Source organism: Dendrobates tinctorius, unplaced genomic scaffold, assembly GCF_039654945.1.
Source record: "Dendrobates tinctorius isolate UK_male_01 unplaced genomic scaffold, ASM3965494v1 ptg000240l, whole genome shotgun sequence".
Classification (NCBI taxonomy): Eukaryota; Metazoa; Chordata; class Amphibia; order Anura; family Dendrobatidae; genus Dendrobates; species Dendrobates tinctorius.
In genome coordinates this window covers 253,836-375,731 of record NW_027361907.1, presented here as the reverse complement: position 1 = coordinate 375,731, position 121,896 = coordinate 253,836, and the positions used below count along the sequence as shown (strand labels likewise).

At 45.0% G+C, this 121,896-nt stretch overlaps 2 protein-coding genes across 8 annotated transcripts; one reads left to right on the top strand and one right to left on the bottom strand.

The window, feature by feature from the left end:
* Window positions 1-18,678: 18,678 nt before the first annotated feature.
* ABHD13 (abhydrolase domain containing 13) lies at window positions 18,679-44,076 on the bottom strand. 7 transcript variants are annotated; one of them, XM_073556812.1, is made up of 4 exons: window positions 43,708-43,844; window positions 26,548-26,676; window positions 23,199-23,321; window positions 18,679-21,744 (listed from the first exon to the last, which is right to left on the bottom strand). In XM_073556812.1, exon 4 carries the CDS (start codon window positions 21,719-21,721, stop codon window positions 20,711-20,713), a length of 1,011 nt encoding a protein of 336 aa, XP_073412913.1. In that variant the 5' UTR covers window positions 21,722-21,744; window positions 23,199-23,321; window positions 26,548-26,676; window positions 43,708-43,844; the 3' UTR covers window positions 18,679-20,710. The 7 variants fall into 7 exon arrangements, with proteins under 7 accessions (XP_073412913.1, XP_073412910.1, XP_073412912.1 ...); XM_073556809.1 differs by having other exon boundaries at window positions 23,199-23,272; XM_073556811.1 differs by lacking the exons at window positions 23,199-23,321; window positions 43,708-43,844 and adding an exon at window positions 43,951-44,076.
* Window positions 44,060-54,974, top strand: LIG4 (DNA ligase 4). Its single transcript, XM_073556806.1, has 3 exons — window positions 44,060-44,196; window positions 45,216-45,307; window positions 51,549-54,974. The coding sequence occupies exon 3, from the start codon at window positions 51,560-51,562 to the stop codon at window positions 54,281-54,283; it is 2,724 nt and encodes a 907-aa protein (XP_073412907.1). The 5' UTR covers window positions 44,060-44,196; window positions 45,216-45,307; window positions 51,549-51,559; the 3' UTR covers window positions 54,284-54,974.
* The last annotated feature ends 66,922 nt before the right edge of the window (window positions 54,975-121,896 follow it).

Here is a 121,896-nt window from a genome sequence, read left to right as displayed (position 1 = left end):
ACCAAAGTGACGAGAGGATAATGGAGATTTTGAATCTCTGCGCACACTTTTGGACACTGGACACTTGTGGATTGTGTGAGGCCCACTGATATCTGAGCGCTATGTGACAGGCCTGATGGCACAGCTGCCTGTGACCAAAGTGACGAGAGGATAATGGAGATTTTGAATCTCTGCGCACACTTTTGGACACTGGACACTTGTGGATTGTGTGAGGCCCACTGATATCTGAGCGCTATGTGACACGCTCGATGGCACAGCTGCCTGTGACCAAAGTGACGAGAGGATAATGGAGATTTTGAATCTCTGCGCACACTTTTGGACACTGGACACTTGTGGATTGTGTGAGGCCCACTGATATCTGAGCGCTATGTGACACGCTCGATGGCACAGCTGCCTGTGACCAAAGTGACGAGAGGATAATGGAGATTTTGAATCTCTGCGCACACTTTTGGACACTGGACACTTGTGGATTGTGTGAGGCCCACTGATATCTGAGCGCTATGTGACACGCTCGATGGCACAGCTGCTTGTGACCAAAGTGACGAGAGGATAATGGAGATTTTGAATCTCTGCGCACACTTTTGGACACTGGACACTTGTGGATTGTGTGAGGCCCACTGATATCTGAGCGCTATGTGACAGGCTCGATGGCACAGCTGCCTGTGACCAAAGTGACGAGAGGATAATGGAGATTTTGAATCTCTGCGCACACTTTTGGACACTGGACACTTGTGGATTGTGTGAGGCCCACTGATATCTGAGCGCTATGTGACACGCTCGATGGCACAGCTGTGACAAAAGTGACTAGAGGATAAGGGAGATTGGATTGCTTTTAAAAAAGCAGTTTGCGGAGCAGTGGGTAAACAGCAATGCCAGCGTGTCAGGAAGCCTTAAAAGGCAGCCCAACAACCAACACCACTGATACACCACTATATAGCCTCCCCTTGCACTGCACACACAGCGACTTGTGTGTTGTGCAGGCCAAATCGCTAGCAGCAGAAGCAATTTTTTTGTCTTCTTCCCTGCCTAACGCTCTCCCTACAGAATCAGCAGCAACCTCTCCCTATACTAAGATCGGCAGAAGATGGCGGTCGGCGTGCACGCCCTTTTATACCCCCTGTGACGCCCACCAAAGCAAGCCAATCACTTGCATGCCCTTCTGAAAGATGGTGGTGACCCGTGCCTAGGTCATCACGTTGCCCACAGTGTCCGTGGATCCTGATTGGCTGAAAAAGAGCACAAAACAAACTTTTGAAACGCGACTTTGGCGCGTAAGTCGCCGACCTCGTGGCCGACCTCATCCTAGGGTCGGGTTTCGTTTCATGAAACCCGACTTTGCCAAAAGTCGGCGACTTTTGAATTTTTTTGACCCGTTTCGCTCAACTCTAGTTATAATTAATATTATGCAAGTATCTAAGGAGTTGATATACACATTTTCACCAGTAGGTGGCAGCATGTTGTAAGGTGAAGAGCCTGGCTATCAGAATGTAGGAACATATCACAACACCTTGAAGTCTAGTTAAACCCATGAACTAGAAATTATACGGGTAGGACGCTCCTGTGTATCAGTCAAATCCTATAACTTGGCACTTTGACTGTTGAGTTCTTTTTGTTTATAAGCTTTAGCTCCTGAGGCGCCAGGGTGTAAATGATTAGTAATAAAGAAACGCTTAAAAATGATTTATGAACTTAGCAAAGAAGTGTTAATTATTAATATGAAATTAGATTTCATTCAGATCTTCAGTCTGAATCTAGTGAGAACCCTAAGTACCTGGAACACTATGGCATTTCCTGAGCCTTTTGTACTATATCTCTAACCTAATACATCTTTTGTATGTCTTGTTAATATTAAATCCTTGATTTCACCAGAATATAACAGATGTACTTAAATCATGTACAGTGGGGCAAAAAAGTATTTAGTCAGTCAGCAATAGTGCAAGTTCCACCACTTAAAAAGATGAGAGGCGTCTGTAATTTACATCATAGGTAGACCTCAACTATGGGAGACAAACTGAGGAAAAAAAAAAAAATCCAGAAAATCACATTGTCTGTTTTTTTTTCATTTTATTTGCATATTATGGTGGAAAATAAGTATTTGGTCAGAAACAAGCAATCAAGATTTCTGGCTCTCACAGACCTGTAACTTCTTCTTTAAGAGTCTCCTCTTTCCTCCACTCATTACCTGTAGTAATGGCACCTGTTTAAACTTGTTATCAGTATAAAAAGACACTTGTGCACACCCTCAAACAGTCTGACTCCAAACTCCACTATGGTGAAGACCAAAGAGCTGTCAAAGGACACCAGAAACAAAATTGTAGCCCTGCATCAGGCTGGGAAGACTGAATCTGCAACAATAGCCAACCAGCTTGGAGTGAAGAAATCAACTGTGGGAGCAATAATTAGAAACTGGAAGACATACAAGACTACTGATAATCTCCCTCGATCTGGTGCTCCATGCAAAATCCCACCCCGTGGGGTCAGAATGATCACAAGAACGGTGAGCAAAAATCCCAGAACCACGTGGGGGGACCTAGTGAATGAACTGCAGAGAGCTGGGACCAATGTAACAAGGCCTACCATAAGTAACACACTACGCCACCATGGACTCAGATCCTGCAGTGCCAGACGTGTCCCACTGCTTAAGCCTGTACATGTCCGGGCCCGTCTGAAGTTTGCTAGAGAGCATTTGGATGATCCAGAGGAGTTTTGGGAGAATGTCCTATGGTCTGATGAAACCAAACTGGAACTGTTTGGTAGAAACACAACTTGTCGTGTTTGGAGGAAAAAGAATACTGAGTTGCATCCATCAAACACCATACCTACTGTAAAGCATGGTGGTGGAAACATCATGCTTTGGGGCTGTTTCTCTGCAAAGGGGCCAGGACAACTGATCCGGGTACATGAAAGAATGAATGGGGCCATGTATCGTGAGATTTTGAATGCAAACCTCCTTCCATCAGCAAGGGCATTGAATATGAAACGTGGCTGGGTCTTTCAACATGACAATGATCCAAAGCACACCGCCAGGGCAATGAAGGAGTGGCTTCGTAAGAAGCATTTCAAGGTCCTGGAGTGGCCTAGCCAGTCTCCAGATCTCAACCCTATAGAAAACCTTTGGAGGGAGTTGAAAGTCCGTGTTGCCAAGCGAAAAGCCAAAAACATCACTGCTCTAGAGGAGATCTGCATGGAGGAATGGGCCAACATACCAACAACAGTGTGTGGCAACCTTGTGAAGACTTACAGAAAACGTTTGACCTCTGTCATTGCCAACAAAGGATATATCACAAAGTATTGAGATGAAATTTTGTTTCTGAACAAATACTTATTTTCCACCATAATATGCAAATAAAATGAAAAAAAAACCAGACAATGTGATTTTCTGGATTTTTTTTTCTCAGTTTGTCTCCCATAGTTGAGGTCTACCTATGATGTAAATTACAGACGCCTCTCATCTTTTTAAGTGGTGGAACTTGCACTATTGCTGACTGACTAAATACTTTTTTGCCCCACTGTATATATCGCAGTCCAAGTTATTATGCAAATTGGATTAAAGTGTCATAAAGATGTAATTTTTTGTTTTTCAAATAAACTCATGGATGGTATTGTGTCTTTGGGTCACTGAAATCAATCTCAAACACTTGTGATAATTAATTTGCCAGGTGAGCCCAATTAAAGGAAAACTACTTGAGAAGGACGTTCCACATTATTAAGCAGGCCACAGGTTTCAAGCATTATGGAAAAGAAAAAGGATCTCTCCACTGGTGAAAAGCGTCAAATAGTGCAGTGCTTTGGACAAGGAATGAAAACACTGGATATTTCACGAAAACTTAATCCTGATAATCGTACTGAGAAGAGATTTGTGGTTGATACAGAGCACAGATGGGTTTGTGCAGATAAAGGCCTAATCAGGAATATTTCTTCCACGAAAATGAATCAGAATTAGAGAGCAACTGCTAAAATATAAAACATCAAATAGGTATGTGAAGCTGCTGGTGCCTCTGGAGTCCCGCGATCCTCAAGGTGTAGGATCCTCCAGAGACTTGAAGCTGTGCATAATCTCACTTTTCGGCCTCCCCCGAACAGTGGTGACAAGCAGAAATGGTTGCTATGGGCTCAGTTATACATGAAGGCTAGGGATGAGTGACCGTGCTCAATGATACTCGCATATGACCCGAGTCTCTGGGTGACCGACTAGATGTGTTTGTTACTCAGCGAGCATTAGCCCGTGCTCAATTTCAAACTCTTATCCCCACTCCACATGGTTGGCGTTCGATACACAGCCAATAATCATGAAGGGATTGCTTGCATGTCACTGTATATTAATCACAGCCATTTAAGCATGCTTACCCATATTAGTGAACGCAAGTGCTGAGCAATTCCCAAAGGGTCTCTCCTTTGGGAATTGCTCAGCACTTGCGTTCACAAATATGGGTAAGCGTGCTTAAATGGCTGTGATTAATATATTTGCACTATGCACTTTATGTTCACCCTATATACTTTATCATGGTTATTGCTTTAACCTTTGTACTTTATGTGGGTGATACAGTAATTTTTGATACAGCTTCAATTTTTTGCTTCACTTTCCCATGTCAAAAATCTCCCTAGGAGTATCTTTGTGGAATCTTCCCTTGTTTCATGTATTGTGTGTTATATATGTTTATTTATTCAATAAAATGTGTGTTTTTTATGTGATATTGAAGTCAGCACTCCATTTCCTTGTTTTCAATAATGTTATATATACAGTAGAACCTGCTTTGTGTGAAATTTTGTTAGTTTGAAATAAAAACCTAAATTGTCCTGTTATAGGTGTAGAAATTTGGTTGTTCAAAAATTGACAATTGTCATATATACTCTAGAACTTGTGTGAAATCTCATTGGCTTGAACTAAAAACCTAAAGTACCTTCCTACATGTGTAGAAATTTGGTTGTTCAATAATTTAATATTGTCATATATACTGTTGAACTTGGTTTGTGTGAAATTTCGTTGGTTTGAAATCCAAACCAAAAATTGATACAGGTGTTCACATTCTTTTGTTCAAAAATTGACTATTGTCATATAGAGTGGGTACGGAAAGTATTCAGACCCCCTTCAAATTTTTCACTCTTTGTTTAATGGCAGCCATTTGGTAAATTCTAAAAAGTTCATCTCTGGAGAGACCTGAAAATGGCTGTCCACCAACGTTCACCGTCCAACCTGATGGAACTGGAGAGGATCTGCAAGGAAGAATGGCAGAGGATCCCCAAATCCAGGTGTGAAAAACTTGTTGCATCATTCCCAAGAAGTCATGGCTGTACTAGCTCAAAAGGGTGCTTCTACTTAATACTGAGCAGAGGATGTGAATACTTATGACCATGTGATATTTGTTTTTCATTTTTAATAAATTTGCAGATATTTCTACATTTCTGTTTTTTTCAGTCAAGATAGGGTGCAGAGCGTGCATTGAGAAAAAAATGACCGTTTTGAATTTACCAAATGGCTGCAACGAAACAAAGAGTGAAAAATTTAAAGGGGTCTGAATACTTTCCATACCCACTGTATACTGTTGAACTTGGTTTATGTGAAACTTTGTTGGTTTGAAATAAAAAACAAAAATTGTCTTGCTACATGTATACAAATTTGGTCCCTTGGTACTTGGTCCCAAGCCACCACTATTTCTCCCGTTGTGGCGTCCCAGTCATGTACTAGCGCGTGTCCAGGAACAGTACCCGTGACCTTATCAACGCGGTTATTGGGATTGTCCAATTAAAGACCAATATGTGGACGGGAGCTTGTGGCTAGAGATGCTACATTTCCCTGACAGCACACTGGGTGAACATTGTGGAGACTGGGGTCGAGTCCCTTCTTGGCATGGCACATGAGCTACCAATGCCGCCGAAGATTGCTGGCCCTACTTTTATCAGCGTTTCCTCCACCTCCTACACCAATTACTGCACCCACTCCTGCTGCTCAACTGCCATCTCCGATGTGCTCTCCCAGAGCATGTCATCCACATCAGCCAGAAGCTCTGCAGCACTGCCTCAATAACACAGCAACATGCTCTGCTGAAGCTAATTTGCCTAACAAACGGCACACTGCGGCAGTTACTGAAAGGAATAACAGACCAGACAGATCTGTGGCTCTCACCACTGAACCTACAACTGGGCATGCTCGTGTGTGATAATGAGCGTAACCTTGTGGGGATCGTGAAGCCTTCAAGCTAAAACAAATACCATGTTTGACTAACGTGCTCAACTTGGTAGTTCAGCAGTTTCAGAAAACCTACTGAGATTTGCCAGAGCTTCTGGTCAAGGAATGCAGTGTAAGCGCCCATTTCCAAAAGTCAGCTACAGATGCCACCACTCTGGCAGTGCTGTCACAGCGCATACATACATACTGGCAAGATTTTGTGGGCAGCAGAGGCCAGTTGTGGAATACCAGCTCCAACATGCTTGTCAGAATTCTGGTCAGTCTCCATACATAACAAATGAACAGTGTGCATAGATATCTGACATTTGTGCAGTTTTCCAAGACTTTGAGGACAACACAAAGATGGTGAACGGCCAAGACTCCATCCTCAGCGCAACAGTACCGTTTCTGTGCCTAGTTAAGCAGTTGCTGCTCACAATTAACCCCTTCACTACCAAGGGTGGTTTGCACGTTAACTCCCCGGCCAATTTTTACAATTCTGACCACTGTCCCTTTATGAGGTAATAACTCTGAAACGCTTCCATGGATCCCGGTGATTCTGACATTGTTTTCTCGTGACATATTGTACTTCATGTTAGTGGTAAAATTTCATTCAAATAACTTGTGTTTATTTGTGAAAAAAATGGAAATTTGGCGAAAATTTTTAAAATTTCGCAATATTCCAAATTTGAATTTTTATGCCCTTAAATCAAAGAGATACGGTACAAAAAAAACTTGATAAGTAACATTTCCCACATGTTTACTTTACATCAGCACAATTTTGGAACCAAAATTTTTTTTTGTTAGGAAGTTATAAGGGTTAAAAATTGACCAGCGATTTCTCATTTTTGCAACACCATTTTATTTTTACGGACCACATCACATTTGAAGCCACTTTGCGGGGTGTATATGATAGAAAATACCCAAAAGTGACACCATTCTAAAAGCTGCACCCCTTAAGGTGCTCAAAACCACATACAAGAAGTTTATTAACCCTTTAGGTGCGTCACAGGAATTTTTTGAATATTTAAAAAAAATGAACATTTAACTTTTTTTCACAAAAAAAATACTTCAGGTTCAATTTTTTTTTATTTTACCAAGGGTAAGAGTAGAAATTGGACTGCAACAGTTATTGTGCAATTTGTCTTGAGTACGCTGATACCCGATATGTGGGGGGGGAATCACTGTTTCGGCGCATGGCAGAGCTCAGAAGGGAAGGAGCGCAGTTTGACTTTTTCAATGCAAAAGTGGTTGGAATTCAGATCGGACGCCATGTCGCGTTTGGAGAGCCCCTGATGTGCCTAAACAGTGGAAACCCCCCACAAGTGACTCCATTTTGGAAACTAGACCCTCTAAGGAACTTATCTAGATATGTGGTGAGAACTTTGAACCCACAAGGGCTTCACAGAAGTTTATAACGTACAGCGGTACCATTAAAAAATCATATTTTTTCCAAAAAAAAAGTGATCTTTTCACCCCCAATTTTCATTTTACCAAGGGTAACAGGACCCTAAAAGTTATTGTGAAATTTGTCCTGAGTACGCTGATACCCCACATGTTGGGGTAAACCACTATTTGGGCGCAAGGCTGAGCTCGGAAGGGAAGGAGCGCCATTTGACGTTTTTGGCTGGAATTGAGATCGGACACCATGTCGCGATTGTAAAACCCCTGATGTACCAAAACAGTGGAAACCCCCTACAACTGACATTTTGGAAACTAGACCCCCCCAAGGAACTTATCTAGATGTGTGGTGAGAACTTTGAACCCACAAGGGCTTCACAGAAGTTTATAACGTACAGCGGTACATGCCGCGTTTGGAAAGCCCCTGATGTACCAAAACAGTGGAAACCCCCCACAAATGACACCATTTTGGAAACTAGACCCCCCATCTAGATGTGTGGTGAGAACTTTGAGCCCCCAGTGCTTCACAGAAGTTTATAATGCCTGGGCGTGAAAATAAAAAAATTGTATTTTTTCCACAAACATGATCTTTTAGTCACCAACTTTTTTATTTTCCCAATGGTACCAGGAGAAATTGGACCCCAAAAGTTGTTGTCCAGTTTGTCCTGAGTACGCTGACACCCCATATGTGGGAGAAAACTACTGTATGGGCACATGTCGGGGCTCGGAAGGGAAGTAGTGACGTTTTGGAATGCAGACTTTGATGGAATGGTCTGCGGGTGTCATATTGCTTTTGGAGAGCCCCTGATGTACCTAAACAGTGGAAACTCCCCACAAGTGACCCCATTTTGGAAACAAGACCCCCTAAGGAACTTATCTAGATGTGTGGTGAGCACTTTGAACCCCCAAGGGCTTCACAGAAGTTTATAATGCCTGAGCATGAAAATAAAAAAATCGTATTTTTTCCACAAACATGATCAATTAGTCCCCAATTTTTTTATTTTCCCAAGGGTACCAGTAGAAATTGGACCCCAAAAGTTGTTTTGCAATTTGTCCTGAGTAGGCTGATACCCCATATGTGGGGGTAAAACAATGTTTGGGCGCATGGCAGAGTTTGGAAGGAGCACCATTTGACTTTTTCAACGCAGAATTGGCCGGAATTGAGATCAGACGCCATGTTGCATTTGGAGAGCCCCTGATGTGCCCAAACAGTGGAAACCCCTAATTCTAACTCCAACCCTAACCCCAACACACCCCTAACCCTAATCCTAGCCCTAATCCTAACCCTAGCCCTAATGGGAAAATGAAAATAAATACATTGTCTTTTAATTTTATTATTTTTCCCTAACTAAGGGGGTGATAACGGGGGGTTTGATTTACTATTTATGGCGGGTTTTTATATTTGGCAGCTGTCACACGCTGAAAGACACTTTTTATTGTAAAAATAGTTTTTGCATCGCCACATATTGAGAGCTATAATTTTTCCATATTTTGACCCACCGAGTCATGTGAGGTCTTATTTTTTGCGGGACGAGTTGATGTTTCTATTGGTACCATTTTCGGGAATGTGACATTTTTTTTATCGCTTTTAATTTTGTTTTTTGGGACACAGAATTTACAAAAACCAGCGTTTCATGAATTTCTTTTGGGTGGTGCGTTTACGCCGTTCCGGGTGCGGTAAAATTTATAAGGCGGTTTTATTCTTCGGGTCAGTACGGTTACAGCGATACCTCATTTAGGTCGTTTTTTTATGTTTTGGCGCTTTTATGCTATGAAAACAATTTTGTATAAAAAATAATTATTTTTGCATCACTTTATTCTGCGAGCTATAACTTTTTTATTTTTTCGCTGATGATGTTGTATGGCGGCTCGTTTTTTGCGGGACAAGATGACGTTTTCAGCGGTACCATGGATATTTATATGCGTCTTTTTGATTGCGCGTTATTGCACTTTTTGTTCGGCGGTATGATAATAAATCATTATTTTTTGCTTCGTTTTTTTTATTTTTTAAGGGGTTCGCTTAAGGGGTTAACTATTGGGACAGTTTTATAGGGCGGGTCGTTACGGACGCGACGATACCAAATATGTGTACTTTTATTGTTTTTGGGTTTTTTTATTTCCAAAAAATGAATTTATTGGGGAATATTTTTATTTTTTTTTTTAAATTTATTTAGCGATTTTTTTAAAATTATTTTTACTTTTTTTGTTTTTCTACTTTATTACAATGTCCCAGGGGGGACATAACTGTCCTGTGACAGATCGCTGATCTGTCACATCACAGATCACTGTGACAGATCAGCGATCTGTCACAGGCAGTCCAGAAGGCTTCCTCATGCCTGCGCTTTGCAGGCACTGAGGAAGCCAGCTTCCTGCAGGCCCCCGAAGGTCCCCGCCGCTATATTGAATCCGGGGACCTGCAGGAAAGGAGCCCCCCACAGCAGCGCTGCACATTGCGCTGCCGTGGGGGGCTCAGGGAAGCACGGAGGGAGCCCCCTCCCTGCCGATGCTTCCCTTTAACCCCCCGTACACCGCAATCGTGTTTGATCGCGGTGTGCAAGGGGTTAACGTGTCGGGGGCGGTCCGTGACCGCCCCTGACACATTGTGCCGGGTGTCAGCTGTGATAATCACGTGGGCGCCGCTGATCGCTGTGACGTAATATTCCGTCCATGGTAATTAGGTCCAAGGTCACATGGACGGAATATTACGTCCATTGTAAGTAAGGGGTTAAAGCTGACGCTTTGCATGTGTACTAGATGTAGGTGGACGAAGACATGAGAGGGAGATACTATCCAGCTCAGCCTCATTTCATGTGCTCAGCGTGGATTGAGTAACAATGAGGAGATGGAGGCTGGGGAGGAACAGGAACTGGTTGCTAGGGCAACGAAGGCTAGTACCCACACAACCTTCGTCCTGTCTCTCCTATTTGGATGGGCTGAGGAGGGGAATGAGATGTACAAGGAGGATGAGAAAGAAAGTAGCCATCATGGTGGAGACAGGGAAGTGTTGGCTGTAGGCTGACCGGCTTTATGTACTGCTGCCTTTCCCATGACCCTTGTGGTGTATTCATCATGGCTACAAAAAAAACAAACTGTTTGTTCACACGGCTAGACCATGCTACAAGGAGAACCTTGCATCTCTCCTTCCTGAGGTGAAGAGATCTGCTAAAATGTTGCTACACCAGAAAGCCATTGTGGAAAATATGTTGAAAAACTTCCTATCAGCAAACACTAGCGACAGGGGGAAAGCTTTCTTGCCCAACCAAGGAGGAGAGGTGAGGGAGAAATACACCAAGCAGCACTTGGCTGACAAATCCAGTGTAATCGTTTTGTCAGCCTAATTCCCCTGTGACCTCCAACTATTGGGTCTCAAAGCTGGAACCTGGCATTAGCTGTTCCTCTATGCCTCGGAGGTGTAGTGCTGCCCCGCCACTAGCATCTTGTCTAAGTGTGTTTTTAGTGCCGTGTGGGGTTATAACAGGTCAGGTACTTTCGGATGTCAACAGAAAATGCTGACAGGCTCACTCCAATAAAAATGAACCAAGTCTGCATTAGACTTGACGTTTCCACGCCACCAGATGACAGCAGCACATAGTGTTTTTAATCTTTAATATTTGAATGAGGCCCACCAGCTGTTGCCTTCAAAGGTCTATGTATCTCTGGATGACCCTATTTATAATTTCTTTCCTGGCTTTGCACTTTATGAAATGCCTTTATGACTGTAGGAGTACATCAACTATGCTTTCAAAACATTTAAAGGAGGCCCACCAGCTGTTGCCTTCAAGAGTTTATGAAGACCCGCCTTACATCTTTTTCCTGGTTTTGCACTGTCTGCAAGGCCTTTATGAGTGCAGAAGTGCCACAATTACACATTCTTAATTTTTTTTTTATGAAGCCAGACAGTGGCTTGCATTCTAGGGTATATGAATGACTGGTTAACCCTCCTTATAATTTTTTCATGCTTTACACTGGTTGCAAAGCCTTTATGAGGGTACAAGTACCACAACTACACTTTATTTTTTCAGTTGGTGAATTACCTTGCTTGTAATTTTCGACAGGCTTTGCACTGGGTGCAGACCTTTTATGAGTGTGGGAGTACCATAACTACACTTTGTTAACAATAATTGAATGAGGTACTACAGTTGGTGCCTTAACCCCTTAATGACCAGAGCTTTTTTCGATTTTGCATTTTCGTTTTTTGCTCCCCTTCTTTTCAGAGCCATAACTTTATTTTTCTGTCAATATGGCCATGTGACGGCTTATTTTTTGCGGGACGAGTTGTACTTTTCAACTATACCACTGATTTTACCATGTCGTGTAACAGAGAACGGGAAAAAAATTCCAAGTGTGGTGAAATTGGAAAAAAAAGTGTGATGTGACAAGCAGTGGAAACTGCCTTCGGACCCATGCCCACTTCTACTAACCACCAGTGCCTCATTAGGACCTGCTGTACTGACACACTCATGTAAAACAAGCAAGAAGACTGATGAAGGCCATGTAGGCCGAAACGTTTTGCAGACTGCACAAATAAAATTATTTTCTATTTTCATGAACGCTGTAAGTTGAGTGCCAAGTTATTTTCGTTATTACGAGTTCATAGACACCAAATATGCATAGTTTCTTTTTTTTATCTAAGTTGTGAAAAAAATTTCAAAAGTTCACTTAAAAAAAAAAATTGCGCCATTTTCCCGAGACCGGTAGCGTCTCCATTTTTCATGATCTCAGGTCAGGTGAGGGCTTATTTTTTGCGCACCGAGCTGACGTTTTTAGTGATACTTTTGTGCAGATAAGTTCTTTTGATCGCCCGTTATTGCATTTTAATGCAATGCCGTGACGACCAAAAAAACATAAAATTCTAGCGTTTTGATTTTTTTTCTCGCTACGCCGTTTAGCCATCAGGTTAATCCTTTTCTTTAATTTATAGATCGGGTGATGATTCTGAACGTGGCAATATCAAATATGTGTAGGTTTGATTTTTTTTTTCTTATTGTTTTATTTTGATTGGGGCAATTTGAACTTTTGTTTTTTCATATTTTTAAACATTTTTTTTTTTTTTTTTACACTTTTGGCATGCTTCAATAGCCTCCATGGGAAGCAAGAAGCATTCACTACTAGATCAGCTCTACTACATAGAGGTGATGTACAGGGTGGCGCTCATAGCAATCCGTCATCAACAACCATAGAGGTCTTGAGGAGAGACCTCTGGTTATGATGGCAACACATCACTGACCCCCGATCACTTGACGGGGGTCAGCGATGTGCGTATTTCCGGCCCGGTAGCCAGAAGCTCTTCTTAAGTGCCGCTGTCAGCGTTTGACAGCGGCATTTAACTAGTTAATAGGCTGGGACCGATCACGGTTCCGCTCTCGCCTATTGCGGGCATATGTCAGCTGTTGAAAACAGCTTACTTGTCGCAGCTTTGAGGTGTGCTCATCGCCGAAGCCCACCTCAAAGCGAGGGATACTGCAAGCTGATGTACTATTCTGTCAGCTGGCAGTAAGGGGATAAAAGGTGTATGGACAACAATGCTTCAAAGTTTTGCCTGCCTTTGCGCTTAGTGGATAGCCATTATGAGTCTAGGAGTACCACTGTATAGCAATTTGAACAGAATGTGTTTGAGTCCTTACATATGTCTAAAGGGCCCTTTACACAGCGATATCGCTAAAGCGTCCCCAATTTTGTGACGCAGCAGCGATATCACTAGCGATATCGCTACATGTGATACTCACCTCCGACCGGCTCCCCCGCTGGCTATCGCTGATCGTGAGATCGGCCTGGTGCATTTCTCATCATCGGCTTCCTGCTGGCGCCGACGAGCGAGCCATGGACGCAGGCGGAAGACGGTCACCCTCGCCGCGTCTGACAGGTGAGTACGACCGCCGCTGCATCGCTAATGAGATCTGCCTGTTTGGCAGCTCACTAGCAACCATTTAGCGATGCACCAGCAATCCTGACCGGGCCATATCGTGGTCGGGATCGCTGGTGCATCGCTAAATGTAACGGGGCCTTTATACAGGGTGTGACAGAGTCCCTCTTCTATCAAGTTTTTGGCAGTTCTTGCTTCTTTCAAAAATTAAACTGAAATTTCCAATTTTGTAATGCTTAAATTATTTTTTTTTAATCCTTTTTAAATTTTGCCATATATACAAGTCATTATACAGGAAAAATTCTAGGATTTCTTATTGACTTCCATTATACTTGTTACTGGAAACGAGCATCAAAGCATTAGGAATTGTAATGGGGATCCGAGCATTTTAGTGCTCGCTCATCCTTATGCCTGACCACTGTGCGAAAATGAACAGAGTATTTGGCAAACTATTCCCTCCCAATTCACCTTCCCCCACTGTTAAATTTGCAGTTTGGTAGTTTTTCATAAACTCATACTAACTTTCTTGTTCAGAATAGTCACTATTTATTTTTAAGACATTAAAAACTTTTTCCACAAAATAATTTAATTAAGCTTCCCTATTTTCCAAAAATTATGTGCAATGGTGGCCTAATACCTTGCATTGTTTATGCCTGCATGGTGCAAGGAAAGCTGAACTTTGGGATCTAAAAAAAAAGAAAGACTGCACTTATCATTGGAACCTAAAAATGTGAATTAGCCCATCCACTACTCTAAACTTTCAGGGATACAGGAATAACCACATTTAAAAACAATAAGAAAAATTAGGGCATGTGCACACGTTACAGATTAGCCTGCAGAGTTTTCTGCAGAGACTCCGTATCTCTTGGCAGAAAACACAGGGCAAAACGCTTGCGGTTTTCATGTGGAAATGATGCAGCTGTCTTGCGGATTTTAATGCATTTTTGCTGTGCAGATTTGGTACTGGGAATAGATAGGTCTGTAAATTTTCTCCCTTGTACTTCTGAATGGGAAAGATTAGAGAGAGAGAGAGAGAGAATATGTGCCAGACTAGAAAACGCTGCTGCGGATCCGCAAAAAGAATTGACATGCTGTGGAAAAAGCCGCAGCAAATCTGCATGGATTTTTCTGCGGCATGTGCACAGCATTTCTTAATTTACCATTAAATAACATTGGTTGTGCACTACACTGCGGATTTTATGCAATTCCGTGTGTCCAAAAACCATGCGGATCCGCACCAAAATCCACAACGTGTGCACACAGCCTTACAAGACCAAATACAGTTTCCTATGTTAAGAATTGCAATGGATTCATTCAAAATGGATGACATACGTATCATGTTGATATGGCATCCATTTTTTTCGCACCCTTTGTATTTAATGGGCAAGTCAAATCCAAAAGTGGATTAGAATAGCACAATCTATAATTTTCATACAGACCATCGATCCATGGGTAAACACATTAAGGCCTCTTTCACACATCAGTTTTTTAGAATAAGTCGCAGTCCGTCAAAGTGTGCAAAAAACGGATCCTGTGCAGATTGTAAAAAACTGATGCCCAAGATTCATTTTTTTGACGGATCCGTCACAGCAGCAGTAGGAATTAAAGGAATAGAATTCTGGAGAGAGAGGGAAGAGAGAGATTTATATGTGCCAGAATGGAAAATCTGTGCATATACCCTTAAAAATGGAATCTGTTACCGGATTCCGTCTTTTTAAGGACAGCGACGGATCCTGCTCGCATAGGCTTCCTTTATAGCCAACAACGGCCAGCGTTGGATCCGTCGCTGTCCGGCTTTTCGACGTACACAAAAATGTTCCTTTGTACATCGTCTCCAGCCGATGGACAAAGATTTTCAGTCGCTGGATCCGTTTTTTTTCAAAAACCAGATTGTGACTGATGGCAAAAACCTGATGTGTGAAAGAGGCCTAAAAGCTGAACTACCCCATACACTTACATTAGTCTGTGTGAGATCCACGTGTCACAGGGATAGCATAGACCAAAAATACTCTTATCCGAATTCACTCTTATTTAAATTGGGTTTTCACAGGGTAGGTGATGAGTGTGTGGGTGTGTCACCACTAGGAACCCAAAATCACTATGTCTGAGTGCCCTATTCCTCCTCGCTGTTCAACTGCGGAGAACTTTTTGAATCAAGTGATAGTCCATCACACACGCGGCAGTTCCATGCAGCTTACAGTATCTTTATATTTGTGAATAAGGGTTTTAAAAAGCATTGTAGACCATTTTTTGGACCTCCAATAAAGACCACCTTGAAGACATGAACATACCTAGCTGATATATTAGATAAATATTTATCAAGTTCAACTGAGGGATGGGAGAGGAGAGAAGGAAGTGATATACTGTATTCTGCTGAATATAAGAAGCACCCCAAATTTTGGGGATGAAAATATGAATGGGGGGGGGGGGGTGGCGGTGGAGCAGGATCACAGGAAGCAGTGTCTCTGCTGCAGGAAGCTGGCAGCAGGAGCAGGGGTGGGATGATAAGTTGAGATCTGGATCATCATTGAGCAAAGATCTAAAACTACACATGCCCCCTCCGGAGGCCAGTTTCCTGAAGCAAACTACCGGGAAATCAATAGGCAGAGTGGAGACTCCGCTCCTGTCTCACAGGTGACGTTTTCTCGAAGTTCAAGATCTGAAGCCTTGCATCAAAGGAAAATCCCGGGGCCTGCAGCATTTCCCCACTCCGGTCACTGACGGCAACCCTGCCCCCTGTGATCCCGCTCCACCGCCGACCCCATCCCTTGGTAAGCTACATTCAGATTATAAGATGCACCCACATTTTCCCTCCCAAATTTTTGGGAAATAAGTGTGTCTTATAATCCGCAAAATATTGTATGTACAATCAACAGCATGTATTTCTATACAGCCGTCATGCTCAGGCGATCTGATGGCCAACCCAAGGTTTGCAGATCCTCGGGCATATGGCAGTCAGATTGAATCACTGACACCAGCACAAAGGTGTGGGCAGGGGAAGAGGTGAATATTCATTAAGCATACATATGCCTGGCTAATCAGTGACACTGGGAGAGGGGTGGATGGGAATATGTCCGGAGGAAGGGGTGAATATTTATTTGGAATTTACATATGCCTGTCTTGCCAGCACGTGACAATAAATTTGTCTGGGTAATACGGGAACACAATGGGGCAATATACAGATTTAAAAGTTACATATCCTGAAAGGGCTGCCACTTCCTATTTCAGGATACCATTAGTAGGGTGTGCAAAAATGACCCTACAGATTCCCTTCAACAAGGCCTCATACATACATGTTGGTGTAAAAAGAATAATACAATCATCGCCTCTGAGGCAAAATAAATTGGTCATTTAGACCTTGTCATTAACCCCTTTCTGACCGCTAACGGAATAGTGCGTTAGCGGTCAGAGTCCCCTGCTTTGAGGTGGGCTCCGGCGGTGGGCCCACTTCAAAGCCCACATGTGCCCGCAATAGGCGCGAGCAGAATCGCGATCCACTCGCGCCTATTAACTAGTTAAATCCCGCTCTCAAATGCTGAAAGCGGGCATTTGACTAGAGCTTCCGGCGCCCGGTCGGAAAAGAGCGCAGCGCCGACCCCCATCACGTGATCGGGGGTTGGCGACGCGTTGCCTTGAGAACCAGAGGTCTCATAGAGACCTCTATGGTTGTTGCAGTCACATTGCTATGAGCGCCGCCCGGTGGTCGGCACTCATAGCAATGCAGTAAATCTGCTAGATATGGGCGATCTGGTCATCGCCCATATGTAGCAGAGCCGATCTATGGAGGTTATTGAAGCATGCCAAAAGTAAAAGTAAAAAAAAAAAAGTGTTTAAAAATTAAGAAAAAAATAAATAAATGTTCAAATCACCCCCCTTTCACCCCAGTCAAAATAAAAAAAAAAAAAAAAAAATCACACAAGTTTGGCATCACCACTAGAGTTAAGCGACGAATGATGTCTGTCATCCGCTCAATGCCGACTTTTATTTCCCATTGACTTGCATTGGGGTCGGGTTTCGGATGAAACTCCGACTTTTTTTTGCCCTAGTCGGACAAGTTTCATCTGAAACAAACTTTGTTTCATGAAGCCCGATCCGACCAAAGTCGCTCAACTCTAATCACCACGTTCAGAATCGCCAGATCAATAAAAAAAAAAAAAAAAAGGATTAACTCGATTGCTAAACTGCGCAGCGAGAAAAAAATTCAGAACGCCAAAATTACGTTTTGTTGGTCGCCGCGACATTGCATTAAAATGCAATAATGGGCGATCAAAAGAACGTATTTGCACAAAAGTGGTATCATTACAAAAGTCAGCCTGGCATGCAAAAAATAAGCCCTCACCCGACCCCAGATCACGAAAAATAGAGAGACTACACGGGCATTTATTTTTTAGCAAACTTAGGAATTTTTTTTCACCACTTAGATAAGAGAACATAGACATGATTAGTGTCTATGAACTCTTCTACTAGGCATTGCTCCTACTGGCCAGTTTCCTACTCCACACAGATGAGGGGCAATACCCCGAAACAGCAGTCTGTGGATGGATACCATGTTTTGGCATAGGTAGTTTCCTTCATTGGAGACTGCCCTTCCCGTGGTTGTTCCTTCCTGGGGAAAGACCTGGCTAGTCATTGCTTGCGTTGAGAAACATGTGATGGTGTCTCCGCGGCTTGTGTTTTGCATGTTTTTTATGAACTCGTAATGACCTGAAGAATCATAATGGCAGGTCAGTTTTAGCATTTAGTGAACCTAGCAAAAAAGCAAAACAAAAAAGTGTGGGATTGCACTTTTTTGCAATTTCACCGCACTTAGAATTTTTTTCCCGTTTTCGAGTACACGACATGCTAAAACCAATGATGTCGTTCAAAAGTACAACTCGTCCTGCAAAAAAAAAAAAAAAAAAACCTCACAGGGCCATATTGATGGAAAAATAAAAAGTTATGGCTCTGGAAAGAAGGGGAGCAAAAGACGAAAAATCGAAAAAAAGCTCCGGTCATGAAAGGGTTAAGGGCTATTGAGAACTTTTTCCTTGAATGCTGTAAAATTTCAGCATAACAATCTGTAGGCCTCCTGGGGCGGTCACTTGAAGTAACCACAGAAGATATACAGGTAAAGGCCATCCCCCTGAGTGCGCTCCTGGTTCCCACAAATGTGTTGTGAAAGTCATGGTGGCACATGCCTTAGCTATGAGTATGGTTTAGAAATACCCATCCAGAGAAAGCAACACAAAGCACTCATCTGTCAAGCATGTTGAAAACATGAATAATTTATTCTAAGTATGTACATCTTGACAGGAGTAAAATTGGTGTTAAAACAGCTTTCATACAAAGTGAACACTCTTACACTTAAGATAGAAGCCCTTGCAAATTGATTGTGAGCATAAAGTCACTTCAGCTAAAATCTGTTATCATGGATAGCGCACTAAGAACTCATTGCAACATTGTTTAATTTAATGGTAGTCCGCTTTAATGTGTAGATTGCCACCAGCACTAGAAACTCTCCTGCTCATTGGGTTTGCAGTGGAGATCCAATATATGCATCACTGGCTGGGAAACTGCAATGGAAGGCAACTAGAGTTCATTTACTACCGAGTATGGAAAACCTTACTCAAATCATTCAGTAAAAACACCGACGTACATTACCAAACCCAACCCATAATTAGAAGTAACTATTGCTTATGCTTCATTATTTGACCATTTATTGCAATGGATGGAACAAAACATGAACGTTGTGAAATAACCTAGGTATAAAAACCGTCTCAAACTAGAAGTTATACCTTAATGAAGGACATGGAGCTTAGGCCTGCCCTAAGTAAACACTTGCCATACACTGATGAAGTGAAGATGTGGCTTGCCAAGGTAAAAGATAGAAACAGGAAAATAATACAATCATGCAGAAAAACATTAAAGCTGAATGAATTGCACACAATATTCAAAACCAATCTCTGGTCATCACAGCACATTAAAGAACATATAATGGATTGTGACATTTACTTAAAAAGAAAGCTATGTCTTTATGTACAGTATGTTAGATGACCTGACCCATACTGCACACATCTACTGTATAGTACGAGCTTTACCGGAGTAGTAGTCACTCAGAAAGGTTGTATTGCCAATACCATTGCCTAGCATGTTGTGTAGCTTCATCTTATCAACGGCTTTCAGAAATGGATTTCTAGGATTAGAAAATATATATTTTTTTATAAGCAGCAGTACCCCTCTTCTTAGTGGGGTGCTGGAATTGCTGCTCATCTCTATTCACTTGAATGAGGAAGAGCTATACCAGACATGGATCATAGAGAACCATACTTCTGCTGGAAAAAGGCTCTTCTTTGTAATCCTAATCATCCCCCTTTGGCCTCATTCAGACATCTCTGGATCACGGTCTTAGTACGGAGTGCGATGAATGGACTGATGGCGGGATTCCAGACTTGACTCCTCATATATGCCTATGAGGCTGTTGATTAAGGGTCAGGAGGCCAACAGCCAGGTTCAATCACGGACAGTGTGAATTCTGCCATAGGGTATGTTTCCACGGTCAGTAAACGCTGCAGATTAAACACTGCATACATCCACAGTCTCCATCAGGCAGCGGCCAGATGTTACAGCATAGTGGATGGGATTTCATGAAATCCCATCTCCACTATGCGTGCAGGGACACTTCCGGCTTCCCTGCATACACGCACATGCGGCGCGTCTTTACAGACCGTAGCATGTCTATTTATCTTGCAGAGACGCTTAGTCTCTGCAAGATAAAGTCACCCATACAATGTAATGGGACGCGGTGATTCCGCATGGTTCAATGAACGCATGCGGAATCACCTGGGTTCAAAAGCCGGCAGCGCTTTAGACGGAGCGGACATGTGCTGCTGGTTACTGACCATGGGAACATACCCTTATAGTGAACCACAGTATTTGTCTTGATGGCCCTTTTAGTGTTACATTGGAACCAGACTACAGGACCTGGGCTTTAATCTGTGTTTATAAAACATAATAAAGACGATTGTGTCATTCCCAATAAAGCCGAAGCTACCAAAATAAAAACAGCGCAGCAATTAATTCAAAGTGAAGGATATGTTAAAACAGTGCATGCACTGAACTCTGTAGAGAAATGTAGTTTATCAGAACTCCATAGAAAAAAAAGCTGAGGTATCAGCTACATCATGGATGCACTCTCCAAGCTTTACCTTCTGGTGTTTGGAAAACAAACAGTACAAATGACATTCTTTTCATCAAGTCTCACAAACCTAAAATACAACAGTGCAAAGGGAAGAAGTTGGCATTCATATTATTGTCACATTTGAGGTTTTTGCATTTTCTTCTGGACAGTGATTACTGGTCAGTTCTTTAATGAATTGTTCAAGTGCAGCAAAGTAACCTTGGCACTGCCAGGTGTCATTATGTGTCCCATCTGGGAAGATGGCTAGTCTTTTAGTCCGGGACGGTGAAAGTTCATAGAGCTGTTTCATCATGAATGGAGGAATTAACTGGTCAGATAACCCAGATATGAATAAGGAAGGCATTCGGCATTGAGAAATTTTCCTGTAGGACAAAAACTTATTTTTGTAGCACCATAAAGGAAGGTATCTCATAGGAAGAAAAGAAAATAGGGTGCTGGCCATATGAGGAATGCTAAGAAAAGTATTTTCTAATACCAGCGCTGATATTCTGTGTGCATTTTCAGATGCTAAATGAATGGCCACTCCACCCCCTAAAGAGCGGCCAAAAAGGATAATTTTTGTCTTATCAATGTCAGGTCTGGTCATGATGTAATCGAGAACGGCCTCAGAGTCTAGGTAAAGGCCTTCTTCACTGGGCTCACCTTCACTTTTTCCATAGCCTCTGTAGTCAACCAGCAGCAAGTTCAGTTTCAGGTTGACCAGCATCAACAATGCATTGGGTAGCCTATGGCCAATATTTCCGGCATTACCGTGAAAATAAATAATGGTTGGAGAAAAGTTTGAGTTATCACCTGTATATCTCAAGAGGATGAGGTTGAGATGTACACCATCCTTGGTTTTAATGAATATGTTTTCATGTGGTATCCCAGTAGGCATCGGTACATAAAGTCGTGATGAAGAAGGCTGGTCAGGAAAATATAGCAGTACATCCTGGAATTTAAATAGTATTCCAGCTATGGAGACAAATATAAGAAGCAGCAGAATAATACCACCATACATATTAAACGTTAATATTAATGGGAGAAGACATATCCGACATAGTCCCCATGACCAGGAGCCCAACGTTAGTAACCACCGCTCGGCACAAGCCCAAAACTTCAGATGCTTTTCCATTATTGAGATTTCCTGTTTGAGCCCTAGAACAAACACATGAAAAAATATTTAAAAGAATGGCATATATACATAAAAAAAATAAATCTCTTCTTCATCTAGAGTTATACAGGCACAAGTATCCAATGCAATGTAGAATAGTATTTATACTAATTGTCCAAACAAAATAATATTCTAGCACTTCAAAAACATATGAAATAAAAAAACATACCGGACTAGCATAATACCTAATGCCGGAACAATGAAGAGATCCAGAAAAAATATATTAAAATAATCATTTATTAATAGTATATAAAAAACATGAAAAAAATGCCCAAAAGAAGGCGCAAATAGCCCTACACCAATCAAATGTGAACAGGCATAGTAACAAGGCACAGAAAGTCACATATAAAAGGTAGATAATAAACACTCCAAAGATTATTAAGTAGTGCAAAAAACCTTCAAAATTCACTACTGTATATAAATAGTTAAATATCTGAATGTGTCAAAATATCCTAAACAGCACAATACATATAAAGGTTAAATATACCGGCAACGTCTAATGTCTAAGTCCTCAAATTAATCAACCTTCGATAAACCGCTCTAAACTGGACCTAGAGTGGTCTGCTATAAGTGCCTTAATATATCAAAATAACCTAAATGGCACAATACATGTAACGGTTAAATATGATAGCAACATGACGCTAACGTCTAAGTTCACATATAAATCTACCTTAACTGACCACTCTAAAGTAGACACAATAGAAATAATATGGCCAGATAAATGTGCCTTAAAAAATACCTGGTCTCAATAGACTCAATTAAACATGGGCACCGCAGCCTCCTCCTGTATATGACTTAGTTCACACATCGCTCTCAGTAGGGAGTTGTTTGAGGGCTTTTTAAACAAAAGGCATCAATGACAGAAATAACGAATAAAAAAAGATTACTGTATGGTATCTAAGTATGCCCTAACAACAGGAAACGTGGTCAGACAATCATGAGGCTCTCCAATGATCCCTGGGCTTCCTGCTCATACTTGGTATAGGCATAGATCACATCATGGGCACTCTTCTCGACGTCATCAGCAACAAGGACTTAAGCTTCTCCCTTTGGATGCCACCATCAGTGTTGATTAAGACAGTTGATTGATTAAACAGTGGAGAGCAGAAGTTCCGATAATACCCGTTATTTGAAAGAGGCTATGGCTGTGTATTATAGAATTCTCATCTCATGTCAAATCAATTAAAAGTTATAGACACCTTAGACATGGGAAAAAAATTCTCACAGATGCATGTTAAAAAAAAAAAAAAAATAGATGATTATTTTGTTAGAACACTTATCAAGGGGTGCAAAATATCAACAAGTGGGCAGTCGCATGTGCTGGAACCAGGGAAAAGGTAAAAATCTGAGAGAATTTGACAAAGGCCAAATTGTGATGGCTAGAAAATTGGGTCAAAACATCTGCTGAACTGTAGACCCTCTATTCAATGGATCTTACCTAACAAAGTTGTCCAGCGAATGACAACTCGTGAGCCAGCGACACAGTAATGGTCATCCAAGACTCAATGTTGTCTGGAAAGAGAAGACTAGTCAGTCCGTCCAGTCAGATCCTGCAGAAGAACTGTTGTGGCATAAATTGCTGAAAGTGGTTGCTATGATAGAAAGGTGCCAGAATACACAATGCGTTGTGGTTTGCTGTGTATGTGGTTGCATATACCCACTGACCTAACAAACTGTGTGAAATATCTGGTGATGGTACTCTTTAATCAACTAATTGTTACAGCCAATTACAGGCTCCAACAATGCTGCGACTTCTGACAGGAGCAAACCCCGCTTACACAGCCAGCAGACCTCTGGAGCAGCCTAAGCTGTATCCGCAGGGTTGCTGGAGAATGAGTATACCTCACTTTACTATTTTTAATCAACACCTAACATATATACAGTGCCTTGCAAAAGTATTCGGCCCCCTGGAACTTTTCAACCTTTTCCCACATATCATGCTTCAAACAAAGATACCAAATGTAAATTTTTGGTGAAGAATCAACAAGTGGGACACAATTGTGAAGTTGAACAAAATTTATTGGTTATTTCAAATTTTTGTAGAAAGTCAAAAACTGAAAAGTGGGGCTTGCAATATTATTCGGCCCCTTTACTTTCAGTGCAGCAAACTCACTCCAGAAGTTCATTGTGGATCTCTGAATGATCCAATGTTGTCCTAAATGACTAATGATGATAAATATAATCCACCTGTGTGTAATCAAGTCTCCGTATAAATGCACCTGCTCTGTGATAGTCTCAGGGTTTTGTTTGAAGTACAGAGAGCATCATGAAGACCAAGGAACACAACAGGCAGGTCCGTGATACTGTTGTGGAGAAGTTTAAAGCCGGATTTGGATACAAAATGATTTCCAAAACTTTAAACATCCCAAGAAGCACTGTGCAAGCGATCATATTGAAATTGAAGGAGTATCATACAACTGCAAATATACCAAGACCCGGCCGTCCCTCTAAACTTTCATCTCAAACAAGGAGAAGACTGATCAGAGATGCAGCCAAGAGGCCCATGATCACTCTGGATGAACTGCAGAGATCTACAGCTGAGGTGGGACAGTCTATCCATAGGACAACAATCATTCGTACACTGCACAAGTCTGGCCTTTATGGAAGAGTGGCAAGAAGAAAGCCATTTCTCAAAGATATCCATAAAAAGTGTCATTTAAAGTTTGCAACAAGCCACCTAGGAGACACACCAAACATGTGGAAGAAGGTGCTCTGGTCAGATGAAAGCAAAATCGAACTTTTTGGCAACAATGCCAAATGATATGTTTGGCGTAAAGGCAACACAGCTCATCACCCTGAACACACCATCCCCACTGTCAAACATGGTGGTGGCAGCATCATGATTTAGGGCTGCCTTTCTTCAGCAGGGATGGGGAAGATGGTTAAAATTGATGGGAAGATGGATGGATGAAGATGGATTTTATTATGGTGCTTAATTTTTTTATATTTTGGGATAGACTATTTGAAAATCTGGAAATTCTTTTAAGGCTAAGTTCCCATGACAGATTACATCAGTGACTGCCATCCCCTGTGCAGATTAGAAGCTGCAGACCCCCATGACTGGCCATCACACAGTCTGTTCTCACTGCTGCAAGCAGCCTGGGAAAGTGAGGGAAGGAATTACTGATAATGAGTTATGTATTGTAATCATGGAGTGGCCCAGAATACAGGACGATTTTCCCTCCTCCTCACTAGTTTCACTTTCCATAGATAACTGTTCAGCGTGTGTCTGGGGGAGGAGCAGCTGCTCTCTGCACTGAGGCTGCTGGAGTGACTGTGTGATGAGGGCTGCTTCATGTGGACGGGGAGGGCCTGTAGCTATGGAGGGTGGGGTTGTTGCTATAGAGGGCATGTTTGGAGTAGAGTAGGAGGTTACGACTAGTTCTCATTTCAATGCCATAACACCCCCCCTTAGACGTTCTGTTCAGAATATCTAGAAAACCGTGCAAACTAGTGACAGAAAGTAAATTACTTATTGTCATAATTCTGCAGCCCAGATATGTACTGAGATTATGTGAAAAGCCCGGACAACCCCTTTAAGTTAAAGGGGCCAAATAATATTGCACGCCCCACTTTTCAGTTTTGGAATTTCAACAAAAATTTAAAATAACCAATAAATTTCATTCAATTTTACAATTGTGTCCCACTTGTTGATTCTTCAAAAATTTACATTTGGTATCTTTGTTCTGCCCATTCTGTGCAGCTAGATATTTTAAGTGCTGTTCCAGCTATCGCCAGTAGGTGTCATAAGTTGCCCTTCTCCTTTTTATTCATGTGTTTGGAATTTTCTGTTCTCCGAATGGTTAGCTGTTCAGAACCGCCCCTTCTTCTTGCCTTGGTCAACAACATGTAACCATTTTCCAGCCGTCTCCTGAGCAGCCCACATGTGTTTAGCTCAGCTCTTTGAAAAAAAAACCATTGCTTCTAACAAGCGGATTCCGGTAAGATAATGCAATTATGTTATGAGTCTCTGTTAGTAGCCATAATGCATCCCCCCCATGATGTTTGCAATGCATGTTCAGCTGCTGTAATGCTATTTCACTGCATGATTAGTTATATGCATCCCCTGGATATGCATCCTCTTATCAGTGAGTGCAAAGCTGGCAGTCATTAGTTGTTAGATATTCCTTTCCCTTTTGCTGCTGTGTATGTTATATTGCTCAGCTCTTATATAATGCATGATAACAGCATCCTGTATAATTGTTACTGTTGTGATAATACATTGTATTGCTGTATATTACCAACCAGTACTGACATGCTGCATTATATCTGTCTCTTATAGTTTTTACCTGAATCATCCATATCTGTGTTCAACAATCCCTGATATCATCTACAACTTTGTACAACTCCTGATCTCATCTACTACTGTGTTCTACTATACCATCTGTTATCATCTCCCATTGTTGTCCATATCATCCCAATAAATAATAGACAAGCACCCATACAGTCTTGTTTCTGGGAGTGGATGAAAGGTTAAGCCATATACTGGAATTCACACAGCGTCATACATGGAAGAAGGCAGAACAATCTTTATGTTTGAAGCATGATATGTGGGAAAAGGTTGAAAAGGTCCAGGGGGACGAATACTTTCGCAAGGCACTGTATAAATTTTGAAGTTGGTTTTCCAGTTCTTTTACACTGATAACATATCAGATAGGCATGGGTCTGACTCCTGAGCGCCGTCAGATTCATCTGATTGAAGAGACTGCGGCGCATCAGAAGTAGCAAAGTGCCGTACATTATTTCGGGTCACACTCAAAAACAGAGGAGCATCAGAATGGACATACCTGATGTGCAAGAGTCACTATGGAAGAAACGGCAGGACAATAAGCTGTGTGAGCCCTTCAGGTGCCAGAGTTAGCAGAGGTCCTGTATGTTTGAGATGCAGCATCCACAGGAACACAGATTATTGGAACCTGTTTTAGTAATAGAAATGACAGTTTACTATCAGTAGCCTCAAAGTAAACTTTTACAATTAGTAGTCCTGTATTAAATAGCCAAGTACAGTGTTGCACTATTAGCCCTTAATATTACAGTCTCAAAAAATATCTTAAATGCTGCTTGTTTTAGAAGCATGAAACCTGATCTATGAAAAATGTATCAATACTAAAGTGTGTCAGATATAATAGAGAAGAGTAAGTTGATATGCAGGGTCCCTGACTGCCAGATAGGAATCCTATTACCTCCTACCCGCCGGCATCCCCAATGCCTCTTCTAAATTGTAGGCCCAGAGTGACGTCATAGTTGTCGCCGCTGGACCAAGGTCCTACAGTTCAGTTTGCTTATCTCTTAATAGATATGCAAGCTTCCTAATATCATATCTAAAGGCCCCGTCACACATAAAGATGCACCAGCGATCCCGACAACGATACGACCTTGTCAGGATCGCTGGTGCATCGCTACATGATCGCTGGTGAGCTGCCAAACAGGCAGCTTCAACAGCTATCAGCACCAGCGAGGACGCTGGTCTCTAAGGTAAATATCGGGTTACTAAGCAGCGTGCGTCACTTAGTTACCCGATGTGTACCTTAGAAACCTGCGTGCTCGCGCCGGAAGCTGCCAGCACACTGGTTTCTAAGGTACACATCGGGTAACTAAGTGAGACGCGCCGCTTAGTAACCCGATATTTACCTTAGAGACCAGCTCCCAGCGCCTGCTTAGAGCGCTGGGAGCCTCGCTGATAGTTGGCTCCCGCTGCCACACGCAGCGATACGTGCTGGCTAGCGGGAGAGCAACGATGAAAAAATGGCCCAGGACGATGCTGCACGATCCCCATCACACACAGCGATCTCACTGTGGCATCACAAAATCAGCGAGATCGCGATCGCTGTGTGTGACGGGGCCTTAACTGTGCTAACTGAGACAAGGGAGGCAGTCTACGATCAAGAGTATGCGCCCCTACATCAAACACAAATAGCATTCACCCTCTCTGGATCCAGTGTCTTCATAAGGCCTAGTTCACATTAATCCTGAGCTGGATGCAGTGTTGGAGTTTTTGTCTAAATTTCCAAAAAAACAACATTCAGACAGAAACCCTGATAGAATCAATGTGAGGCAGGTGGAGTTCCTTTGGATTCCATTCAGGTGAGGTCAATCTCTTTAAGGTGGATAAAATAAAGTCAAAAATTATACACTGCGTGCAGAATTATTAGGCAAGTTGTATTTGAGAGGATTCTTTTTATTATTGAACAACAACTATGTTCTCAATCAACCCAAAAGACTTAAATATCAAAGCTTAATATTTTTGGAAGTTGGAGTGGGTTTTTTTTGAGATTTGGCTATCTTAGGAGGATATCTGTTTTTTTCAGGTAACTATTACTGTGCAGAATTATTAGGCAACTTAATAAAAACCAAATATATACCCATCGCACTTGTTTATTTTCACCAGGTAAACCAATAGAGCAACACAACATTTAGAAATAAACATTTCTGACATTCAAAAACAAAAAAAATCAGTGACCAATATAGCCACCTTTCTTTACGATGACACTCAAAAGCCTTCCATCCATAGATTCTGTCAGTTGCTTGATCTGTTTACGATCAACATTGCGTGCCGCAGCCACCCCAGCCTCCAAGACACTGTTCCGAGAGGTGTACTGTTTTCACTCCCTGTAGATCTCACATTTTATGAGGGACCACAAGTTCTCTATGGGGTTCAGATCAGGTGAACAAGGGGGCCATGCCATTATTTTTTCTTCTTTTAGACCTTTACTGGCTAGCCACGCTGTGGAGTATTTGGATGCATGTGATGGAGCATTGTCCTGCATGAAAATCATGTTTTTCTTGAACGATACTGACTTCTTCCTGTACCACTGCTTGAAGAAGGTGTCTTCCAGAAACTGGCAGTAGGTCTGGGAGTTGAGCTTCACTCCATCCTCAACCCGAAATCATCTTTGATGATACCAGCCCATACCAGTACCCCACCTCCACCTTGCTGGCATCTGAGTCAGAGTGGAGCTCTCTGCCCTTTACTGATCCAGCCTTGGGCCCATCCATCTGGCCCATCAAGAGTCACTGTAATTTCATCAGTCAATAAAACCTTAGAAAAATCAGTCTTAGAAAAATCAGTCTTAAGATATTTCTTGGCCCAGTCTTGATGTTTTATCTTATGTTTCTTGTTCAAAGGTGGTCATTTTTCATCCTTCCTTACCTTGGCCATGTCCCTGAGTATGGCACACCTTGTGCTTTTTGAAACTCCAGTAACGTTGCAGCTCTGAAATATGGCAAAACTGGTGTCAAATGGCATCTTGACGCTTGATTTTCCTCAATTCATGGGCAGTTATTTTGCGCCTTTTTTTATCAACACGCTTCTTGCGACCCTGTTGGCTATTTGCCATGAAACGCTTGATTGTTCGGTGATCATGCTTCAAAAGTTTGGCAATTTCAAGACTGCTGCATCCCTCTGCAAGACATCTCACAATTTTTGACTTTTCAGAGTCCGTCAAATCTTTCTTCTGACCCATTTTGCCAAAGGAAAGGAAGTTGCCTAATAATTAAGCACACCTTATATAGGGTGTTGATGTCATTAGACCACACCCCTCCTCATTACAGAGCTGCAAATCACCTGATTTACATAATTGGCAGTTGGCTTTCAAGTCTATACCGCTTGCAGTAGGACAATATGTGTAAAAAGGATGATGTGATCAAAATACTCATTTGCCTAATAATCTGCACCCAGTGTATTTGTGTGTCAAAAATGGAAAAATGGATACTGACAGAATTGAAAACCAAACTGAGCCCAAAGTGACTGCGTCTGCCTCATTATAGTAGATGGCTCGATCGGGGACTCCATCTTTTGAGGATTTACATGGAAATCCTGATACAGCGCTCAGGGTAGAGCACAGAATAAAGGTGAACCAACCCTTATAGACTACAATGTAACATCAACAAGCTCTACATAGCTAAAACCAGCAATCCATGCTTATTACCGGTGACCTAAAACATTACCAGTGCAAAACAAATAAACTCCCTCCACACAGTATACAATGTAATAATCTTTGCAATATTCATGCGATCACACTGAAATAACACAAATGGTTCACACTGGGGGTGATGTGCCTATGACTAGAGTGGTGCTTTTAGTGTGCTCCATAGAATAATGGTCAAGGCAATCCCAGGGCAAAAAAATTAAAGGGGCTGCTGAAGAAGATAAGTTATCACCTATCTGCAGGATATGACACGTTGCTGGGATCTGCACCGACTGGCAGAATGGGGGAACTTTACAATTCCCATTATATGATGGGATGGCAGCGCGAATGTGCAACACTCCATTCATTCTCTAAGGTGCTCCCCTCAGCCCTGCAAGGAAGGAATGATCTGACGGTGGATCATGCGTAGTGTGAATCCATACTTACAGGGATTATAGCGCCCGTTCAGCCAGCCGCTGCAGGTCTTAGGCCTGTTTCACACTTCAGTTTTTTGTCATCAGTCAAAATCCGCCAATTTCAGAAAAAAAACGATCCACCAAAAAAGGGGCGGATCCGTTTTTTCCCCCATAGACTTACATTAGTGGCGGATTTTGACTGACGGTCGTCCGTCCCACCCGTTTTTTGACGGATCCGCCAAGATTTTCACGGCTCCCGGGCGGATGAGACGGACTCTGCAACGTTTTTTGCCTTGACGGTCCGCTATTTTTAAGTGCGCATGCCCGGAAGGTTTACTCCGGGAGGCATTTTAAGTAACCATGAAATGCCGTTCCGGGAGCAGCGAAAAAAACTCTCTCTCTTGGCTGCGGTTCCTTTAAAATGCAGACTTCGGCGGATTCGTCAAAACAACGGTCCGGTGGCACCCGTTGGTGTCTCAACGGACACGGATCCGTTCTCCGCCTTTTTCACGGATTGCAACTGACAGATAAAACGTAAGTGTGAAACAGGCCTTAGCAGTCAGTCCACTATGATCAATCAGTTATCATCTATCTGGAGTATAGGTGATAACTAGATAAAATCCGAGAGCATGTCAGTATAATCCTGCGTAATGGCATCACAATACCGTACACAATACACTGCGCACATTGCTTACAGTACCCGGATAAGCACACTGTGCCAAGGCCGACACGTCAGTGCAGGATACAATGTAACATATACCAAGCACACCACACGCTGCTTACAGCACACTGTGCCGAGGCTGACACGTCAGTGCAGGGTACAATGTAACATATACCAAGCACACCACAGGCTGCTTACAGTACACTGTTCCGAGGTCGACACGTCAGTGCAGGGTACAATATAACATATACCAAGCACACCACACACTGCTTACAGTACACTGTGCCGAGGCTGACACGTCAGTGCAGGGTACAATGTAACATATACCAAGCACACCACACACTGCTTACAGTACCCTGTGCCGAGGCTGACACGTCAGTGCAGGGTACAATGTAACATATACCAAGCACACCATACACTGCTTACAGTACCCTGTGCCGAGGCTGACACGTCAGTGCAGGATACAATATAACATATACCAAGCACACCACACGCTGCTTACAGCACACTGTGCCGAGGCTGACACGTCAGTGCAGGATACAATATAACATATACCAAGCACACCACACGCTGCTTACAGCACACTGTGCCGAGGCTGACACGTCAGTGCAGGGTACAATGTAACATATACCAAGCACACCACACACTGCTTACAGTACCCTGTGCCGAGGCTGACACGTCAGTGCAGGGTACAATGTAACATATACCAAGCACACACCACACTGCTCACAGTACCCTGTGCCGAGGCTGACACGTCAGTGCAGGGTACAATGTAACATATACCAAGCACACCACACACTGCTCACAGTACCCTGTGCCGAGGCTGACACGTCAGTGCAGGGTACAATGTAACATATACCAAGCACACCACACACTGCTTACAGTACCCTGTGCCGAGGCTGACACTTCAGTGCAGGATACAATATAACATATACCAAGCACACCACACGCTGCTTACAGCACACTGTGCCGAGGCTGACACGTCAGTGCAGGGTACAATGTAACATATACCAAGCACACCACACACTGCTTACAGTACCCTGTGCCGAGGCTGACACGTCAGTGCAAGATACAATGTAACATATACCAAGCACACCACACACTGCTTACAGTACACTGTGCCGAGGCTGACACGTCAGTGCAGGGTACAATGTAACATATACCAAGCACACCACACGCTGCTTACAGTACACTGTGCCGAGGTCGACACGTCAGTGCAGGGTACAATATAACATATACCAAGCACACCACACGCTGCTTACAGTACACTGTGCCGAGGTCGACACGTCAGTGCAGGGTACAATATAACATATACCAAGCACACCACACACTGCTTACAGTACCCTGTGCCGAGGCTGACACGTCAGTGCAGGGTACAATGTAACATATACCAAGCACACCACACACTGCTTACAGTACACTGTGCCGAGGCTGACACGTCAGTGCAGGGTACAATGTAACATATACCAAGCACACACCACACTGCTTACAGTACCCTGTGCCGAGGCTGACACGTCATTGCAGGGTACAATGTAACATATACCAAGCACACCACACACTGCTTACAGTACACTGTGCCGAGGCTGACACGTCAGTGCAGGGTACAATGTAACATATACCAAGCACACCACACACTGCTTACAGTACCCTGTGCCGAGGCTGACACGTCAGTGCAGGGCACAATGTAACATATACCAAGCACACCACACGCTGCTTACAGTACCCTGTGCCGAGGCTGACACGTCAGTGAAGGGTACAATGTAACATATACCAAGCACACCACACACTGCTTACAGTACCCTGTGCCGAGGCTGACACGTCAGTGCAGGGTACAATATAACGCATACCAAGCACACCACACACTGCTTACAGTACCCTGTGCCGAGACTGACACGTCAGTGCAGGGTCCAATGTAACAAATACCAAGCACACCACACGCTGTTTACAGTACACTATGCTGAGACTGACGCCACTGGAGGGTACACTGTAACATATACCAAGCACACCACACACTGCTTACAGCACACTGTGCCGAGGCTGACACATCAGTGCAGGGTACAATGTAACATATACCAAGCGGTGACCAGAAAAATGCCCACAGGAAAATTGCCCACATGGAAAATTGCCAATTGCATCATCACAAAGTTTCAGATCTATGATATTTGAGGTGCAAGGTGAGGATGTTCACATGATATGCGAAAAATGCCCACAGAAAATTGCCCACAGGAAAACAGTAGCAAGTTATAGGTGAGATGCTCGGCAAGACAGAGAGTAGCATAGATCTATAGGTTAAATGCTCTGCAGGACAGGGGGATAGTATACAGGTATAGGTGAGATGCTCTGCAGGACATAGAATAGTATAGAATTATAGGTTAAATGCTCTGCAGGACAGGGGGATAGTATACAGATATAGGTGAGATGCGCTGCAGGACATAGAATAGTATAGAATTATAGGTTAAATGCTCTGCAGGACAGGGGGATAGTATACAGGTATAGGTGAGATGCTCTGCAGGGCAGGAGAATAATATAGAATTCTAGGTGAGATGCTCTGCAGGACAGAAGCCCATTTGCTTCTGCTTTTTGAGGGCATGAGTCCTGATAATGTTCTGTTGGTTCTTGAACTACGTTGTCATCTTTTGTTTTGAGAACTGAATGGCACTTTGAAGAGCGATGCAGTCGGCAATTCCAAGTCACTACTGCATTGATAGTATGAAATGCAAGATATTCAAACCCCAAGTAAATCATAACTTTGTTGTTCCTCTGGCTAGAATACTTTAGATGAACTCAAAATACACTTTTATTGAAAAGAAATTAAAAAATATAGGGATAGAGCTATTAAAGTACATGCTTTAACTAACCAAAACACAATTGGCTGGCACCGCAGGAAAGCTATTGTTCATTGGGGTTGTACTAAAAGGAATGACAGGATTGCCAATTGGAAACAATGGGGGGGTGGGGAAGCGCTGGAAGGAACATGTGAAATAATGTCAACAAGGAAATCCAGTTGACTTCCATGGGCTCCATTCAAATACAATACAGCACAACACAGGCAGCAAAGAAAATGCAGAATGGATTTCACCACAGGTCTCTGGGCCCCGCTTACTTCTCCGGGTTCTACAGCTTTGGTTCACTCATATCTAGTCCCAGAGTACAGATTCTGTTCTTATGAGTTGTCATTCCACTGTGCTAAAAATAATTCCACTCTCAGTGTGGTGTGTATGAGCCTAGAGACCCTTAATCAAATCCATTCTGCATTTTCTTTCATCCTATGCCTGCCTACACCTGCAGTATATGTGTATGATACATAACTACATAGGATCTGTTCACTCTAAGGGTGTGTGCACACGCTGCAGATTTTTTCTGCAGAAAAATCTGCATCACTTGGCAGAAACCGCAGGGTAAAACGCATGCAGTTTTTCCTGCCGATTCCTATACTTTGTCCAGCGGAACTGATGCAGATTCTATTGCAGTTTGGACTGAAGAGACAGATAGAGAGAGAAAGAGAGAGAGAGGGAATTTTGTATGTTCGTTCTTCCCGGAATGAAACTGCAGCTGCGGTTCCGCAAAAAGAAGTGACATGATGCGGAAAATAAACCGCAGCAAATCTGCGCGGACATTTCCGCAGCATGTGCACAGCGGATTTGGTTTTCCATAAGTTTACATGGTACTGTAAGTCGCATGGAAAACTGCGGATCCGCAGGACCAAAACCGCTTCGTATCCGCAGCAAAAACCGCAACGTGTGCACACACCCTAAGGCCATGTGCACACAGTGCGGTTTTTGCTGTGTTTCTGCTGCAGTTTTGACCACAGCAGAACTGCAGCAGTTCTGCAGCCAGTGTACAGTAGCATGTTATCCTATGGGATTAACATTCTGCTGTGCACATGCTGCGGATTTTTACCTGCGGAAAAGCTGCGTTTTTTTTTCCGCAGCATGTCAAATGTTTCTGCGGATTCTGCTGCGGTTTGCCACCTATTCCATTGTCCAGGTGGCAAACCGCAGGGCAAAACCGCAGGCCAATCCACAGGAAAAACCGCAGGTCATTTTACCTGCGGTTCCGCAGATATGAATCCGCAGACGAATCTGCAGTGTGTGCACGTAGCCTTACGTGGACAGGGAAGGAAGTGCAGGCGCCAGATTCACTGCCACTGAAATCAATAGGAGAGCGGCGCTGCTCTGGAACTTCCGGCTCCTGTGTTGGTCAGTGACATCACTATGGAGACACATGAGTCAGTGGGTGCTCTGCTGACCTGGCTCTCTTTCGAGAGCCCGCAAAAACCAGGGCTCATCCCACTGAACGCCCGTACTCGATCCTCATGGGTAGAACACTACAGACAAAACAGGGTGAGGAGAACACACATTGGTAAGACCATTGGTTCACCAACAGAAAAAAACACAGAGGTGCAACGACTGTGGTCGCAGCGATGAAGGCCACGAGCAGGCACGGGGGTACAGATGCCTGCTTCTGCTGGATCTACGTCCTCACTGAAGACGCAGATCCAGATGACATGCATGGTGTTGCAGAGACACGTCGGGTCCCTGCAAAGCAATACATGCTGCACTGCGACACATGCAGTGGCTGAGAGCTGACGTCAGAGGTGCAGCCACAGGGAGTGGCGCATGACAATGGCGCACACTTCGATGTCAGCTGCCGGACTGTGCAGTGGATACAAAAGACACTGGGTGACGTGGGAGCAGAGGAAAGGTGAGTAGAATGTTTTTGTTTTTAATTATGCATTAGGGGCAGAAAGGGGACACATACACTAGGATTGGGGACCATGTAAATCAGGATGGTGACATATATACCAGGAATTGGGCATATATACAAGGACAGAGACCATTTGGACCATACATACCAGGATGGGGACCATATACTGTATACCAGGATGCGAGCATATTCACCTGGATGATGGGCATATATACCAGGATGGGGGACATTTCACTACATAATGAAAGGGGCAATTGATAAGTCTTTATAGAATTTAGAGCACTACAGGGGCCCATACATCTGACCAACGTGTGTGTGGGGGGGCAGGTCCAAATTTGGCACTGGGGTCCATCGGACTCCAGTTACACCACTGCAAAAACATACATTCTCAGCAAGTACACAAGGTGGTACAAGTGACAGAATTTCACCTTTCTGCTGTGCCTTCTGGGCTTCCAGGAACAACTATCTCTGCCAGCAGCTCCCTGCTTTTGGTGGGCTCCCACTGAGATGATAATGTATTAAATGTGACCTGCAGTCCCATGTAACTCCACAGATAATACAGTGATACTTTTGCGAGTACTGATAACAGTGATGGCTCCTCTGGATCACACTGCTGCTGGTTCCGAATGTGCTGCTGTTTTAGGCTGGTTGGAGGAGTAAGGCAGAATCAGTGAGAGATGAGAGAAGTCTAGTCATAAAGTTAAAGTTTGGGCACCCCTATTAATGTTAACCTTTTTTCTTTATAACAATTTTGTTTTTTGCAACAGCTATTTCAGTTTCATATCTCTAATAACTGATGGACTCAGTTATATTTCTGGATTCAAATGAGGTTTATTGTACTAACAGAAAATGTGCAATCTGCAATTAAACAAAATTTGACCGGTGCAAAAGTATGGGCACCTCAACATAAGTGACATTAATATTTCGTAGATCCTCCTTTTCCAAAAATAACAGCCTCTAGTCGCTTCCTGTAGCTATTAATGAGTTCCTGGATGAAGGTATTTGTGACCATTCCTGTTTACAAAACAATTCCAGTTCAGTTAAGTTTGATGGTCGCCGAGCATGGACAGCCCGCTTCAAATCATCCCACAGATGTTCAATGCTATTCAGGTCTGGGGACTGGGATGGCCATTCCAGAACATTGTAATTGTTCCTCTGCATGAATGCCTGAGTAGATTTGGAGCGGTGTTTTGGATCATTGTCTTGCTGAAATATCCATCCCCTGTGTAACTTCAACTTCGTCACTGATTCTTGCACATTATTGTCAAGAATCTGCTGATACTGAGTTGAATCCATGCGACCCTCAACTTTAACAAGATTCCCGGTGCCGGCATTAGCAACACAGCCCCAAAGCATGATGGAACCTCCACCAAATTTTACTGTGGGTAGCAAGTGTTTTTCTTGGAATGCTGTGTTTTTTAGCCTCCATGCATAACGCCTTTTTGTATGACCAAACAACTCAATCTTTGTTTCATCAGTCCACAGGACCTTCTTCCAAAATGTAACTGGCTTGTCCAAATGTGCTTTTGCATACCTCAGGCGACTCTGTTTGTGGCGTGCTTGCAGAAACGGCTTCTTTCGCATCACTCTCCCATACAGCTTCTCCTTGTGCAAAGTGCGCTGTATTGTTGACCGATGCACAGTGACACCATCTGCAGCAAGATGATGCTGCAGGTCTTTGGAGGTGGTCTGTGGATTGTCCTTGACTGTTCTCACCATTCTTCTTCTCTGCCTTTCTGATATTTTTCTTGGCCTGCCACTTCTGGGCTTAACAAGAACTGTACCTGTGTTCTTCCATTTCCTTACTATGTTCCTCACAGTGGAAACTGACAGGTTAAATCTCTGCGACAACTTTTTGTATCCTTCCCCTGAAAAGCTATGTTGAATAATCTTTGTTTTCAGGAGCCCATGATGCCACTCTTCATAGGAGAATCAAATAGGAGAGCTACTTGCAAGTGGCCACGTTAAATACCTTTTCTCATGATTTGATACACCTGGCTATGAAGTTCAAAGCTCAATGAGGTTACAAAACCAATTTAGTGCTTCAGGAAGTCAGTAAAAAGTAGTTAGGAGTGTTCAAATCAACAAAATGATAAGGGTGCCCATACATTTGCACCGGTCAAATTTTGTTTAAATGCAGATTGCACATTTTCTGTTAGTACAATAAACCTCATTTGAATCCAGAAATATAACGGAGTCCATCAGTTTTTAGATATATGAAACTGAAATAGCTGTTGCAAAAACCAAAATTGTTATAAAGAAAAAAGGTGAACATTACTAGGGGTGCCCAAACTTTAACATATGACTGTATATCCATCTATTGTTGATAATGACAGACTGCTACAAACACAGATCTTCATTTTTGCAGTTTTGAACTAGATCAACTGTAAATCACAAGTTAATCACATATCATGTGAACATTCTCACCTTGCACCTCAAAAATCATAGATCTTAAACTTTGTGATGCTGCAATTAGCAATTTTCTGTGTGGGTAATTTTCCACGTGGGCAATTTTCAGGGACCCATCAAGCACACCACACGCTGCTTACAGTACACTGTGCCGAGGCTGACATGTCAGTGCAGGGTACATTATAACACATACCAAGCACACCACACACTGCTTACAGCACACTGTGCACTATAACACATACCAAGCACACCACACACTGCGCCGAGGCTGACACGACAGTGCAGGGTACACTGTAACATATACCAGGCACACCACACGCTGCTTACAGTACACTGTGCCGAGGCTGACACGACAGTGCAGGGTACACTGTAACATATACCAAGCACACCACACACTGCATACAGCACACTGTGCACAATAACACATACTGCTTACAGCACACTGTGCCCTATAACACATACTAAGCACACCACATACTGCTTACAGCACACTGTGCACTGTAACACATACCAAGCACACCACACACTGCTTACGGTACACTGTGCACTATAACATATACCAAGCACACCACACTGCTTACAGCACACTGTGCACTGTAACATATACCAAGCACACCATACGCTGCTTACAGCACACTGTGCACTGTAACATATACCAAGCACACCACACGCTGCTTACAGCACACTGTGCACTGTAACATATACCAAGCACACCACACGCTGCTTACAGCACACTGTGCACTGTAACATACACCAAGCACACCACACGCTGCTTACAGCACACTGTGCACTGTAACATATACCAAGCACACCACACACTGCTTACAGTACACTATGCCGAGGCTGACAAGGCAGTGCAGGGTACACTATAACATATACCAAGCACACCACACACTGCTTACAGCACACTGTGCACAATAACACATACTAAGCACACCACACACTGCTTACAGCACACTGTGCACTGTAACACATACCAAGCACACCACACACTGCTTACAGTACACTGTGCACTATAACATATACCAAGCACACCACACACTGCTTACAGTACACTGTGCCGAGGCTGACACGGCAGTGCAGGGTACACAGCAACATATACCAAGCACACCACACGCTGCCTACAGTACACTGTGCACTGTAACATATACCAAGCACACCACACGCTGCTTACAGCACACTGTGCCGAGGCTGACACGGCAGTGCAGGGTACACTATAACATGTACCAAGCACACCACACACTGCTTACAGCACAATGTGCACTATATCATATACCAAACACACCACACACTGCTTACAGCACACTGTGCACTATAACATATACCAAGCACACCACACGCTGCTTACAGCACACTGTGCATTGTAACATATACCAAGCACACCACACGCTGCTTACAGCACACTGTGCCCTGTAACATATACCAAGCACACCACACGCTGCTTACAGCACACTGTGCACTGTAACATATACCAAGCACACCACACGCTGCTTACAGCACACTGTGCACAATAACACGTACTAAGCACACCACACACTGCTTACAGCACACTGTGCACTGTAACACATACCAAGCACACCACACGCTGCTTACAGCACACTGTGCACAATAACACATACTAAGCACACCACACACTGCTTACAGTACACTGTGCACTATAACATATACCAAGCACACCACACACTGCTTACAGTACACTGTGCCGAGGCTGACACGGCAGTGCAGGGTACACTGCAACATATACCAAGCACACCACACGCTGCCTACAGTACACTGTGCACTGTAACATATACCAAGCACACCACACGCTGCTTACAGCACACTGTGCCGAGGCTGACACGGCAGTGCAGGGTACACTATAACATGTACCAAGCACACCACACACTGCTTACAGCACAATGTGCACTATATCATATACCAAACACACCACACACTGCTTACAGCACACTGTGCACTGTAACATATACCAAGCACACCACACGCTGCTTACAGCACACTGTGCACTATAACATATACCAAGCACACCACACACTGCTTACAGCACACTGTGCACTATAACATATACCTAGCACACCACACGTTGCTTACAGCACACTGTGCACGATAACACATACCAAGCACACCACACACTGCTTACAGCACACTGTGCACTGTAACACATACCAAGCACACCACACGCTGCTTACAGTACACTGTGCCGAGGCTGACACGGCAGTGCAGGGTACACTATAATCACACACTGCTTACAGCACACTGTGCACTGTAACATATACCAAGCACACCACACGCTGCTTACAGCACACTGTGCACTATAACATATACCTAGCACACCACACGCTGCTTACAGCACACTGTGCACTGTAACATATACCAAGCACACCACACGCTGCTTACAGCACACTGTGCACTATAACATATACCAAGCACACCACACGTTGCTTACAGCACACTGTGCACTATAACATATACCTAGCACACCACACGCTGCTTACAGCACACTGTGCCGAGCTGACACGTCAGTGCAGGGTACAATGTAATATATACCAAGCACACCACACACTGCTTACGGCACACTGTGCACTATAACATATACCAAGCACACCACACGCTGCTTACAGCACACTGTGCCGAGGCTGACACGTCAGTGCAGGGCACAATGTAACATATACCAAGCACACCACACACTGCTTACAGCACACTGTGCACTATAACATATACCAAGCACACCACACGCTGCTTACAGCACACTGTGCCGAGGCTGACACGTCAGTGCAGGGTACAATGTAACATATGCCAAGCACACCACACACTGCTTACAGCACACTGTGCACTATAACATATACCAAGCACACCACACTCTGCTTACAGCACACTGTGCACTATAACATATACCAAGCACACCACACGCTGCTTACAGCACACTGTGCACTATAACATATACCTAGCACACCACACACTGCTTACAGCACACTGTGCACTGTAACATATACCAAGCACATCACACACTGCTTAGAGTACACTGTGCACTGTAACACATACCAAGCACACCACACGCTGCTTACAGTACACTGTGCCGAGCTGACACGTCAGTGCAGGGTACAATGTAATATATACCAAGCACACCACACACTGCTTACGGCACACTGTGCACTATAACATATACCAAGCACACCACACGCTGCTTACAGCACACTGTGCACTATAACATATACCTAGCACACCACACGCTGCTTACAGCACACTGTGCACTGTAACATATACCAAGCACACCACACGCTGCTTACAGCACACTGTGCACTGTAACATATACCAAGCACACCACACGCTGCTTACAGCACACTGTGCACTGTAACATATACCAAGCACACCACACGCTGCTTACAGCACACTGTGCACTGTAACATATACCAAGCACACCACACGCTGCTTACAGCGCACTGTGCACTATAACATATACCAAGCACACCACACGCTGCTTACAGCACACTGTGCACGATAACACATACCAAGCACACCACACGCTGCTTACAGCACACTGTGCACTATAACATATACCAAGCACACCACACACTGCTTACAGCACACTGTGCACTATAACATATACCAAGCACACCACACGTTGCTTACAGCACACTGTGCACTATAACATATACCTAGCACACCACACACTGCTTACAGCACACTGTGCACTGTAACACATACCAAGCACACCACACGCTGCTTACAGTACACTGTGCCGAGGCTGACACGACAGTGCAGGGTACCCTATAATCACACACTTCTTACAGCACACTGTGCACTGTAACATATACCAAGCACACCACACGCTGCTTACAGCACACTGTGCACTATAACATATACCAAGCACACCACACGTTGCTTACAGCACACTGTGCACTATAACATATACCTAGCACACCACACGTTGCTTACAGCACACTGTGCACTATAACATATACCTAGCACACCACACACTGCTTACAGCACACTGTGCACTGTAACACATACCAAGCACACCACACGCTGCTTACAGTACACTGTGCCGAGGCTGACACGTCAGTGCAGAGTACAATGTAATATATACCAAGCACACCACACACTGCTTACGGCACACTGTGCACTATAACATATACCAAGCACACCACACGCTGCTTACAGCACACTGTGCCGAGGCTGACACGTCAGTGCAGGGCACAATGTAACATATACCAAGCACACCACACACTGCTTACGGCACACTGTGCACTATAACATATACCAAGCACACCACACACTGCTTACAGCACACTGTGCACTATAACATATACCAAGCACATCACACGCTGCTTACAGCACACTGTGCACTATAACATATACCAAGCACACCACACGTTGCTTACAGCACACTGTGCACGATAACACATACCAAGCACACCACACGCTGCTTACAGCACACTGTGCACTATAACATATACCAAGCACACCACACGCTGCTTACAGCACACTGTGCACTATAACATATACCAAGCACACCACACGTTGCTTACAGCACACTGTGCACTATAACATATACCTAGCACACCACACACTGCTTACAGCACACTGTGCACTGTAACACATACCAAGCACACCACACGCTGCTTACAGTACACTGTGCCGAGGCTGACACGTCAGTGCAGGGTACAATGTAATATATACCAAGCACACCACACACTGCTTACGGCACACTGTGCACTATAACATATACCAAGCACACCACACGCTGCTTACAGCACACTGTGCCGAGGCTGACACGTCAGTGCAGGGCACAATGTAACATATACCAAGCACACCACACGCTGCTTACAGCACACTGTGCACTATAACATATACCAAGCACACCACACGCTGCTTACAGCACACTGTGCACTATAACATATACCAAGCACATCACACACTGCTTAGAGTACACTGTGCACTGTAACACATACCAAGCACACCACACGCTGCTTACAGTACACTGTGCCGAGGCGGACACGTCAGTGCAGGGTACAATGTAATATATACCAAGCACAGCACACACTGCTTACGGCACACTGCACTATAACATATACCAAGCACACTACACACTGCTTACAGCACACTGTGCACTATAACATATACCAAGCACACCACACGCTGCTTACAGCACACTGTGCACTATAACATATACCAAGCACACCACACACTGCTTACAGCACACTGTGCCGAGGCTGACACGTCAGTGCAGGGTACAATGTAATATATACCAAGCACACCACACACTGCTTACGGCACACTGCACTATAACATATACCAAGCACACTACACACTGCTTACAGCACACTGTGCACTATAACATATACCAAGCACACCACACGCTGCTTACAGCACACTGTGCACTATAACATATACCAAGCACACCACACACTGCTTACAGCACACTGTGCCGAGGCTGACACGTCAGTGCAGGGTACAATGTAACATATACCAAGCACACCACACACTGCTTACGGCACACTGCACTATAACATATACCAAGCACACCACACGCTGCTTACGGCACACTGTGCACTATAACATATACCAAGCACACTACACACTGCTTACAGCACACTGTGCACTATAACATATACCAAGCACACCACACGCTGCTTACAGCACACTGTGCACTATAACATATACCAAGCACACCACACGCTGCTTACAGCACACTGTGCCGAGGCTGACATGTCAGTGTAGGGTACCCTATAATCACACACTGCTTACAGCACACTGTGCCGTGTACAGTACCCGGATGAGCACACTGCGCGGTGGCTGACACCTCAGTGCAGGGCACTCTATAACCACCCCATCCCCCACGCTGCTCACATGCCATGTACAAGGTGCGGGCTGCTCGCGGCCTCTCATCCCATCGTAATCCGTCTCGCCCCGCAGTCACTTCCCGACCCACTTCCGGGATAGAATACGTGATAGAACCGTCACATCACGTTACTGTGTTGTCCGAAGTCACGTGCTCACCACTTATCTGCCATCTTTCTTGAGGGTAGGGTCGTTGCAGCGCCATAACAACGGCTTACAAGAACCAGTATACTGACATAGAGCAGCACTAACCTTTATTTAGTATTTGACGTGAGTGTGCCACAAGTGAAAAGCGACCTTTTTACCAGACTAGGAGCGTGTCTGTACGTTCAAAGATGGCGCGCAGTGCACACGTCGCAGAGATGACGTGTTACGTACGACACGCTGACTTGAGTGGGCTTGGTGCGGCGCAGGGTTATGACGAACGCAGCTTCCGCTGTTGTCAGTCGTTGCTCCCAGTGGGCTGCTGTGGATGGTGATGTCACGTGAGGGTAGCAGGTGAGAGCTGCTCCGTGCCTCCGTTCCCGACAGTCTGCGGTTGTGTGAATGAAGCAGAACGGATTATTAGCTATTCTCCCCACTTGTGTCTATAGTAACCTCCTTGTTTCTCTCCACTTCTTCCTTGTGATGTTAGAGTGACAGGGAAACTTTCTTGGTGGGATTCTCTTTATTAATGACTATTAACTTACTCTTCTCAATAGATGTTATAATTGGGGGGATCCATATATGAGACCCCTATTAGAGGTTATGATACCCCTGCCTGAGCAGCGATGGCGGCTCTGGTCCTGGCGCACGCCGGCCTTCTTCATGTGACTAGGATAACTGCTTAGCTGATGTAACGCCATGCGTCTTGGCTTCACGCAGCGAAAGCAGCAGCCACATTAGGAAAGGGATTGTCTCCGATGAGAACACCCCCCCCCCCCCCCCCCCGTAAAGAATGAGCCATCGCGACTGATCTCCCCTATTCCACTTCCTATTTTTGTTCTGACAAAATGGGCTGGAAAACTGAAGCGGAGGAGCCCCCAACCGGAGGGGAAGAACACCCCCTCCCTGAACCCGAGCCCCCTCCCTGAAGCGGAGCAGCCCCCACCCTGAATCCGAGCAGCCCCCACCCTGAATCCGAGCAGCCCCCTCCCTGAAGCGGAGGAGCCCCCCTCCTATCACCTGCCTGCACTCTTCATTTCAGAAGGTTAGATCTGCAGATCCACTTCAGACTCCCATTTTCTTACATTGTACTTTGTTGTTGGTAATTGGAAGGAAATCTTCAATCTAACAAAAACATGGCCGATTTAAAAACAAAACAACTCACTGCACCGCCACCGTCCGTAGACCGTATGTGGTACTGCAGCTCAGCCTACTCACTGCAGTGCAGCACCTCACTCAGATAAATCAATTATTGTAAAACTCTTATGTATATTCCATCTATGAAATATGTTGTATCTGCTAATTTACAGATTTTTTTTATTTTACACTGCAACCATGTTATCAACAACTTACCATTTATGATATTTTTGTAGGACATAAACCCTGAGTGCCCGTCATCACTACTAATGGTACCATCTGCAGAAGCTCAGCAATAAGTCTGTGGACTTTTTAAAATATTTTTATGGTTTGTATTACTTTTTCTTTTAAATCGTGGTGAAAATAACAGAGCTTCGGTTACCCTCCTCTGCTTCAGTGCCAATTCTTCACTTCTGTAGCCTGTCAACGAGGCTAGCACTGGAGCAGAGGCGGGTGAGAGCCTATGAAATGAGGTGTAGGAGAAAGGATGCAAATGAAGATTTACTTTGTAGCATTTTAAAGCATGGAAATGTTAGGCCACGTTCAGTATTTTACCTCATTATCTGTAAGCCAGAACCAGGAGTGGGTGATAAATCCAGAAGTGGTGACGGGTTTCTATTATACTTTTCCTCTGATTGTTCCTCTCCTGATTTTGACTTATAAATGTTGAAAACAAAATAACAAGCAAGATCGGGCTTATATTAAATTAGCCGAAGAAGAGATCCAGATAATGATACTAAAATCATTTTTTATTATACATACTATTAAAAACAAACATAGAAAAGGAATAAAAATTACCAAAATGCCCAGAAAGGGGGATTTAATACGCCATCAATATACAATGGATGGAAGTATAACTGCAAACTAAATGGCCCTATTTCAAATAAACAGCGCTCCACATAATATATCAAAGGTTATCAATTCAAAGGTGCATCACCAAATCAATATTAAATATTCAATATATAACATAGCTAATGACATCCATAAATGATTGGTAAAGTCCCCAGGTATAGAAAATCATAAAATGCCAATAACAGCAGCATGAACAATCTACTCAGCCAGTCTTATGCTAGAGTACATAACCTAGTTAGACATAGTAGACAAAAGGTAAAAAATTATCTATCAACGGAGCACAGGAGGATGACAGGATTGCGTGACCCCCTCACAAATATTTAGGTAAAATAAAGACCAAATACTGATAGTGTGAACAAATTATTTTTAAAATTGAATAAAAATAATTTCCACAATTGGATGTGTATGAAAAATTGTTCCTGTGCTGAGATAATCTTATGAATGTGCCCCTGTTGTGTACTGTGTAATGGCTGTGTCTGACCTTGCAGGAACATGGTCTGATCATACCACAGCTCCTGGGCAGGGGAGGAAGCAAAATAGTATACAGACAGGACAGAAGGGGATCACAGCTGATTCTTTTTGTGAGGTAAAACATTACCTATTTTTAAACAATGTTTTACCTCAAAGAAAGTATTTGTGATCCCGTGCTGTAATGTCTGTATACTCTTTTGCGTCCTCCCCTGCCCAGGAGCTGTGGTATGATCAGACCATGTCCCTGTACAGTCAGACACAGCCATTCCACAGTACACAGCAGGGGCACATTTCTAAGATTATCTCAGCACAGGAACATTTTATTTAAACACATCCAATTGTGGACGTTATTATGCCAAGAGCTATTGATTAAAGGGAATCTGTCCCCCCTTTTTTGAGATATCATATAATCATATCATTCAATTGTGTGTCACATAAGGATTCTCTTAGTACTTTTGTTTCCCCCTGACCCCACACCTTTCATGCATAAATACCTTTTTTATATCGGTTCAGATGTATGTAAACTGCCGCTGTCCGGTCCGCTGGGCGAGGCTTATTCACCTGCTCCCCCGTCTTTCTCTACGCATTTCTTCTTGTGTAGAGCAAGATAGGGAGGGGGGAGCAGTTGAATAAGCCTCGCCCACCGGACCGTGGCAGTTAACATACATCTGAACCGATATAAAAAAGGTATTTATGCATGAAAGGTGCGGGGTCAGGGGGAAGCAAAAGTACTAAGAGAATCCTTATGTGACACACAATTGAATGATATCATTATATGATATCTCAAAAAAGGGGTGACAGATTCCCTTTGAGATTAGCTTTGTTGATGAGTCGACTTCTTTAAAGATGCACTTCCCAAAATGTTTTTTACTCACTAAACCTGTCTTAGGGCAGGGTCAGACAGCCGTATTTCTCGTGCGAGAATCGCATTGTAAACCTCGTCCTGACCTGAGCTTAACGGCTGCATAGCAATCCATCGTGCTGTCTTGCTCAGGTCAGGACAGGTGGCGGGCCAGTCCGTGCAGTGCGATGCGATTATCACACAAGTTATACGGCCGACTGTCCCTGCTGCCCTTAGGCTAAGTTCACATTAGCGGTTTTGCTGCAACAATGACAATTGTAGATGGTGAATATGCAAAAAAAAGTTTTCCAATAAAGCAGCACTATGTCCCCGGAGCAGCGCGCTTGCAGTCTCTCTGCTTGCACATTAGAACCATGGGTAGTGCAGAGGGATCAGTGAGAAACCGTGCTATCCACACGGTGGGCGCACACCTCCGTTGTAAAATAGTTAAAAAAAAAAAATTTTTTTTTAGATACATATTGACTTTCTCAACAGTCAGTGTCTCTCTAAAATAAGTAAACACACATATAATTATATTTGTTATTCTTTTATAAAACTATATTTTTGGCAATAGGTCCTCTTTAAAGTGTGTGAGGGCTTTTAAATACCATATATACTCTTGTATAAGCCGAGTTTTTCAGCACATTTTTTTTTTTTGTGCTGAAAATGCCCCCCTCTGCTTATACAGGAGTCATTGTCCCAGAAGTCGGTGGGGGAGGGGGAGCGGCGGAACAGCAGGTCACAGGAGGCAGGAGCCGGCTGCTACGGCTGTAACTGTGCCCGCTGCTAAAGGGAAATGAATATTCACTGCACTGGCAATGAATATTCATTTTTCTATAAGGTGCACAGTTGCAGCCACTGGCTTCCAGCAGCTGTAAAAAAAAAAAAACCCTCCTTACCTTCCCTGCGCACCCTTACAGCATCCTGTTCCGGCACCAGCAGCTCCTGCGGTCGAGCGTCCACATGTCCCCGGTGAGTGGAGAGAGGTCAATATTCATTACCTATATTAGTCGGGGACACGTGATCGCTCGGCCGCAGGAGCTGCTGGCGGAGGGACAGGATGCTGCAAGGGTGCGCAGGGAAGGTTTAGGATTTTTTTTATGCTTTTCTCATGGGGGCCATGCATTCAAGGATAGGAATGAGGAGCCATGTATACCAGGACAGGGACGAGGAACCATTCAGACAAGGTCGAGGATAAGGAGTCATGCATACAAAGATGGGGATGAGGAGCCATGTATACCAGGACAGGGATGAGGAACCATGCAGACAAGGACGTTGATAAGGAGCCATGCATACAAGGATAGGTATGAGGATCCATGAATACCAAGACAGGGATGCGGAGCCATCCAGACAGGGATAAGTAGCCATGCATACCAGGATAGGGATGAGGAGGCCATGCATACCAGGATAGGGATGAGGAGGCCATGCATACCAGGATAGGGATGAGGAGGCCATGCATACCAGGATAGGGATGAGGAGGCCATGCATACCAGGATAGGGATGAGGAGGCCATGCATGCCAGGACAGGGATGAGGAGGCCATGCATGCCAGGACAGGGATGAGGAGGCCATGCATACCAGGATAGGGATGAGGAGGCCATGCATGCCAGGACAGGGATGAGGAGGCCATGCATGCCAGGACAGGGATGAGGAGCCATGCATGCCAGGACAGGGATGAGGAGCCATGCATACCAGGATAGGGATGAGGAGGCCATGCATACCAGGATAGGGATAAGGAGCCATGCATACCAGGACAGGGATGAGGAGGCCATGTATACCAGGACAGGGATGAGGAGGCCATGCATACCAGGATAGGGATGAGGAGGCCATGCATACCAGGATAGGGATAAGGAGGCCATGCATACCAGGATAGGGATGAGGAGGCCATGCATTCCAGGATAGGGATGAGGAGGCCATGCATACCTGGATAGGGATGAGGAGGCCATGCATACCAGGATAGGGATGAGGAGGCCATGCATACCAGGATAGGGATGAGGAGGCCATGCATACCAGGATAGGGATGAGGAGGCCATGCATACCAGGATAGGGATGAGGAGGCCATGCATACCAGGATAGGGATGAGGAGGCCATGCATACCAGGATAGGGATGAGGAGGCCATGCATACCAGGATAGGGATGAGGAGGCCATGCATACCAGGATAGGGATGAGGAGGCCATGCATACCAGGATAGGGATGAGGAGGCCATGCATACCAGGATAGGGATGAGGAGGCCATGCATACCAGGATAGGGATGAGGAGGCCATGCATACCAGGATAGGGATGAGGAGGCCATGCATACCAGGATAGGGATGAGGAGGCCATGCATACCAGGATAGGGATGAGGAGGCCATGCATACCAGGATAGGGATGAGGAGGCCATGCATACCAGGATAGGGATGAGGAGGCCATGCATACCAGGATAGGGATGAGGAGGCCATGCATACCAGGATAGGGATGAGGAGGCCATGCATACCAGGATAGGGATGAGGAGGCCATGCATACCAGGATAGGGATGAGGAGGCCATGCATACCAGGATAGGGATGAGGAGGCCATGCATACCAGGATAGGGATGAGGAGGCCATGCATACCAGGATAGGGATGAGGAGGCCATGCATACCAGGATAGGGATGAGGAGGCCATGCATACCAGGATAGGGATGAGGAGGCCATGCATACCAGGATAGGGATGAGGAGGCCATGCATACCAGGATAGGGATGAGGAGGCCATGCATACCAGGATAGGGATGAGGAGGCCATGCATACCAGGATAGGGATGAGGAGGCCATGCATACCAGGATAGGGATGAGGAGGCCATGCATACCAGGATAGGGATGAGGAGGCCATGCATACCAGGATAGGGATGAGGAGGCCATGCATACCAGGATAGGGATGAGGAGGCCATGCATACCAGGATAGGGATGAGGAGGCCATGCATACCAGGATAGGGATGAGGAGGCCATGCATACCAGGACAGGGATGAGGAGGCCATGCATACCAGGACAGGGATGAGGAGGCCATGCATACCAGGACAGGGATGAGGAGGCCATGCATACCAGGATAGGGATGAGGAGGCCATGCATACCAGGACAGGGATGAGGAGGCCATGCATACCAGGACAGGGATGAGGAGGCCATGCATACCAGGACAGGGATGAGGAGGCCATGCATACCAGGACAGGGATGAGGAGGCCATGCATACCAGGATAGGGATGAGGAGGCCATGCATACCAGGATAGGGATGAGGAGGCCATGCATACCAGGATAGGGATGAGGAGGCCATGCATACCAGGATAGGGATGAGGAGGCCATGCATACCAGGATAGGGATGAGGAGGCCATGCATACCAGGATAGGGATGAGGAGGCCATGCATACCAGGATAGGGATGAGGAGGCCATGTATACCAGGATAGGGATGAGGAGGCCATGTATACCAGGATAGGGATGAGGAGGCCATGTATACCAGGATAGGGATGAGGAGGCCATGTATACCAGGATAGGGATGAGGAGGCCATGTATACCAGGATAGGGATGAGGAGGCCATGTATACCAGGATAGGGATGAGGAGGCCATGTATACCAGGATAGGGATGAGGAGGCCATGTATACCAGGATAGGGATGAGGAGGCCATGCATACCAGGATAGGGATGAGGAGCCATGCATACAAGGATAGGAATGAGGGGACAATGCATACCCGGCTTATATTTGAGTCAATACGTTTTTCTTGGCAAAATAATGTGCCTCGACTTATACTAGAGTATATACAGTAAATGCTGTGTTTACATTATATCCAATATTTTACCAAAGCAATGAATTTACAGTGCACAATTCTTCAAAGAAGGAAATGACCGACCTATCAGCATAAATTATGTGTACAGTTAATACTGTGGAAAAAACAAGTATTATACTCTAGAGTGCAGACTGCGGCAATTGTTTCACAAGAATACTTGACTCCATTAAACGGGATTCTAGTTTGCATTTTATAAGTTTCGGTGATTCTTTCAATTCACTTCCCCATGATTCACATGTTGCTTTGTATGCCAGGAAAGTGACCGTCAAATGTACCCATAGGGTTTCATTCACACGTAGGAGGCAAGAAGAATGTTATTTTGGTACCCCATGTGTTGGTATACCTGTGTAGTAGGCTACGCAGCGTAGAAGAATCCCGCAAAAAAAAAAATACTGCACAGTAAAATAAAAAAGAAAAATTGTATGTTCGTGTAGATTCGAATTCTAAGTCATCTGTTGGAGGTATACTTTGGGAGATACTCTTGACAAATAGTATGCATCTCAAACTTAATGTGCGAAGTGCCTAAGTGTACTGGAGCATTTCATGCATGATATTATGTATCTTGTATATATATATTTTTTTAACTGCTTAAAGAAGTCTTCTGTGCTTTTGTCTGCAGATCTCTTCACAATGTCTTCCAATATCCTGCCCTTAAAAACAGTGGCTGCTCAGGTACCTTTTGCAGATCTGTGTAGTACTTTAGAAAGAATTCAGAAATGCAAGAACAGATCAGAGAAAACAAATATTTTAAAACAATTTATTGACTCCTGGAGAAAATTCCACAATGCCCTTCACAAGAACGAACCTACTACTAAAGACTCCTTCTATCCAGCAATGCGACTTATTTTACCACAGTTAGAAAGAGAGAGGATGGCTTATGGGATTAAAGAGACTCTGCTTGCCAAACTCTATATTAAAGTTCTTGGTTTGCCCAAAGATGGCAAAGATGCTCTTAAACTTTTAAATTATCGAACTCCTACTGGCTCCAATTCAGATGCCGGCGACTTTGCTGCAATTGCATACTTTGTGCTTAAGTCACGATGCCGAAAAGAAGGAACCTTGTTCATTAAGGATGTGAATGATCAGTTAGATTCAATAGCTAGCAACAATGCAGGGAGGAAGAAGGAACTTATAGAGAAAAGTCTGCTGCACTTAATTACTAACACCACTGCTCTGGAACAGAAGTGGCTTATAAGGATGATTATAAAGGACATGAAGCTTGGGTTTAGCCAGCAAACAGTCTTTTCCATCTTTCATCCTGATGCTGCAGAACTACATAATGTCACCACAGATTTAGAAAAAGTGTGTTTACAGCTACATGACCCCAGTGTGTGCCTGAGCGACGTTTCGATCTCAATATTTTCTGCCTTTAAACCGATGCTTGCTGCAATTGCTAACATTCAACACATAGAAAAGCAAATGAACCAACAGAGTTTTTATATTGAAACAAAGCTGGATGGTGAACGAATGCAGATGCACAAAGATGGAGATGTGTATAAATACTTTTCTCGGAATGGCTTTGAGTACACCCAGCAGTTCGGTGGTTCTCCCCTTGAAGGCACTTTAACGCCATTTATTCATAATGTCTTTTGTATTGATATCCAAAACTGCATACTGGACGGTGAGATGATGGCCTACAATCCTAACACTGAGACATTCATGCAGAAAGGAAATAAGTTTGACATCAAAAGGATGGTTGATGATTCAGAACTTCAAACTTGTTTCTGTGTGTTTGATGTTCTGATGTTTAATGACCAGAAGTTAGCCCATGAAACACTTTGGAAAAGGTACGACATGCTTCGTGGCATATTTACCCCAGTTACCGGAAGGATTCACGTAGTTCACAAAACTGAAGCTAGCACCAAAAAGAATGTAATTGATGCATTAAATGAGGCAATCGATAACCGTGAGGAAGGAATTATGGTGAAAGACCCAATGTCCATATATAAGCCAGATAAACGTGGTGAAGGCTGGTTAAAGATCAAACCTGAATATGTTAATGGACTCATGGATGAATTGGATCTTTTAATTGTTGGGGGATATTGGGGCAAGGGTCTGCGTGGGGGTATGATGTCTCATTTTTTGTGTGCAGTGGCAGTGAAACCACATCCAGGAGAGAAGCCATCTGTCTTTCATTCACTTTGTCGTATTGGGTCTGGCTACACCATGAAGGAATTATATGACTTAGGTTTAAAGTTGGCTCCCCACTGGAAACGTTATCGAAAAAAAGATCCACCTACAAATCTACTGTGTGCAACTGAAAAGCCAGAAGTGTTTATTGAGCCTTGTAATTCTGTTATCATTCAAGTCAAGGCAGCAGAGATTGTTCACAGTGATATGTACAAAACCAATTGTACTCTCCGGTTTCCCCGAATTGAAAAGATCAGAGAAGACAAGGAATGGTATGATTGTATGACACTTGATGACTTGGAACAATTTCGAGAAAAAGCTTCTGGGAAATTAGCTTCAAAACACTTGGATTTCAGTGAAGAGCCACCAGAAAAGAAAAGAAAAAACGTTCCGAAGATTAGCAAAGTCATCGGTGTGGTTTCTCATTTGAAAGCGCCCGATCTTAGCAACATCTCAAAGCAGTCAAATATGTTTGAAGAGGTTGAGTTCTGTGTGATGAGTGGAACAGATATCCATTCAAAGGCAAATCTAGAGAGCATGATAGCTTCTTGTGGTGGCATAGTAGTACAAAATCCCGGAGAAGACACATACTGCGTTATTGTAGGAACTACCAATGTCAGAGTGAAAAATGTTATCTCATCTAATAAGCACGATGTTGTCAGAGCTGCTTGGCTTCTTGAGTGCTTTGAAAATAAAACCTTTGTACCTTGGCAGCCTAATCATATGATTCATATGTGTCCATCCACCAAGGAACACTTTGCTAGTGAATATGACTGCTATGGTGACAGTTATGTCACAGATACTAATGAGTCTGAGCTGAAGGATCTGTTTACCAGAATACCTGACACGAAGGACAAAATCCCCCTGGACATGATTGCTGACCTAGAACATCGCTATCCATGGGAAAATTCTTCTAGCAGTATGTTCCGTCAATGTGTTGTATATGTAGATATTTATACAGTTCTTAACAACCCATTTACTAAAATTGAAAACTCTTCTTTGAGTATAAGAGCACTGGAGTTACGTTTTCACGGAGCAAAAGTAGTGAGCCATCTTGAAGAAGGAGTTTCTCATGTTGTGGTAGGAGATGACTTGTCTCGGTTAGCAGAAATTAAGAGTCTGAGAAGGACATTTACCAAAAAGTATAAGATTGTTCCAATTCTTTGGGTAGTCGATTCGTTGAAGATGGCAGAACTTCAGATGGAGCAGGATTACTTATTATAAAGTCACATTTTATTGAAGAGATTTTAAAATATATTTTAAGTCCACAAATCTTTTTTAATCTAGATTTTAATTTATACAATCATGTATTTAAATGTGTTATTGTCAATATATATTTTTATGTGGACGAAAACGAAACTTAATCAGTTTGGATGATTAATTCAAAGTACGCTATATAGAAATAGTTTTTAATAAGTTCCTTAATATAAATGTTAAGACTGTGCCTTCACTCAGTAAAATGCCCGCAGGACACCCCTACAGTGCAGTATGTAAAGATGCCTAGGAGATCTCAGACACAAGGGTGTCAGATTTATGTGTTCAAAGGAAAAACTGTCATTTCAGGCTGCAAAAACCAATCACAGTGCTTCTTTTGTTTCTGAAGAGCACCCTAAGAAATGAAAGTTGCACTGTGAGTGGTTGCTGTGGCCAACAGACAGTTTTCATTTCGAGTTTTAACCCACCCCCCATGAAGTCTTACAACCTTGCAATGTAGGGTAGGTGGGGATAAGCAGGGATCCTTATTGAGTGGAGTACTAGTCATGTAATAAGTATATTGCTAGACTTCTTTATGTAAGGGTGATAACTTATTGTGTGTTGGAAAGAGTCTTATGTGAGGGAACATTGTTTTGATTGAACATTATTATTTTAATTGTATTCTTAATGGTTTGTGTAAATAAAATCTGTTTCATTTTTATGAAGCCTTTTTCTTTTAAAGAGTAACTTTTTTATTAAAACAGTAGCCACTGCAATTTTATAGATATCTTAAATGCACTTCGTTACCCCCCCTTTTGTTTTTCTATATATAACTTATTTACCACCTTTGCAAGCTTCCTTTGTGCTGATCCTATCACTAAACAAAGCAACTATAAGAGGACTAAAAGTCCTCCCAAAATTCAGGATGCAGCAGGCCCATGTAGTTAAGATGGCGGTAACACAGGTGCAAGAATACTAATGAAACAACCACTGACGGCCTACCTTTCCATGGAGGGGGTGGCTGCCCAGTATGTTGTTGCACAAAAAAAGTCTTGTATGCAGCTCTGTTCACACAATCTTGGCCAAAATATCAACTAATACCTCACATTTTTGTGTTTTTCTGCACTTTTTTTTTTCAGGCTCATTTGACCTTGTAAACTGTGGTGTCTGTTCACAAGGGATGCATTTAGATGGTGCTGGGCAGCCCGCCTGATCTAATAGTGTGGGCGTCACAAATAGGCTGTTAACCTGGATGCCGTGCATTACCCTTGTGTGAGCAGAACCGCAAATAAGTTTTTTTTTGTGCAACAACATACTGGGCAGCCAACCCCTCCATGGATTGGTAGGCCGTGAGTAGTTGTTTCATTAGTATTCTTGCACCTGTGTTACTGCCATTTTAACTACCTGGGCCTGCTGCATACTGACAGTGCATTTGTCTGGAGGCCTGGGCAGGTATTTTTGCTGATCCTGTCACAAACTATACCAAATATGCATTGTTCGTAGAGTTGGGCGAACCTGAACAGTAAAGTTCGGCATCCATACTGACCACCTACTGTTCGGGCATGGACAACGAATACGGACTTCACCATAGAATCATAGAATCGTAGAGTTGGAAGGGACCTCCTGGGCCATCTGGTCCAACCCCCTGCTCAAAGCAGGATTCGCTAAATCATCCCAGTCAGATGTCTGTCCAGCCTCTGTTTGAAGACTTCCATTGAAGGAGAACTCACCACTTCTCGTGGCAGCCTGTTCCACTCATTGATCACTCTAACTGTCAAAAAGTTTTTTCTAATATCTAATCTGTGTCTCTTCCCATTCAGTTTCATCCCATTGCTTCTAGTCTTTCCTTGTGCAAATGAGAATAAAGTTGATCCTTCTACAATGTGACAGCCCTTTAGATATTTGTAGACAGCTATTAAGTCTCCTCTCAGTCTTCTCTTTTGCAAACTAAACATTCCCAAATCCTGCAACCTTTCCTCATAAGACAGGGTTTGCAGACCGGTCACCATTCTGGTCGCTCTTTTCTGAACTTGCTCCAGTTTGTTGATGTCTTTTTTAAAATGTGGTGCCCAAAACTGGACACAATATTCCAGATGAGGTCTGACCAAAGAGGAGTAGAGGGAAATAATGACTTCACGTGATCTAGACTGTATGCTTCTGTTAATACATCCTAGAATTGCATTTGCCTTTTTTGCTGCTGCATCACACTGTTGACTCATATTCAGTCTGTGATCTATTAGTATACCCAAGTCTTTTTCACATGTGCTGTCACTTAGCCCTATTCCTCCCATTCTATATATGCTTTTTTCATTTTTATTGCCCAGATGTAGTACTTTGCATTTCTCCCTGTTAAAAACCATTCTGTTAGTTGCTGCCCACTTCTCCAGTTTATTTAAATCTTTTTGAATCCTCTCTCTCTCTTCTCTAGTATTAGCTATCCCTCCTAGCTTTGTGTCATCAGCAAATTTAATCAGTTTACCCTCAATTCCTTCATCTAAATCGTTGATAAAGATGTTGAACAATACAGGGCCCAGGACAGAGCCCTGTGGTACCCCACTTGAGACATTCTTCCAACTGGATGTGCAGCCATTTACGACCACTCTTTGGGTCCGATCACTAAGCCAGTTATGAATCCACCTAACAGTTGCCTTGTCCATTCCATACTTAGTCATTTTTTCAATAAGGATTGTATGAGAGACTTTGTCAAATGCTTTGCTGAAGTCAAGATATACTATATCTACAGCATTTCCTTGATCCACCCAATCAGTGATACCGTCATAGAAGGAAATTAAGTTAGTCTGACATGACTTATTAGTTAGAAACCCATGCTGACTCTGTTTAATCACTTCATTCTTATCCAGGTATTGACATACATGTTGTTTAATAATTTGTTCAAAGATCTTTCCTGGTATAGAAGTCAGACTCACCGGCCTATAGTTGCCTGGGTCCACCTTCTTCCCCTTTTTGAAGATAGGAACAACATTTGCTCTTCTCCAGTCTTCTGGCACTTCTCCTGTTCTCCAAGAATTTTCAAAGATTATGGAGAGGGGTTCAAAAATTTCTTCTGCTATCTCCTTCAGTACTCTGGGGTGTAATTCATCTGGACCTGGAGACTTGAATTAACTACCATGAAGTCCATGTTGCTGTTCGTTTGGGCCCCCCCCCCCTGAACACCGGGTATTTGTCACGCTGTCATGTACATGACAGCGCGTCAAACGTTGCTTCTGATCGGCGGTAAAATATTACCGCCAGTCTGACAGCCGCAGTTACCACGTGACAGCGTGAGCTCACAACCGTGATTGGAGGTATAAAGTTTACCTCCGGTCACTAGCGCAGGCTGATGGGACTACTCCCATCAGACTGCACCTGCTGCCGCTAATAATGAGTAGGTGCCAACGGATGGGAGTATTCATCAGCCGACGCCTGTGCTTTTAAATAAATTAAAAAAAAAAATGTGGGTGCCCCTGTGTTTTTGATAACCAGCAGGCAAAACTGACAGCTGGGGGCTGCAACCCTCACGTGTCGGCATTAACAAGGCTGGTTATCCAGAATAGGGAGGCCTCACGCTGTTTTTTAAATTATTTAAATAAATATAAAAAAGCTTGATGTCACCAGACAGTAAAAGGGGGTCACAAACCCCACAAATATGAACCCCACTTGCCACTGCTACATGGCAAGTGGGAAGAGCCAGGCAAAGCTCCAGAATTGGTGCATCTACTACATGTACCTCTTCGGGTGGGTGCGGGCTGCTATTTTTAGGCTGGGGGGAGTTGAATATCCATTGCTCCTTACCAGCCTGAGAATACCAGCCCCTGGCTGTGTTTTTTTTTTTTTTTTTTAAATATTTTAAAAAAAGTGTGTGGACTCCTCTATTCTTGATAACCAGCCTTGCTGACGTCTGAAGGTTGCATCCCTCAGCTGTCAGTTTTGTCTGGCTGGTTATCAGAAATACAGGGGAACCCATGCCATTTTTTTTTTTTTTTTTAAATTTAGAGCGCAGGAGTCGGCTGATGAATACTCTCATCAGCTGTCAACTGTTATCATTGTTATTAGTGGCAGCATGCGTAGTCTGATGGGAAGAGTAGGCCCATCAGCCTGCTCTAGTGACCTTAGGTAAACTTTATACCTCCGACCACAGTTGTGAGCTCCGTGCTGTCATTTGACTGATCAGAAGCAGTGTTTGCCCCACTGTCATGCACGAACCCACCAGACTCGAACATCCATGGGTCCGCTCATCTCTAATTGTTATGCAATTCCATACTCTGATCAGTCCTGGCTGAGTGCAAATCCAGTGTGAAAAATAAGTATTTGATATACTGCTTATTTTTGCAAGTTTTTCCACCTACAAAGAATGGAGAGGTCTGTAGCTTTTATCATAGTTACAATTGCACTGTGACAGACAGAATCTAAAAATAAAAAACAGAAAATCACTTTGATTTTTAAATAATTAAATTGCATTTTATTGCATGAAATAAGTTTTTGATCACCTACCAACCAGCGAGAATTCTGGCTCTCACAGACCTGTTTATTTTTCTTTAATAAGCCCTCCTACTCTGCACTCATTACTTGTATTAATTGCAACTCTTTAAACTCGCTACCTGTATTACAGACACCTGTCTACACACAGAATCACATTCCAACCTCTCTACCATGGCCAAGATCAAAGAGCTGTCTTTAGACACCATGTGCAAAATTGTAGACCTGCACAAGGCTGGGATGACTACAGGACAATCGACAAGCAGTTTGGTGAGAAGGCATCAACTGTTGGCACAATTATAAGAAAATGGAAGAAACACAAGATGACTGTCAATCTTCATAGTTCTGGAGCTTCATGCAAAATCTCGCCTCGTGGGGTAAGGATTATTCTGAGAAAGATCAGGAATCTGCCCAGAACTACACGAGAGGAACTGATCAATTACTTGAAGAGAACTGTGACCACAGGCTCAAATATTATCGTTAGTAACACACTACGCCGTCATGGATTAAAATCCTGCAGGGCACGCATGGTCCCACTGCTCACGCCATCAGCTGTCCAGGCCCGATTGAAGTTCACCAGGCACTATCTGGATGATCCAGAAGCATGGGAGAAGGTCATGTGGTCAGATAAGACCAAAATAGAACGTTTTGGTATCAACTCCACTCGACGTGTTTAGAGGAAGAAGGATGAGTACAACCTCAAGAATACCGTCCCAACCGTGAAGCATGGTGGTGGAAAAAACACACTTTGGGGGTGCATTTCTGCAAAGGGGACGGGACGACTGTACCGTATTAAAGGGAGGATGGATGGGGTCATGTATCTCAAGATTTTGGCCAACACCTTCCCTCCCTCAGTAAGAGCATTGAAGATGTGTCATGGCTGGGTCTTCCAGGATGACAACGAAACACAAAACCAGGGCTACTAAGGAGTGGCTCCGTAAGAAGCATTTCAAGGTTTGGAGTGACCTAGCCAGTCTACAGACCTGAGCCCAATAAAAAATCTTTGGAGAAACCTGAAACTCAATGTTGCCCAGCAACAGTCCTGAAATCTGAAAGATCTACAGGGTGGGCCATTTATATGGATACAGCTAAATAAAATGGGAATGGTTGGTGATATCAACTTCCTGTTTGTGGCACATTAGTATATGGGAGGGGGGAAACTTTTCAAGATGGGTGGTGACCATGATGGACATTTTGAAGTCGGCCATTTTGGATCCAACTTTATTTTTTCCAATGGGAAGAGTGTCATGTGACACATCAAACTTATTGAGAATTTCACAAGAAAAACAATTGTGCATGGTTCTTTCATGAGTTATTTACAAGTTTATGACCACTTATAAAATGTGTTCAAAGTGCTGACCATTGTGTTGGATTGTCAATGCAAGCTTCTTCTCCCACTCTTGACAAATTGATGATAACACCGCAGAATAAATGTTAGCACAGGCTTCCAGTATCCGTTGTGTCAGATGCTGCACATCTTGTATCTTCACAGCATAGACAATTGCCTTCAGATGACCCCAAAGATAAAAGTCTAAGGGGGTCAGATAGGGAGACTTTGGTGGCCATTCAACAGGCCCATGACGACCAATCCACTTTCCAGTAAACTGTTCATGTAGGAATTCTCAGACCTGACACCCATAATTGGTGGTATGGTGTGGTATATGGGGTACAAAGATAGTGGGGCCAATCTTCATCAATGGAAACCTCAATGCCACTGAATATTTGAAATTGCTCAATGATGATGTGTTGCCCTCTTTATGCACTGAAGATGGCACATTCTCTGAGTTTTTCCAGCAAGATGGTGCACCACATTATGGGTGTCAGGTCTGAGCATTCCTACAATGTATCTGACCCCGTTAGACTAGCATTTCTTCTGCGGTATTGCTATCAGTGTGTCAAGATTGGGAGAAGAGGGTTGCATTGAAAATACAACACAATAGGCAACACTTTGAACACATTTTATGAGTGGTCATAAACTTGTAAATAACTTAATGAAAGAATAAAGTTATGTTAAAACCAAGCATACCATCGTTGTTCTTGTGAAATTCTCAAGTTTGTGTTACATGACCCTCTTCCTATTGGAAAAAATAAAGTTGGATCCAAAATGGCTGACTTCAAAATGGCTGCCATGGTCACCACCCATTTTGAAAAGTTTCCCCCCTCCCATATACTAATATGCCACAAACAGGAAGTTGATATCACCAACCATTCCCATTTTACTCGTTTGTGTATCCATATAAATGGCCCACCCTGTAGATGCAAAACCTAATAATAATAATTTTATTTCTATAGCGCCAACGTTTTCCGCAGCACTTTACATTTTAGAGGGGACTTTGACAGACAATAGACATTACTGCATAGCAATAAACACAGACCAAAACAGATACCAAGAAGAATGAGGGCCCTTGCTCGCAAGCTTACACTCTTTGAGGGGAAAAAAGGGAGACACGAAAGGTAGATGGTAACAATTGCTTTCATTGTTTGGAAAAGCCATAGTGTACGAATCGGGTGTTCCTGTAATGCTGCATAAACCAATTAACAGCCTAAGTATATAACAGTACAGACACAGAGTGCTATTAAGTTCATAAAGCATGTGAGAACATGATGCGAGGAAACTCTCACTTGTTTATTTTTTCCTTCCACATTCTAGTAATTCCTATGAAGCACCTGAAGAATAAACTTCTCGAATGTGGTTTTGATCACCTTGAGGGGTGCAGTTTTTGGAATGGTTTAATTTTAGGTATTTTCTGCCTTAGGCCCCTCAAAGTCACTTTAAATTTGATGTGGTCCCTTAAAAAAAAGGTTTTGTAAATTTTGTAAAAATGAGAAAACGGTGGTCAACTTTTAAACTTCCTAATTAAAAAAATGTTTAAAAATTGCGCTGATGTAAAATAGACATGTGGGAAATGTTATTTATTAACTATTTTGTGTGACATAACTCTCTAATATCAATATATAAAAATTAAAAGTGTGAAGATTGCAAAATTTTCAACATTTTTCTCTAATTTATGATATTTTCATAAATAAATGCAAATCGTATAGAGCAAATTTTACCACTACCATGAAGTACAATATGTCCCAAAAAGCAAAATCACTAGGATTTATTGAAGAATTGAAGAGTTATCTCAACGTGACAATGGTCAGAATTGAAAAAAATAACCTGGTCAGGAAGGTGAAAACAGGATTCTGGGTGGAGGGGGTAATGTCACTAATGTTGATGGCATAGGCTTTTGCCTTGTTACTTTAAAGATTAAATGGGGTAAAATTGTATTTTAAGGTGGTAATTTAATTAAAGCTTCCTACCTGTTGTGTAGTGAAACAAAAATAGGGAGCATTATTTGTTCCCTAATACAGTGAACTAGTAAAAGTTTTAAAAACATGTTCAGACAATGTTGTAACAAGGTGGCCCAAGGTGGTAGTCCCAGCCAAGTCAACTAAGCCACAGTCAGTATACACCCCAGGACCTTGTAGAGAAATAGGCAGGACAAATGTATTCCAGACACCGCTGCAGTCCAACAAGGGAGAACAATTTTAATAACAGCGATAAATGAAGTGCAAACACTGGCTTCCTGCTCTCTCACTAGCTTTATCCACGGCTGTACCCACAACAGCCATGGTGGCCAAAAGAGGCGACAGTCCCCCATGCTGGAATCTGGACGCTTGAAATACCTTTGGTGGGGCCCTTACGTAATCCTGGGGCCCATGTTACTGTCCTGAGTCCGGGACAGCAGATTCTATTCCTCTCCTGGGGTCTGGCAATGCCCCGGCTGTTGCTGCACATCTGCCCAGGATAAACGTGCCTGGGCTACTGAACAGGAAGCTAGAGCTTGCTGCTCCCTAGAAGCTACTAGCTCAGCCTACAAAATAACCCCTTGCTGTCCCTAACCTACAGTACATACAGACAGCAGATAACATAGTGAACACTTGACAATACATCGATAACACTGTGCAGCAAATTTCAGGGAAGTTCTTGTCTCCTGAGAAAATTTTATTGTATCTTATAGATTTTGATATGCTGAACACAAATTTGTGTTCCAAAAGTCTGTTTCACGTCAGGTTTTTAAGAAACAACAGTTTATAGTCTACATTATGAGCATTATATTAGGTCCATTATTCCAGGGTTTCCCAACTCCAGTCCTCAAGGCACACCAACAGATCATGTTTTCAGGATTTCCTTTGTATTGCACAGGTGAAGCAATTATCACCTGAGCAATACTAAGGAAATCCTGATCTGTTGGTGTGCCTTGAGGACTGGAGTTGGGAAACCCTGCATTATTCTGTATGGAGCGCCACATGGGATTCATTATTCTGAGTGGCTCTGTAGCATTTCAAGGTCCAGGAGTGGCGTAGCCAGTCTTCAGACCTGAACCCAATAGAAAATCTTTGGAGGGAGCTGAAACTCCATTTGCTCAATGACAGCCACGAAACCTGAGAGATCTGTATGGAGGAGTAGTTCAAGAACTACAGGAAACATCTGACCTCTGTAATTGTAAGCAAAGGTTTCTGTACTAAATATTTAAGATATGTTTTTCTATTATATCACTTATGTTAGACATCAGATTCCAACCTCTGCACAGGAGGAAGCCCCAGCCTTGCCTTCTGTGGTCTCGCATTTAGTCCCAACCGCAGAGGAGGCTGCTCAGCAAAGGCATCGTTCCCAGTGTCTTGCTCAAGCTAGTGCAGTCAGGTTAGTTGCTGCTACTGCCTCTGGTCCAGCTTTAGCAATCCGCACTAGTCAGCAGTGAGCAGCTCCAGCGTCGGTCCTTTTTGCAGCCTACTGATCATGCCCATGGGACATCCTCTCATTGGAGGTCGGAGGTCACATGCTCAGGTCCTCAAGCAGCTCGGATTGGACCATCAGGAAGGTCCTGGAAGGATGCTGCTATAAAAGGTTTGCATGGCCTATGTGCTAATATAGACTCTGATGGTTAGTTGTGTGTGTGATGACGGATGTATGAGACCCCTACCCTCGGTTGTGTATGAGTTAGGGTTTAGGGAGATAGAGTCAGCGCCAGTAGTGGCATAATCTATGTGCCACAGAGCATCATACTCTCCACACAAGTGTTAGCACCAGATAGTGCCAGTCAGCACAAGGCACCACTGGACCGCATGTGCAGCAGCGTTCCTTGCAGGGGCGCCGTGCGCAAGTCAAACACCTCCCCGCTCTGGGTGGTTAGTGGCATCCGCTGAACCGATGCAGTGCGCACGTGGTGCGATTATATTATTTAGTTCAGGCATCGCAGTTGTGTCAAATGCTAGTGGGACTAGAGGGACTGTATCCCTGCATCCTTTGGGCGGAGTCTTGTGTCTCTTACCTAGTTTTCACCTTGCCGAGTCCTGCGGCTCTGTGCAGTAACAGAGTTCGCTCCTGTACACACCAGGTCAGCGGTTACTCCGCCGGTGTTCAGTCTGTGTTCGCCATTACCGAGCAGCAGTATACCATCTCTGCACGGTGGACTCTGGGTTGCGAACGCATCTTATTATATTTTATTTGGTGCATTCCGCCAACCCTAACAACTTATTTCATGAAAAAAAGTGTAAATTAATTATGTAAAAATCATACTATTATTTAGCATTATAGTAGTTATATTCTTGAACATAGGAGGCAGTATTATAGTTGTTTTATTTCACTTAGGAGCAGAATTATAGTAGCTATATTCATGTGCATAGTGGCAGTGTTATAATAGTTATATTCCTGCACATAGAAGCAGTATTATAGTAGTTATATTCTTGTATATAGAAGGCAGTATAATAGTAGTTATATTCTTATACTTAGATGCAGTATTATAAGTATATTCTTGTACATAGGAGGCAATATTATAGGAGTTATATCCTTGAACTTATGGAACAGTTTTACAGTAGTTATGTTCTTGTTAATATAGGAGCAGTATTATTGTAGTTATATTCTTGTACATATAGGGCAGTACTATGGTAGTTATATTCTTATACATATAGGAGAGTATTATGGTAGTCATATTCTTGTACATAGGGGACAGTATTATATTAACTATATTTTTGTACGTAGGAGCAGTTTTATAATAGTTGTATTCTTGTACATAGGAGCAGTATTGTAGTAGTTAAATTCTTGCACATAGGAGCAGTATTATAGTAGTTATATTCTTGTATATGAGGCAGTATTATATTAGGTATATTGTTGTACATAGATGGGCAGTTTTTATAATTATAACAGAATATTATAATGTTTTGTATCATTTCTCAAAAACCTTACATGATAGACCAAATTTGATGTCATATCTGAAATCATCATGAAAAAATCTATGAGGAACACTCAAAATTGTCCGAGTGACAAAACCTTCGTAACACAGTGTAATTAAAGGGAACTTCACATACTAAAATAGTGCAAGCACAGTACAGCAGCAATATACATGGATATTTTACAGGGAGACATTAACATAAAAGAAAGGGTCGCATAAGTCTTGTGTGGGGGAGGGGCAAATGAGGGTCTTTGCCACCTCCTTACACCCCTCCCTTATAAAACACGGTCATCCTCGTTCTTCAGGACCCAAACAAAACACAGTCCTTAAAATTTAGAGTCCATAGAATAAAAAAGTTTTGCAGTCGATAACAGTCAAGTCTTTTACAGTGGCCCGATGGCCTTTTAATGCGAATGGGTCCCTTTCAGACCCGGCAGATTCCCCCTCCCACCTTTCAATGGACCACGTGCCCCTAAACGGTGGTGGGCTGCATTTTAACAGGGGGCTAGTCTAAGGGTAAAATTGGACACAGTTCAGGGACACACAGATCAGTTCCGTAGCAGCCGAACCCAAAGTTCACCATGGTTAACCCCTGTGGGGTTTTGGTTCCATGATCCAGCAAGGGGAGCACCAACAGGTACAAACAATCTGGGAGGAGAGGAAAACAACTACACATGGCCCTCATCTTGTGGCTATGTCAGACGCTACAGTCCTTTAGCGCCTTAACAGGGCTCTTTGCCCCCTTCAGGAAAGCAGAACAGTTCCTGACATTTTTTCCACTTCTGCAACTGGCACCAACACAATTTAAAGGGGCTGCTTTAGTCCACGCACAGCCGCTGATTTGCATAATGGGCTGCGTGCGGGCCCTGCACTACTCCACTGGAGGCAGCGTCCCCACTATTTCTCCAGCTACGCTCCCCCTCCAGCGGTGGTCCCACAGCTCCCAGAGCTTCTGGCTCCGTTAACACATTGGCATACCCCTTGCTGCTCTGAGCCGCCGCTCTTTCCGGTACATCTGCAGCAGCTGCGGCCGTGGCAACCGGTGGCTCCAAACTTTGAGTCCCCAGCAGTGTGCTTGCCTCCCAGTCAGAGGCCATACTGACGGCCACCGCGTATGGCCCTCGGGGCCCCTGTTCCTTGATGAAGGCTACGTGGTTCCTCTCCTGTAGGGGACCACGGAACGTAAGGGAGCCAGCATTTACATAGACTTTGGCTTTGGTCTCCAGCTCCTGCAGAAATCCATAGCCCCGGCTTCTTTCAAGGTAATGGACCACACTGCAGGTCATCTGGCTTGCTGCAGTTCCCCCACCGGGGTGCTGCAACTCCTGGACGATATGGCGCTCCCGCCACCTCTTCTCCCGAATTATCTCTTGGATCCATCGGACCTCCGCAACCGCAGGCATCCAGACTTCCTCCACACACACCGCGGGTGTCAGCCGGAACGGATGCGGTCCGTGGAAGCGCAGGGGCCATCGCAGTTGGGGATGACAGCGGAGCTGACAGACAAGGCGCCTCCAGTGAGGACGGTGGGGCCACAGGAAGCAGGTGGGCAGAGGGCGAGGTAGCGGGACAGCCTGGTGGGGAGTCTTTACTCACCGCCGCACCTAGTGGCAGGCCTCTAGCGTGGCTGCCAGTGCTGGTAACCGGGACCGCCATGATTCCCCGCAGAGCCACCTCCAGGGTCTTCCGGACTTCCTCTGGTTCCTGTCAGGGCGTCGTCAATTCCTTGCACTTCTCAATCTCCACCGGTTGCTGGCTCGACCGCTGGAACAGGGGTCGCTCCTCCAACCACCAGCCCTCGAAGCATAGGTCCATCTCTGCCCTGGCCTTGGATCGACTCCAATCCTGCGGCCGATGCACCATGGAACGTCATGCTCCTGCGCTGCATGATTCCAGGTAATGACACCTCTCCTTCTGTGTTGCACCCATTAGTGGGTAGGGTCATTACTCGCTCCTCCACCTGTTTCTTGTGGACAGGCTGCAAGGGCGGCAGCTCCTCCTTTGCCTGCACCCATTTAGGGCAGGCATTCTTCGCAAAGGGACGTGGCTTTCTTCTTTTCGGCACCAAAATGCTTCTTTGACGCCCACGACAGACAGCCTCATCCTTTTCACGCCAATGGCCACCATCTTTTCGGCAGCAGTCAGCGCCATCTTGCAATCCCTGTCAGACGCCTTCTGCAATTCTGTCACAATGGACAACGAGACACAAGTCCCAGGTTAACAATCACAAGTCCCAAGTTCAAAATCACAAGTCTCAGGCATTTCCTCCAGGGTTGCAGAGGACCATCCTGCCGACTACACCAAGTGTAATAAGGTGGCCTGGGATGGTAGTCCCAGCTGAGTCAACTAAGCCACAGTCAGTATACATCCCGGTACCTTTTACAGAAATAGGCAGGACAAACGTATTCTAGACACCGCTGCAGTCCAACAGGGAGAACTATTTTAATAACAGAGATAAATGAAGCACAAACACTGGCTTCCTGCTCTCTCCCTAGCTTCATCCATGGCCATACCCACAACAGCCACGGCAGATAAAAGAGGTAGCAGTCCCACATGCCAGAATCTGGATGCTTGAAGTCCCTTCGGTGGGTCCCTTACTGTTACTGTCCTTAGTCCGGGGTAGCAGATTCTATTCCCCTCCTGGGGTCTGGCAATGCCCATGCTGATGTCCTTAGGTCCGTGGCAACAGATTCTATCCCCTCCTGGGGTCTGGCAATTACCTGGCTGTTGTTGCACATCTGCCCATGGCAAACGTGCCTGGGCTACTGAACAGGAAGCAGGAGCTTCCTGCTCCCTAGAGGCTGCTCACTAAGCCCACAAAGTAACCCCTTGCAGTCCCTAACCTACATACAAACAGCAGTTAACAGTGAACACATGACAATACATAGATAATTAAAGGGAACTTCACATACTAAAATAGTGCAAACACAGTACAGCAGCAGTACACATGGACATTTTACAGCGAGACATTAACGTAAAAGAAAGGGTCGCATAAGTCCTGTGTGGGGAAGGGGCAAACGAGGGTCTCCACCACCTCCTTACACTGTCATGGACATGGTTTGTGGAACCACTGTGCCATGGACAGCGGAGAGCCTGAAGGGAGGGCATAACTAAGCAAACACTGGACTGTTCACGAGAACCTCTGATGGTGAGGTTAGACTTGGCTCCTGATGAACGCCAGGTGTTATGAATGGGTCACCGAGGAGGATGGCAGGAACAGGCTAAGCCACCAGAAAACCAGTGAGGTTGGTAACTAAGCGGATTGCAGACCCTTGATCCTATCAACACAATTAGCAGTAGCCGTGGAGCGTTCCTATGATGCCTTAGACGCTTCGTCACAGCTGGAGAACTAACTAAGCCTGAAGTCAGAAAGGTGAAATCTAAACTGCCCCGGAGCAGATCCCCAAAGGAATAGACAGCCCCCAAACATATATTGTTGGTGAGACAAGATGAGACACAAACACAGGCAGAAAACAGACTGAGCAAATGGGGCCCAAGCTGTCTAGACAGGACAGGACAGAAAAGACACTGTCTGCAATCATGCACAAAACCCTAAAAAATCCAACACTTCTGATATACAAAAATCCTGAGGCCACACGACCTCACCCCCGCTAGATCAGCACTCTGGTATAAACTGGAAGCAAAGCAAAAGATACTAACATAACAGGGGACTGAACAAACTGACACAAGCTGTAACATATAGAGCAGGGCCCAGCGCTGCCCCCAGCAGGGAGTATGCTGAACCCTAGCAACAAAGCAAAAAGCAAAAAAAAAGGCACAACCAAATTAGATGCAAAGGATTAGCAAAATAATCACTTAACTGAACCATGCAGATCATACAGGGGACAAAAGGACTCCAAATGCACAAGGAGGAAAATCACCAGCAACCTTCTAAAGCAGCCAGCTCAATTATATGGTCCCAGCCAGTAATCCCAGGTTCCCAATTATCGTCGTCAGGTGGGGAACTTCCATCAACCTGGCCAGCTCCACTAATCTCGGTAACCACCAGAGGGAGCAGTGAGCTTCGGCTCAGAAATCCGAGCAAGGGAATTCACAACAGCCAGGTGCCACTCCAGGACCGACCAAAGGTCGCGCAGCAGCTGGACTCAGAAGGACATTCTGGTTGGAACAGCAAACAGAGCTTATATCAGAGTGCTGTAGGTAGAGTTCGTGTCAGAGTGCAGCAGACCAAGTTTGTGTCAGAGTGCAGCAGAGTTTGTGTCACAGTGCAGCAGACAGGGTCTGCATCAGAGTGCAGCAGACAGGATTTGCACTAGAGTGAAGCAGGCAGGAATTGCACTAGAATGCAGTAGGCAGGATTTGCACTAGAGTGCAACAGGCAGGAATTACACTAGAGTGCAGCAGGCAGCATTTTCATTAGAATGCAGCAGGCAGGATTTGCACCAGAGTGCAGCAGGGACAGGTATCCGACCTTACACAACATAGACTGTAAACAGGCAGGTTGCTCAGGCACCTCCCCAGTGGGGAGGAAGCAATATATACATAATGTCCCACAGCCATTGGCTGGGGAGGAAACAGCAAGTGCACGCTGAGGGCGAGAGTGTACGCACGCGTGCCCGAAGGACATTGCTAGAGAACCAGCTGGAAGCATACAGAGCATGGGGAAGGGAAGAACTGTCTGCAGCACGGGGGAGTGAAGTGACACGCCGGAGATCCTGCCTGTCAGAGCAGGGATCCAGTGTGGTGCTAACACACTCGCATCAGGAAAATGCCACACTTACATGCAACTGGACCCTCACAGACTAGAAAGGCCTTAGGCACACAACTAAAACACCACTTCTTGCCTAGCTCCCTAAAAGGCTTCCAAGGGGTTTATTTTACCTATTGAGGAACCAGTGGGGAGCCGGGAACACACTTGCAACAAGGGGAAAGCAAAGTGTGTGGAGAGATCAAAGGACCCAAGGTGAGAAACTGACCCATTCAAATAAAGTAAAAGAGTGAATGTTAAGTAGTACCAAAAGTAAAAAGATCCAGTAAATCCTCCTAATTAAAGGTGTTGGGAGGAAATCAAACCAACTGCAGAAAATACAGTGCATGTTTACTCAGCAAGGTAAAACCCTGAGATAAAGAGCCGAAGCTCCTAAATGTACATCCTTAGAGAAATATAGCCAGCAAGGATGTGTATAGAAGGGATACTATATAAAACTATATACAGCTCCAATCAGAACATGATATGGCAAATCAAAATGGGATTATGAAAAACACAAGGAAAGCAGCAAACCAAAAAGGAAGAATAAGGACAAGGGAACAATGAGCATTTGGACATGAAAGGAAAAGTTCAACAGGCATTAGAACAGACCAAGGAATACGAGATCACCGGATCAGATCCCCCAACTGAGCCATGACAAAAAAATCCCAATGCGCTTTATTCTGGAAGTCTTGCACCAAAGAGCACAAGTACATTTATTTTGCATTTAACTATAAGCTTGATGCTTTTTCCCAGGGACCCTCAAAGTGATTGACCAGTTTCTCGCTATGCGAGAGACCAGTCAATCATCAGCAGAGCTGATAGATGCAGACTGGCTGCAGTGCCAGAGTAGTCTACTCTTCAGCTTTAGTCTCTGGCAGGTCCTATAAAGTATTCTGTTTCTGAAGCGCCAAAACATTTTGGAGATAAATGTACCGTCTGCATTTGTATGACAATTGTAGTTTTTATTTGGATCAATGCTGTGCTACACTGACTAACTGCCCTATTTGACCACACACAATTCTGGCCAAACAAGGGTTGCATCATATGTGTGTGCTATATAGTGCACAGACAGCAACACTTGATAGCAAAAGAGTGTGGGTCTCCTGCACTAAGTGTCAATCAACTTGTGCACCAATGACTCATTTTGACCCTTGTGTGGGCATATGCTTTCCCTAACCTGCTAGCATACTGGTCTTGTTAAAGGAGTTGTCCACTACTTTTACATTGATGGCTAATTCTTAGAATAGGTAATCAATGACTGATCCGCCAGGGGCCAGCACCTGAAACCATCGCTGATCAGCTGTTATTGGTGTGGGGGGCGGCCAACTCACTTGCTTGCCAAGCTGCTCCATCTACTTGTAGTGGCTGTCACAGAGTACTACATATCTGCCTCCTGTTGATTTGAATAGGAGGCTGATGTGCAGTATCAAGCCTCGTTTACTATGAGTGGATGGAGCAGCTTCGCATGCAAGTACTTCCTGCCACTGACATCGATAACAGCTGATCAACGAGGGTGCCATGTGCCAGAGGCTGCTAAACCATTAAGCAAGACTCACCACTAACCAAACAACACCATGAAGTCCAAGGAGATCTCCAAGCAAGTCAGGGACAAAGTTGTTGAGAAGTGCAAGTCAGGGTTGAATTATGAAAAAAAAAAAACAATATCTGATAGTCCCACAGCACAACATCAAATCCATTATCATCAAATGGAAAAAACATGATACCACAACAAACCTACCAAGAGAGAGCCACCCAAAAATTCTCTCAGCCTGGGTTAAGAGGGCACTAATCCCTGCAGGAGCTGCGAGTTCCAAAGCAGAAACTCGAGTATTTGTCCACATGACCATAATAAGCCGTACACTTCATAGAGGTGGCCTTTATGGAAGAGTGGGCAGAAAAAAAGCCTTACACAAAAAAATTGTAAGGCTCGTTTTGAGTTTGCCAAAAGACGTATGTGAGGCTCCCCAATTGTAAGGAAGAAGTTGCTGTGGTCAGATGAGACCAAGATTGCACTTTTTGGCCATCAAGGTAAATGCGATGTTTGGCACCAAACCAACACAGCTCATCACCACAAAAACACCATCCCCACAGTGAAACATGGTGGTATCAGCATCATGCTGTGGGGATGTTTTTTGTCAACAGGGAAAATGGTCTGAGCCGATTGGAAGATGGATGGTGCAAAATACAGTGATATTCTGGAGAAAAACCTTTCAGTCTGTCAGTGATTTGAGATTGGAATGGAGGTTCACCAACAAGACAATGACCCAAAGCAAACTGCTAATGCAACACTCAAGTAGTTTAAGGGGAAGCGTAAATGTTTTGGAGTGGCCTAGTCAAGACCCAGACCTTAATCCAATTCAGAACCTCTGGTCAGACTTCAAGATTGCTGTTCACCAGAAGAAACCATCTAACTCAAAGGAGCTCAAATAGAAAGCTCAAATAGACTTATGCAAAGTGACTTTCAGCTGTAATTGCCACAAAAGGAGGCTCTACAAAGTACTAACTTTAGGGGGGTGTATAGTTATGCTCACTGACGTTTTCAGTAATTTTGTCCTATTTTTTGTTTGCTTCACAATTAAAAGAAAACAAATGTTCACAGTTGTAGGCATGTTCTTTACAGGAACTGATTCAAATCTTTAAAAAAACAGTAACATTTGTGGTTGTAAGGTAACAAAACACATACAATGCCAAGGGGGTGAATACTTTCGCAATCCACTGTATGTAACAGAGGCTTTACAGACTTAACATTTCTTCAACTATATTACCTCATTCAGACATATGTTTTCCATGTATTATTAACGGCCTACAGCTCGATTTCGAGCCATGGTGACTTGATAAATGAACGCTCCATAGGAAGATCGATCGTGTGCAAGCCTAAATAGGTCCACCAGGGTCTTTTCCGCCGTCATCTTGATTGTGTAAAGCCATCGGATTGATGGTCTTCGTCTTCGCCTTGCTCCTTCTATTCTTCCAACCATGATGTCCTTCTTTTCTATTCATGGTGTTCATGAGTGTAACACATTCCTATTATATCAAGGAAAACTCATGTAGGACTTAAGCATGTTAGGACAAAGCATGAATGATTTTGCATACATATCAAAATGCTTAAAGAGATAACGGACTAAATGGGGACTGATCGTCATGTAGCATGAAGAAGGGGGGAGAAATAACCTTTACTTCTTTGACATTATTTATATATTAGCTTCAGCCATTACTATGTGGCCAGTGCAGTTTGCACATAACTCTCTGTACTTCGTACCTGGTGATACACTGCAGGACTTCCCCACTTATCTTCACTTTCAATATATGGTTTATCTACTTATACAACTGTTGTGTGGGATATGTTAGCTCCCTTGGCTCTGCATGTCCCATGCATTATTTAGTGTATTTTTAGCCTATTGCTATTTGTCCACATCTCCCTATGCCTGTATTAGTGACTTTAATAAAGATGTTATAATTTTCACTTTCCATAGGACTTTCTGGTCTTTTATTTTTCCTCCTACCCACCTTCTACATTCCTATTAGGCTAAGTGCACACGTACCGGAACTCTCGCGGAAATTACCGCGAGAATTCCGGAATTCCATTCCGCGAGAAAATCGCATTTTAAATTCCCGCGATTTTTCTGCGGAAAAACTAGCATTTTGCAAGCGTATTTAGCTTGCAAAATGCTAGCATTTTCCAAGCGATCTATAGCATCGCTTGGAGAACTGATTGACAGGTTGGTCACACTCGTCAAACATAGTGTTTGACGAGTGTGACCAACTTTTTACTACTGAGGCTGCCTATGCGGCATCAGTAGTAAAAGATAGAATGTAAAAAAAAATAAAAAATAGTGTTATTCTCACCTTCCGGCGTCCCACGCATCCGTTCCCAGTAATCCTTTGCGAAAATGCCCACGATGACGTCCGTTCTCGCGGGATCACGATGTCTCGCGGTGATTCGCGATGACGTCGCGCGAATGACCGCGAGACTTCGCGATCCCGCGAGAACGGACGCCATCGCGGGCATTTTCGCAAAGGCTTACTGGGACCGGGAGCGTGGAGAGAGGCGGGAATGCTGCGCGGGACGCCGGAAGGTAAGAATAACAATATTTTTTATTTTAAATTCTATTTTTTACAGGGATATGGTACCCAAAGCCCCAAGGACAGTCTCCTCTCCTCCGGACTGTGGGTACCATCCGCAATTGTTCTGCTTACTTTCCGCATGGTGTGCACAGCCACATGCGGGAAGTAAGCAGAACGATGCATTCCTATGGGTGCGGGATCGCCGCGATTCCGCAAATTAATGAGCATGCTGCGTTTTTTACTACGAAGCGATTCCGCCGCGGTAAAAACCGCAGCATTAGCACAGCATTGCGGAATCCCATAGGAATGCATGGGATGCTTATTTTTCGCGTTTTCGTGGCAAAATCGCGCGGTTAAAACCGCCGCGGAAACGCGAAAAAAACGCCACGTGTGAACTCAGCCTTATAGTCTATTAAGCTGAACACTGCATTGTGTTTTGTTTTTTGGCAGGCCGTATCAGCAAAAAATAACATGGCGACATGTTTCATTTTTTTTATTTGTGTTGTCAAAGAAATGGCTAATCTTAGTTCTCTAAAGTCTAGAAAAATAACTGAAAAACAACTGGTAACTAGTGTTGACCATTCCAATACCGCAAGTATCGGGTATCGGCCGATATTTGCTGTATCGGAATTCCGATACTGGCTTCCGATACTTTTTTCATATCGGATACCGGAATCGGAAGTTCCCATAATGCTATCAGCCCGCTCGCTTTGATTCAGCCAATGGGATTCCTCAGAAGTGTGGGCACATCCTGTTAGGCATGTAGGCATGTTAACTATTGGCATGGCTGGGATTGGCTGCTGAAATGATGTCATGATGCACTATAAAAGCCACTGCCGCCGCCATTTCTGGTCACTCTGCTGTGAATTCAGTTAGGGACAGGCTGCTGTTGAAGACTGTGAGGGACAGTTAGAAATAGCGATTCTCAAAACAATATTGTGCTTTACCCAGGCTACATAAACCACCACTGTAGCTTGCTTTTCAATAGCAGCAGTGTCCACAGCTGTCTGCAAGGGCTGTGTGAGTGCAGCTCACGCTGTGGAGTGGGTCCTGCAGCCTCGCCTGGTTGTAGGCCGCCCAGCGTGCCTCACTGCTGCCTCATACATATTTTTCTTTTTGAGCTGCTTATTTTTAAAACATTCTATCTAGTGTGCTTCCATCCGTATCCATATACGTTGGTTGCAAACACTAGTAGTAGACAGCAGAGCCTTTCTGCAGCCTGTCAGTGCTAGTGCCCACTTAGCTGCACTGTTCACGGCTGTCTGAGAGGTCTCTGTGTGTGAGTGCAGCTCACGCTGAGTAGTGTGTCCTGCAGCTACGTCTGGTTGTAGGCTGCTCAGTGTGCGTCACTGCCTCACACATATATTTCTTTAATTGCAGCTCATTTTTTCTTCTCCTATTAGTGTGCATCCATCCATATCCATCTACATTGGTTGGTTGCAAACACTATATAGGAGTAGATAGAGGAGCCTTTTTTTCTGGCTTGTGCCCTTCAGCTGCAGCCAGATTAGTATTACCCAATTTTTTTGGAGCCTCATCTTTTGCATTGTAGGTTACCTGCCTGCATTGTAATAGCTCCAGAAAGTTGGTAATACTCTGACTTTCAAATCTTTGGTCACATCCTTTTAGTTCCCCCCCAAAAAAAAAAAAAACAACAAAGTTCACCAAACACTACATTTGAAAGTTGTGTAGGCCACATTAGCTCCCATTAAAGTGTAGTCAACACACACACTTCATAAAATTAGTGTTTCTTATACCTGTAACCAGCTGTTCAGGAATAAGCACACTAAGGCCCCCCTTTGTACTTTTCTGCCTATCTTTCTCAGTCTAGCAAGATGAAGAAGGCAGGGAGTGAGGCACGTGGCTGTGGGCGTGGAGTTTCAGCAGGGAGAGGACGTGGGGATTCTGCAGGGAGAGGACGTGGGGATTCTGTGCCTGCTGTTGGCACCAGTGAGTCAGCATCCCCCAGTTTTAGCAGGCAACAGTCCTTTATGCGCAGCTTTGTAGGACCTCACCATACCCCACTGCTGCGGGAGGACCAAATTGAAGCCGTTGTCGGATGGATGGCAGCTAACGCATCGACTTCAATTACTTCCACATCCTCTCAGGGCTAGAGCACCGAAGAGCAACCATCTGTCTCTTCACCACCTGCCAAAGTGACCAGGCAGTCAGAGACCCATGGACAGGAGCCATCACAGTCTCTACTTCTGTTCTCGGAATCTGTTGGTTTGGAAAGAGGTGGCCAGCCAAGCAGCATTCCAGAATGTGAAGAAGAGGGAGTATGCAGTGATGCGCAACTTCTTTGTCCCTCTGAATCTGAAGAGGCGGGTGGGCCAGTGCCTATGGTCAGCACACCTCAGTACGCATCAGATGATGACGAGACTCAGTTACCACTTTCTGGTGCGTACGGTGCTGGCGAGACAACCCAGGAGAAGCAGGTGTTTGAAGAGGGGAGTGTAGATGATGAGGTCCTTGACCCATCATGGCGTGAGGAACAGGAAGGTGGTGGGAGCAGCTCTGAGGAAGAGATTCCCCGAACGGCCAAAACCGGAGGGAGAGGGAGGGGGCAGACTTGGTTGCCTGTAGCCTCCACTTCGGCACCCGTTAGGAGCATTCCACTTTCAAAAGGCAAAAAGGGCGCTCCCAAGACTTGCAGTGCGTGGTCCTTTTTTGACACAGTTGCAGATGACATTTGCTTTGTCAAAAGCAAGCTGTCCTCAGAGAGTCAAAAGAGGGAAAAATGTCAGCAACCTCAATACCACTAATATGTGGAATCATGTGCGGACCAAGCACGAGCTGGAGTTACACAGACACACTGAAGACGTAGGCCAACGTACAGCACCACCTACCACCTCTTCAGCTCATGTTGGGGCCTCTTCCTCCAGCTCACACACAGCTGGTTCGGCTTCCTCACAGGATCGCCATGGTAGAACCTCTGGCACTGTTGTCCGGAGACCCTGTGACATTCCACCCACAGCACCACGTTCCCAGTCATCCTCACACTCCCAGGCCACTCGGCAGCCATCGGTAGCACAGGCATGGGAGAAAAGGCGGCCATACTCGGCAAACCATCCCCAAGCACAGGCTCTGAATGCTGGCATTGCCAAACTACTGGCCCTTGAAATGCTGTCATTCAGGCTGGTGTAGACTGACACCTTCCGGGACTTCATGGCATTGGCAGTCCCACAATACACTGTGCCCAGCCGCTTTTATTTCAGCTGGCGAGCGGTCCCTGCCCTGCAGAAACATGTGGAGGCAAACATAAAACATGCGCTACTAAACGCCATCAGTAGCAAGATCTACCTGACCACCGATGCGTGGACCAGTAACCATGGACAGGGACGATACCTTTCCCTCACTGCCCATTGGGTCAATGTTGTGGAGCCGGGTACAGATCTGGAGAGTGGCGCTCTACGTGTTCTGCGAACTCCACGGATTGCAGGAATCCAGTCTGTACACATTGACTCCTCCTCCTACTCCAGTTCCTCTGAAACAGCGCAGCAGGAGCCTGTTATGACCGATATGAGCACAGCCATGGCCAAACGTCAACAGGCCATACTGAAATTAATTTCATTGGGGAATCGAAGCCACACAGCGCAGGAGCTCTGGAATGCCATCAAGCAGGAGAGCGACGTGTGGTTTCTGCCAGCGAATCTCCAGCCGGGCTTGGTAGTGTGTGACAATGGCCGAAATCTGGTGGCAGCTCTTGGCCTTGGCAACCTCACTCACATCCCATGTCTGGCACATGTGCTCAACTTGGTCATGCAGAGCTTTCTGAGGGACTATCCGGATCTTGATGCACTGCTGCACAAGGTCCGCATAGAGTGCGCTCACTTGGCGTTCCAGCACGGCAAGATCGCGCCTTGCTGCTCTGCAGCGCCGATTACGCCTTCCGGAACATTGCATCATATGTGACTTAACCACCAGGTGGAATTCAACGTTACATACAGTACGTTGGAGCGGTTGTGTGAGCAGCAGGCAGCAGTCATGGAGTACCAGCTGCATCAGGCGCAAACAAGTCGCAATGTGCGCCGGTCACACTTCAGCACCACTGAGTGGGCCTCTATGAAGAACATCTGCCTCGTTTTGCGTGCCTTCGATGATTCCACGCGGATGGCGAGTGCAGATGATGAACTAGTCAGCATGACTGTCCCCCTTATCTGCATGCTTCAAAAAACACTGCAAGCACTAAGGGATGAGGTTTTGGAAGAGGTGGAGGATGAGGAGTCCCAAATGCCATCTGCTTCTGGACAGTCTGCGCTACGTGCTTCCTCACAAAGGCCTAGGCAGGGAACACTTTGTGAGGAGAAGTCGATGGAGGAGGAAGACATCTCTCCACAGGAGGGAGGTACACAAAGCTCTAGTCAGTATGTACAGCGAGGGTGGGGTGATGCAGAGCAAGCAGAGATCACGCCTCAAGCAGGGGACAGCGGTTCTTTGGCAGTTGGGAGTCTGCAGCACATGGTTGACTTCATGCTGCAGTGCCTGAGAAACGACCGCCGCATCGCCCACATTCTCTACACGGCTGATTATTGGGTGTACACCCTCCTAGATCCTCACTACCGGGACAACTTGCAAACCCTCATACCAACGTTGAACCGGGAGCGTAAACTGTGGGAGTACCAAGACACACTGGTGCAGTCCATCATGTATTCCATTCCACCCGACAGCAGTGGTGCTAGTGCTTTACAAAGCACCTCTGTGCGTCGACCCAGTGGAGGAAACTCGGCACAAAGAGGGAGCAGAGGCAGCGCCTCAGCACAAGGCAAGACCACTATGGCCCAAATGTGGCAAAGTTTTGTGTGTCCGCCACAATTGTCTCCACCATCACTGACGGCTCCAGTCAGCAGGAGGCAACGTTTCCGTCAGATGGTGACAGACTACATGTCTTGCCCTATGAGTGTACTCCCAGATGGCTCTTCCCCCTTCAAGTTTTGGGTCTCTAAGCTGGATACATGGCCAGAGCTTAGCCAGTATGCATTGGAGGTGCTGGCCCGCCCTGCTGCCAGTGTATTATTGGAACGCGTCTTTAGTGCCGCAGGTGGTGTACTAACAGACCGTCGCACGCAACTTTCTTCCGATAACGTCGACCGGCTTACTTTTCTGAAAAAATGAACAAGGCCTGGATCTCCCCAGAATTTGCCAGTCCTCTTCCAGACTAAATAATTGGTTGGCAACTGTATCCGGGTCTCCTGTTGTGTTCATGTTTCTACCACCTGAACTATAATCCCTGGGCTTCAACACAGCCAGTTGTTGCTCAGATGTGTCGTCTGCACAGAGAGAAACACTAGCTCCTGTGTTATAGGGGTTCAGTAACGCCAGCTGCTCCCCTACTGTGTGGACGGCAAAGTCTCCTGCTCCATTCACATTCAAACTACGACTGATTTTTAACCCTGCTCCACTTAGGCCTCTGGCTCCACCGTCTCTAGTATTTCCCCTGGCCTCCAACCCCGCGAGTGACAGCTCTTAAGTGGCGTCTGCATAATCCACACTTGTTCCAGTGTTACTTGGCCTCAATCACGTCAGTTGATCCCCTGATGTGTGTCCGGCAAGGTCTCCTGCTCTGTCCACATTCCCATTACTAGTACTGTGAATGAGGACAGAGCAGGAGACCTTGCCGGACACACATCAGGGGATCAACTGACGGGACTGAGCCCAAGTAACACAGGAACAAGTGTGGATTGTGCTGATGCCACTTCAGAGCTGTCACTGGCGGGGTTGAAGGCCAGGGGAAATACTAGAGACAGTGGAGCCGGAGGCCATAGTGGAGCACGGTTACAATCAGTTGTAGTCTACTACCTCTATAAACCATGCTGCAAGTTGACCTCAGCCAGCTCCATGCCTCATCCTGGGCTCCAACAACGTCAGTTGGTGTTCAGAAGTGCCGTCTTCACAGAGAAAAACACACTAGCTCCTGTGTTAGTGGGGTTCAGTAATGCCAGCTGTTCCCCTGCTGTGTAGACGGCAAAGTCTCCTGCTGCCTCCACATGCCAACACCATCAGGCCTCAGCCAGCTCCATGCCTCATCTTGGGCTCCAACAACGTCAGTTGGTATTCAGAAGTGCCGTCTTCACAGAGAAAAACACTAGCTCCTGTGTTAGTGGGGTTCAGTAATGCCAGCTGTTCCCCTGCTGTGTAGACAGCATAGTCTCCTGCTGCCTTCTCATGCCAACACCATCAGGCCTCAGCCTGCTCCAGGCCTCATCCTGGGCTCCAACAACGTCAGATGGTGTTTAGAAGTGCCGTCTTCACAGAGAATAACACACTAGCTCCTGTGTTAGTGGGCTTCAGTAATGCCAGCTGTTCCCCTGCTGTGTAGACGGCAAAGTCTCCTGCTGTCTCCACATGCCAAGACCATCAGGCCTCAGCCTGCTCCAGGCCTCATCCTGGGCTCCAACAACGTCAGTTGGTGTTCAGAAGTGCCGTCTTCACAGAGGAAAACACACTAGCTCCTGTGTTAGTGGGGTTCAGTAATGCCAGCTGTTCCCCTGCTGTGTAGACGGCAAAGTCTCCTGCTGCCTCCACATGCCAACACCATCAGGCCTCAGCCTGCTCCAGGCCTCTTCCTGGGCTCCAACAACGTCAGTTGGTGTTCAGAAGTGCCGTCATCACAGAGAAAAACACACTAGCTCCTGTGATAGTGGGGTTCAGTAATGCCAGCTGTTCCCCTGCTGTGTAGACGGCAAAGTCTCCTGCTGCCTCCACATGCAAACTACTACAGATTTTTAACTTTGGTCAACTTAGGCCTCTGGCTCCACTGTCTCTAGTATTTCCCCTGGCCAACAACCACGCCAGTTACAGCTGTGAAGTGGCGTCTGCACAATCCACACTTGTTCCTGAGTTACTGTGGCTGTCCCGTCAGTTGATCCCCTGATGTGTGTCCGGTAAGGTCTCTTGCTCTGTCCACATTCACATTACTAGTAGTGTGAATGAGAACTGAGCAGGAGAGCTTGCCAGACACACATCAGGGGATCAACAGATGAGACTGAGCCACAGTTACACAGGAACAAGTGTGGATTGTGCAGACGCCACTTCACAGCTGTAACTGGCGGGGTTGTTGGCCTGGGGAAATACTAGAGACAGTGGAGCCGGAGGCCATAGAGGAGCACGGCGACAATCAGTAGTAGTCTACAACCTCTATAAAACCAGCTGCAAGTTGTCCTCCGCCTGCTGCATGCTTCATCCTGGGCTACAACACAGCCAGTTGTAGCCTGGAAGTGCCGTCCGCACAGATAGAAACACTCGCTCCTGTGTTAGTGGGGTTCAGTAACGCCAGCTGTTCCCCTGCTGTGTAGACGGCAATGTCTCCTGCTCCATACACATGCCAACACCATCAGGCCTCAGCCTGCTCCATGCCTTATCCTGGGCTCCAACAACGCCAGTTGGTGTTCAGAAGTGCCGTCTCCGCAGAGAAAAACACTCTAGCTCCAGTGTCAGTGGGGTTCAGTAATGCCTTCTGTTCCCCTGCTGTGTAGACGGCAATGTCTCCTGCTCCATACACATGCCAACACCATCAGGCCTCAGCCTGCTCCATGCCTCATCCTGGGCTCCAACAATGCCAGTTGGTGTTCAGAAGTGCCGTCTCCGCAGAGAAAAACACTCTAGCTCCTGTGTCAGTGGGGTTCAGTAATGCCAGCTGTTTCCCTGCTGTGTGGACGGCAATGTCTCCTGCTCCATACACATGCTGACACCATCAGGCCTCAGCCTGCTCCATGCCTCATCCTGAACTCCAACAACGCCAGTTGGTGTTCAGAAGTGCCGTCTCCGCAGAGAAAAACACACTAGCTCCTGCGTTAGTGGGGTTCAGTAACGTCAGCTGTTCCCCTGCTGTGTGGACGGCAAAGTCTCCTGCTGCCTCCACATGCAAACTACTACAGATTTGTAACTTTGGTCAACTTAGGCCTCTGGCTCCACTGTCTCTAGTATTTCCCCTGGCCAACAACCACGCCAGTTACAGCTGTGAAGTGGTGTCTGCACAATCCACACTTGTTCCTGAGTTACTGTGGCTCAGTCCCATCAGTTGATCCCCTGAAGTGTGTCCGGCAAGGTCTCCTGCTCTGTCCACATTCACATTACTAGTAGTGTGAATGAGGACTGAGCAGGAGAGCTTGCCAGACACACATCAGGGGATCAACAGACGGGACTGAGCCACAGTTACACAGGAACAAGTGTGGATTGTGCAGACGCCACTTCACAGCTGTAACTGGCGGGGTTGTTTTCCTGGGGAAATACTAGAAACAGTGGAGCCGGAGGCCATAGTGGAGCACTGCGACAATCAGTAGTAGTCTACAACCTCTATAAAACCAGCTGCAAGTTGTCCTCCGCCTGGTGCATGCTTCATCCTGGGCTACAACACAGCCAGTTGTAGCCTGGAAGTGCCATCCGCACAGATAGAAACACTCGCTCCTGTGTCTGTGGGGTTCAGTTACGCCAGCTGTTCCCCTGCTGTGCGGATGGCAAAGTCTCCTGCTGCCTCCAACATCACACTACATGTTATTTTCCACTTGCTCCAAGTAGGCCTCAGCCTGCTCAGAGCATTGGTCCTGGGCTTCAACACAGCCAGTTGTAGCTTGGAAGTGCCGTCCGCACAGATAGAAACACTCGCTCCTGTGTCAGTGGGGTTCAGTAATGCCAGCTGTTCCCTTGCTGTGTGGACGGCAAAGTCTCTAGCTGCCTCCAAACTCACACTACAATGCTTTTTCTCCTCGCTCCAAGTAGGCCTCAGCCTGCTCGGAGCATTGGTCCTGGGCTTCAACACAGCCAGTTGTAGCTTGGAAGTGCCATCCGCACAGATAGAAACACTCGCTCCTGTGTTAGTGGGGTTGAGTAATGCCAGCTGCTTCCCTGCTGTGTGGACGGCAAAGTCTCCTGCTCCATCCACATTCAAACTACAACCAATTTTTAACCTTGCTCCACTTAGGCCTCTGGCTCCACTGTCTCTAGTATTTCCCCTGGCCTCCAACCCCGCGAGTGACAGCTCTGAAGTGGCGTCAGCACAATCCACACTTGTTCCTGTGTTACTTGGCCTCAGTCACGTCAGTTGATCCCCTGATGTGTGTCCGTAAAGGTCTCCTGCTCTGTCCACATTCCCATTACTAGTAGTGTGAATGAGGACAGAGCAGGAGACCTTGCTGGACACACATCGGGGGATCAACTGACGGGACTAAGGCCAAGTAACACTGGAACAAGTGTGGATTGTGCTGACGCCACTTCAGAGCTGTCACTCGCGGGGTTGGAGACCAGGGGAAATACTAGAGACAGTGGAGCCAGAGGCCTAAGTAGAGCACGGTTACAATCAGTAGTAGTCTACAACCTCTATAAAATGTGCTGGAAGTTGGCCTCAGCCAACTCCATGCCTCATCCTGGGCTCCAACAATGCCAGTTGGTGTTCAGAAGTGCCGTCTTAACAGAGAAACACACACTATCTCCTGTGTTAGTGGGGTTCAGTAATGCCAGCTGTTCTCCTGCTGTGCGGATGGCAAAGTCTCCTGCTGCCTCCAACATCACACTACATGTTATTTTCCACTTGCTCCAAGTAGGCCTCAGCCTGCTCAGAGCATTGATCCTGGGCTTCAACACAGCCAGTTGTAGCTTGGAAGTGCCGTCCGCACAGATAGAAACACTCACTCCTGTGTCTGTGGGGTTCAGTAACGCCAGCTGTTCCCCTGCTGTGCGGATGGCAAAGTCTCCTGCTGCCTCCAACATCACACTACTACTGACTTTTAACCGTGGTCCACTTAGGCCTCTGGCTGTACTGTCTCTAGTGTTTCCCCTGGCCTCCAACCCCGCCAGTCGCTGCCCTGATGTGCCGTCTGCACAATCCACACTTGTTCCTGTGTTACTGGGGCTCAGTCACGTCAGTTGATCCCCTGTGGTGTGTCCGGCAATGTCTCCTGCTCTGTCCCCATTCTCATTAATAGTTGTGGGAATGTGGACAGAGCAGGACACCTTGCCGGACACACATCAGGGGATCAACTGTCGTGACTGAACCCCAGTAACTCAGGAAAAAGTGTGGATTTTGCAGACAACTCTGCAGAGCAGCAACTGCCGTGGTCGGAGGCCAGGGGAAATACTAGAGACAGTAGAGCCAGAGGCCAAAGTGGATCACGGTTACAATCAGTAGTTGTCTACAACCAATATAAAACTCGCTCCAAGTTGGCCTCAGCCTGCTGCCTGATTGACCACTGGGCTTCAACATCGCATGTTGCTGCTCAGAAGTGTGTTTGCCACAGGTACTCCCTCCTGCCCAGCCGGGTTCCAGCAACGTCAGCTGTTTCTCGGCAGAGCCTTTGGCCTAGGTGCCTCCTTCATGGTATCCGAGTTCCAGCAACGTCTGCTGGTCCTTGGTAGTGCTTTTTAGCACAGGTACCTCCTGCTTAGTAACCGTGTTCCAGCAACGTCAGCTGGTCCACGGTTGTGCCATTGGCTCTTGTTCCTTTTGCTACCCCTCCGGGTTCCAGCACCGTCAGCTGGTTCTCGGAAGTGTCTTTGGCACGGGCACTCCCTCCTGCCCAGCCTGGTTCCAGCATGCCTGCTGTTTCCGGGTAGTGTCAACGTCACTTTGCCACCGATACGTTGTCCTGTCGTGTTGCGGTTGGGTTAGCCGAGTCTATGGTGCCTGCAGTTTCAGTGCTTCCTATGTGGGCTGTGGGTTCTGGTAACAATGGCTGGTTCCATAGTGCCAATAGGACAAGCACTCCCTGTAGGACTGTGGGTTTCGGTAACTGCGGCCGGCTCGCGGCCTTGCAACTTTGTTTTTCCTGGGTACCTTCTGCTACCCATCCGGGTTCCAGCACCGTCAGCTAGTTCTCGGCAGAGCCTAAGGCCTAGGTGCCTCTTTCATGGTATCCGAGTTCCAGCAACGTCTGCTGGTCCTTGGTAGTGCTTTTTAGCACAGGTACCTCCTGCTTAGAAACCGTGTTCTAGCACCGTCAGCTGGTCCACGGTTGTGCCATTGGCTGTTGTTCCTTCTGCTGCCACTCTGGGTTCCAGCACCGTCAGCTGGTTCTCGGTAGTTCCATTGACTCTTGTAGCTAATGCTACCTCTCCGGGTTCCAGCACCGTCAGCTGGTTCTCGGAAGTGTCTTTTACACGGGCACTCCCTCCTGCCCAGCCTGGTTACAGCACGCCTGCTGTTTCCGGGTAGTGTCAACGTCACTTTGCCACTGATACGTTGTCCTGTCGTGTTGCGGTCAGGTTAGCCGAGTCTATGGTGCCTGCAGTTTCAGTGCTTCCTATGTGGACTGCAGGTTCTGGTAACAAAGGCTGGTTCCATAGTGCCAATAAGAAAAGCACCCCCTGTAGGACTGTGGGTTTCGGTAACTGCGGCCTGCTCGCGGACGCGACACTTTGTTAATCATGGGTACCTTCTGCTACCCATCCGGGTTCCAGCAACGTCAGCTGGTTCCCGGCAGAGCCTTTGGCCTAGGTGCCTCCTTGTCGGTATCCGAGTTCCAGCAACGTCTGCTGGTCCTTGGTAGTGCTTTGGAGCACAAGTACCTCCTGCTTAGTAACCGTGTTCCTGCACTGTCAGCTGTTCCACAGTTGTCCCATTGGCTCTTGTTCCTTCTGCTGCCCCTCCGGGTTCCAGCACCGTCAGCTGGTCCTCGCTAGTTTCATGTGCTCTTGCAGCTTCTGCTGCCCATCCGGGTTCCTGCACCATCAGCTGGTTCTCGGCAGTGCCTTTGGCCTAGGTGCCTCCTTGTCGGTATCCGAGTTCCACCAATGTCTGCTGGTCCTTGGTAGGGCTTTGGAGCACAGGTACCTCCTGCTTAGTAACCGTGTTCCAGCACCGTCAGCTGGTCCATGGTTGTGCCATTGGCTCTTGTTCATTCTGCTGCCACTCCGGGTTCCAGTACCATCAGCTGGTTCTCGCCAGTTCCTCAGCCTTCTTGTAACTTCTGCTACTTTTCAAAGTTCAAGCTTGTGGAAATGGTTTTTGATTCTCACTCTGGATCTCCCTGACAATGACCCTGAAGACGACGACCCTGAAGACCACACAGAAGAATACCTAAAAGATGACCCTGAAGAAGATGACCAAGAGGACAAAGAACAGGAAGACAACCACCAAGATGCAGAACAACAAGAGACAGAAGACCAAGAAGCATAAAAACCAAAAGCAGAAGAACATTAAGCATAAGACTAAAAATCTGAGCAAATGAGATTATCAAATTTATAAGCAGAAGAAGACTAAGCAGTGTATGGGGGTGAGTCCGTTCCTCCTCGTGGTGCCTCTGGAAAAGGCCTGCTGCTGCAGGCCAAACTGAACGTGGACAAATCCTGTTGTAAATCTTTTGTGACAGGCTGAACGGAAGGTGTAATCTTCAAACTTTTAGAGATAACAACTACAGGAATGCCTGATACAAATAACAATATGATGAAGAAGAATAGGAAGAAGAAGAAGAATAGGAAGAAGAAGAAAAAGAATAGGAAGAAGAAGAAGAATAGGAAGAAGAATAGGAAGAAGAAGAAGAATAGGAAGAAGAAGAATAGGAAGAAGAAGAAGAAGAATAGGAAGAAGAAGATACTGCTGCTGCTGAAGATGATGAAGGAGAAAGTGTGGGAGAAGTAAAAAAGAAGGTGAAGAGCATGGAAGTAGTGAAACATACATAACTGACAAAAAATTAAAGACTTTAACATAGTCAATATCTTTGTAACTACGAACGTCTTTAAAAAAATAAGCAAATTCCTGCTATTCCATTTCATTGGGCTAAACCTCTATGGCTTTAATGTCTCCTACACCTCCCACAATACATTCTACATTATTATTAGTTGTTTTTCTCCATGTAGAATTAACTAACAGGGAAAGAAAGGGTTTTTTTTATTCCGATATTTCTTTTCCATTGACTTGAATGGGACTTCCGGGATCGGAATCGGCGATACCCGATACTTTTTTTAGATCGGCCGATCCATTCCGATACGATATTTTTCAGTATCAGGTGGTATCGCTCAACACTACTGGTAACCCATGACACCATTTTAATTGTTATCATCTGTCTACGTGGCTAAAAACTTCTGCCAGTGGTCAGTTCCAAATTCCCCTCTTCTATATTAGAATAATGTCTAAATATGTCAAAGCCAAATATCTTCTTTGCCAAAATGCACTAACATGATATGCCATATTTTGTAACTCAAATAGAAAAAATAAAGACGCGCACTCGTGCTGTAGGAGGAGGTGCTGACTGAACGTGGATTTACCACAGGTAAAAGTCAACGGGTAGACAGTCGCACTCAAAATTGAATGTCACTTGTATCAGAGTCATTAAAGGAATTATTATGATTTTTATTAATTTTTTTTTTTCCATAAATCAAGAAAAGTGAAAAAACACCGCAAACAGAGATCAGATTCCAAACATGAGTATTACATGGTTACGTTTTGACCTATACCTAGGTCTTTCTCAAACCATACTCAATAGGAGTGTCAAGGTATATGGAAAGAGGACAATTTTTCAGAGTCCCAAAGTAAGGGCTGTGGCAAGAGAGCGGCAGGGATCTGCAGTGTTGATCCCTGCCGCTCTCTTGCCACAGCCCTTACTTTGGGACTCTGAAAAATTGTCCTCTTTCCATATACTTTGAGTGCGACTTTTGAGTGCGACTGTCTACCCGTTGATATTTTGTAACTCCACTGACAGAGGAAGAGTTGTTCAGAGGAAAGTGTTGGGAAATGCGAGCCCTCAATCTGGCTGAGCAGCAGAGTCAAGCTTCTGCTGCCTTGCCTATTACAGGTTGGACAAAGCAGCCATGGTTCCAAATAAATCTTACCAGAAAACAGGAACCTGTAAATAAGCGACCAATCAGTTTGTTTGAATTTAAGGAATATGATGGAAACTGGGGAAACAAGGCTACTGATAAAAATTATATAGGAAAAGTGCCCGATCACGAGTTAAATCTTTGTTTTGCAGTAAAAACTCCTTTTTCTCTGGGAGATAAGCAAATTTGTAGTGACCAAGTGTGTCTAGAACGATTCCTAAAATGATACTAATTGGACAAGGAATCATTTCTTTCTTTATGGTAATACAGCACAATGTACAGCAAGAGAGGCGGTTCATGTAGATGAGGAAACTAGAGAAGGTCAGTATGGAGATCAGGGCTGCCACTAAGAATTTCGGGGCCCCATACTGGCAAAATTTTTGGGGCCCCCCTTGAGACTCCGCCCAAGCTCCACCCCAGCCCCGCCTCCACCCCTCGAACTGTCCACAGCCCCACCGCTCTCTCTTGGAGAAACTCCACTTCTCACCAATCACACATTAACAGTTCCCATCACCAGATCACACATATAACCAGCAGCTTTTGTTTTGGCCAAAAGATTTTTTAAGCTGCCACCATAACACGGTAGACACTTTTGGCCGAGCTCTACTCTACTGTAATCTATTAAATATTTCTTAAAATATGCAATACAATTTAGGTACATTTTTATTTATTTTTCAATTTTTAAAATGACCAATAATATCGCATACAAGGGCCAAATACCACCGCTCCATGTCCAGACCACATAGTGACCTATAATACCATACAGAAGGAACAAATACCGCCAGACCAGACCACATATTACCACCACAGTGACCGAATAATATCACATACAAGGAACAAATACCACGGCACCATGACCAGACCACATATTACCACCACATAGTGACCTGTAATACCACATACAAAGAAGAAATACCACCACACCATGACCAGACCACACATTACCACCACAGTGACAGAATAATGGCACATACAAGGGACAAATACCACCGCACCATGACCAGACCACATATTATCACCACATTGACCGAATAATAGCACATACAAGAGACAAATACCGCAATACCATGTCGAGACCACATAGTAGCACCACATAGTGACTGAATATTACAATACTGATCAGTAATAAAAAAAACACAATAATATCACCATAAGTGCCATTATACACAGGAGATCTGTACTTAGTATGCAGTGTCTGTGTGTACAGGTATTACAGTGATCACTAGTGACATTGTACACAGGAGCTCTGTATATAGTATACAGTTTACAGTGGCAGGGTACAGGTAACACACTCACTCACCACTGACGTCTCTAGGTGAAGTCCTTCATCCTTGCTTTTCATCTTTCATCCAGCACAGACCGCCATCACTTCTTCCAGCCAGGACTCGTCTCTGCAGGAAATAACAGTTATCTAGAGCTCCGCTTGCAGAACATATTACATATTTTTTTCCTAACTTCTACATAACATCACATGAAGAAAAAAAGGCAACATAGTATCACTCTATACAGTAACAGGACCACCCCCCCATTTAAAACAGTATACTCAAGAAATAAAATAAATACATCACTGCAGTAATAATATCCCTTAATTAGCCCCTATGGTAATAATATCCCCCATCCTAGCCCCGTGTGTCTCATTCCAGGCTTCAGCCATATGTTCTCCCATCCCACCCTCATGAGTATCCATTCTGCCCCATATGATCTCCCCATCCTTCCCCATCCATCTCCATCATATCCATCCTGCCCCATGATCCTGCACAATCTGTCTCAAACCTTTCCCCCAGTGTCTCCAACCTTTCCCCCAGTGTCTCCAATCATGTCCCCATTGTCCCCAATCATGCCCCCATTGTAACCAATCATGCCTCCAGTGTCTCCAATCATGCCCCATGTCTTTCAACCTGCCCCCTGTTTCTCCAATCATTAACTAGGGGTAACTAGTGGGACAATTTTATAGGTCGGGTCGTTGCGGACGCGGTGCTGATATTAAATATGTGCACTTTTAGTGTTTAGATTTTTTTCCTCAAAGAATGATTTAATGATGGAATATTGATTTTTTTATATATATTTTTTCACTTATTTATTTTTTTAAATTTTTTTTACACTGTATCCTGCCCTGTGAGCCCTGTTGGAATGCGGCCCCCCTGCCTGCCCTGGGCCCTGTTGTTGGATGCTGCGGCTGCGCAGGGCCCCCCCTGCCTGCCCTGGGAATTCTGAAGTGTGTGCACCCCCCCGGGCCCTGTTGGTGGATCATGATCCCCTGGGCCCTGTTGGTGGAAGCTGCGGCTGCGTCGGATCCCCCTGCCTGCCTTGTGGCTGTGGGAATGCTGCAGTGCAGGTGCCCCCCCGGCCCTGTGGTGGATGCTGCAGCTGCGCCGGGTCCCCCCTGCCTGCCCTGGGGCCCTGTGTCTGTGCGAATGCTGAAGTGTGCAAGTGCCCCCCCGGCCCTGTTGGTGGATCACGAAGCTGCGGACGACTGTGCCGGCCCCCCCTGCCTGCCCTGTGGCTGTGGGAATGCTGCAGTGTGGGCGCCCCCCCTGGGCCCTGTTGGTGGATGCTGCAGCTGCGCCGGGTCCCCCCTGCCTGCCCTGGGGCCCTGTGGCTATGCGAATGCTGAAGTCTGCAAGCGCCCCCCTCGGGCCCTGTTGGTAGATCATGAAGCTGCGGGTAACTGCGCCGGGCCCCCCTGCCTGCCTTGTGGCTGTGGGAATGCTGCAGTGTGGGAGCCCCCCCGGGCTGCAGCTGCGCCGGGTCCCCCCTGCCTGCCCTGGGGCCCTGTGGCTGTGCGAATGCTGAAGTGTGCGGGCCTGTTGGTGGATGCTGTGGGCGGCTGCGCCGGGCCCCCCCTGGCCCCCTGCCAGCACTGTGGCTGTGGGCCCTGTTAGTGGATGGCTGCTGGCTGCGCTGGGCCCCCCTGCCTGCCCTGCTGAGACAGGCTACTCACCCGGCCTGCTCATTCGCCTGCCGCCTCCAGCTGCACATCCGATCCGGTCCACTGCACTTCTCCTCTGGTGTCCGTCCTCTCTGGCCGCCGTCTGCCAGGCCCGACCGCTGTCCACTGCTCCCATCCACATGGCACACCACACATGCTGCTCTGCTCCGGAATGAGGAAGTGGAGCAGAGTAGTGTGTGACATCAGGAGAGGCTGGCTAGACCATGATGCACTGGGGCAGGCCGTAGCTTAAAGCTACAGTGCCCGCCCATTTCCTTTTGCCGGCTGGGCCCGGGGCATTGTAAAATATAAGCGCCCGCTGCCTGAATAAAATATCGGGGGTCCCCAAGCGCGCACGGGCCCCTCAAATCACCGGGCCCCATACAGGAGTAAGGGCTGTAATGCCCTGATGGCGGCCCTGATGGAGATGGAGCAGCTGAGATGTCCATAAGTGTTAATACAGACCCAGAATGTCAGCTGTTACGATATTATAGGGCAGTCACTACAGATTTAGACGACTCTTGGTGTCTTTATACTGCCACTACCCAGTTGGTTTCAATAGCAATAGCTTTCCTTAATCAATTTCAATTTGAATTACCAAAGGGAGTTTATATAGTCTGTGGAAGTAATGCATATAGGTGGATTCCTAAAGGAGCTCAAGGTGCATGTACACTGGCTAGGTTAGGGCCAGCCACCTGGGTATGGAATGAGAATGATTTCCCTTATAAAAATGTCCCTAGTCACATGATAGCAAAGCGTAGTGTACCCTCTCCCCAGCCACCCAAGCATTTAATGCACACTCCATGGTATCTTAAAACTGGAATGGTTCTCACTGGTCCTTTGGGTGTTATGTTCGGAACTCTAAGAAATGTTCAGATGATAGAAGAATTGGGTGATATCTTTGATAATGTGACTGAGTATTTATTTGACGCCATCAATGTAGAATCTGCTTATACGAGACAGCTCATTGTTATAACTAACCAACACTCTATGGTGCTCGACTATCTTACGGCATCTCAAGGGGGATTCTGTCAGGTAGTGGGACCTGCCTGCTGTCATTATATAGATCCATCCAGACTGATGAGAGTCACTCATGACATAGAACAAGCTAGGCTGATAAAGGAAGGAATACAGAAGGTTAATTCCCTGGAGGATCTGCCCCTCCTTGAATGACTTGCATGGTTAAATCCTTTGAATTTGTTTAAAGGGATAGGTGGATGGCTATCAGGAATAATTCATTTTCTAATTCAAGCAGTTTTTGTAATATTGGTTATTGCAGTAATGATAAGATTATTTGTTTTACTCATAAAGAAAATTCTTGGCTCTAATTGTAAATGTTTTCCAGGTAAACGTAGTGCTAAAATTGATACTGATTCAGATATCAAGCAAACTCAAGTGATGACTACCTTCATAACCACTGTTCAGCGTGAATGTATATTCTGCAACAAGCAAACGTCAGTAGACCTGGCTGATTGTATGCATTGTGGAAAACCACTGGTTTGAACGAAGACAAAGACAAGAACTTTATAAAGAACTACAACAATGAAGATTTACATGCATTATGGACTTTAAATGATTAACACTTAGTAATGAATAAAGATATAAAAATATACAGTATATACTAATATATTAAAATATATGTTACAATGTATTACAATAAATATGACTTCACTATATCTTATTAACACATTACACACAAAACGGACATAACTCCCCAGGGGACCCGTAGAAGTGAGTAATCGCGAAACGGCTGTTGCCCGGCACCTCCCTCCCCTAGCATTCCTCTAACGTTCTGCATATTTCTTCTTTTTTCGCTTCACATTGAAATAATCTGAATGGATACACAGCAGGACTGGTATCCCATGATATACATAGGACAAGCCGTGTATTTTGTGAAGTAGAGTTATCTTGCAGGCCTCGGATAAAGGCAAGGTGAGATAGAGGTAGGTAGACAGAATGATAAAAAGAGGGGAGTTGTCAAAGAAATGGTTAATCTCTAAAGTCTAGAAAAATAACTAAAAAACAACAGGTAACCCATGACACCATTTTAATTGTTATCGTCTGTCTACGTGGCTAAAAACTTCTGCCAGTGGTCAGTTCCAAATTCCCCTCTTCTATATTAGAATAATGTCTAAATATGTCAAGGCCAAATATTTTCTTGGCCAAAATGCACTAACAGGATATGGTTCCACGAATTATTAAATTGACCTAAGGGAAATGCCAAAAACCCCACATATTCCCGTCACCTTCAATTAAATTATATCTCATAACTCATGATATAGTTGACATATCGTTATATAACTTATCTTTCTTGCCAAACATTGTATAACCTCATCTGTATTTTGCCAATTGTTACACAATGTTATGGAATTATCCATATTTGTTCATTTCCTCTTCTGGTTTACTATAAAAGATCAAGCCTGCCCCTTTAATAAAGGAGATTTACTTGATAGACAAGCAACCTGTGTATCTCGTTTTATTTCTCCACTACTAGGTACCTAGGTAAGAGAAGCTCCTCCTGAGCTCCACCCGAGGTTGGTGACTAGAGAAAAAATCCCGACGCTGACAGTGTCACGGATGAAAATCACCCATTCAAGTTTGTGTCCTTAAAAATCCTGGACGGCACACAAATTACATCCATGTACAGTCCGTGTTCTGTCCATGGTTAACATTGCAATGAATAGGAGACGCTCTGTAATTTTTTTTCCCCAAGCATGAAAATCACTGATGAAATCCTAATGCTAAAAACTGACACACTGACCAAACTCCGGTGAAACTCAGATCCCACACACTGATGGCACTCAGACCATTTATTTGTGTAGTTGAAAAATAAGGACCACCTGAATAAAGCCTTTTGCTGTAATGTATTTGTCTACGCAAAACATGAGTTAAATACCCTAGCACTACAAATCTACAGCTTTTGCGAGTTTTGTTTTTGTCAGCCATTTTGAATTTAGTAAGAACTAGATTGCCTTTATAGTGCAAATTAAGAAATACAAGTTGATTTCATTGGTTGTGGCTGACTTTGAGACCGAAAATTCTTAAAAGGCTGAGTTAAAAACAATACTTCCTTGTCTCCGCCCCACCAACAGAGCAAACCAGAAGAAGAAGAGATACTCTGCAGACAAGCGATGAAATGAAGTAGGGGATTCGCTGAGCCAGGTAGAGTTCATCCCCGTGCAGAACAGGTAGGTAGTTATCTGCTTATTCTTAGCTCCATAAATAAAAATAATAAATGTCCTGGACAACTCCTTTAATCAACTCACTGCAATGTGATGGTTTAAACTGCTTCTCTTTGGTGAGGTGTGAGAGTTTCAGGTGGTATTAATTATGCTGCGCTTCCAAATTTGCATTGGTTAGTCTTTGGCGTACTCGACTCTGTAATGGAAAGTTTTGAAAAGAATTACTTGCACCAGACATTTTTCAAGGTATGTCTCCTCTAAGTAGGACATTCTCCAATGCTTATGTAACGTTTATTGAAGCAGTAGTAAGTCTGCTGTATACATCACAATATGAGAAACCGAGATTCTGCAGTATGTACCTCACACTGACTCTGCTGTATACACATCACATAGCATAAACAGAGACTGATGTGAATAAATCAAGTGGGGAACACCGAGACTGCTGTGTATATGTCACATAGAAGACACGGAGACTGCTGTATATGCATCATATTGGGTACATTGAGACTGCTACCTTCATCACATAGACTACACTGGTGTACATTTCACATTGGAGATAATGCAAATGGTGTGTACATCACATAGAAGACACTGCGACTGCTGAAAACATCTCACAGGTTGCAGCACGCTAACCACTCCCACAAAGTTGCATACTCCAAGGCGTTGATTAGTAAACACTGCTCGCATACTTAAAAACTAAAGTGCCAGTGGCCCAAGCAGTATAACCCACTGGAAAACTGAGTGGAGGTCAAATCAAATTACATTGTGGGCTGGAGGTGTAACGATCAACGTGTGACTGGACACACCGCCTCCAGCACGGCGAATTTATATGACACACGCGACCCTGGATACACCGCCTCCAGTAAGGCGAATTTAAATAATAAGACGTGCAGCCGGATACACCGCCTCCAACAGGCGAATTTTAGAAATACACGTGAAACCGGATACTGTTGTGAGTTCATTTTCCCCTTCACCGTCGATGTCTGATGAACTCCCTCTTCTGATGAAGGAAGGCAGTGAGGCTGATTACCAAACACCTGATCTGGTAGATGATGACTGGGTAACAGGAAATTCTGACTGGATATAAGGCAGCCGACGCCCTTCTGAGTCGCTGGTGATTTCTCTGCTGGATTCTTGGAGACCAGTCTGATTCCTGCTTCTCAAAGATAAGTTTTGCTCTGCCATTGAACTTATTAGTTTTGTATTGTTTACCTTGTTTTTTGGAGTTCAGCCATCCCCGGTCGGGGGTGTGCTGAGTTCCATTTTTGTCTCTTATCAGTTTGTCTCTTTGCTCTGTCTTCACAATTTACCTGAGTGCTGATATAGTCTTTTTGAAGTCCTAGCGACTTCAGGGCCTGTTTTTACTATCAGACGGTTGGAACATTTTTTGGTAGGGTTTTTTTGCTGATTGCAGACAGCAGCTTTTTTATCCTGTCCTTTTTAGTTAGCTTGGGCCCCATCGTTTGCTCAACCTATCTTTCTATCTGTGTTAGTGTTTTTCATCTTGCTTCACCGTCATTATATGTTGGGGGCTGCCTATTGCTTTGGGGTCTGCTCTGGGGCAGTTTAGATTTCCCCTTTCTTTCTTTCGACCTATTTAGTTCTCCGGCTGTGTTTGAGGGGTCTAGGGCATCGTAGGAACCCCCCACAGCTACTGTTAGTTGTTGTGGATAGGATCAGGGTCTGCAATCCGATAGCTACCAACCTCTCTGGTTTTCTGGACTTAGCTTGTATTTTTGTTTTTTCCTCCTTTGGTGACTCATTCATAACAGAATCACCAGCCATACCGCAGATCCTAGGGTACTCAATAGCAGGAAAGAATTGTAAAAACAAAAAAAAAGAGTTTGTCAGAATTTTTTTTTTTTTTGTGTATATTTTTTCCTCTATGTCTCTGAGGCCGTAGGGGGATTTTTTTTTTCCATCTTTCTCAATGGAGATGAAGCAATTGTCTGATCGTGTGGAGCAGCTCACTGCTGAAGTGCGGGGAATTTCCACCTATCTTGCTCATTCACATGCTGCTGAACCAAAGATCCCTACTCCTGATGTGTTTTTTGGGGATCGGTCTAAATTTTTGAATTTTAAGAATAATTGTAAATTATTTTTTGCCTTGAAGCCTAACTCATCGGGGAGCTCCACGCAGCAGGTTAAAATTGTCATCTCTTTGCTGCGCGGCAATCCCCAGGATTGAGCGTTTTCTTTGAAACCTGATGATCCTATTCTTACTAATGTGAACGCATTTTTTCAAGCCTTGGGGTTGTTGTATGATGAACCTAATGCTATTGATCAGGCTGAAAGGGCCCTGTTGGCATTGAGCCAGGGTCGGGATTCTGCAGAGTTGTACTGTCAAAAATTCCAAAAGTGGGCAGTCCTTACTACCTGGAATGATGGTGCCTTGGCAGCTCTCTTTCCGAAGGGTTTGTCAGAAACCGTAAAAGATACTATGGTGGGATTTCCTGTTCCCTCTGGTCTTGATGATTCTATGTCATTAGCCATTCAGGTTGATCGGCGTTTGCGTGAACGCAAAACCGCACGAGAGGTGTTGCCACCTGTTGATCAAATGTCTGAACCTATGCAATGTGATAGAGTTTTGTCTAGGGCGCAATGTCAGGAGTTCAGAAGGCATAATAAGCTGTGTTTCTTTTGTGGTGATGCCTCGCATATTATTTCTGTCTGCCCTAAACGAGAGAAAAGTTTTGCACACACATTTGCTGTGGGTGGTGTCCAACCTAAGTTTCTTCTGGCAATTACTCTGATCTGCTCCCTGTCCACATTTTCCGCTAAGGCTTTTGTGGATTTGGGAGCAGCTCTGAACCTGATGGACTTGGATTTTGCTAAACGTTGTGGATTTCCTATGACACCTCTGCGGACGCCTATCCCTTTGAGGGGTATTGATGCTACTCCTTTGACGAAGAATAAACCTCAGTTTTGGACCCTGGTGGTAATGCGGGTCGCCCCAGACCATCAAGAGAATTGCAGATTTTTGGTGTTGCATAATTTGCATGATACCATTGTTCTGGGGTTTCCCTGGTTGCAAATCCATAATCCAGTTTTGGATTGGAAATCTGTGTCTGTGGTGAGTTGGCGTTGTCGGTGTGCCCTTAGTGATGCTCCTGTTTTCTCCACCTCTCCCCAGTCGCATGATGTTCCTGACTGTTTGGATGATTATAATGATGCATTTAGTGAGAATGAGTCTGCGTCTTTGCCTCCTCATAGGAGTTATGACTGTGCAATTGAGCTGAGCCCTGGGTGTAAATTTCCCAAGGGTCGACTTTTCAATTTATCTGTACCCGAGCACGAGGCTATGTGATCCTATATTAAGGAGTCGTTGGAGAAGGGTCATATTAGACCATCCTCTTCACCCTTAGGTGCTGGGTTTTTTTTCGTGGCTAAGAAAGATGGGTCATTAAGGCCTTGTATTGACTATCGTTCCCTCAACAAAATTACTGTTAAATATCAGTATCCGTTACCCCTGATTTCTGATCTATTCTCCAGCGTTAAAGGTGCTTGCTGGTTTACAAAGCTTGACCTCAGGGGGGCGTATAATCTTATTCGCATTAAGCATGGGGATGAATGGAAGACGGCGTTTAATACTCCGGAGGGACATTTTGAGTACCTGGTAATGCCTTTTGGGCTCACTAATGCCCCTTCTGTCTTCCAGTGCTTCATGAATGATATTTTCCGAGACTTGGTGGATAAATTTTTGATCATCTATCTAGATGATATTTTGATCTTTTCCAAGGATTGGGACTCTCATGTGGAACATGTTCGGACTGTGTTCCAGATTTTGAGGGAGAATTCCCTGTATGTCAAGGGATCGAAATGCCTTTTTGGTGTACAGAGGATTTCATTTTTGGGATTTATTTTGTCTCCGTCAACTATTGAAATGGACCCGGCCAAGGTACAGGCCATTTATGATTGGGTTCAGCCCACTTCTTTGAAGGCCCTCCAGAAGTTTTTGGGTTTTGATAATTTTTATCGTAAATTTATAGCTAATTTTTCTGGTATTGCCAAACCATTGACTGATTTGACTAAGAAGGGTGCTGATGTGCTGAATTGGTCTCCGGAGGCTGTTTCTTCCTTTCAGGAGCTGAAGCGAAGGTTCACTTCTGCTCCGGTTTTGCGGCAACCTGATGTCTCAGTCCCGTTTCAGGTAGAGGTGAACGCTTCTGAGATTGGTGCAGGAGCTGTTTTGTCCCAAAAAGATCCTGTAATATCTAAAATGAATCCCTGTGCTTTCTTTTCCCGAAAGTTCTCCCCATCCGAACGTAACTATGATGTGGGGAATCGGGAACTGTTAGCCATGAAATGGGCATTTGAGGAGTGGAGACATTGGTAGGAGGTAGCTAAACATCAAGTTGTGGTCCTTACTGACCACAAGAATTTGATTTACTTGGAGTCGGCCAAACGCTTGGATCCTAGACAGGCTAGGTGGGCCTTGTTTTTCACATGTTTTGATTTTGTGGTCTCTTTTCTTCCGGGCACTAAGAATGTCAAGGCAGACGCCCTCTCTAGGAGTTTCTTTGCTGATTCTCCTGTTGTGACCAAGCCTGCTACCATCTTAGGTGAGGGGGTAGTTCTTTCTGCCATCTCGCCCGATTTGAGACGTGCTCTGGAAGAGTTTCAGGAGGACAAACCTGAGCGTTGTCCCATTGGAAAATTGTATGCTCCTGACCAGTGGAGGAGGAGAGTGATGTCTGAAGTTCATTGCTCTGCATTGGCTGGTCATCCAGGTATTTTTGGTACTAGAGATTTGGTGAGTCGGTCTTTTTGGTGGCCCGCCTTGTCTCGTGATGTCAGGAATTTTGTGCAGTCCTGTGGGACTTGCTCTCGGTCTAAACCTTGTTCTCGCCCTAGTGGGTTGTTGATGCCTTTGCCGGTGCCCAGGAGGCCATGGACCCATATTTCAATGGATTTTATCTCTGATATGCCTGTCTCTCAGAGAATGACTGTTATTTGGGTGATTTGTGATAGATTCTCTAAGATGGTCCATCTTGGACCACTCCCTAAGTTGCCATCTTCCTCAGAGTTGGTGCCCTTGTTTTTGCAACAGGTGGTTCGCTTGCACGGGATTCCTGAGAACATTGTATCTGACAGAGGAGTTCAGTTTGTGTCTAGATTTTGGAGGACATTCTGTTCCAAGCTGGGAATTCAGTTGTCCTTCTCCTCTGCGTTTCACCCTCAGACCAATGGGCAGACGGAGAGAACAAACCAGACTTTGGAGTCGTATTTGAGATGTTTTATTTCTGCTGATCAGGATGATTGGGTTTCATTTTTGCCCTTGGCCAAATTTGCTTTAAATAATAGAGCTAGTTCTGCCACTTTGATGTCACCTTTTTTTTGTAACTTTGGGTTTCATCCTCGATTCTCTTCAGGGCAGGTGGAGCCTTCTGCCTGCCCAGGTGTTGACACTGTGGTGGAGCGAATGCACCAGATCTGGGACCAAGTGGTGGATAAGTTGTCTCTCTCCCAGGAAAAGGCCCAGCGGTTTTCCAACCGGCATAGGACTATTGGTCCCCAGTTTAAGGTGGGTGATATGGTTTGGTTGTCATCAAAGAATATCGCTATGAAGGTGGCTTCTCCAAAGTTTAAACCTAGATTTATTGGACCTTACAAGATTTTGGAGATTCTTAATCCAGTCTCTTTTCGATTGGCTCTTCCTGTTACATTTAAGATCCATAACGTGTTTCATAAGTCTCTGTTAAAGAGGTTTGTTGAGCCAGTAGTTCCTGTGGTGGCATCTCCTGACCCGGTATTGGTTGAAGGTAATGTGGAATATGAGGTTGAGAAGATACTGGATTCTCGCCTGGCTAGACGGAGAATTGGTTAAATGGAAGGGTTATGGCCAGGAGGATAATTCTTGGGTCCCTGCATCCGATATTCATGCCGAAAGATTGGTTCGTGCCTTTCCTCAGGCCCATCCTGATCGCCCTGGTGGCGTGGATGAGGGTTCGGTGACCCCTCCTCAAGGGGGAGGTACTGTTGTGAGTTCATTTTCCCCTTCACCGTCAATGTCTGATGAACTCCCTCTTCTGGTGAAGGAAGGTAGTGAGGCTGATTACCAAACACCTGATCTGGTAGATGATGACTGGGTAACAGGAAATTCTGACTGGATATAAGGCAGCCGACGCCCTTCTGAGTCGCTGGTGATTTCTCTGCTGGATTCTTGGAGACCAGTCTGATTCCTGCTTCTCAAAGATAAGTTTTGCTCTGCTATTGAACTTATTAGTTTTGTTTTGTTTACCTTGTTTTTTGGAGTTCAGCCATCCCCGGTCGGGGGTGTGCTGAGTTCCATTTTTGTTATCAGTTTGTCTCTTTGCTCTGTCTTCACAATTTACCTGAGTGCTGATATAGTCTTTTTGAAGTCCTAGCGACTTCAGGGCCTGTTTTTACTATCAGACGGTTGGGACATTTTTTGGTAGGGTTTTTTGCGGATTGCAGACAGCAGCTTTTCTATCCTGTCCTTTTTAGTTAGCTTTGGCCCCATCGTTTGCTCAACCTATCTTTCTATCTGTGTTAGTGTTTTTCATCTTGCTTCACCGTCATTGTATGTTGGGGGCTGCCTATTGCTTTGGGGTCTGCTCTGGGGCAGTTTAGATTTCCCCTTTCTTTCTTTAGGCCTATTTAGTTCTCCGGCTGTGTTCGAGGGGTCTAGGGCATCGTAGGAACCCCCCACGGCTACTGTTAGTTGTTGTGGATAGGATCAGGTGTCTGCAATCCGATAGCTACCAACCTCTCTGGTTTTCTGGACTTAGCTTGTATTTTTGTTTTTTCCTCCTTCGGTGACTCATTCATAACAAGATACACTGCCTCCAGCAGGGTGAATTTATAAGGGAAACACCAGGGAAACAATTACAATGGTGGGCCCTGCGATAGGGAACAGGGACATGGAGACCTCATGCACTCCCCTGAGTCAGTGTCTCTACACTCCTACCGATCCCTAGGCCGGTTCCACACCTGGCGCTGATCTGGATACCTTTAAACCCTAGCTCGCCCTGCACATAGCCCTTTCTAGTGAAATGGCTGGTGCAGAGACTAATCCCACCACTGCACTGAAACACACATAAAGGAAAGGCACAAACAGGGAAACACCACTTAGCTTTGCTCTGTTGCTCTTTCTCCCAGCAACAGAGTCCACCACCAGAATGCAGCTTTCCTCCTGGATAGCTGCCACCAAGCTCTGTCAGAGCTGCAAGGAAATCCCCTCTGACTCCTTCCATACCAGGACTCTGACTGTGCTTCAAGGAACTCTCTCTAGCTCCTTTCTCCAACAAGGATGGTTGGAAATGAACACTATCACCAACCCCAGTGAGAGCACATGACACACCTTTATAGTTAAGCCAGAGGAATCACACCTGTTAGTAGAGTTGAGCGAAACGGGTCGAAAAAATTCAAAAGTCACCGACTTTTGGCAAAGTCGGGTTTCATGAAACGAAACCCGACCCTAGGATGAGGTCGGCCACGAGGTCGGCGACTTACTCGCCAAAGTCGCGTTTCAAAAGTTTGTTTTGCGCTCTTTTTCAGCCAATCAGGATCCACGGACACTGTGGGCAACGTGATGACATAGGCACGGGTCACCACCATCTTTCAGAAGGGCATGCAAGTGATTGGCTTGCTTTGGTGGGCGTCACAGGGGGTATAAAAGGGCGTGCACGCCGACCGCCATCTTACTTCTGCCGATCTTAGTATAGGGAGAGGTTGCTGCTGATTCTGTAGGGAGAGCGTTAGGCAGGGAAGAAGACAAAAGAACTGCTTCTGCTGCTAGCGATTTGGCCTGCACAACACACAAGTCACTGTGTGTGCAGTGCAAGGGGAGGCTATATAGTGGTGTATCAGTGGTGTTGGTTGTTGGGCTGCCTTCTAAGGCTTCCTGACACGCTGGCATTGCTGTTTACCCACTGCTCCGCAAACTGCTTTTTTAAAAGCAATCCAATCTCCCTTATCCTCTAGTCACTTTTGTCACAGCTGTGCCATCGACCGTGTCACATAGCGCTCAGATATCAGTGGGCCTCACACAATCTACAAGTGTCCAGTGTCCAAAAGTGTACGCAGAGATTCAAAATCTCCATTATCCTCTCATCACTTTGGTCACAGGCAGCTGTGCCATCGAGCGTGTCACATAGCGCTCAGATATCAGTAGGCCTCACACAATCTACAAGTGTCCAGTGTCCTAAAGTGTACGCAGAGATTCAAAATCTCCATTATCCTCTCGTCACTTTGGTCACAGGCAGCTGTGCCATCGAGCGTGTCACATAGCGCTCAGATATCAGTGGGCCTCACACAATCTACAAGTGTCCAGTGTCCAAAAGTGTACGCAGAGATTCAAAATCTCCATTATCCTCTCGTCACTGTGGTCACAGGCAGCTGTGCCATCGAGCGTGTCACATAGCGCTCAGATATCAGTGGGCCTCACACAATCTACAAGTGTCCAGTGTCCAAAAGTGTACGCAGAGATTCAAAATCTCCATTATCCTCTCGTCACTTTGGTCACAGGCAGCTGTGCCATCGAGCGTGTCACATAGCGCTCAGATATCAGTGGGCCTCACACAATCTACAAGTGTCCAGTGTCCAAAAGTGTACGCAGAGATTCAAAATCTCCATTATCCTCTCGTCACTTTGGTCACAGGCAGCTGTGCCATCAAGCGTGTCACATAGCGCTCAGATATCAGTGGGCCTCACACAATCTACAAGTGTCCAGTGTCCAAAAGTGTACGCAGAGATTCAAAATCTCCATTATCCTCTCGTCACTTTGGTCACAGGCAGCTGTGCCATCGAGCGTGTCACATAGCGCTCAGATATCAGTGGGCCTCACACAATCTACAAGTGTCCAGTGTCCAAAAGTGTACGCAGAGATTCAAAATCTCCATTATCCTCTCGTCACTTTGGTCACAGGCAGCTGTGCCATCGAGCGTGTCACATAGCGCTCAGATATCAGTAGGCCTCACACAATCTACAAGTGTCCAGTGTCCAAAAGTGTACGCAGAGATTCAAAATCTCCATTATCCTCTCGTCACTTTGGTCACAGGCAGCTGTGCCATCGAGCGTGTCACATAGCGCTCAGATATCAGTAGGCCTCACACAATCTACAAGTGTCCAGTGTTCAAAAGTGTACGCAGAGATTCAAAATCTCCATTATCCTCTCGTCACTTTGGTCACAGGCAGCTGTGCCATCGAGCGTGTCACATAGCGCTCAGATATCAGTAGGCCTCACACAATCTACAAGTGTCCAGTGTCCAAAAGTGTACGCAGAGATTCAAAATCTCCATTATCCTCTCGTCACTTTGGTCACAGGCAGCTGTGCCATCGAGCGTGTCACATAGCGCTCAGATATCAGTAGGCCTCACACAATCTACAAGTGTCCAGTGTTCAAAAGTGTACGCAGAGATTCAAAATCTCCATTATCCTCTCGTCACTTTGGTCACAGGCAGCTGTGCCATCGAGCGTGTCACATAGCGCTCAGATATCAGTGGGCCTCACACAATCTACAAGTGTCCAGTGTCCAAAAGTGTACGCAGAGATTCAAAATCTCCATTATCCTCTCGTCACTTTGGTCACAGGCAGCTGTGCCATCGAGCGTGTCACATAGCGCTCAGATATCAGTGGGCCTCACACAATCTACAAGTGTCCAGCGTCCAAAAGTGTACGCAGAGATTCAAAATCTCCATTATCCTCTCGTCACTTTGGTCACAGGCAGCTGTGCCATCGAGCGTGTCACATAGCGCTCAGATATCAGTGGGCCTCACACAATCTACAAGTGTCCAGTGTCCAAAAGTGTACGCAGAGATTCAAAATCTCCATTATCCTCTCGTCACTTTGGTCACAGGCAGCTGTGCCATCGAGCGTGTCACATAGCGCTCAGATATCAGTAGGCCTCACACAATCTACAAGTGTCCAGTGTCCAAAAGTGTACGCAGAGATTCAAAATCTCCATTATCCTCTCGTCACTTTGGTCACAGGCAGCTGTGCCATCGAGCGTGTCACATAGCGCTCAGATATCAGTAGGCCTCACACAATCTACAAGTGTCCAGTGTCCAAAAGTGTACGCAGAGAATCAAAATCTCCATTACCCTCTCGTCACTTTGGTCACAGGCAGCTGTGCCATCGAGCGTGTCACATAGCGCTCAGATATCAGTGGGCCTCACACAATCCACAAGTGTCCAGTGTCCAAAAGTGTACGCAGAGATTCAAAATCTCCATTATCCTCTCGTCACTTTGGTCACAGGCAGCTGTGCCATCGAGCGTGTCACATAGCGCTCAGATATCAGTAGGCCTCACACAATCTACAAGTGTCCAGTGTCCAAAAGTGTACGCAGAGAATCAAAATCTCCGTTATCCTCTCGTCACTTTGGTCACAGGCAGCTGTGCCATCGAGCGTGTCACATAGCGCTCAGATATCAGTGGGCCTCACACAATCCACAAGTGTCCAGTGTCCAAAAGTGTACGCAGAGATTCAAAATCTCCACTATCCTCTCGTCACTTTGGTCACAGGCAGCTGTGCCATCGAGCGTGTCACATAGCGCTCAGATATCAGTAGGCCTCACACAATCTACAAGTGTCCAGTGTCCAAAAGTGTACGCAGAGAATCAAAATCTCCATTATCCTCTCGTCACTTTGGTCACAGGCAGCTGTGCCATCGAGCGTGTCACATAGCGCTCAGATATCAGTGGGCCTCACACAATCTACAAGTGTCCAGTGTCCAAAAGTGTACGCAGAGATTCAAAATCTCCATTATCCTCTCGTCACTTTGGTCACAGGCAGCTGTGCCATCGAGCGTGTCACATAGCGCTCAGATATCAGTAGGCCTCACACAATCTACAAGTGTCCAGTGTCCAAAAGTGTACGCAGAGAATCAAAATCTCCGTTATCCTCTCGTCACTTTGGTCACAGGCAGCTGTGCCATCGAGCGTGTCACATAGCGCTCAGATATCAGTGGGCCTCACACAATCCACAAGTGTCCAGTGTCCAAAAGTGTACGCAGAGATTCAAAATCTCCACTATCCTCTCGTCACTTTGGTCACAGGCAGCTGTGCCATCGAGCGTGTCACATAGCGCTCAGATATCAGTAGGCCTCACACAATCTACAAGTGTCCAGTGTCCAAAAGTGTACGCAGAGAATCAAAATCTCCATTATCCTCTCGTCACTTTGGTCACAGGCAGCTGTGCCATCGAGCGTGTCACATAGCGCTCAGATATCAGTGGGCCTCACACAATCCACAAGTGTCCAGTGTCCAAAAGTGTACGCAGAGATTCAAAATCTCCATTATCCTCTCGTCACTTTGGTCACAGGCAGCTGTGCCATCGAGCGTGTCACATAGCGCTCAGATATCAGTAGGCCTCACACAATCTACAAGTGTCCAGTGTCCAAAAGTGTACGCAGAGAATCAAAATCTCCGTTATCCTCTCGTCACTTTGGTCACAGGCAGCTGTGCCATCGAGCGTGTCACATAGCGCTCAGATATCAGTGGGCCTCACACAATCCACAAGTGTCCAGTGTCCAAAAGTGTACGCAGAGATTCAAAATCTCCACTATCCTCTCGTCACTTTGGTCACAGGCAGCTGTGCCATCGAGCGTGTCACATAGCGCTCAGATATCAGTAGGCCTCACACAATCTACAAGTGTCCAGTGTCCAAAAGTGTACGCAGAGAATCAAAATCTCCATTATCCTCTCGTCACTTTGGTCACAGGCAGCTGTGCCATCGAGCGTGTCACATAGCGCTCATATATCAGTGGGCCTCACACAATCTACAAGTGTCCAGTGTCCAAAAGTGTACGCAGAGATTCAAAATCTCCATTATCCTCTCGTCACTTTGGTCACAGGCAGCTGTGCCATCGAGCGTGTCACATAGCGCTCAGATATCAGTAGGCCTCACACAATCTACAAGTGTCCAGTGTCCAAAAGTGTACGCAGAGAATCAAAATCTCCATTATCCTCTCGTCACTTTGGTCACAGGCAGCTGTGCCATCGAGCGTGTCACATAGCGCTCAGATATCAGTGGGCCTCACACAATCCACAAGTGTCCAGTGTCCAAAAGTGTACGCAGAGATTCAAAATCTCCATTATCCTCTCGTCACTTTGGTCACAGGCAGCTGTGCCATCGAGCGTGTCACATAGCGCTCAGATATCAGTAGGCCTCACACAATCTACAAGTGTCCAGTGTCCAAAAGTGTACGCAGAGATTCAAAATCTCCATTATCCTCTCGTCACTTTGGTCACAGGCAGCTGTGCCATCGAGCGTGTCACATAGCGCTCAGATATCAGTGGGCCTCACACAATCCAAAAGTGTCCACTGTCCACAAGTGTGTGCAGAAATTCTAAATCTCCCCTGTCCTATAGACACCTTTTACCTTGTTTTACATTACTATATAGTTTGTTGGATTTTGTCTACATTTCTACCAAAAATGAGGAAGGCTGGTGGAAGAGGCCGTGGAATTGGGCGGGGGTTGGCAGCTGGTAATGATGGTGTTGGTGGTGGATCTGATGGTAGTGGCAAGAGCAAAATAGGACCGAATGCAGGAGGTGCTGACCCTGCGTCATCGTCTGGCTACATAAGGCCTCGAACGCTTAGTTTTCTAGGAGTTGGCAAACCGCTTTTAAAGGCAGAGCATCAGGAAAAAGTTTTGTCTTACATTGCTGACTCAGCCTCCAGCTCTATCGCCTCCTCTTCTTCAGTTGTAAAAAGTAAAAGCACTGAGTCGTCATTGGAGGCTCATGTTCATGAACCACACCTTTCCTTGTGTCCTTCACCCCAACCAAGATTGAAGGATGACGCAGGCCATCCTACTGATTACTCCATGGAGCTGTTTTCACATACCATGCCTGGATTATCAAGTCAAATGGTGAATTACCCAGGCCAAGATGAATCTGACATGGAGTGCACTGATGCACAGCCGCTGATGGATGATTCTGCTGGTACATTCACTCAGAGCACTACATTGTCCTCGCAGTGTACAGAGCCAGATTTTGACCCTGATGAGACTCAGGTGCCCCTTCCCGCACACTATACCACCATACACGGTGACACAGAGGAAGGTGCACATGACATAGAAGAGGAGGTGATGGATGACCCAGTTGTTGACCCAGATTGGCATCCATTGGGGGAAGAGGGTGCTGCTTCCAATAGCTCAGATGAGGAGCATCCACAGCAGACATCGACATCGCAACAGCTGTTATCTGGCAGGCCCGGAGCACTCCAAAGACAGGTTCCAAACATCAAAAGAGTTGCTGGACAGCTTGTCCAGAGGGTCAAAAGATCACAGCGTGCTAGGCCGCAAAATGTCTGCCAAAGTAGGAAGAGTGCAGTGTGGCACTTTTTTGAACAAAATCCTCATGATCAGGCCAAGGTTATCTGTAAGAAGTGCGCAAAGACCTTTAGCCGAGGGAAAAATCTGAAAAATTTGAATACCAGTTGCATGCTTAGACATTTAACCAGCATGCACTTGCAAGCGTGGACACAACACCAAACCTCAAGTGCCACATGTGCAACTGATCACAACGAAGGTAGTCAGCAACGCTACATTGTTTCCCCCACTGTAAGCCCACCGGTTAGCACAGCAGCAAATGTTGAGGTGTCGTTGCAAGGCCACAGCAGTCAGGGAATCCCACTGTTATATCAACGAAAGACTGATTCTAGGCCATCAGAAAGAACACCAACTCCATCACCATCATCAACCCTCTCTCAGTCCGCCCTGTCCACCGCTACTTCCACCATATGCAGCTCTCAAGTCCAGCTCACCCTCCCAGACACTATGAGTAGGTCAAGAAAGTACTCAGTCTCTCATCCGCGTACACTGGGTTTGAACGCCCACATTGCCAAACTAATCTCGTTTGAGATGATGCCCTTTCGGTTGGTGGAAAGCACAGCTTTCCGCGAACTCATGGCCTATGCAGTACCACGCTATGACCTACCCAGTCGCCACTTCTTCTCTCGCAAAGCCATCCCAGCCCTCCACCATCATGTGAAAGACCGCATTGTCCATGCACTCAAGCAGTCAGTGAGCGGAAAGGTGCACCTCACAACTGATGCATGGTCCAGTCGGCATGGCCAGGGCCGTTACGTGTCCATCACTGCGCACTGGGTTAATGTGGTGGATGCAGGGTCCACAGGGGACAGCGGTGGTGGGACAGTGCTGCCTAGCCCACGGTCTAGGAAACAGTTGACTGTAGGCGTTCGACCCTCCTCCTCCTCCTCCTCCAGAAGCGACAGCTCGTCCACAGAGCGCAGTCGTACGAGCACTCCATCTGCAGCTGCCACTGTTGCACACGATGTGTCCCCCTATCGAGGAGCTAGTGGAAAGCGTCAGCAGGCTGTGTTGCAGATGATGTGTTTGGGCGACAGACACACCGCCGAGGTGCTGGCCGAGTACTTGAAGCGACAAACTGAGTCATGGCTGGGCAGTGTACATCTTGAGGCAGGCAAGGTAGTTAGTGATAACGGCCGTAATTTTGTGGCAGCCATAGCCCTTTCAAAACTCAGCCACATACCTTGCTTGGCTCACACCTTGAACCTGGTGGTGCAGTGCTTCCTCAAAAATTATCCGGAGTTAACAGCCCTGCTCCAGAAGGTGCGAAGACTGTGCGCGCACATCCGCCGGTCGCCTGTACACTCCGTTCGTATGCAGAAGCTGCAGCGATTGCTCCACCTTCCCAACCACCGCCTCATTATCGACATTGCAACAAGGTGGAACTCCACCCTGCACATGGTGGAGCGGCTGTGCGAGCAGAGGCAGGCCATAATGCATTTGTGGGAGGATACACGGCCAGGCACTTTGAGAGCAGACATGGAGTTGACAGGCGTGCAGTGGTCGAAGCTGAAAGACCTTTGTAAAGTCCTTCAGTGTTTTGAGGAATGCACACGGCTGGTAAGCGCAGACGACGCCATCCTAAGCATGAGCATCCCACTTATGCGTCTGCTCATGCAAACTTTGACGCACCTTAAGGAGCAGGCGTCTGCAGCCAATGTTGATGAGGAGGAAGAGGTGGAGGGAATCCTTGATGACATTCAGCCATTGTCTGCTCAGGGACCTCTCCTGGACGAAGTGGAGGAAGAAGAGGAGGAGGAGGAGGAGGATGATGGTGATGATTACTTAGGGGAGGAGGATGCATCTCGTGGGGCAAGTGAAAATGTTGGCATGGCAAGGTCTGGTACAGGGTTTGTGCGTGACTGGAGGGATGTGGATTTGCCAGAAAGTGCTCCTCCACCCAGCACTCGCAGTGCATCATTGACACCGGGAACATTGGCCCACATGTCAGATTATGCCTTGCGGATCCTAAAAAGGGACCCCCGCATTGCCAAAATGATGAACGATGACGACTACTGGTTGGCCAGCATCCTGGATCCACGCTATAAAGGCAAATTACAAAACATCATGCCACAGGAGAACCTTGACCTAATATTGGCTAATAAACAAGCAACTCTGGTAAATCGGTTGCTTGAGGCATTCCCAGCACACAGCAGCGGTGATGGTTCTCACACGAGCCGTACGGGCCGGGGGCAGCTTGGCAGAGGTGTTCGTGGTGCACACAGCAGAAGTGGCGTTGGAGACAGGGGTTTCATGACAATGTTGTGGACTGATTTTTCAAATACCGCTCACACAACTGGTAATACTGCATCGATGGAAAGTGACAGGAGACAGCAGTTGTCAACTATGGTTACAAACTACTTTTCCTCCCATATCGATGTTCTCCCACACAGGTCATTCCCCTTTGACTATTGGGCCGCTAAACTGGACACCTGGCCTGAATTGGCCCAATATGCCTTACAGGAGCTCGCTTGCCCAGCTGCAAGTGTGCTATCGGAAAGAGTCTTCAGTGCAGCTGGATCAATCCTGACAGAAAAAAGGACCCGTCTGTCAACCCAAAATGTGGATGATCTAACCTTCATTAAAATGAACCACGCATCGGTTTCCAAGGATTTTGTCCCACCTTCCGCTGATGACACATAGGGTGACAGAAAAATGGCTTGCTTTGGTCCACCTCTTCCTGGTACTTCACCTATTTCGCCTTTTGCATCAGCTGAATGTCCAACATCAACATATGCCACTTTCTAAAACTCCCTAACTGTGCTGCCTCCCCCCCCCCATGGCCGGGGTCACCACCTACCGCACGACACCGTGCGAGTGCCGTTGCCCTGGACAGGTGGGTAGGCCGACTCTTGGGCACGGGCACTGGCACAGGGTCCCTCATAGTGCAATCAAGTGTCTCTGACGGCGGTGGTGCACACCCGCCGTCAGACACACCGCTGTACTATGAGGGGCCCAGTGCCAGTACCGACGCCCATGAGTGGGCCCCCCTTGCTTGGGCAGGGCCCCAGCATTTGCAATCTTTACCTCTCCCTGCTCCTCCTCTGTGTAATCTGGGCCGTCAAATCCATACTGTGCCTGACACCGTCTGAGCCTGCCTCCTGAGACATATATTTTGAATGTGTACGCTATCCATACATGTTATCCGGGGATACGGTACCCTTTCTAACCTTTGTGCAATGACGTGCAATCCATACTGGGCCTAACACCGTCTGAGCCTGCCTCATGCTGTATAGACATATATTTTGAATGTGTACGCTATCCATACATGTTATCCGGGGATACGGTACCCTTTCTAACCTTTGTGCAATGACGTGCAATCCATACTGGGCCTAACACCGTCTGAGCCTGCCTCATGCTGTATAGACATATATTTTGAATGTGTACGCTATCCATACATGTTATCCGGGGATACGGTACCCTTTCTAACCTTTGTGCAATCATGTGCAATCCATACTGTGCCTGACACCGTCTGAGCCTGCCTCCTGAGACATATATTTTGAATGTGTACGCTATCCATACATGTTATCCAGGGATACGGTACCCTTTCTAACCTTTGTGCAATCACGTGCAATCCATACTGGGCCTGACACCGTCTGAGCCTGCCTCCTGAGACATATATTTTGAATGTGTACGCTATCCATACATGTTATCCAGGGATACGGTACCCTTTCTAACCTTTGTGCAATCACGTGCAATCCATACTGGGCGTGAGAACGGCTGGCGAGCTGTTAAGCAAGCTACAGCACCTGTCCAGACAAGTACAGGGATTCCCTAGCGAGGAGACTTATTTGATTGTTTTCAATGTTGGGACAGCAATTTTTGGGGAGCACTATACTCTGGAGAATGATAGATGGGGCCCACCATACACTGGAACATTCCAAAGGTGGACATCAGACACTGGAGCAGCATTTACAGGGCCCATTATACACTAGAGCATTAGAAATGGGGCCCATTATGTTTGGAGCATTATTTGGGCCCATAAGACAGTGGAGCTTCATCCATGGGGACCAACATATACTGTAGCATTATGTGGAGCTCATCATATACTGTTTCAAACATTATATGGGACCAATGATTCTGTATGGAGAAATAGATGGGCCTCGTCATGAGATGTAAAAAGTGAGGTATTTTTCATTGTACTATACCGCTATTTCTCTGCCGTATCAGAGCATGATGAGTTGTGGTATGTGTTAAAGGGGCGCTCTTTCGCCCAGGGCACATGAAAACCTGGAGCCAGCCCTCCCCCCCACAGTTTGTAGCCAAATAACCCCCATTTTTCAGTGCGTAACTTGTAATATGAAGTTAATTAAGGTTGACAAGCTTAAGAAAGAAGAATTGATGCTTTTGGCATTCAAATGGGCACTGTAGGTGTGTTTCCTGTCCTCCTCTCACTGCCGACTTTTATTCCCCATTGACTTACATTGGGTTTCGTGTTTCGGGACGACCCCGACTTTTCCCTATAATCGAACGATCTTGCTCGACCCGACTTTTGGAAAAGTCGGGTTTCACGAAACGAAACGCGACCCTAAAAAAACAAAAGTCGCTCAACTCTACCTGTTAGTGATTCCCGTGTAATAACGCTAACCACCACCGGGGGCAAACTAGAACAAAAGACACCACTGTGTAATAATCCTAATGGCCACTGGGGGCAAAACCAAACTTAAGCACACAGCTTAAGGGAAAAAAAGGTTACATGTGCTTTTAACTGTCATCATCCCACCTGGTTCATGACAGAAGGGTCCCATTACTGTTCTGAAGACATGTATCATTCACACTAATGTACTTTGTATAGTATTTTAAATCCATGCTCACAAACAAAAACTTGGAGTGGGTCTGATACATGGAAAAGGTAAAAAAAAATCTCTATTTTTTTGCCTTTGAAAGTTGCACTTATCATTTAACTAATCATGCAAAATACTGCAGTGTGATTAATGCCTAAGGCTACAGTCAAATGTCCGATGTAAGTTTCTGTGGAGCAGCCCTTACATTACCTATTCTACTTTTAGCTGAAAAAAACATTTGAAAGTCTTTCTTACAATAAAGAAAACACAGAACTTGGTTTTAAAGTTGATTTTTACTTCATGTGGTTTTTTTTTACTTATCACTATATTAAAAATAAATTCAGAAAATCTTGTAATTTTCACACTGGCTTAACACTAGATTCATACTTCCCGTTCCTTACAGACACTTTTCAGCAGTTATTATAATTACAGACAAGACTACAATGATGGATACGCTGTAGATAACATGGGAACCAACCTTCACAATATGTGATATCACTCCTCTCCTCATCACCCTCCCTTCACAAGAACTTTGCCCAGAACAACAGATATTCATCATAGCCAGTCTATTGAAGCCTATATCCGTGTAGCGACTGAAATTATATTATTAGTGTGGAAAATTGCAAGATTTCAGAATCGCTTTTTAATGTAAATAGAGATATTAAAAAATCCTTCAAGTATAAGAACATGATTTAAACAATAGGTAATTTTCTGATGACACTTTCCATTTCAGCTTTTCTGAAATTATGCAGAAAAGAATGATGAGTGACTGTCAGTTTCAGAGCATTTGCCTGGTGACAACTCCATTATCTACTACTGCCTCCTCGTTCCCACAATTTAACGTCATATTGGCAGCAATTCTTGGGCCAAATAAATGTCATCTTGAGGAAATGAGAGAGAGCTTTTATTCTAGTGATTCTTCCTAGTCCTCTATGGCGGAGGGCTCGGTTACCAATAAACAGCTATTTTTTAATCTTCTATAAGAGCCGTTGAGAGGTTACAGCCCCAGTAACAGCCAGGTGAATCTCAGAGTCATAGTATGGGGTTTTCTGATTATCTGTCCGCTGTTGACCCTATTACAGTAAAGTTCTGAGTATCTATGTGCTCTCGCCAATGCTATTTCTATATCTCTATCCTGAGCGTTTTCACACATTCAACTACCTTGAACAATATATTGCATTCCTTTGGCACACGGCTAATTGTTTCATGCAGGGAGGAAAGTCATGCTCCTGCTGGGGTTACAATTGATAATGTTCCAGGCTCTGCTGCAGTCCAGCTTTCTAACACCTAAGCCATTAATTCCAGTTATGTTTCTGATGCTGTCTGTCTCAACCCTGATTATAAGTACCAGTTGAAGCAGGGACACAAAGACAAACATCTTCAGAGACTGACATGATATATTGCTTTAAATGATTCATTATATTGGTGGAGAAAATCTCTACATCTCTAATATAATGCTGTACTCTCGCTGCTGGCGAAATAAATCCGGCATTCATGGATCATGCTATATCTGTGAACACCAGATGTATTCATTCATAAAAAACAGTTGAATCAGATATGCTGTATAATACAGTGTGCTTAATGTTCCATACTTCAGAGCCGGCATAGCTGGACCTGCAGAGCCACATATATTTGTAAAATAATGAGATGGATACAGATGTAAAGGCTATTCATACACTGCATGCAATTCGCCTCTTTATATCGCAGTATAATATATTTTTCTGGGCAAAAGAAGAAAGACGCTCACTCTTGCTGTGGAGGAGATAGGTGCTGACTGTACGTGGAGGGTCCACAAACAGTAGTCAGTAGATAAACAGTCGCACTCAAGTGTGGATTAATCTTGCAAAAAATCTTGAAGATTTTGTGAAATTTTTGGATTTTTATTTTATTTCAAATGCATCAAATAGTGTAACACCGCAGACAAAAGAAGTATCCAAAATGTGAGTATAATATCGTAATCCAGGATATGAGTATACTATGGTTACGTTTCGACCTCCAGGCTGCTCCCATGCCATCAGCCCCTGTTTGGGACTTCTGAAAATGCTCTAATTAATCTTTTCCTTGACACTACTTGAGTATGGTTTGAGAAAGGCCTCTTAGTAGGTCGAAACGTAACCATAGTATACTCATATCCTGGATTACGATATTATACTCACATTTTGGATACTTCTTTTGTCTGCGGTGTTACACTATTTGATGCATTTGAAATAAAATAAAAATCCAAAAATTTCACAAAATCTTCAAGATTTTTTGCAAGATTAATCCACACTTGAGTGCGACTGTTTATCTACTGACTAATATATTTTTCTGAGCATTAGAATCATACCCTGCTATATTGTGGGACATTTATTGTAATTAGTGATGAGCGAGTATACTCGTTGTTTGGGTTTTCCCGAGCATGCTCGGTTGTCCTCCGAGTATTTTGGCGTGCTCGGAGATTTAGTTTTCGCCGTCTCAGCTGCATGATTTACGACTTGTAGACAGGCTGAATACATGTGGGAATTCCCTAAAAAACAGGCATTCCTCACATGTATTCAAGCTGTCTAGCAGTCGCAAATCATGTAGATGAGAGACGAAATCTAAATCTCCGAGCACGCCAAAATACTCGGAGGACAACCGAGCATGCTCGGGAAAACCCGAGCAACGAGTATACTCGCCCATCACTGATTTCAATGCTTCAGGTGAAATTTGAGAGTGCATTTTAACTGTTAATTCGCCATAAATGAATTTTGAAGTAAATCAGTCTCCAAAATCCAAGTCATCAACTCTGACATCTCTACAAACACAATGTTTTGTAGAAGTAAAGAAAAGATGTGCATATTATTTAAAGGGAATCTGTCAGCATTATTTCATCTCCCAAATTATTTATATGAGCATGCAGCAATTTCAAAGACAAGTCGTGCAATATCTTTAGAAAAATTAATATGCAAATGAGTCAGAAGAGAAACTCGTAGATTTGAAGGCACTTTCACTCCAGCTCTATTTCTTGCCAAGCATTGCCTCCTCTTGCTTGATGGCGACTACTTTTCTTGAAATTTCACAACACAGAGGCTGTCATTCAAGTAAGAGGAAGTGGCACTGGGTGAGGAATAGAATTGGAGTGACAGGTGTTTCAGATCTACAAATAGCGCTTAAGTTTCATTTGCATATGAATTCATCCACTTAATTTCTCAGAGAAAAAAAACAAAAAACACAAATATCCTAAAATAAAAAAAATAAAAAATAAACTGCAAATAATGCATAAAGGTAATAATAATAATAAGGGTATTAAGTAGACATAATTTTGATCAAAATAATGTACAAGTCATCCTGCCATGTCAAAGCAACTCTTGTGTAACAGTCCTAACTAGTATTTAAAACCTTTCCACTTGCCATCATTTTGGAAACTAGATGCCAAAGGAACTTGTATAGAAGTCCAGCTCACCCACGTCTGACCTCACCGCACCTCAGACTCGGATCCTGCCCTTCCCTGGCCGCACAGCAATAATGAAAGAAGATTAAGGGCGTCTAGCCAGAAACGTGTAAACAACGTTCTGTTGTTTGAACAGCATTCAATAAATCACCAGAGCACTCAGCTGGATCGCTTCTTCTTTCATTATTGCCAAAGGAACTTATCTAGATATGCCACCTTTTTGGAACTAATCTACTGTTTCCTGTAAATCTAAGTAAATTAGTAGTGCATGGAGGTGTGGTACAATTTGAAGCAATTTTTCATACACAGGCCAGGTTTTTTGGGGGAGGTGTTTTTGATAAATGATGTCCTTGCGTATTCCCCTTTTGTAATACACTCGGCACCTTTTTTGCGCCTTACCTTTTTCTCCAGTTTGCAGGACCACCCCCGGGAAATGCTGACCTGGTACAATAGGAGCACCTTCAATTGCAAAAGTACTGCCAAATATCAGGGCCTTAACCACTACCTCCTGGAACTGAAGGTGCGACGTATCGGTGTGGCGTGCACATCGTGACAGCAGGAAAGCATTGAACATTGCCAATTGTATGATGTACACAGTCAGCTTTTTGTACCACACCCTGGCCTTTCTCAAAGCATTGTATGGTTGGAGGAGTTGATCAGAGAGATCAACACTCCTCATGTTTTTGTTGAATCCCTGTACACAGTCCGGTTTGCTGACCTGTGAAGAGATACCTTGTACAGTTCTGAGGGCGCTGCCATCACCGTGTATGGTGGTCAAAAGAAGGACATTTTTGGGAGGCCTCTCTGATTTTTGCAGACAGTACCGCAAGCTGCGGTACCTCGGTCAGAGAGGGATTTGAAGAGTGGGATGCTGGTATAAGGGTTACCGGTGTAGAGGTGATAACCTTTATCCAGCAGTGGGTGCATGAAATCCCACACAATTTTCCCATTCACTCCTAGGACAGGAGGACATTCAGCCGGTCAAAGTTGGGGTCATCTCATGGGGGACACTGTGCATTATTGGAATAATGCAGGAATTTGTGCATGGCCTCAAAACACGTCCGGGCCATAATCATTCGGAACACAGGAGTGTTGCAGAAAATATCAACACTCCAATATTGCCAAAGTTCTGGCTTCTTCAGGATCCCCATGTGAAGGACCAGGCCCCAAAACTGCATCATTTGAACTGCGTCTACAGGAGGCCAGTTAGAATACGATAAATCGGGGTTTTGTGCCAAAAATTGACGATCATATAAATTAGTTTGGCCCACCATAAAGTTAACAAAATCCTCAGAAAAAAGACTTTGAAAAAGTCTATTTCTGTGAGGCCGGTGGTGTCAAACTTGATTCCTGATTCTGTCACAAAATCAGGTATCAGTGGCTTGTAATTTTCAGGGGGCAAGGTCCATACGGGGAAAGCAATGGAGTTCGCTGATTCATCTTCATATTCTAAAATGGTGGGCACTGCCTCATCTTCTGTCCTGGGACATCTGTGTGGCGATTTCGCAGGATGTGAGGAGGAAGATAAGGTGGTACAGGATGAGGATGAAGAATCCGAGAAATAAAGAAATGTGGGATCCTGTCCCTCGCTATCAGTGTTGGAGTCAAGGAAAGCATATACCTCCTCCACTGAATAGCGCTGTTGGGATGAACGTGATGGGCGGGACATTTTTTTTTCATGAGTATGGTGCTTGTGTTAAGTACTTTATTTTTAACTGATTTTGTATGTGTGGTGGGGGGATAGTGCTTGGTGCAAACTTGTCTGAAGAGAAAAAGCTAAAAGGAAAAAAGAACCAGGGAGAAAAAAAGTCTGTGAAAAGAAAAGTGTAAAACAGTAGGCACGATCTCTGATAAGTAAACTGTTTCACGTATCAAAGGTTGGTGGCTGCTGGATGTGAACACAGGGGTGGTGGAAGGGGGGTGAAAAAGAAAAATGGAAAACAGCAGGCACGAGCTCTGATAAGTGAACTGCATCACTTAGCAAAGTTCGGCGGCTGCTGGATGTGCGCACAGAGGTGATGCAAAGGGGGTGAGAAAGAAAAGCGAGCACGAGTTTAGCAGTTGCTAAATGTGCGCGCAGAGACGGCGCAAAAGGGGTGTGGAGGAGTAAAAAGAGGGGGAAGGGGAAGGGGGAGAAGGGGATTAGGGTGGATGAGGAGAGATCGGGCAGGGATCAACACTTACGGTTGTAGTCTCTTCTTCCTTCTGCCTTCTTTCTTCTGACTTCAGCAGGGATTGTGGTGTTACAGGCATCTGATTTTTCATCACATTTGAAGTCACATCACATTTGAAGTCATTTTGAGGGGTCTGTATGAAAAATGATACCCAAAAGCAACACCATTCTAAAAATTGCACTCCTCAAGGTGCTCAAAACTACAATCAAGAAGTTTATTAACCCTACAGGTGCTTCACAGGAATTTAAAAATTAACACAACTTTTTTTTACAGAAAACTAACTTCAGATCCAATTTTTCTTATTTTGACAACGGTAACAAGAAAAAATTGACCCAAAATGTGTTGTGTAATTTCTCCTGAGCATGCCGATACCTCATATGAGGGAGGAAACCACTGGGTGCATGACAGACCTTGGAAGGGAAAGAGCGCCATTTAACTTTTTGAATGCAAAATTTGCTGGAACAATTGGCGGATGCCATGTCGCATTTGGAGAGCCTCTGATGTGCCTAAACAGTGAAAATCCCCCACAAATGACACCATTTTGGCAGCTAGACCCCTCAGGGAACTGATCTAGATATGTGGTGAGCACATTGAACCCTCAGGTGGTTCATAGAAGTTTATAACGTTGAGCCGTAAAAATAAAAAAAAATAAAACATTTTCCCCACAAATATGTTTTCAGCACAAAATATTGCATTTTTATAAGGGCAACAGGATAAATTGCACCATACAATTTGTAGTGCAATTTCTCCTGAGTACGCTGATACCCCATATGAGGGAGAAAACTACTGTTTGGGCGCACGACAGGGCTCGAAAGGGAAGGAGCATTATTTGAATTTTTGAATGTAAAATTTCCTGGAATCATTAACGCACGTCATGTCCCATTTGGAGAGCCCTAATGTGCCTAAACAGTGGAAACTGTTATGATTGGGTCACCGAGGAGGAAAGCAAGACCAAGCTAAGCCACAGAAAACCAGAGGTTGGTAACTAAGCGGATTTCAGACCCCTGATCCTATCCACACAACTAGCAGTAGCCGTGGAGCGTACCTACGATGATCCTAGATGCCTCGACACAGTCGGAGAAGTAAATAAGCCCAAAGCAAGAAAGGGGAAATCTAAACTGCTCCAGAGCAGACCCCAAAGGAATAGATAGCCCCCAAACATATATTGTCGGTGAGACAAGATTAAAACACAAATGCAGGTAGGAAAATAGACTGAGCAAACGATGGGGCCCACACTAACTAGACAGGACAGGAAAGGAAAGACTCTGTCTGCAATCACGCAAAAAAACCCTGCAAAAAATGCCCAACATGTCTGATAGAAAAATACTGAAGTCACTAGACTTCGCCCACTATATCAGGGACAAAAACAAACTGGTACAAGCAGTAACATAAGGATGGAAATTCAGCACAGCCCCAGCCGGAGCTGGCTGAACACACAAAACTGAAATAGACAAAACCAGATCAAATGTGAACAATAGCAAAATAACACTTAGCTGAGCATGCAGGGACTGAGCAGGGACTGAGCTGGAAACTAAGACCTCAGGAGGCAGGAAAAAATCACCAGCAGGGATAGCGGGAGTTGGCTGTCTTAAATCCAGTCAGAAACTCCAGATCTCCAGTCATCTCCTCATTATCAGGTGGCAGGCATCTGTTATTTAGATCAGCTCCATTACCTCCAGTAACGACTAGAGGGAGCCCGGAAAAAGAACTCGCGACCCCTCTGTCAATATAAACAGCTCCACTACCTTCACTAGTAACCAGAGGTAGGCCAGAAAGCGAATTCACAACAGGAAACCCCCCACAAGTGACCCCACTTTATAAAATGGACCCCTCAAGGAATGTATTTAGATGTATGGTAAACACCTTGAATCCCCAGGTGCTTCACAGAAGTTTACAACGTTGAGCCATGAAAATAATAAAATCACATTTTCCTCACAAAATGGTGCTTTAGCCCCAAGTTTTTAATTTTTCTAAGGGCTACTAGGAATTTTTTTTACAACAAACTGAGGTTTATTTTTTTACTGAGTGTATCAATACCCTACATGTATTTTTCAGGTGCAGTACTATGCTCAGAAGGCAAGGAGCGCCAGATTTTACTGTTATGATTTGCAGGTACCATGACCAACTGGGAGAGTCCATGAGGTGCCAGAACAGCAGAACCCCCATAAGTGACCTGAATTTACAATATACTCCTCTCAATGAATGCATATAGGGGTGCAGTGATCATATTGACACCACAGGTGTGTCACAGAATTTTATACCATTGAGTAGTGAAGAAAAAGTAACTAAATTTAGTTTTAGCCCCAGATTTTACATTTTCACACAAGAAGTGGGTAAAAATGGCCCCAAAATTTGTCCCACAAGTTCTACTGAACTTGGCAATACACCATATGTGGCTATACAGTACTACTTAGCCATACTGGGAGACTCGGGAGGAACGGAGAGCTATTTGCCTCCTGGAGCTCAGATGTTCCTAGAAGAGTTTGCTGACTCCTTATACAGAACCCCTAATTGCTAGAAGAGCAGACTCCCCCCTCAAGTGACCCCATTATGGCAATTATACCCCTTTGGGAATTTATCTACAGGTGTAATGCTGATTTTGAGTCCATGGGTATTTTCCAGAAACAAGCAGCTATGAATGTGAAAATTGCAAACTGCCGCTGTAGTGACTAGTACGCTGTAGTAGTACCTTGCAGTCACTAGTACCTTATACACAGCCCGAGCTTCTGGAGGCATGCACCCATAAGATAGGTGGGCTCTTATCGCTTCAGAAATGCCAAACGTGGACGCTATATGTGGCCCTCTATATTTCCGTGACAGACCTGAGTAGGGACTTTTTTGTAGTTTTAATTGAAGCTTTTATTGCGAACATTTTACATAATGTTTTGGATCACAGTTATCCGGCGCTCTACGCTGACCACTTACTTTGGGGTTTCCATCTAAATCTCTGAGTGATGTGATTCAGATGAAACCCCCGAGGGATCCATTCACTATAATGAGGCAGCAGAGTTACTCTGGAATCTGTGTGGCCTCTGTTTAGCGGTGTACTTCCTTTCAGAAGTGCACAATATTGTGGCAGATAGCACTTTTATGCAATCTTAAAAAAAAAGACGGACACGGCCGGATCACAGGTCAAATGGTGTCCACAGTGCCTCCATCTGCCTCATTATAGGGAATCTTCTGCAAGAGGTTCTGTCTGAATCACGTATTTCAGAGATTTACTTGAAAACCCTGGTGTAATTGCTCAACGCAGAGCGCAAGATAAATGAGCGCTGAACTATACTGCGATCTTTGGGAGGCAGAATGAAAAAATGAACAGTAGGTGAATTGGCTTTATTTTTTATGTCGTTTCTAGTACGGTCTAAGTGATTAGGCAACTTTATTCTTCAGGTTGGTGCAATTGCAGCAATACCAGATTTATATCGGGTTTTTATGTTTGGCTGCTGTCACACACTAAAACATAGTCATTAAGGTTGAAGGAAGACTTTAAGTCCATCTAGTTGACCCTATATCCTATCCTAACTTGCCCTAACATGTTGATCCAGAGGAAGGCAAAAAAACTCATGTGGCAAACAGTAAGCTTCACATTGGGGAAAAAAATTCCTTCCCGACTCCACATACGGCAATCAGACTAGCTCCCTGGATCAACGCAATATCAAGGAAACTAGAGTATGTAACCTGTAACAATATACTTTTCAAGAGTATGTAACCTGTAATATTATACTTTTCAAGAAAGGTATCCAGTCCCCTCTTAAATTTTAGTAGGGAATCACTCATTACAACATACGGCAGAGAGTTCCATAGTCTCACTGCTCTTACAGTAAACAATCCGGGTCTGTGATTATGCTTAAACCTTCTTTCCTCCAGACGTAGAGGATGCCCCCTTGTCCCCGTCACAGGTCTAAGAGTAAAAAGATCATTAGAAAGGTCTTTGTACTGTCCCTGCATATATTTATACATTGTAATAAGATCACCCCTAAGCCTTTGTTTTTCCAAACTAAATAACCCAAGTGTAATAACCTGTCTTGGTATTGCAGACCCCCCAGTTCCCTAATAACCTTGGTCGCTCTTCTCTGCACCTGCTCCAGTTCAGCTATGTCTTATACACCGGAGACCAGAACTGTACACAGTATTCTAAGTGTGGTCGCACTAGTGACTTTTATAGAGGTAAAATTATGTTCTCCTCATGAGCATCTATGCCTCTTTTAATACATCATATTATTTTGTTTGCCTTTGTAGCAGCTTCCTGACACTGGCCACTAAATGTGAGTTTGTCTTCCACCCATACACCCAGGTCTTTTTCAGTGACAGTTTTGCCCGGTGTTTTACAATTAAGCACATTATTTCTTCTGCCCAAGTGCATGACCTTACATTTACCCCCAGCTTCTAGTTTACATACGGTAAATCCTCCTGTAATATTAAATTGTCCTCCTCTGTATTGATTACCCTGCAGAGTTTAATGTCATCTGCAAATATTGAAATACTACTCTGTATGCTCCCTACAAGGTCATTAATAAATTTGTTAAAAAAGATGCTTTTTATTGCAAAAAAAAAATAGTTTTTGCATAATCACAGCTATATATATATTTTTCCACATTTCGGCCGACAGGCATATCATGGCTTTTTTTGCGAGACGAGTTGACGTTTTT

Coding starts and splice junctions, on each gene's coding strand:
- ABHD13 (XM_073556811.1), bottom strand. CDS start 21,721: ATGGAAAAGCATCTGAAGTTTTGGGCTTGTGCCGAGCGGTGGTTACTA.
- LIG4 (XM_073556806.1), top strand. CDS start 51,560: ATGTCTTCCAATATCCTGCCCTTAAAAACAGTGGCTGCTCAGGTACCT.